At 43.0% G+C, this 121,896-nt stretch overlaps 1 protein-coding gene across 1 annotated transcript; it reads left to right on the top strand.

Moving 5' to 3' along the window:
• Positions 1–4,113: 4,113 nt before the first annotated feature.
• On the top strand, positions 4,114–75,668 carry LOC307136406 (b(0,+)-type amino acid transporter 1; the record flags this gene model as incomplete). The annotated part of the gene is made up of 6 exons (XM_079833389.1): positions 4,114–4,824; positions 5,023–5,156; positions 5,306–5,435; positions 45,282–45,406; positions 51,629–51,716; positions 74,633–75,668. 6 exons carry the CDS (start codon positions 4,114–4,116, stop codon positions 74,861–74,863), a joined length of 1,419 nt encoding a protein of 472 aa, XP_079689515.1. The 3' UTR covers positions 74,864–75,668.
• Positions 75,669–121,896: the final 46,228 nt, after the last annotated feature.

The following is a 121,896-nucleotide window of genomic DNA, read 5'->3' as shown; positions in this document are numbered from 1 at the left end:
TCCAGACAGAACGGTGTTTTCGTGTTTTCTATCTTGTGAGTCAGTGTTTTTGTACGTCCTCGTCGCGTCTATCGGTTCTAAAATGTGCATACAGTCATGAGTTTCTGCTCAACATCGGCCTCACACACGCCGAAGCTCGGGCTGCACTGGCCGTTGGCCTTCAACATCCCCGACCCCCAGTACTGCATCTGGCGACACCACAGCGGAGGCACCAAACGCGGCGTGAGATTAAGCAGAAGGGGGTAAGCGTGAGCATATTCGGGCTAGCCAGCCTAGCCCCACAATAAACTGGATTACATTCGATTACTGCTGTTGTGTCTTTGTTTGCGCTGTGTACTCAACGCGCGTCACTGACGTTTTTATTTTATTTTAAAAATAATGCTATTATCAACACTTACTTTTAACTCGTTCATCTCGACAGCTGTAATGGTACTTTGCATGTGTTACAAAGTTGGTAATAATGATGAAGATGGACTCGGTGTGACTGGGACTCGTGTTTATTCAGAACTCTCAGATACAAACACAATAAACTCGCGCTGACTGACAGCGCTCTCACAACTCAGTAGTTACTATAAATAACTTTGTTAGCAATCGCTGATCTCCGTCTCTGGTACGTTAGTGATGTCCGGTTCGCGAACGATCTTTCTTTTGAACCGGTTCTTTTTAGTGAACCGAATCAGTTCACTAAATCGGACTGAATCGTTCTAAACGGTTCGCGTCTCCAGTCAGCGCTGATCCATAATTTACTAAAGTTACTAACTTTCTGACATGAGTGACAGCCTCTCCGACTAGAAATAGACTAATAACCTGAAGTATATGCTGTAACTACAACAGTTCAGACATGCTGAGAACTGATGTGAAGTGAACTCAGGTCCATCCGTCTCTCTGGCAGCAGCTCGTGCCTGCTCGTGCCTCATAGACCAAGTTAAACCACGCCCCCTCCGCTCATTTAAAATACAAAGATGTCAGCCAATCACAACAGTGGGCGTTTTTACTGAAGTCTCACAGTAGACACGCCTCTTGAAGCAGGGCATTCAGCCACAGGGCAAACAGCAATATTGAAAAAATGCCTTTTATTTCTATATTATGACATTTTATGATGTAAAAGTCATACTAACAATATAAGTACACCTCAGGAAACATTATAAAATAATAGAAAAATGCCATGCCATGGGACCTTTAAGGTATGTTGAGGATAACACGTACTGAAACGTATCATATGTCGTGTAATCGCTCAATCAGTGATTCAATCGCGGAAAGACGTCAAACGGCTTGAAAACAATGTCACGCAGCATCATTTACCTCAGAGTCAGAAGTCATTCAGTGTCCACAGCTGTTAATTCACTAGAGAAATCCACTCTTTCATTAGATATATGCAAAATATACACTCTCAGAAAAAAAGGTACAGTGCTGTCACTGGGGCGGTACCCTAAGGTAAAAAAGTGAAAAGGTACATCTTTGTACCTTACTCACCCCTAAAAGGTACATATTAGTACCTCAAAAGGTACATATCAGTACTTTAAGAGTGCGTGTTAGTACCTTAAAGGTACATATTAATACCTTTAAGGGTACATATTAGTACCTTTTCAGTTTTGTACCTTAGGGTACCGCCCCAGTGACAGCAATGTACCTTTTTTTCTAACAATGTATATATATATATATATATATATATATATATATATATATATATATATATATATATATATATATATATATATATATATATATATTAATTCTACTTAACCTGTTAGTGATGTATTGATTATTTAATGCTATGTTTAGATAAATCTGTCATGAAAATGACAGTCACAAGATTATATTTCAACAACGAATTGGAGGAAAAAAAAAAAATTATTATTCGATTTAGGAGTTAATGCAAAAACTGCCTTTACATGTTTGCACACAATGTGTTATTAGTGTTGATTATCCTACAAATAAACATGAATATCAGCTGCATATAGGCTCATAGTTTGGGCTCTGTTGTTAACCTTTAATATTATAGTAATAATGTGCAAGTAAGGGCTCCCTATATAGTTTACAGCATTATCTTTAAGAAACTTTTAGTTATAATTTAATTCATTTAAGGACAGACACAATTTTTTCAGTAAACCACTGTTTGATAAAAAATAAATTGAAAGCCATTTATTAAAACTGCTGTACCGAACCCGTACCGAACCGTGACTTCAAAACTGAGGTACGTACCAAACCGTCAGTTTTGTGTACCGTTACACCCCTAATATATATATATATATATATATATATACAGTATATACAGTGAGGAAAATAAGTATTTGAACACCCTGCTATTTTGCAAGTTCTCCCACTTAGAAATCATGGAGGGGTCTGAAATTGTCATCGTAGGTGCATGTCCACTGTGAGAGACATAATCTAAATAAAAAAAAATCCAGAAATCACAATGTATGATTTTTTAACTATTTATTTGTATGATACAGCTGCAAATAAGTATTTGAACACCTGTCTATCAGCTAGAATTCTGACTCTCAAAGACCTGTTAGTCTGCCTTTAAAATGTCCACCTCCACTCCATTTATTATCCTAAATTAGATGCACCTGTTTGAGGTCGTTAGCTGCATAAAGACAACTGTCCACCCCATACAATCAGTAAGAATCCAACTACTAACATGGCCAAAACCAAAGAGCTGTCCAAAGACACTAGAGACAAAATTGTACACCTCCACAAGGCTGGAAAGGGCTATGGGGAAATTGCCAAGCAGCTTGGTGAAAAAGGGTCCACTGTTGGAGCAATCATTAGAAAATGGAAGAAGCTAAACATGACTGTCAATCTCCCTCGGACTGGGGCTCCTTGCAAGATCTCCCCTCGTGGGGTCATGGGAGAAAGTCATGTGGTCAGATGAGACCAAAATATAACTTTTTGGTCATAATTCCACTAAACGTGTTTGGAGGAAGAAGAATGATGAGAACCATCCCAAGAACACCATCCCTACTGTGAAGCATGGGGGTGGTAGCATCATGCTTTGGGGGTGTTTTTCTGCACATGGGACAGGGCGACTGCACTGTATTAAGGAGAGAATGACCGGGGCCATGTATTGCGAGATTTTGGGGAACAACCTCCTTCCCTCAGTTAGAGCATTGAAAATGGGTCAAGGCTGGGTCTTCCAACATGACAATGACCCGAAGCACACAGCCAGGATAACCAAGGAGTGGCTCTGTAAGAAGCATATCATGGTTCTGGCATGGCCTAGCCAGTCTCCAGACCTAAACCCAATAGAGAATCTTTGGAGGGAGCTCAAACTCTGTGTTTCTCAGCGATAGGCCAGAAACCTGACTGATCTAGAGAAGATCTGTGTGGAGGAGTGGGCCAAAATCCCTCCTGCAGTGTGTGCGAACCTGGTGAAAAACTACAGGAAACGTTTGACCTCTGTAATTGCAAACAAAGGCTACTGTACCAAATATTAACATTGATTTTCTCAGGTGTTCAAATACTTATTTGCAGCTGTATCATACAAATAAATAGTTAAAAAATCATACATTGTGATTTCTGGATTTTTTTTTTTAGATTATGTCTCTCACAGTGGACATGCACCTACGATGACAATTTTAGCCCCTTCCATGATTTCTAAGTGGGAGAACTTGCAAAATAGCAGGGTGTTCAAATTCTTATTTTCCTCACTGTATGTCCTTATTCAGATCACTCCTGAAACATCTAACTATTTCAGTGTGATGCAATCTTTCAGAAATGATTAGACAGATCTGTTGCTTGATGATTTATTTCATAGCAGTTGAACTGTCCTATAACAAAATTATGTTTCATGTGTTGTCTTGTTGTCTAGTCTGAAGTTGTCTAAGTGTACACCTTGTTGAACTATTAGGTACAATTCCATAAACTTTGTGCCCTGCCTCAACAGATTACAGAGTTTACACAATGTTATTTATCAGACAGCACATCCACAAGAAGATAAGTCTATTTGTAAATACAGTATATTGTGAAGCCATGAGACCTTTTGCGGACAGCGCAGTTAATATTGAACTTTGAAGAAGTTGAAGATTGAACAAGATCTTGTTGAAGCATTTCTCTTCCTTCATTTCATCCTCTTCAGAATCAAAGGTCTGAGGAACAACAGCTTTCAGCACAATGAAAAATTTAGAAACTGAAAAGCTAACTCTGAGACGGGAGTTGGGGCTCACCAGTGCTGTATCCTTGGTTGCAGGCATCATGATAGGTTCAGGAATTTTTATGTCTCCACAGTTTGTACTGATGTACGTTGGGAGTTCAGGGGCAAGCTTGGTTGTCTGGGCAGTGTGTGGTATAGTATGTATGTGTACTGCTTTCTCATATGCTGAGATGGGAACCATTATCAGAGAATCAGGGGGCGACTATATCTATATCCTGCGAATTTATGGACCTTGTCCTGCATTTTTTGTAGCCTTTACAACCATGTTTGTGATGAAACCATTAGGGATTATAGCTGGTTCTCTGAGCTTCGCTAAGTATGCTGTGGCACCATTTTACCCAGGCTGTACACCACCCATACTAGTGGTAAAGTGTATTGCCGCAGCATGTGTCTTGGTGGTTGCAACTATCAACATGCTAAATGTACGTTTTACTATGGCTACTCAGGTGGTCTTTATGGTAGCCAAATGTGTAGGTCTAATGATAATAGTTATTGGAGGAATATCAGCACTTGTACAGGGAAACTATGGAAGCCTCTGCAACCTAGAAAGTGCCTTTGCAGACACAAAGCTTGGCATTAGTACCATTGGAATGGCACTATATCAGTGCCTGTGGTCATATTCTGGGTGGTACAATTTAAACAATGTTACTGAGGAGGTGAAAAGACCAGAGGTGAGATTGTCATGTCTTCTCATGTCTTCTGCAATGTTATGATTATGACATTATTGATGTACCAGATGAAGTGAAGTAATAAATTCAAGCAAGATAATTATATTATTAAGGTGATAAATGTGGATATCACATAAAACTGCAAAATTTAATGCTTTATCACTATAATAATCTCATTTATGAAGTCATTTTGTCTTTCAGGTGAACCTGCCAAGGGCTCTGATGATTGCTATTCCCATGGTAACGATTCTGTACCTACTAGTCAATGTCAGTTATCTGGTTGTTATGACACCCACAGAGATGATATCATCCAGTGCAGTAGCTGTCACTTGGGGGTAAGGTTCTGAGTGCTATACAATATATCTGTTTAGGTATAATTGTGTGAAAATGCTATATTGTATTATTATACATGATTTTGATATTCTTGTTGACACAAGGATTTTTGTTGTATGATGTGTAAGCACTTATTTGTTTCTTGTGAAAGGAATAAAGTATTAGGAGGGTGGGGCTGGGTGATGTCCGTTGCTGCAGCACTCTCAGCCTTTGGTTCTCTAAATGGATCTTTTTTCAGTGGAGGAAGAGTGTGTTACGTAGCAGCGAGAGAGGGACACATGGTAAGAAAAATTGCCTTGGAAATAACTGAAAACTGTAAGGAAGTCAAATCAGTTGTTTGAGTGTAATGCAGAATTTGTAATTCACACTATTTTATATTTCAATAACCAAAAATATTAGGGTGGTTTCAGGAAACGTGGGACAAATAAGCTTTGATTATTGATAAATTGCCTTTTAAATACAAATCAAATGCATCATTCATTAACAATTGCCTTTGATCTTTGGACAGTGTTAACTATTAAAAAGAGTCTTTTTAATCTGGTTATCTTTTGCTATTGGCCCTCAACGTGTATTTTTTTTTTTTTTTACCAGATTTCTTATAAGATATTCTTATAAGAATATATATATAAGTCTTTATAAGTCTTTTTGACCTCAAATGACGTTTGCTGAAATAAAATAAAAAAACGTCCTTTTTATCTAAATGGCATGAGACTTGATGTGGTGGTTGACATGTGTTAGCTACAAACAAAAAACAAAAAACTAAAAAAATGGAATATCTGGTTGTATGTTAGCGTGAAATAAAAAGTCACACTCAGGATGTTCAGGTCTCCAGAGACCCCAGACAATAAAAAGTGATTTTGTAACAATGTAATAAAAAAATAAAAAATTAAAAAATTAATATCACTCAACTATTTATTAATGTTTTTACTCCACGTTTGTGCAGTGTTGGGGGGATTTAAGGAATTTTAACCATGACAATTTAACTTTTTGTTAAATAATTTTTCAAAAAAAAAATTCAGTTACAATGCAGAAAACGAAGAGGCGATACCACAACACATCCCTGATGGAGTAAAAACACACACACACACACACACACACAAAAAAAAAAAAATGTACACCTTTTTTTTTAATGAATTTTACATAGGTTTTTTTTTTTTTATAAAAACCTATTTAAATTTTTTTATTTATTTATTTATATACATTTAAAAAATACTTTAAATCCCCCAAACACTGCACAAATGTAGAGTGAAAACATTAATAAAGTGAGTGATGATATATTTGTATAAATAAATAAATAAATGTTACAAAATCACATTTTATTGTTCCCAAGAAGATGGAACTGTACTTGTCACGACTCACAAGACTTTGGTTGAGGATTCAAACACAGCTTTTATTGGGGCAATCCAGAATCGTAAACCGTTTAACAGGCATAGGGTCAAAAGCTTAGAGCAAACAATCCAAACATACAACAGAGTCCAAAAACACAAATAAGGATATCCAGGACAATGGGCAGAAGAACAAAACCAAGACAAGGGAAACTAGGATGCAGGCTAGGGCTGCACAATTAATCGAATTTTAATCACGATCACGATTTTGCCTTCCCACGATCAAATTCGCGTGATCGAGCGATATTTAAAATGCGTCATTCATTCACGCTTTGTATTAAAGGTTTTTTTTTTTTTTTCAAAGCCAGTCTAGCGCGCTGTAAAGCCGCTGTCTGATCACGTGCGTCCATGCACCAATCAGAGTTGTTCCCTGCACCGCGCAGCAGCTCAGTCAGTTTCCAGATGTAGACAGTCACAGACAGAAGACAGAGTAGCGTGAGGAAAATACCACAACAGATAGCAGGCTATAATCTATCTTAACAAAGAAAAAATGTCTAACGTAGCAGAGGGAGCGGCCGAGATCGTCATCCATTGTGTGGAAACATTTTAGGTTTCAGAGGGTTGCCACCCGTCCCGTAAAATACGGAATCGTCCCGTATTTACAAGCAAAATGACGCGTTCCGTATCAAACCAATACGGGACGCGATTTGTTCCGTATTTTACATAGGTCCACACGTAGTTCAATAAACACACAAGCATTTTGCAGTGTGGAGAATACTTATAGCAAATATAAACAAATCAATTTCACAATAAGTAGTACAGGAGCTCATTTGTGCGTGATTGCGTTTTAGTGGCTTTGTTGCCATAGCTGCGGAGTCTCGAGAACATGCGCTGTGCCAGAGTGTGCCTGTAAACTTGCCGGTTTTTTAAAAACATGTCGAGCTCGTGTCGCGTCCACCGTTTAAACGCAAGAGGATCTCAAGATATAGAGCTGAATATCAAAAAGGTATCAATGGGTCTGTCCAGTAACTCAGGATGAACCTCAGGCCAACTGCACACTTTGTGAGAAGCATTTCAGTGTCTCAGACTGACTGACTTAAAGCAACAGCGGTGACAGACACATCTGTGCTTCTAAAGGTAGCCTATAGTTTTTTTTAATGGATAATATCTTAATATAATATTATCAGAGCTTTGCAGACAAAATTATTATTTTTTAGACAGGTTAATTAATAGATTATAGCCTAATAAATGTAATTATTAATTTATAATTTAGCTACGCTATAATCATACATAACCAATAATCCTGTCATATAAAGTTTGACATTTAAAAAAAAAAATTGATAAAAATGGGACAAATAATTACATGATAATATAGTCATAATATAAGTATATTAATTTAAAAAAATTACATTTTTGAAATTCAAAAAAGTGATTACTGGTTCAGAATGACTGCTTAAAGGGACAGTTCACCCAAAAATGAAAATTCTGTCATCATTTACTCACCCTCAAGTTGTTCCAAACATGTATACATTTCTTTGTTATGTTGAACACATAGGAAGATTACTATGGAAGTCAATGGTGCCCCCAAAGAAGCCTGGTTACAAACATTCTTCTAAATATCTTCTTTTGTGTTCAGCAGAACAAAGAAACTCATACAGGTCTGGAACATCATGAGGGCGAGTAAATGATGACAGAATTTTCATTTTGGGTGAAATATCCCTTTAAAGTGCACCAAATAGGCTACTAAAAAGTTCTTTAGAAATAAATAAAATAATCAAATGTAAAATAATATAAAATGTGTTCTGTTGCAAGTTCACATACTTGATCTCATGTTTTCTTATGGTTTATTATTGAGCTGTAAAGTTGTCAATGTAGAAATAATCATTTCATGACGTGTTTTTTTTTTTTTGGGGGGGGGGGGGGGGGGGGGGGGGGTCGTGAATGGGTGTCCCTTATTTTGCCACACCAAAGGTGGCAACCCTAGTGACACAAAACAAGAACAGGTCATATGCAAAGAGTGCCATAAAGTTGTTTTGGCACCACAAAGCAACACAACGAACCTCTTTAACCACTTAAAAAAACACCATAAAGACTAATCATCCCACAACATCTCAGACATCCATCGAAGCGAGCCTCTTTAGCGCATCACCATACCCATCCACCTCTCAAAGACACAGTGAAATAACAAATGCAGTCGCATTTCATTTGGCTAAAGACATGTGCTCAATAAACACAGTGACAAACGAAGGCTTCAAATTCTTGGTCAACACTCTGGATAAACGATACGTGATCCCCTCGCGTAATTATTTTTCAAAGGTGGCACTACCTGCGATGTACAGAAAACGCAGAGGGGAAATAGAGCGTGATCTTGCCAATATTCTTTTCGCCATAGTTCTTCTGCCTTGAAATGTTCTTATTTGGTTACATTCTGTTATGGAATATTTGTTTCTTATTGATTGTATATTTTATTTTTAGTTTTATTCACATCCATTATGCAGGTAAAACTTAAGTTTATATTTTGCTTCCAAAAATATATTTACACATTGTAAAATGTAAAATAGTGCCCTGTTGAAGTTTTGCTACATTTTCTTTATTGTTTTAATTTATTTTAATTTATTCTTTAAGGAGATTCACTGAATTTTGGTGAATAAGAGGACCTATTTTATTTTGATGCACATATCTGTACATTAGCAGGAATGTTGCACAATATGGATGTGAAGGCAGTAAATGTAATTAGCTTGTGTGACAATAAAAAATTGTTTTGGTTAAAATCAACAAATAATCGTGATAATTAATCGTGATTTCAATATTGATCAAAATAATCGTGATTATCATTTTGGCCCTTATCGTGCAGCCCTAATGCAGGCGCTCAGAATAGCAGTGTAACACAAAACAAGACTACGCAAAGTGAGAATGAAAACACAGGACATAACTAGGCAGACTTTAACAAATGTTAATTCAATTCTGCTGATACTAATCAGGAGAGCTGAAGACACAAGTGATGGGAGTTCAGAAATCGATGTAATGAAGAGGCAATGACATTGTCGTAAAAAGAGAGAATATCACTGATCAACTGAATAATATTTGGTCTCAACATAGCTATATACGTGACAGAATAACACTAGGCTGTAGTTAGGGTCGTGCAGAAACGTGTGAATAATGTTATTATTTTTTTTAATTAATTTATAAATGTACAAAGTGTGTGTGTGCGTGTGTGCGTGTGCAAAGACAATACAAAAGGAAATGATGCAGAGAAAAAATCCAGGGTTAATTTACAGAAGGGGTAAAGGCAATACAAAGTGTAAAATGAAGCGTATTTACAATATTTACAATCTCTAGGGACACACACAGAGGGGAGAAGGGACACAAGCGGCCACCAAATAAAATAAACAATCTAAATATCTAAACAAACAAACTTGTGTAAAACCCTCTATAATAACTAAAAAGAAAAGAAAACAGTCAAAAAAAAAAAAAAACTTTTGCGTTTAAGGCGCCTGGCCTCGTTATGTAATGCCTCTGTGAGTAAAGCTAATCCTGTGTTTCTGAGTATTATATTTATATTAAAGACTTTTGATCCTTCATCTTCGTCCTTATCCATGCATTTCCTACAAGTTGTGCCCCACTCACAATCTAGTACATAGCTAGAACCAACCAGTCAGCGAAGATCTTCAGCATGAGCCAGCGGCCACGGGAGTGACAGAGCCGAACATAACCACGGAGCCTGAGCAACACGTGCCTGACCAGGTGTGTGAGCCAGCTGCACCATCTATCGCAGAGGGAGTGCTAGTGGAATACGAGGGCATGGAAGTGAGCCCCACTCACCCTCCCACCACTGAGAGTGAGCTTTTGGTTACTGCACTGGAGAACTGTATTAACTTTGGAGAGATTGATCCTCTGCACCCATTGCTCTCACCTGAACCTGTCTCCTGCCACCCAGTCATCGCTGCCTCCCATCAGTCCCTCAGTTCCACCTTAGCCTCCTCTCATTGGTGTGACTACACCTTTGGACTGCTGGGAGCCACCTCTACCTGGCTGTGGGGAGCCTGTAGCTCTGCCTCCAGCCCCTGGGTGTTCAGTTGCACCTCAACCCATCACCCTGGCTCCTGCGCATGTGCTCCTTTCCCTCGATGTCTGCAGTGACCATAAAACGTTCGGCCTCGCTATGCTCCCTCGGACCGTCGGCTTCACCTGGGTCGGACATCGCCATGCCTCCACTGCGACTTGCAGACAGTCTGCTGCTCTCCTGCCCTCCACCCTTTTCGACTCTGGCTAGCTCCACCCTCCCTCAAGCTTCGCCTCTGCTCTTGGTGACTCCAGCTCTACCTTAGCCCTCCGGATCCCTGCAGCCATCTTGGGGGGTTATCACTCTGGCTCTGTATGGGAGCGTACTGTCACAGTTATGTTCAGTTGGACTTGGTTTTCTGTTTCAGGGTTAATCATTCCATTCAGCTGTACACCTCGTTATCTCTTGTGTTTAGTTCTCCCTGTTTCAGTTTGAGTTTGTCTGTACTTCGGCTTTTGTGTTTTGCGCGACCAACCCGAAACTAATTCAAGAACCTAATTCAAGAACTGAATCCAAGAACGTTCAAGAATTGATCATCACTAATGCAGAAAAGAGAAATATGGTAACAATAAAACAATATAGTTTTGATAAAATATACATTTACCCAGTAAAATATAATAATACAAATATACTAAAAATACAGAAATATTTTCTTAATTTTTTTACCTATGTATTATATTGCTCACTTGTGTTTAGCTATCAAATGTAACAATTAAAACAAATGTAAAATACAATTTTGTAACATGCCTGATGATATAGGTGAAATATATTGTGAAAAAAATGTAGGAAGCTATTACATGAGCTTCCCTTTCGAAAGGGAATTCACATTGCGCCGAAGTGCTATGGGGAACGCCTCAGCGTGACTGATGACTGAAGCACCTGTAAAATCACAGCAATCCTATTGGCCGGCGACAGCCATGACATCATACTAGTGCGACCCAGAAGTATAAAAGGGGCGCCCAAAGAACATGTCATCCTCATTTCCGTCTTCAGGGACTGGGTTTGCTGTAGTTCACGTTGTATATCATGGCAAGTGACAAGCGTTTCAGGAAGTGTGCCGATGCTGTGTGTGTCCTGCTTGGGTGAGGAGCATCCACGCTCAGTCCTTGAGGGGTCCGTTTGTGTGCACTGTAAGCGTCCTTCTTCTCGAGGGGAGAAGGACAGATCGTGGGGTTCTCAGCTGGAGCTTGTTGAGGAGTTGGAGAGAGTGAATCTCTCATGCCCCTCGGCGGCTGACGAAGGTGCGCTGCTGGAGGATGACATGTTATCCTTTACGTCATCGGATCCAGTGGCCAGTGCTCTGTTGGCTGCACTGCATACGATGGTGGTGCTCCAGGCTTACCAGGCAGACCTGCTGAGGAACTTGGACCAGGGAAAGGGTCTTTCCCCTGATGGGGTTGCCGAGTTGCAACGCATTACAAATTTGACTCTCCGGGTCACTAAGCAAACTGCTGCCGCGATCTGTAGATCGATGGCGGCAATGGTGGCCACGGAGAGGCATCTGTGGGTGAACCTGGCAAACATTGGGGAGAAAGAGAAGTCCTTTCTACTAGATGCCGCGGTCTCGCCCTCTGCACTTTTTAGTACTTCTGTCGAGGCGGTAGTGGGAAAGTTCAGAGAGGTGAGGGCACGCTCGGTTGTATTTAAAAATACCGCGTCGGTCCAAGTCTGCACTCAGACAGGCAGGGGGTCCTGGCCTGTCTCGATTCGAGGATTGTAGGCTGGGCCAGAGAGAGAGCGTTACTGCTCTAGCACGACCTTCGGCGAGGAGCAGGTCACAGAGACGGTGTTATCCGAGGTGGAAAAAGTAGGATCTTAGAGAAGTAATAGAACACAGACGTGACCAGCGGTCTGAGTCTGGTAGAGGCAGATAACATCACCTCCCTCTCTGAGGGTTGTTTAAACTTTAAACTTGTTAAAATTTTTCCTGCCTTTCCCCCTCTTTGTTTTAAACATCAGGACCTGGGCTGGACCAGTGAAGAAATCATTGTTCTGATGATCTGGCTAAGGCCTTTTGTTTAATAAAAGTCATAGAGCATGGTAGGCCTCCTCTTAATATATTAGGGTGGTGAAGGCTTCCGCTCGTCGGATGCAAGTTAGAGCTGTTTATATCTCTTCCTAATAGTGTGCGTTATTCTGTAGAGATTTCAGTTCCCTGTAACTTTAAGTATAACAGAGATGTTGGTTTTCTAGCCTCCTCTAGCTAACCTCTAGGAGGCATAGTAAGGCCACAAATTCCCTAATAATAGGGGGAGTGTAATTGGCTCCATTCCCTCAAGTCCACAAAGTATTATGTTAAGGTGTATTGGTTGTTTAGAACACGTGGTGTGCGTTGTAGACTTCCTCTCGGTAGCATAGAAATATGTTTAGAGAAGGTAAAATTGTTGTAGGCCTCTGGCTTTTTGAGCTTTATTGTTGGGTTAACTAGACACCTTTTTCTGTGTGCACAGAATTTGGGAAGTTTTGGTGAGTGTGGTAGGTTTTCTCTCGTTCCGGGAGTCGTTCTGCTGAAGCCTCCGCTCCCTGGGAATTTCTATAAATAGCCTGAGTACTTGTTAATGTGAGTGTTCTAGGCCTCCTCTCGTTTGAGAGTTGTACTGCTGAGGCCTCTGCTCATCCTGCTGTTGATATATTTAATTAGCGCAGGCCAGGTGGTTCTTATGATGATTGTAGTAGGTTTCCTCACGGTTTGGGAGTCATTCTTCTGAAGCCTCCTCTCTGAGAATGTCACTAGTTCAGTACTTTATGTGAGTGTTGTAGACTGAGGCCTCTGCTCATCCTGCTGTTCATTCTTTGGAATTATCAAAGGTTAGGTAGTACTGATGGTGAGTGTGGTAGGTTTTCCTCTCGATCTGGGAGTCGGTTTGCTGAAACCTCCGCTCCCTTGGAATGTTTTAGTCTATTTTTTATCTCACTCTTATGAACTTGTGGTGTTTATGTGAGTGTTGTAGGCCCTCTCTCAAATGAAAGTCATTCTGCTGAGGCTTCCACTCTCTTCAGAGCCTCTGTTATCTTAGAGTGTTTGTGACATTTTCTGTTTGCTAGTGTTGTGAACTTCAGTTGTTTGTTGAAGAAGAGACCAGGAGACGTCGGGATCAAACAGAAGTAATTCTTTTAATGAGAACTCTCTGTGCTGCAGGTCGCCCGAAAACAGTCTGATTTAAACAGCATACCTGATAGGTTATATACATTCCAAAAGGGGAGGGATTTACATTGAGGTTGAACAAAGCATGTAAATTAAAATATACAGGTTTTGGGAAAACCTGCCCAGACAGAGTATCACCTACTCCTAATCAGCATAACTATTCAAACGCATAGATGCTAATCCAATCACTCAGGCAGTATTGCTCTAAACTTGTCATGGTAAATAGTCGTGAAGTGCATAAAGACAAAAGACTTAATGTCTCAACCACTTACACAGCCTGACGTAATCTCCCTCAAGTTTACTTCAAAATGTAAAACACAAATATAGATAATGTTTTCAGTTATATTCTATTACATTGGAACCTATATATATAACAATGTATAAATTTGTAATCTTACACTAGCGAGCATATAGTAGGCTTCCTCTTCGTTGAGAGTTTTGCTGCAGAAGGCTTGAGCCTATCTATACTTTGGTCTGTTAGAGTGAGAATGATTAGACGTTTGCTCTTTTTTCAGAGCATTTCTGTTTGACCTCTCGCTCTCTTTAGCTCTTGGTGAGTGTTGTAGGCTTCCTCTTGTGGTTGAGTCTTTCTGCTGAGGCCTCTGCTCTTTGGAGCTTCATACAGTATGAGCATGCTCTGGTTGAGCTAAACTGTTACTCCTCTCGTTTTGAGAGCCGTTTTGCAGAGTGGTTTGCTCCATAGAGTTTATGCTTAGCCCAAGTATATGCCCGTGGCAAGTGTAAGGCTCTGGTTAGAGCCTCTTTGGTTGTTAACAGGGGTATTGCAGGGGTATTTGGCACCAATTACAGCCTCAAAACATTTTGAGTATGATGCTACAAGCTTGGCAAACCTATTTTTGGGCAGTTTCTCCCATTCTTCTTTGCAGGACCTCTCAAGCTTCAGGTTGGACGGGGAGCGTCAGTGCACAGCCATTTTCAGATCTCTTCAGAGATGTTTAATCAGGTTCAAGTCTGGGCTCTGGCTGGGCCACTCAAAGACATTCACAGAGTTGTCCCGTAGCGACTCCTTTGTTATCTTGGCTGTGTGCTTAGGGTCGTTGTCCTGTTGGAAGATGAACCTTCAGATCCCAGTCCAGAGGTTCAGAGTGCTCTGGAGCAGGTTTTAGTCTCCCAGTTCCTGCCACTGCAAAACATCCCCACAGCATGGCCACCACCATGCTTCACTGCAGGGATAGTATTGGCCAGGTGATGAGCAGTTCCTGGTTTCCTCCAGACATGACGCTTGCAATTCAGACCAAAGAGTTCAATCTTTGTTTCATCAGATTAGAGAATTTTATTTCTCATGGTCTGAGAGTACTTCAGGCTGGCTGTCATGTGTCTTTTTCTGAGGAGTGGCTTCCATCTGGCCACTCTACCATACAGGCCTGATTGCTGGAGTGCTGCAGGGATGGTTGTTCTTCTGGAAGGTTCTCCTCTCTCCACAGAGAAACACTGGAACCCTGTCAGAGTGACCATCGGGCTCTTGGTCACCTCCCTGATGAAGGCCCTTCTCGCTAGATCGCTCAGTTTGGCCGGGAGGCCAGCTCTCACCAGTCCTGGTGGTTCCAAACTTCTTCCATTTATGGATGATGGAGGCCACTGTGCTCATTGGGACCTTCAATTTTTTTCTGTACCCCTCCCCAAATCTGTGCTTGGATACAATCCTCTCTCTGAGGTCTACAGACAATTCCTTGGACCTTATGGCTTGGTTTGTGCTCTGACATGCACAGTTATCTGTGTGACCTTATATAGACAGGTGTGTTCCTTTCCAAATCATGTCCAATCAACTGAATTTACCACAGATGGACTCCAATCAAGTTGTGGAAATATCTCAAGGACAATCAGTCGAAACAGGATGCACCTGAGCTCAATTTTGAGTGTCATGGCAAAGGCTGTGAATACTTATGTACATGTGGTTTTTGTTATTTTTAATACATTTACAACGAACAAACAAACTTATTTCACGTTGTCATTAAGGGGTATAGTTTGTATAATTTTGAGGACAATAATGAATTTAATCCATTTTGGAATATGGATTTAGTGGTTTTCAGTTTTTAGCCTCCCTGTTAACCCCTAGAAGTCTGAGCTGTTTTGGGGCCCTTTAGAAGTTTTGGCATACTCTGACATTTGTGCTTTTTTCAGTTGCTTATAATCATATTAATGGCAAAAGTGTAATTACACTGTATTCAACACAAACTGGGCTACCATAATATGTGAGCAACATATATGTACATGCTTGTATCTTTGAGAGAATAATGTTTATGCATGGTATTTGAAAAAACAAAACATTTGGGTAACACTTTACAATAAGGTTGTATTGGTTACCATTAGTTAATTCATTAGTTAACATGAATTAACCATGAACAACACCTCTGTTCAGCATTAGTTAATCTTTGTTAACGTTTATTCATAAAAATACAGCTGTTCATGGTTTGTTCATGTTAGTTCACAGTGCATTAACTAATGTTAGCAAGATTTTAATAATGTATTAGTAAATGTTGAAATTAACATTAACAAAGATAAATAAATGGTTTATAAGTGCAGTTCATTTATAGTTCATGTTAACTAATGCAGTTAACTAATGTTAACTAATAGTGTTGTAGTCAAGACCACCTAAACCGAGACCAAGTCGAGACCGAGACCAGCGTGTGCCGAGACCAAGACAAGACCAAGACTTTGTGGGGTTGAGACCAAGACAAGACCAAGACCAAGACAGGGCGAGACTGAGTCAAGACCAAGACCAGACCAGCACTCCTTAAATTAATCTAAAAGATCCATATCTACTGTCTGAGAAATTACTTATATTTAATGAATAAATACAATTACAATAGTGAGAGACTATAGCGCTGTTACCAATCAAATCACTAACAATAAAATTCATGACACAGAAGTTGCATCTGAATTGGTACAATTACACCTGCATAAATAATGTTCAGATTCATTTAACATTAAAACATTAACATGATTTAACAATCACTTTATTCAACCAATTTGTTCAAAGCAGCTGATTCATTTAGTAACGGAACGTTGCAGAATTAGCAAAGACACCATTTAAAATGTACATTTTTAATATTAACTTCTTGTTTATTGAATGTTTGTATAAATCAATATAATTTGCAATCACATTATATTCATGAAAACAGCTCTCTTGCTTTTGTGATATTGCTTAATTATATTCTATGTTATATAAAAATCTAAATCTCAGAATTTTTGGCATTTTTGAGACAATGCTGCATTGATTTTGAACCCGGCAGCACAGTAGCAAAAGAAAATCACATTACAAAGAAGTTATTGATTGCATTTTAAGCAGTAAGTTTTACATCAAATCACATTAATGATGTTAAATCCGACAATGCACCAGCAATTTAGTGATATCCTTGCAGTTGTGGTCTTGTCTGGTCTTGAGATAAAATCCAGAGTCCTCCAAGTCCGAGACCAAGACAAGACCGAGGAGAAATGCAGTCGAGACGGAGACAAGACCAAGACCTTCAAAGACCTTTTAAAATGAAGGCCTCAAAACACACAATAGATCCACAAGACTTTTGACTAATGGGTGTTGTTGCCTAGAGTTTTTGCTTCAAACTGATGTGAGAATCATGGAGCCTACTTATTCACATAAAACAATATATTAATTTATATTTTGTAAGACACATTTTCTTTACAAAGGTAGTATGCGAGGAGACGTGAAATATCATGAATAATGCTGGGTATCACACTTGAGAGAACAAAAGAACGCATAGTGGGTCGCATAATGACCTGCATAAGTCAAGTCAACTTTATTTATATAGCGCTTTTAACAATGCAGATTGTTTCAAAGCAGCATCACAAACAGGAAAATGTATTCAGCCGTATAGCCGTTCCGGAGAAAACGATGATGTCATCAGCTCATTTCAATTATCATACAGTGACAATGTGGGCTTTAGAACAGTAATTAGATCGGTAATTTAATTTATATGGTTAATTTAGTTTACTGATTAGATTTATTTGGATATTTAGTTTACATTTTTATTTATTTATTGTCCCCAACTGAGCAAGCCAAGCCAAAGGCAACAGTGGAAAGGAAACCAAAACCCCATTATGTGACCTAATGGAGAAAAATAAACCTTGGGAGAAACCAGGCTCAGTCTGGGTGCCAGTTCTCCTCCAATTAACAAACAGTGTATGATTATTATTCTGGCAACTTTACAGGTCAGAGGTCATAATAGATCGGAATAATCGAAAGATCGGAGGCAACACGCCGGAGACGGGTTTATTGAGGATGATGTGTCGATTCAATAATTATTAAATAGGAATAATCGAAATATCGGAGTCATCACGCCAGAGACGGTTTATTGAGGATGCCGTATTGATTAAACAATTATTAAATTACAATATTCGAAAGATCGGAGGCCACACGCCGGAGACAGGTTTATTGAGGATGCCGTGTCGATGAGGCAATTTCAGGGGGAGTCTAATCGACATGGTCTCTACAGACACTTCAGGGTCATGCGTTGGTCTTGTCTGGGCGCAGGTCCACCATCTGATCTGGATACAGCCTGGATCCGACTGACTGCAGTAAACCTTGGGATAAAACAGAGAGTCTAACATTAGCGTAGATGCCATCCTTTTTTATGATGTAATGAATCAGTCGGTCCATTCTCCTCTGACCTCTAGCATCAACAAGGCATTTTTGCCCACAGGACTGCTGCATACCGGATGTTTTTCCCTTTTCACACCATTCTTTGTAAACCCTAGAAATGGTTGTGCGTGAAAATCCCAGTAACTGAGCAGAATGTGAAATACTCAGACCGGCCCGTCTGGCACCAACAACCATGCCACTCTCAAAATTGCAAAATCACCTTTCTTTCCCATTCTGACATTCAGTTTGGAGTTCAGGAGATTGTCTTGACCAGGACCACACCCCTAAATGCATTGAAGCAACTGCCATGTGATTGGTTGATTAGATAATTGCATTAATGAGAAATTGAACAGGTGTTTCTAATAATACTTTAGGTGAGTGTGTATATATATATATATATATGTGTATATGTATGTATATAATTATTTATATTTATGTTATTTATATTACATATTTATATTAATTTATATATAGGCCTATCTCGTGTGCGCTTTTGTGTCAGTGGTGCTATTTAACGAAGGCTATTTAATTTAACAAAGTGTCACTGCTCACACTTTTGTATTACTTATTATTTATATTTATATTACATATTTTTACATATTTATATTCATTTATATATCTCGTGTGCGCTTTTGTCTCAGTGGTTCAAATATTTAACGAAGGCTATTTAATTTAAAGAGCACCTATTATGGCATTTCAAATGTTCCAAATATTGTTTTAGAAGTCCCCAACAACAGTTTTGCATGCATGCAATGACAAAAAAGACTTTAGTTTTCTTATAATATGCATTTATTTTTACCTGTTTTGACAGCGATTCTCAAATGATTCCTTTAGTGATTCACTTTTCAAAACCCCACCTTTACGTGACGCTAATCTGCGGTAATTGGTCAGATGACTCAGTCAGTTGTGATTGGTAAAGTCTGTGCAGATATTTTCGGAAACGGAACGCCCATCAAAGTCTTATAGTGACAGTAATTTGTTAATATGTGTCAGGAGTTATGAATAAGAAAACCGCGTCGGTACCGTTTGATTGTAAAATGAGCGTCAGCTGATCTCATTCATAAAAAAACTCCTCTATTCTCCTCACGAAGACTCGCGACAAATCAACATCCCTCAGGGCTTTTAGTTCAAAAGTGTGCAGATGAGGAGACATATTGATAGATTCTCATATGTCTGTGTCAAATTTCTAAACAGAGGAGTATTTTTTATTCAATAAATCCTCAAAATGCGCAGATGTCTCTTATGTGTTGTTTTCAATTCATACTGGCAGCCGGAGGGCGCTCTGTGCACATGTAGTCCATATATGGTACAGACAGACGAAGAAGATACCATGTGCCATAATAAAAGCTTCCTGAGATCGCGAAACATGCAAATAGAGACATTTGAAGACTAATAAACACACAATCGCGACGATGTATGGTTTGTCTTCAAGCCACTTAGTCTTCAAATGCTCATCCTTGGGCAGATGAAAAAAGTTTGCTTTTGAGTCGCACTTCAGAACACAGCGTCTCGTCGCCATGATGTTTTCTAGTTTTCACTGGCGTCTTGGAGCGCAATAAGTGGGCGTATCGTATTCAAATAACTTGACAAGTTGACGTCATCTAGTCAGAGAAAAAGCTTCGGTCTTCTAACGATTCTTAAAAATGACTCAGAGTCGACTCTTACTTTTGAAAGAAAATAACTATATATACGGTGCACTGTCATATTTCAAACTTTTCAGGATGTTTTTGTTCACTTAGATCTATGTTACACACTACATGAAAGGTAAATTTCAAAATTCCATGATAGGTGCTCTTTAACAAAGTGTCGCACACTGTGATTGTAAGCCTGCCAGACGGATATCTTTTTCGATAGCCTTTTAACCCTTTAACTGTCACCCCCCTTTTTGAGAATACACATGAAAATGCACTATCCAAACTTAAGGGCTGTAATTCAAGAATGCTTTGGAATATAGACCAAAGTTTGGTCTCGTTTTAAAGACGACATTCTGCAGATTATTGCTGAAGTGAAAGCAATTCAAAATATGAAAGTATGAAATAGTTATGGAAGTTTAAATTTACTGTAAATGAAAAATACTGTACTAAATATTTTTTATTTCATATAAAATATATATTTTACAAAAAAGAATTTACTCTAAAATTACTATAAAATCAAAGCCATATGTCTAACCAATTTGTGTTCCAAATTTGAAGTTGATATCACAAAAATTGAAGATTGATTTTGTTTAGGGTGCTGTACCAAAAATAGCCACCGGGTGTCATTCAAATTCCATTTATTGTTGTTTTGATGCATTTTCCTGTAAATTTCTGTCCAAATATTACTTCCATCACAAAACAGTCACCAAATATGGACCCTTGAGACTCAGACCTTTCCGACAATATGCGTTTTGTCAAGATTGGAAAAGATTTTGAATATAAAGTAGTTAAAATAATTGTTGTAATATGAAACATGACAGCGCCCACTAGGGGAGGAGCCCACTAGAATAATTTAGAGTAACGTTTCCATGGCAACCCAATGTCCGATTTCAAAACGGTTTTCACAGGATGAATTTTGAGTTTGTAAGCTTTCAAATGATACCTAATTTGTGATAATTACTTAAATATATGATATGAAAAAAAGGCGATCAAAAAAAAGAGCACCAGGCGTCCCACCTGTGGGACGGTGACAGTTAAAAGGTTAATGAAATTGGAATTTCAGAATCACATAGCCTACTTATATTTAATTGCCTACAATAGATTATATATTGATTATATTGAATGAAATTTCGCAGGCCCAGCTTATTTGTAGTCAATCTTTCCCAAACAGAGTTGGAAGAGAGTTAAAACTTACCAGTACTAAGGCAGGTCCAGCTCAGTTTGTTCTTTCTGAAGCCGTTGTTTTTTTTGGCAGCTGGGAGAAAGCGGTCACCAGCGTTCGACACAAACCCATGGCCCGGGCAGTGCGTTCTTTTTCTGCTTTCATGACTTCTATCTACCTACCCGCTATTGTCAGCTGCGCAACCACGTGTGAGAATTGTGTTAAGCACGTGCAATTAAAAACTGAGGTCCTGCTTATGCGCCTGTATTTTATGCTTTAGTAAAATGAAATTCAAATTATAGGCGACAAGACATTACACAGGTACTCGCACATATAGGCCTAATAGTCAATACAAATGGAATGTTATAATGGAACAATGCGCTCCCCAACTCGCGAAAGGTCGGATTTGCTCCATCTTTTGATGAAGTTTTGTTTAGAAAACTTCTCGGTTACGTATGTAACCCTCGTTCCCTGAAGGAGGGAACGGAGACGTACGTCGGAACTGACCGACGAATTGGGATCTGTTTTCAGAGATCTACTTCGAGTGATTCAAAACGAGCCAATGGACATTGGCATGCGGTTCACGCATTCCACGCACCGCCCCGCTGCGCGGGTATAAATACGGAAGTGGAATACCGCATCATTGCTTTTCAACTGAGGAGCCGAGATAAGTGACTCGGGCCTTCAGCTGAAGCACAGCACCTGGCGACGGGATGTACGTCTCCGTTCCCTCCTTCAGGGAACGAGGGTTACATACGTAACTGAGACGTTCCCTTTCAGTCGGTCACGTTTGACGTACGTCGGAACTGAACGACGAATTGGGATCCCTACCAACACGCCAGGGATGCTGGCCCTTCCAGCGCCCTGCCTGAGCTCGCTGGACCACTCCTATGTTGGAGTGGGAGTCACTGGGTTAGTCTCTGGGGTGGATCCAACCTGGTCCCAGGGGGGAAAGAACACGCCCAGAGACGACAGAGCGGGCTCTGTCCAGGGAAAGACACGGGACTAGCCTATTAGGGTAGCAGATACCGTGGAGAATACAGATATGGGGTAGCCGTTGCATGGGGGACTGCAACATATGGAACCCAGCCTACACACACGTTCCACAAGCATACGGGTGCAGGCCTAGCGTCAGACGGCCGTAACGTCTGACACCGAAGGGGTGATGGAGGAACTCACAGGGTTAGCCGTTTCCGGGGAACTCAACTGGAGCGAATAGATGCACGTATCCGGCCCAGAGGGCGGGAGTGGCGTTGCAAGCCGACACTAGAACGGGTACTTAGCGCTACTGGCCACTGGGGGCGAGGATGCGGGACGATACCGGCTCTGCATGGAGGCTATAGAATCTAGCGAACGTGTTAGGTGTCGCCCAGCCCGCAGCTCTACATATGTCTGTAAGCAAGGCACCTTGAGCAAGCACCCAGGAGGAAGCCCGAACGGGCAAGGCACGTCTTGGGACTGGTAAGCCAAGACGATGGCATCCACTATCCAGTGGGCCAACCTCTGCTTGGAGACAGCCTTTCCCTTCTGCTGGCCTCTGTAACAGACGAAAAGCTGCTGTGAGGTTCTGAAGCTCTGAGTCCGGTCAACGTAAGCGCGAAGAGTGCGGACGGGATGTAACAAAGCTAGGGCTGGGTCTGCCTCCTCCGAAGGCAGCGCTTGCAGGTTCACCACCTGGTCCCGAAAGGGAGTGATAGGAACCTTGGGCACGTATCCAGGCCGGGGTCTCAGGACAACTTGAGAGTTGGCCGGCCCGAATTCTAGGCACGATTCGTTGACCAAAAGTGCATGCAGGTCCCCTACCCTCTTGATTGAGGCCAATGCCGTCAGGAGAACTGTCTTCATGGACAGGATTTTTAGCTCAACAGACTGCAAAGGCTCAAATGGAGGACCCTGGAGTGCTCTAAGCACCAGGGCTAAATTCTAAGAGGGTAACGAGGTTGAACGAGGAGGATTCAATCTCCTCGCACCTCTGAGGAACCTGACGATTAAGTCGTGCTTACCTAAGGATTTACCGTCTACTGCATCGTGATACGCCGCTATTGCCGTGACGTACACTTTGAGGGTGGAGGGAGACAGCCTTCGCTCCAACCCATCCTGCAGGAAAGAAAGCACAACGTTAATCGAACACTTCTGTGGGTCTCCCCGAACAGGTTCCACTTCAGAGAGTAGAGGCGACTCGTAGAAGCGATGGTGTCTACCTCTGCTTGTGGCAGGCCACCTAGAACTCTCTGACATGGAGATTCTAGAGGTCTGGACGCGGGTGCCATAGAGTGCCCCGCCCCTGAGAAAGCAGGTCCTTCCTCAGGGGGATCGGCCAGGAAGGGGCTGTCGACTAACAAGACCTGCTCCTCGTCCTCCCTGACCTTGCACAGAGTCTGTGCGAGAAGGCTCACTGGGGGAAACGCATACTTGCGTAGGTCCCGGGGCCAGCTGTGCGTCAGTGCATCTGTGCCTAAGGTACCCCGGTCAGGGAATAGTACCACTGGCAATTAGCCTGGATGCCAGCCGAACTTAGCCCTGCCCACAACAATTGTGCTCGGGCAGTTCGGTCTGGACTTTCTCCATAGAGAAGTAATTATGCCCGAACAGAAACTGTTCGGACCAATGAAATCATTAGGGCGGGCTTTAGACGATGATGGAAAGATGAGTGTAAACGATCTTTGCCAATGTTGTAAAAAAAGAATTTAAGGATACACAGATTAGGCCTACTTACCAACACGATCATCATTTCTGAGAGAAATAGTGAAGGTGAATGCATATACTAACAAGTTCTCCGTTTAGGATTAGAACAAAATCAACCCAAGCGGCTTTGATGACGTGGATGATTACGTTACTGTTTATCATCTAAACAGTAACATAATCATCCACGTCATCAAAGCCGTCATCAAAGCCGTCATCATCTCCGGAAAACAAATGGCATTTGGGGGGTAACGTGTTATTTTGGCAGAGCTGCCTGCTAAAATTCGCATTCCTGGGTCTGTATATCACATAATTGGGGTCGCTTCAACCCGCGGACATGGCAACACAGTGCAGTTGAGTTCTGTTGACATTTGACATGCTCCGTTGCTCTGATTGGTTGTAGGTCTATCCAATTAAGGTTTTCCTGGCTCGGTTGAAACACGCCCCATAATCACAGCCCAACGGAGCAGTATCAGACTCAAATTCTGACTAGAATTGAGTATGACGACGTCAGGCTAACTGGCAATGGGTCGACTCCGGAGAAGCGAACAGGTCTACCTGTGCAACTCCGAAGTGGTCCAATATCAGCTGGATGCTCCGGGGGTAGAGTCGCCATTCGCCCGGAGGTGTCGACTGACGAGAGAGCTCGTCGGCTGTCTGGTTCAGCGCACCTGGGATGTGGATGGCACGAAGTGACCTCACAAACTTCTGACTCCAGAGGAGGAGATGGCGGGCGAGCCGGAGCATGCAACGGGAGCGTAGACCACCCTGTCGGTTGATGTACCAACAGCCGCAGTGCTGTCCGAACGGACCAGTATGTGTTTGTCCCAGAGCGGCTTCTTGAACCGGGCCAGGGCAAGACGTACCGCCAGTAACTCTAGGCAAATTATATGCCAACGCAGTTGGGGCCCCGTCCACAGACCCAAAACTGCGTGCCCGTTGTACGTGGCCCCCCAGCCCATGGATGAGGCATCCGTGGAGACCACAGCATGCCTGGACACCTGTTCTAAGGACACTCTGGCCCGGAGAAATGAGGGGTCCGCCCACGGTTTGAAGGTTTGGCGACAGTAAGGAGTAACTGAGACCCGGTACTTGCCACTCTGCCACGCCCATCTCGGGACTCGGTCGTGTAACCAGCGTTGAAGCGGTCTCATATGAAGCAATCGGAGCGGCGTTACCACGGCTGCAGATGCCATACGCCCCAGGAGCCTCTGAAAGAATTTCAGTGGGACCGCTGTCCTGCCCTTGAACGTATTCAAGCAGTTCAACACTGACCGGACTCGATCTGCTGTGAGGCACGGAGTCCGGTTGACCGAATCCAGCTCCATACCGAGATAAGAGATCCTCTAAGAGTTTGCTCTTCTCTCGGTTGACCCGAAGGCCCAACCGGCTGAGGTGACGGAGCACCATGTCCCTGTGTTCACACAACTTCGTGAAGCCGTGAGGCGACAGGGACAGCCTGAAGGGCTTCAGGTCGATCGCTGCAAACCAATCTCAGGGATGGATGAATTCGGGAATGCGTTTCTGCGTTAACATTCTGAACGAGAGCTTGTGCAGGGCCCGATTCAGAATGCACAGGTCCAAGACTGGCTTTAACCCACCACCTTTCTTGGGTACAATGAAGTAGGGCCTGTAGAATCCTGACTTCATATCGGCTGGAGGAACCGGCTCGACCGCGTCCTTCGCCAGCAGGACATCGATCTCTGACCGCAAGACATGGGCATCACTACTCCACACGGTGGTGAAGAGGATGTCCCTATACTTGGGAGGCCAGCGAGCAAACTGAATCGCGTAGCCGAAATCTGATGGTATGGATGAGCCAGCGAGACGGTCTGGGGAGACCTAGCCAGGCCCCCAGGGACCGAACAAGCGGGACCAACAGCACCATACACGTACCCGGGGTGGGGCAGCGAGATGGAGTATGCAGACCCGACTCGGGAGGCCCTGAGGCGGCCCAGAGTGTTGCCTGAGTACTCCAGGTGGGGCAGAGTATGGGTGAGAAGGCCCGGGGGCGTCCTCGGTGCCCACACTGCTGCCCCCTGGCGAGGGGGAGAGGGGAGGAAAGGAGTGGCAAGGCCCGGGGGCGTCGCATACTGCCAACCTGACCCTCTTAGGGCCCAGGGAGGGAGGAAACTGCTCTGAGAATGTGGGTACCGCTGGACTCCGGAGAGCCAGCAGCAGGACCGAAACCGAAAAATATTCTCCCCCCGGTCCTCCCCCGGGTTAGGGAGGGGTGCGGACACCGTCTCCTCGAGCAGTTCGCCATCTCGCTGGGCTGCCCGTTCCAGGGCTGCTTGCCCTTGTGCTTGCTAGCGGACTTGTGGGCCCTGGACGGGGCGCGTCCCCTGCGCCCGGCCACCTGCTGCCCGGGAGGAGGCTGCTGCTTGGCTTAGCAGGGACGGAGGCGGACGCAGGGGGGCACCCTCGGCGACAAGCAGACGGAGGCGCAGCTAGTCGTTGGGGCAGGATGTTTTGTTTTTTGTTTGCTTTTTGTTTTGTTTTGTTTTTGTTTTTTTGTTTTTAAACCACCTCCATCTGCTTCTGGGCCACCGAGAACTGCTGGGCAAGTTCTCGACAGCATCGCTGAAGAGGCCAGCCTGACAGACAGGGGCGCTGAGGAACCGAACTTTGTCGGGCTCACGCATATCTGTCAAGTTAGCCCCAGGTTCCTGGACCACTAATGTGGACATCGCCTGACCCAGGGAGCGTGCAGTGACTTCCGTCACCCGGAGAGCGACCGCACCGCACGCAGTTCCTGCATAACCCCTGAGTCGGGACTACCCTCGTGCATGCAGGACAGAGGGTAGTGAGAGAGGGAAAAATGTATACAGATTATGGCCCATTTGGTGTTCCATATTTTGACACCAAATAGTTCCACACTGCTAAATGTTTCCGATGCACATCCAGGCAGCCACCCAGGAAAGCATGGCTGTCAACTCTGAATCTGATTCAGCATGAGCACACACTATTATAGAGGGAAACTCAGCATCATCATCTCCAGCGCATAACAGCCCTCTTTCCGATGCAGCAATTGACATCTGTCCTCTGCCAGAGCCACAAATGAAACGCTAGGTCCCCCCTTTTTTCAAAAAAGGACCATCAATCCCATCTGGGCTACCAGCAGGCATGAGAGACAGTGGGCGTGGCCGCCAGACTCGACGGCACACGACACGCTGAACGCTCAAGCCCCTATGAAAGGGGCAGGACGAACAACGCGCCGACGTGGCCATGTTCTCATGAGAGAACATGAACCACCCACGAACAAAGTCTCAGCATGCTCATGATGCGATAGAGGAGTGGGGGCCCGAAGAGATGTACCCGGCGGGGATGCCCCACTGTAATCCTCAGATCACCAAGGCTTATTAGCCAAAGTAGCCCTTTTCTGGTGCACCAGAAAAGAAACTAGATCAGGGAATAAGCAAAGAGACTCAACCCCCGTTTGAGGTTTCATGGTCTGGACCACGCATCTAGAGAGTGCCGACCTGTCCACGATTGTTCTCCGTGGTTCGGACCAAAGGAGAGCGCTTTGGAATCTACATTACGCACCAGGCTGTGCTTTAGTGGATCTCTCTATAAGGCCAATAGACTGTAAAAGTGGTCAGGAATCTAATATTTCCCTAAAACAAAGTTTAGTTCTGCTCATATAACATGATCCCGAATATTTGACAATTCTGTTTAATTGTTTTAAGGGAACAGGAAAACGTTACGTACGTCAATCCATTCCCGACGACCTTGGTTTGCTTCTTATTTATTAATTATACAGACAATTAGTTAATTAAAAAATAATGTTATAGGCTAATATTTAAACATAGCCTAACTATGAAACTAAATAGGCTACGTTTTCTTTAACCCTCTGTCGGACGAAAGCGGCAGTGCATTTTTTCCTTTATGACAGCGGAAACAACTCACAATACTCTGTCATTTTTAGCCATACAGATAAGATCAAGACATAATTATACACTATAAACGGTCTACTTTCATTTGTGTACACTCACAATAACAACAAAGGATTCTGGGAACAGATTGTTTTGCATGCACTCCACTCCAAAAGCTGTCTTCATTTCAAAAATGAATTTTGTTTATTTCAAAAGCATTTTTAAATTCAGTTCATATTTCCAACAAATTAAATTCCGAGCCAAAATATCGAAGTGGGAAAAAAAAGAAAGTTAGCCTACCACCATGCAAATTCACAGTAATTAACTAAATGTTCTAAATACATATGCACATAGCCTAATAATAATACACAAATACACAACTTATAATAAATAAACTCCAATATTCTACAACACATAGCCTATATAGCTAGACAATACCATACACGACGGAGTAGGCTATTTTAAGTTGTTACACTATAGGCCTAAGGGAAAAATCCAAACTTCACAGTCTATTTTAACGACATAACATATCGTTATTACGACAAAATTGAGTGGAAAATATGATGTGGCAGATAAGCGTCACCGTACCATCGATCATTCTGACGCAGACAGAAGAAGACGTATCCTTTATTAAACTCACAAAAGACAACAGAATTACAGGAATGCTGGATTCTAAACAAAGAAATGCCACAATTTATCAAGACCTTGAAGCAGATATGAGGGAGAAACACACACACACACACGCCTCATACGTGCTGCTCAAGTAGGCTATAAGGGTTTTCCTTGCCATTAATGCTTAATTGGATAACACCATATGTCTCCGATGCGGTGGCTGTGATATACATAAACCTACCAACACTCGTGGCATAAGTTTTGGAATTACTTATTGCGAGAGGAAAAAAATAAGTTTTAGTCGCATACATTTAGAAAATATCGCTAAAGAAATGGAACTGTTCGCAGAAACATCAAAATAGACATAACCAACTTTTTAAAATAGTTTTGAAAACTAAACATTTGAACTATTTTGCCACAAATTATAATCGTATTTGCTGCTAGGTGGACCCATAATGCCGTGCCTGATTTACTTTCAAAGGCCAATGTTTGTTTTCACATACATTTTCCAGTCCTTGAATACTGGAAATTGAAATTCAAGAACCGTGAAGCCTGTAATTAACTCACAAATGTTACATGTTTGTGTGTAGATCCAAACATTATAATTGCTAAACTAACACAGAACATGAAGAACGTGACATTAAAAAGTAACCATAGTTAAAAACCTGTAATATTAAAAGTTAAAACATATAGACTATAAAAACACAAACCAACACATTCTCACCTGTGAAAGGTTATCCCATTTCTGTGGGAATTTAAATGGCGCTGGGCTTAGAGGCTGCGCAGTGTTTTTTTTTTTTTTTATGTGAGTGATGATTGACAGCATCTGAAGTGTTAACGTGTGTTGACCGTCGCGCTTCACTCAACTGTCAACTCGCTAATTTTATCAGAGAATACGGCAATAACTGTAAACAACGTAAATGCTATCTGACTTTAGAGGTGGTAAGCACAATGGCTAAAAAAATAAAAGTAGACAGCGAGTATCGTCAATTCCAACCAAGATGGGAAACAGAATATTTATTTTGTGAATACAAAGAAAACCCAATGTGCCTCATATGTCAAGAGTACTGTTTATGCAGTTATGCTGGTCAGAGACCTTTAGTTCTTGTTTTACTATTGTTTCCAAATGTGTTACAACTCAAAAGTGAAATTAAAACCTTGTTACTTTGATAAATGTGTTTGAATGAATTGTGGGGTTTTATACTAATAGATATTTCTTCAATAAATGAAAAATCCTCTAAATATATGCCCGGCCCCTGATTTTATTCTCATCCCGTGGCATGGCCGTTACTGAGTTTGGATTTGACACCTCTGTTCTATGCCATTCATGTCACAGGTTCAGGGTGTGACACCGGCTCTTCCTGTTGTTTGTCCTGTCCTGTCATTTCTCTGCAGCTCGTGATTGGAGTATCAGCTGATCACGAGCTGATCTCCCGCACCTGTCGCGCGTTCCCTCTACTCATGCCCAGCTGTGTCTACCTCTTGTTGTCAGTTGATCATATGCTATGTTGCGTGAACGTCTCATGTTTCTGTGTTCTGTGCCTTACCTGCTGACGTTTGTGTTCAGGAACCTAAGACGAGGGGTTTGTAGCAAGGCTGTCTCACTTGCTGAACCCGGGATTCGTCTTTCGGTGATTCTGCCTGTTGTTCTCTGCCTGTTTGGTGGTCTCCTCTAGCCTGGTTTTACCAGACTCTCGTACATTTCATTTGTACATAGAGTCTGGCCACATTGACAAGCGTTTACTTCCTTGAAGGCGGGTCCTCTGTTGAAGTTTAAAACTATTGGATCTGCCAAGAGTCACTCTGGATCTGCCGAACCAATCGCTAACGTTTGGTCGTGACGTATGTCACGCGCCGTTCGCCTTTGATTCTCACATTAACTGAGCACACCACCTCAGTGTCAGTGATAAAACCTCGTGCATTCGGATTGTGATTTATTCACGGTGGAGAGGAGAGTTTTGTGATCGGGAACGCGCTGCTCTCGTGGTGCATATCTCGTGCAATCATAACATGATTGTATGCTGTCAATAAAATGTCATATGCTTAGTATGATAAGAATAAATGCTGCCTTGAATAACAGCCCAATTCAAATGTTTACGTGTTTTTCTTCTTTTATTTTTTGAGCGGTGGTGAAATATTTTGCTCTTGTAAACACTTGCCAGTATTTAAAGAAATACAAGTCTAGAAATGCAAATTACAGCTCACGCAAACGCACAGTGCTCTGAAAGGGTCTATAAAGGATATAAACAGTGAGTTTTGAGGTGATATATTCTTGAAAACTCAGAGATGTGGATTCGGACAGCAATTACATTACCACACGACCTTGGTGTTTGTCAAAAGTTGGTAATTCAGCCTGGGTTTTTCTCGCGGGTGGTGGGAGACGGACGGCTTCAGCAACTCCTTCACCACTAACGGAGCGAGCTGGAAAATACTTTTCCCGGACCACAACATCAGCAGTACAGCAGTGATTGCTCTTGCTCCGTGTAACGGGAGTTCGTTTGTTCAGGGAAGAAGGAGGCGGGAACCGGCGAACGTTTAACAACTTTTAATCAAATAATAAACACAAAATGAAAGTAAAAGTGGCAGCCCCTCACGGACCACTGCCGCGCACATACATAACAAAACACAACTTAAAATCCAGTCCTGGTCCTCTCTCGTCCTTCACCGGTGTTGCTCGTCCTTATATGCCTCCGTGCTCCCTCATGAGAGGACTCGAGACCGGTGTGTCTCATTCTCAATCACGCATACCGATCTCTCGCCACACTCCGGCTTTAACTTCTGGACATTCGTCAGCGCTGCCACACACTCGCATCTTTCACCGCCGCCATTACTGAACTACAACTCAAACTAGCGCATGACATCAACATCATCGCTCTCAGCCACTCCCTCTGTTCGCTGATTGGACCGGTAAAAAATTGTTCAGGGGAAAACCTAAGCATACACCGCAGTCCCAGACGTAGTACTGAAGGAAAATGAAAATTGAGCGGAAGTACGTAGGAGGGCGGAGCCAGGCTAGGTCTCCTCTTCCTGTGCGCTCGTTGATGTGCGGGCTGTGCACACGGGAACCGCCGTCAGAGAATCTACAGTTTTGCACTTTCACAGAGACTGTTTTTGTTCTGTTTTCCAAGTTTTCTAATAAACGTTTCTCACGATCATCACAGCAATTGAGTCCTCCTATTCTCTGAGTTCCTGACAATTCAAGGCTTCAAATATTTAGGTGTACAGGTGACAAAGAGTTTTGCAGAAATATTTCATTATCATTTTTCACCGTTGCTCAGCCGTCTCACAAAGGATTTTCAACGTTGGTCTCTTCTCCCTTTGTCCTTAGTAGGTAGAATCAACTGTGTGAAGATGAGTGTGCTCCCTAAATTCTTATATCTTTTTCAATGTATCCCTATTTTTATCCCAAAGTCTTTGTTTGTTACACTGGATAGTTCTATTTCTCATTTCATATGGAATGGCAAGACTCCAAAGATTAGAAAAAGTATCCTGCAGAACGATACTCGGTTACTTAACGTAACCTCGGTTCTCTCTAGAAGAGGGAACGGGTATTGCGTAAGTTCCTTACGCTACGGGAAAGTATTCTTTCTTCGAGATTTCTGAAAAACCCAAAATTATCCTTAATTTTGTAACATTGTCAACACAGTGCGGCAGCCTGGCGGACCATAGCAGGCTATTCCAGCGTGCTATTGGCTGCTCTGCTGGCAACTGCAGCAGCCTATCGGTGAGCCCGCGTGACGTGGCGACCAATGAGGGCGCTTCGCGCCCACCTGGCTTCATTTCCCTCTTCTAGAGAGAACCGAGGTTACGTTAAGTAACCGAGTATCGTTCTCTTACGAGAGGTTCTCTCGTATTGCGTAAGTTCCTTACGCTACGGGAACATATTGTCAACGCCGTGCGCGCCTCGCATACAGCATATGTATCCCAGGGAACCGGGGACCATAACACTGCTCGGGCAGGGTGGCCGGTAAGGAAAACGGGCCACCACATATACAGACACTTCATTCGAACTGACGGGTGGTTACGACGGGTGGTTACAACACCCTGTCCCATGAATGAGGGAACGGCACCTGCCGGTCTCCTTCAAATTCACCACACCTTGTCTTATGAATGAGGGAGCGGCAACGCCGGTCGCCTTCAAGTTCACAATATCTTGTTATATGAGTGAGGTAACGGCACCGCCGGTCACCTTCAAACTCACAACAGCTTGTCTCGTAAATGAGGGAACGGCACCGCCGGTCTCCTTCAAATTCACAATGAGCCTAGTACCGAACTTACTACCAGTATGTGAGCTATGTCTGCGCAGAACCACTGGGCAGAACCAACAGCCCTATTGAACTGATAACACTTTCGCCTGTAAGGCAGGAACTTCCAGATTGTAAAATCTCACGAACGTAGACGGGGAGGCCCAGCCTGCCGCCATACAGATATCGTGGATGGAAATCCCTCTGGCCCAAGCCCACGAAGAGGCCATGCCTCTGGTGGAGTGTGCTCTGACACCTAGCGGGCACTGCAGGTGTTTGGAAGCGTATGCAGCTGCAATCGCGTCCACTATCCACCTGGACAGGGTCTGTTTCGAGGAGGCGAGACCTTTAGTGCGCCCACCAAACGAAACAAATAGCTGCTCAGAACGCCTGAAGGCGGCGGAGCGTGTGACATAAACCCTCAATGCCCTGACAGGGCAGAGGAAATTGCCACCGTCCCCCTCATCGGACGCTGGCAGAGCCGAGAGGGAGATAATCTGCGCCCTGAAGGGAGTGCCGATCGCTTTGGGGACATAACCATGCCTCGGTCTGAGAATGACCTTAGAGTCATTAGGACCGAACTCCATACACGTCGGGCTCACTGAGAGCGCGTGTAGATCCCCCACGCGTTTCACTGAAGCCAGAGCTATCAGAAACGCGGTTTTTAGCGAAAGGAACCTTGGTTCCACAGTCTCGAGCGGTTCAAAGGGATGAGCCTTCAGGGCCTCTAGGACCAAGGCCAGATCCCATATAGGAACCGACGGGGGCCGCGGGGGATTCATCCGTCTGGCTCCTCTGAGGAAACGGATGATGAGCTCGTTCCTTCCTAGCGTGCTACCTAGCGTCGTCTGAGCGAACGCTGCTATAGCCGCCACATACACTTTGAGCGTGGAAGGGGACCTGCCCCGTTCCAAAAGCTCTTGGAGGAAGGAGAGCACCCGCTGGACCCCACATTGCTGTGGGTCCAATCCCTTGGAAGCACACCACTCAGTGAACACCGACCACTTAGAACTATATAACCGCCTCGTCGAGGGGGCTCTAGAGTGTGAAATCGTGTTCATAACCCCTTCGGGCAGGTCAACGGGTATCCGTTGGTCACCCATACATGCAGAGACCATCGCTCTGGATGGGGATGCCAAACTGACCCTCCTGCTTGAGAGAGAAGGTCTGCTCTCAGCGGAACTGGCCAGGGGGGTGAGTGCGACAGCTTCACCAGCTCTGGGTACCAAATCTGGTTCTCCCAGCGCGGTGCTATAAGGAGCACCGGACGGCGCGTTTCCCTGATTTTCGCTATGACCTGGGGCAATAGGGAGATCGGCGGGAAAGCATACAGCGGGAGGCTGGGCCAAATTTGGGACAGCGCATCCTCGCTTTTGGACAGAAACGTCGGGCAGCGGGCGTTCTCTTTTGTTGCAAAGAGGTCGAGCTCCGCTCTGCCGAACAGGCGCCATACCAGCTGGACTGTCTGGGGGTGCAGGGACCATTCTCCTGCGAGAATGAGGCCCCTGGACAGCTTGTCCGGGCCCACATTGAGGTGGCCCGGCACGTGCGCAGCTCTCAGCGAGCGCAGCGAGCTGTGTGCCCACACGAGCAGGCGTTCTGTCAGATTGCCCAGACCTCTGGACCTGACACCGCCCTGCCGGTTCACGTAGGACACCACTGTGGTGTTGTCCGACTGGACTAACACATGGTGTCCTCGTATAAGCGGGAGAAACTGCCTGAGCGCGTTCTCTACCGCTATCATCTCCAAACAGTTTATGTGTAGGAGTTTTTCCTCGCTCGACCAAAGGCCCGAGGCTGATCTGCCCTCGAAAACGGCGCCCCAACCCGTGGTGGAGGCGTCCGCCGAGATGACCTTGCGGTGTGAGATGGCTCCCATCGTCACTCCCCTCTGGTACCAGTCGGCTACTAACCAGGGCTCTAGGGCTGACACGCAGCCCTGAGTCACTCTGATCCTGAAGCCACCGGACGCCCAGGCTCTGTGAGGCACTCGGGCGTTTAACCAGCATTGCAGCGGGCGGATGCGCATTAAGCCCAGCTGGAGCACAGCCGCAGCTGAGGCCATACGTCCCAGCATCCTCTGAAAAAGCTTGAGAGGTGCGATTTTGCCCGGCCGGAAGTACGCAGCCATGCGCCGAACTTGGCGCGCGCGATGGGGTGACAGGCGGGCTGACATTGCCACAGTGTCCAGATTCAAACCCAGGAATGAGGTTGATTGCGTGGGCACTAATGAGCTCTTGGTCCAATTGACCGTGAGCCCTAGGCTGTCCAGATGGCTGAGCAGCATTGCCCTGTGGGCGAGGAGCTCGGCCTCCGACTGCGCCAGGATGAGCCAATCGTCCAGATAGTTCAATACTCGCATCCCTCGATTTCTCAGAGGAGCGAGGGCCGCGTCCATGCACTTCGTAAATGTACGGGGTGCTAGTGACAGGCCGAACGGAAGGACGGTGTATTGATAAGCCTGGCCGTCGAAGGCGAATCGTAAGAATGGCCTGTGACGCGGCGTTATCTTGATTTGAAAATATGCATCTTTCAAATCTAGGGAGATTAGCCAGTCTCTCGGGCGAATATGCGCGAGGATCTGCTTGGTCGTGAGCATCTTGAACGATCTTTTCATAAGAGCTTTGTTCAGACGCCTCAGATCCAGAATCGGTCTGAGCGACCCATCCCTTTTTGGCATGAGAAAATACCGGCTGTAAAAGCCTGACTTGCTCATAGAATGGGGAACCGGTTCTTTAGCCCCTTTGCACAGCAGCGTGGCTATTTCTGCTCGAAGTAGATGTGCTACTTCCTCGCTCACTCTCGTCTCTGTACGTGCACAGAAGCGCGGAGGGCGGCGAGCGAACTGCAGAGTGTAGCCGTGCTTCACTGTTTTCAGCACCCATTCTGATACACCTGGAATGGCTTCCCACGCTCTCGCGTGCGCCACACGGGATAGAACGGCCTCCGGGCTCGAAACGCTGCGCTTCGCGGGTTTGACGGCCTGTATAGGAGGGGCGGGCGCAGTGCGCGCGCTCTCTGTGCTGTGGGCCAGCCGATCGCTCGCGATGGCTGGCCGCCCTACACACTGCATCTCTGCCGCTTCGAGCGGGGAGTGGCTTGTGTGCGGCCCTACACTCATCGCTCCGGCCACCCTGGGCGGAAAACAAATGGCCAAATGGCGCCTGAGGCATAATGTTCGCGAAAATGTGTGAGCGCGTTTGAGCGGGCACAACTCTTACGCGTGGAACATGACCGGTTAAGAGTGGCTGTGTGACAGCGCGTGTGGTGGTTAGTCGTGGACGCAAACAAGCGGACACGTGACCTAACTCTAGCACTCGAGCGGCCGGTGGCCGCTTTATGTGAGTGGGGGACACGGGGTTTATAGTGCTTGTGTGCAGGGGTGAACACAGAAAAGTGGGCACATTTACTGCATTTGAAACACATACGGCGTGAGCCGTGCAACCAGAAATAATGCAACTTTTGTGATTTCTCTAGTTCGCCGTAAAAACGGCGGTTATTGACAGGCGAGAAGGCATTTTTGCCGGCTCGTTGGCTGCGTGAAATCCATCTGCAGCAGCCACAGTGGTGGGGGCTGACAGGAAAGAGAGTTTTGACGGTGGTCCGGCCGCGGCGGGACTTAACCGTCATTTCTTGCCTCTGGCCGATCAGCGATGACGTCACTCTGCAGGCCTTAGACGGGAGGGCAGCCTTTGAGCGCCAACCAGAAGGCGGGCAAAGGTGCGCTGCGACCGCCTCTTCCACCGGAGGGATAGCGTTGTAGCCTTTCTCGGCCGCGCCGTCAACTTGTGAGAGCGTCGAAGAAGCCTGAGACGAGACCCTCGCGGAGAATGGCGCGTTCCAGGACTTTGCGAGCTCCTCGTGAAGCTCCGGCAGAAAGGGTGCAGTCCTGGAGGTGGGTGCACGGCGGCGACTGTTTAGGAAGCATCCGTCAAGTCGGTTCGGCGCTGCCACCTTGGGCGGGGCCCATTCGAGGCCTAGCTGCTCGACAGCCCGGGTGAGAAGGCGCAAAAGTTCGGCGTCCTCACCCGCTAGAGAGCGTCCGGAGCCCCGGACTGAAGAGGATGCGGAAGACCAGTCCTCGCTGTCGGAAGCCATGATGGAGCAGCTGTCGGCGCGTTCCGCGGCCGCATCCGCCTCATCCCCGGAGGCGGCAACAGAAATGGCGGCCTGGGGTGGGGGCGGGGAAGGCGAGAGTGAAGCGGGCGGGAAAGGTTCCGGCGAGCTTCTCTCGGCGAACTCCGGAATCCGCTGCGAGCGGCGCTTCTTTCTGCGCGGCGTGGCAGGGACTGGAGGGATATCATCATCGAACAGGACGAGTCGAGCCCGCAGGGTCGACATCGTCAGTTCTTCGCACTCTTGGCATCCGCCGGCGAGGAGTGCGGCGGCGGCGTGATCACGGCCCAGGCAGAGAGCGCAGATCACGTGGCGGTCCCCGGAGCTGAGCTGCGCGTGACACGAGCCGCAGGTGGAACGAGACATTTGTATCAACGCTCGGCTCTTTTTGTGAAAAAGTGTGACGCAGCGGCGACAACACTTTTGAGCGTAAAGGATATGGGCTGCCGGATAGCAGAGCAGGCACGGATGGCTGAAGGTGGCGCGATGCTGCCGGCTTCCTCAGGCGCTGTCCTCTGCTTGCTTGTCTGCGCGGTCACGGCGGCGGGTTCCAGATCCAGCGATGCGAAGGGCTTCGCTGAAGAAAAGAAAATCGAATATGCAGCCCGTGAGCCCTGCTTATATACACGTGGCCACGCCCCACCTGTAGGCAAATGAAGCCAGGTGGGCGCGAAGCGCCCTCATTGGTCGGCACGTCACGCGGGCTCACCGATAGGCTGCTGCAGTTGCCAGCAGAGCAGCCAATAGCACGCTGGAATAGCCTGCTATGGTCCGCCAGGCTGCCGCACTGCGTTGACAATGTTACAAAATTAAGGATAATTTTGGGTTTTTCAGAAATCTCGAAGAAAGAATACTTTCCCGTGGCGTAAGGAACTTACGCAATACGAGAGAACCTCTCGTAAGAGAACCCAAGGCATTTGGGTGGTCTGGCCCTTCCTAGTTTTCTGTTCTATTATTGGGCTGCGAACATGCGGTCCATGCTGCACTGGATCGATTCCAGGGTATATACAGAACTTCTTAAGTTGAATTTAATACCTTTTACTACCTTTTTTAATACCTTCAAAATATTTTCTAATACCAGCGTGACTTCAAGCTGCAACTGTAGTGGCGTAAATGAAATATCTTTCCAAATGGAATAACATATTGCATACAACTTAACATCAACTGCCCACAGAGATAATAATAGAAATAAAAACAGAAGAGGAAGAAGACATCTTCTTCATAGATCATTAGTCAGTAAGTCTGATGTGTGAGCAATCTAAAAAAGAGGTGGCCGAGAAGTAAGCACAGGTGTTATTAAAATTAATTAAGCTGATACATTTAAGTAAAGCAAAGAGATTAATCAAGATGTCACAACGGGCCTTTGTCCATAGTTTTTAATCAATGTCAAAAAGTAACAATTGCATAACAATGTTGGACATTTGAATGAACAGCTACGCATCAAAATTTGAACCAAATTTCCAAGTGGTTCAATTTGGACCTTGAAAAAAAAAGAGGAAGCAACCAGATAATAATAAAGTGCAACTTTACACTGTAATTATGTAAGTTTGTGACAGATTTCACTGCCTGTAACATTGGGCCTATGTTGACCAGTCATTGGCATGTCTACTCATTTGGCCCTTAGTAAAATAAAGTGGCTTATTAATAAAGTGCAGAATATCTCGTTACTATGTGCCATGCACCAATCAGTTCTCTGCAAACACACTTTCCTATACAACCTCCACTTTAGGCTACAACGTAAATCCCCCTTTGGAAATGCTGGATATAGCCAGGCTCTCAATGCCAGATACGGGTGATATAGATCGCTAACATTATACGTTTTAAATGATCAAAGATACACATAGGAGATGTTAAATTCCTTGTGCTAGATAGGGTACTTCCAGCAGTAGGCTAACAATTGACAACTAATGATCAAACTAACTTACACTGCAATTTTCGTCCAATTTCGAGCTGAATTCTGACTCGTGCGACTTTTTTTTGGGTCGGGCCGATTTTCAGCTTTATCGTGCGTCATTTGTCGTGAGGTGTTCGTGCAGCGTACAGAGGGAAACGAGACGCTATAAACCTCTCCCGATTGGTGACAAACCTCTCCCGATCGGCAATCGGATGGTCTGATGAATTTCTGGCATGTCAGATAAAGGTTATCACACAGCTGAAGCAGAGCTACGAACTGACTGCCCTATTTCTCATCACTGCGCCTGCGCGAAAGCAGAAGTTGAACCATTTAATCTTTAATGCAGCAAGAAAGAAAACGAAAAGAGGGAGATCTTTAAGTTCTGTAGGCAGTTATCAAATAGCAGCAATTTAACAAACTGTTGCATGCCTCCAGTTCGTGTTGTAAAATGGATAATCTAAGACTTTCAAACCACCGTGTTTAGCCTATCAGTGCCTCTTTTATTCATTTAGATACTTGATCATTAATTTACTTGTTTTACTTTCACAAATTATTTGATTTACTTTTATTTAATATTTACTTAATTTTATTACCATGGGATATGTGAACCGTTGTCCATCATTTTACACAAAATTTCAAGGTGCAATATTTTTTTTCTTTTTTTTCGTTTTAAATCATGAAGGTGAGTCAGTGGATATCACAAAAAAAACGCAATGCCGTGAGAGTCAGTGAAGTCTCAAAACTAGTCAATTATTCACTACAGAAAGTGAAAGTAAAATCTGACGAGCTTTCGGCGCATATTCTTACAGAGACAAGAGATATCTCTTTATTTATATAAATCTGCTTTAACATATGCTGATAATGTATAGCCTATAACTGTCTGAATTTATATTCTTAAAATTTCTCTTGTGGCCCATATTGTGAAACAAATTAGAAGAGAAGTATAGGCCCATTTCGTGTTAAACAAGTTGTTTTTGAAATAAAGCTGCTAAAATTGTAGTGTTTTGACATATTATAGACTGATAATCATTTTAATTATAGGCCTATAATTCCTTGTTTAATTGGGCAAAATGTATTTAAAAAATGAGGAGTAAGCTAATCTATCTGTTATTTTATTATCCAGAGTCAGTTATGCATTGATGCATTATGAAATTATCACGGGGGCACATTAAATGTAATATCAATTTAATAATAAAAGTAGGCCTACCCAAATAATAATAATTTATATACATAAATTGTAAATGCTAAATCCTCTTAATATCTCTATTATAGGTTTTTTCACGCAAATTTCACTCGTACTGTGAGCAGACAAGTCGCGCTCGACAATCGGACCGCACAGTGAGCCATGGTGTGAGCACATAAACCGTGAGCTTTGGCTTTATATCGCATGCGATCTACTCGTATAGTGTGAAGCCGCCTTTCCACTGCACACGACATTCGGACACGACTGTCGGAATTTGCCCCCTAGTGGCAGTCGCACGGAAATTTCATTATGATCGTACACGGCAACATGGGAGAGAAGCTTATCCTCGCGGTTAAACAAGTACACAGAATAGTGTGGGTGTATAGCCTATATATATACACACATATATATACACACGTGTGTGTGTGTGTGTGTGTGTGTGTGTGTGTGTGTGTGTGTGTGTGTATTAGGCCTAATATATTATTATTATTAACTTGGGTTTGTACCTGAGACAAATTCCCAGACGTTCGGGCTGATGGATTCCCGGAATGCAGTATCCTGCCTGGTAATTTTTGGGCCAACACAACAACCTGAAGGATCTCATTAAATTTGGGTTTCATTAAAGTCCCACAAGGGTCAATTCTTGCACCACTCCTATTCAACCTGTATATGCTGCCACTCAGCCAAATAATGAAAAATAACAAAATGGCTTACCACAGCTATGCTGACGACACCCAGATCTACTTAGCCCTATCACCAAATGACTACAGCCCCATTGACTCTTTGACTCTCTATGTAAATGCATTGATGAAGTTAACAGTTGGATGTGCCAAAACTTTCTTCAGTTAAACAAAGACAAAACTGAAATCACCACATTAGGAAACAAAGATGAAATTCTCAAGGTGAACGCATATCTTGAGGCTAAAGGTCTAAAATCAAAAAATCAAGTCAGGAATCTTGGTGTGATTTTGGAGTCAGACCTGAGTTTCAGTAGTCATGTCAAAGCAATAACTAAATCAGCTTACTATCATCTGAAAAATATTGCAAGAATTAGAAGCTTTATTTCCAGGCAAGACTTAGAGAAACTCGTTCATGCTTTTATCACCAGTAGGGTGGACTATTGTAATGGTCTTCTCACTGGCCTTCCCAAAAAGACCATTAGAAAGCTGCAGCTCATACAGAACGCTGCTGCCAGGATTCTGACCAGAACCAGAAAATATGACCATATCACACCAGTCCTCAGGTCTTTACACTGGCTTCCAGTTACATTTAGGATCGATTTTAAAGTACTATTACTTGTATATAAATCACTAAATGACCTAGGACCTCAATATATTGCAGATATGCTGATTAAATACAAACCCAACAGATCACTCAGATCATCAGGATCAAGTCAATTAGAAATACCAAGGGTTCACTCAAAGCAAGGAGAGTCTACGTTTAGCTATTATGCCAGCCGTAGCTGGAACCAGCTTCCTGAACAGATCAGATGTGCTCCAACAGTAGCCACTTTCAAATCCAGACTCAAAACACATCTGTTTAGCTGTGCATTTACTGAATGAGCTCTGTGCCACTGTACGTCAGACTGATTGCACCTTATCTTATGCATTTACTCAATGAGCTCTGTGCTTTGTCCGAACTGCTTGCACTTTAATTATGTTTCATTTTAACCCTGTTTTATTTTTAGTTTTTAATTATACTTTTATTTTTAATTATTTTTTATTTTGTTAAGGCTGTCTGGGTGGAAGAGGTTGAGAGACGGGGGAGCGCAAACCTGACTCTCCATTTTCTTCCACCCCAGATAGGGGATTTCATCTTTATTTTTATTTCCTTTTAATTCCTATTATAACTATTATACTACATATATTTTTATTTTATTCACTTATAACTATTTTAACTTCATTTCTGTGTAAAGCACTTTGAATTGCCACTGTGTATGAAATGTGCTATACAAATAAACTTGCCTTGCCTTGCCATTATGCAATTTTATGCAATTTTTTAAAGTTTTAAAACAAAATAAAATGTGATAAACAAAAAGAATTCTCAACTTACGCACACTGATTTAATTGGACAACTTTGGAATACATCACATCCGGTCGGCGTGTCGCATACGGTGTAGTCGCTCAAGTTCAAATATTTGAACGCATCCGAAGCTCAAATCGGATCCGAAAATTCCGCATTCGCAGATGGTCGGCACCCCACGCAACCCCTGTACGACTCTCCATTGGAAATGAATGACTTCCGGTACAATGGCTGTCGTTTGTCGTGTGCAGTGGAAAGGCGGCTTGAGTAGGTAACCTTGCTGAAATCGCACAGTGTATGCCCAGCTTTGAGCAACTTGCATATTTCGAAACAGCTCTTCAATGCCATCGTTCGAATTGAAAGAGTGGTGTTTAGTTGCAAGGTCTAAACACCACAGCACCTCAGCTCGCAAAGTAGCGGTGGTGATATGGCATAACGTCTGCTGTCTGACGTCTGTCACGCACCTGTTGATGATGCTGCTAGGACTAACGTTGGGCTACTGCTGGCAGTGGTTTGAATCGGGCGAGCAGTCGAGGTTGAGGGCAAAGCAGTGGAGGTTGAGGTCGTTGATGCAGCCGTAGCGCAGAACATTGATATGGGGTACTCGCGTACATGTTTGGCAGCAAGCCAGCCGGGTACCCAGTTTGTTTCAGCGCGTGGGCGAACGAACACCACCTCACATGATATTGCGCAGGTCCTACTCTCAACATATAAATAAATCCATGCGAATTTTAGAAAAAAAGGCCTGCACTTAACACAAATTGAAAATGTATCTGAAAAAAATTGGGCTCGAAAATGTAATACCTTGTCAGATGACGTTTATTACTTTTTAATACTTTTTAATGCCCTTAATTTTGGCTAATTTCATTTACTACCTTTTACAACCCCGCGGACACCCTGGATTAAAAGTAAACAATTTCGACAGCCCCGCGGCATTGTTAAACATTGACAATGTGTCTTGCATCTTCCATGTTGAAGGCCCTTTTATGTTTTGCTATTACACTTTCTCCACTGAAATACTCAGATAACATAATAGTGAAAAATAATCTGGATTCAGTTTTTACGTCATTTCAGATTTCAAGTTAATGCCCCTGTCTTCCCGATACATTTTAATCTGCTGTTTCTCCCTTCGATCATGGATGGTGCATTTGATTACTGGAAGAATTAAGGTGTCCACTCTATAGCGGATCTTTAAATTGAAGGCACGTTTGCCTCATTTGATCAGCTAAATGTTTTGTATAACATTCCGAGAAGCCACTTTTTCCGTTTTTTAAAAATGTGTGACTTTGTTCGTACCCCGCCTCCATCTGCCACTGATACCATCCTAAGTCTTAATGTTTGTTAATCAGTTAATCAGTACTTTTGCCACTTTACAGTCTTTCCCTGTTTGCGTACCAGTTGGTCTTCAGACCTTAAAATTAAAACCAGGAAACATGGGAGGCAGTGTTGGGTAGGGGCCACTCCTCGTCTATTTGTGCACGCCATTGCCTTATTCAATGTAAGGTGGTTCATAGAGTTAATTGGTCAAAATGTAAGCTCGCACGGATTGATCCAACTATTGACCCAGAGTGTGACAGGTGTCATCTAGGCCCAGACACACTAATACATATGTTTTGGACCTGTCCAGCTTTCTTCATTTTGGGGGTCAGTATTCAATTCTCTCTCAGTCATTACATCTATAGACACACCTCCATCTCCTATCATTGGCCTTTTTGGGGTGTTGCCCGCCGGGTATTCACTTCCCACTCACTTTTCTAATTTTAGATTAGATTAGATTAGATTAGATTCAACTTTATTGTCATTACACAAGTACAAGTACAAGGCAACGAAATGCAGTTTAGGTCTAACCAGAAGTGCAATAGCAGCAAGTGCAGGATATATACAATGGTTGCGTAAGTGCAGGACATAAAAATGTTCTGAATATATATAAATATGTATAAGTAGAGAGATGGTTATTACTATAAGTAGAACTGAATTTACAGATGAATATATACAGTGAATAAATATACAGATGGCTATTACTATAAACAGAATTTACAGGTGAATATGTACTATGAATAAATATACAGATGGCTATTACTATAAACAGAATTTACAGGTGACTATGTACTATGATTAAATATACAGACGGTTATTACTTGAACAGAATTTTACAGTTAGAGGTATACAGTAATATGTTAGGCTAATATGAGGAATATAGCAGTGGATTAAGTTAGTACAATAAATTATGGACAGAGCTATCCGAAAGAAAGTGTAAAAGTGCAGTGGAAAGTGGTTGCATATTCCAGTTAGAAGTACGGTGCAAAATGCAAATGTAAACATTGTTACTGTAAATACAGTCGGCAGTGCAGATGAGCATTATCCAGTTACGGTATGGTGGTAAGGTAATTTTGTTGCCTTTCTTACACTGCTTGCTAGACGTGTAATTTTATTAAACTGGAAAAGCCCTCAGCCTCCATCTCATACATACTGGATGAAGGATGTCTTGTACTTCATGAAACTAAAGAAGATTAGACACTCTTTACAGGGGCCTAACAATACTTTTACTAAAATCTGGAAGCCCTTCCTTGCATATTGCATACTCTTCAGCTGGACCCAGTCTGATAACCCTAACCCCCCTTGATAATATGGTTGATTAGTTTGTTAGTCTGATTAGTTAGATTAGTTTCTCTGTCTGTTCTGTTTGTAAAATGTTTAAAAAAAGAAGAAATAAATCATAAATAAAAAAAAAGTGGGAATTATCAAATTCCCGGTAGCACGTGAAAGCGCCATAAATTTAAAACTGGGAAATTTGCTATGTGACGTCATGGCTGTTGTCGGCCAATAGGATTGCCGTGATTTTACAGGTGCTTCAGTCATCAGTCATGCTGAGGCGTTCCCCATAGCGCTTTGACGCAATGTCTTGTTCCCTGTTCTCAGGGAGCCAGGGTTACAGTCGTAACCCGAGACGTTCTTCAGCCTGTGTCATCTTCTCTGTCTGCAGCTCCCTTCATAAATGTTGAAACCACCTCTTGGAGCTACCCCTCTGTTGCCTTCCATGTAGAGGTTTTCTAATGAATAATTAATGATTTTTTCTTGAGGAGAAAATCAGCATATTATAATTATTTCTGAAGGATCATGTGACACTGAGAAGCAGTCATCACAATAAATTAAAATTTTTAATTTATTAAAATAAAATAAAAATTCAAATTGTAATATTTCACATTATGACTAGATTTACTGTATTTTTAAATAAATAAATACAGCCTTGGAGAGTATAAGAGACTTCTTTCCAAACGTTTAACAGGTACTGTGTGATCAGCAGATAATCGGGGCACGGAAGAAATCAGAAGAGAAACAAATTTATTTAAGGGTTTAATTGAAAATATGAAGGGTTAAAATGTAAATTTAAAATTTAGATGAAGTTCTTTCTTCTGCTGAACTCAAAAAAAGATATTTTGAAGAATGTCCGTAACCAAACAGTTGATGGGCCAGAAAGTACATTTTTGGGTGAACTATCCCATTAAATTAACCACAGTTCTTGAATGATCAAAAATGTGCCCTGTCTTTCAGCCTGACATCCTGGCCATGGCTCACATGCACAGGCGTACTCCCTCTCCAGCCCTCATTTTCAACACAATCATTTCTCTTATTGTTCTCATTCCGGGAGACTTCCAGGCCATAGTCAACTTTTTCAGGTATAGTGCCTTCATTTTGCATAACCTTTCTGCATTAGTTCAGTTCCGTTTTATTCATCCCTTAAGAAATTTAGATTGCACAGACACCACACATATCGCATCAACACACACATATCTTAGTACTCAATCAAAGATTTAAAACAAAGACATAAGAACAGGATTTAAAAAATAATAAAAACCATTTTATATTATTTTACATTTGATTATTTTATTTATTTCTAAAGAACTCTTTAGTAGCCTATTTGGTGCACTTTAAAGGGATAGTTCACCCAAAAATGAAAATTCTGTCATAATTTACTCACCCTTATAATGTTCCAAACCTGTATGAGTTTCTTTGTTCTGTTGAACACAAAAGAAGATATTTTGAAGAAAGTTTGTAACCAGGCTGCTTTGGGGGCACCATTGACTTCCATAGTAATCTTCCTATGTGTTCAACATAACAAAGAAATGTATAAAAAAAAAAATTTGGAACATCTTGAGGGTGAGTAAATGATGACAGAATTTTCATTTTTGGGTGAACTGTCCCTTTAAGCAATCATTCTGAACCAGTAATCACTTTTTTGAATTTCAAAAATGTTTTTATTTTTATTTATTAATTTACTTAAATTATGACTATATCATGTAATTATTTGTCCCATTTGTATCTAAATATTTGTTTAAATGTCATAAACTTTATATGACAGGATTATTTATTATGTATGATTAATATAGCCTAGCTAAATTATAAATTAATAACATTTATTAGGCTATAATCTATTAATTGACCTGTCTAAAAAAAATTATAATTCTGTCTGCCAAGCTCTGATAATGTATGGAATATTATATTAATATATTATCCATAAAAAAAATACCTATACCTTTTAGAAGCACGGATGTGTCTGTCACATAGACCGGTCTGTCACCGCTGCTGCTTTAAGACAGACAGTCTGAGCAACTGAAATGCTTCTCATAAAGTGTGCAGTTGGCCTTAGGTTCATCATGAGTTACTGGACAGACCCATTGATACCTTTTTGATATTCAGCTCTATATCTGGAGATCCTCTTGCATTCAAACGGTGGACGCGACGCGATCTCGACATGTTTTTAAAAAACTGCGCAAGTTTAAAGGCACACTGGCACAGCGCATGTTCTCGAGACTTTGCCACTATGCAACAATGTCGTTAAAATGCAATCACGCACAAATGAGCTCCTGTACTTCTTATTGTGAAATTGATTTCTTTATATTTGCTATCAGTATTCTCCACACTGCAAAATCCGTATGTGTTTATTGAACTATGTGTGGACCTATGTAAAATACGGGACAAATTGCGTCCCCTATTGGTTTGATACGGGACGCGTCATTTTGCTTGTAAATACGGGACGATTCTGTATTTTACGGGACGGGTGGCAACCGGTTACAGATGACTTAACATAAAAATAGCAGTTGGTATGAATGAAGCTCAATGTCCCTTCCATGAATGACAGTAGGGGAGATAGGAATGGAAGACTTTCCAAAGTCTATAATTATGACTTTGTTCTTGGCTATGTTTTAAATTTAGACTACAGTTTGCACAACAAGAAACAAAATCCTCCACCACAGTCCTATGAGATGTCTCCTCATTTGCTATGAGGCTCACAATAACCATATCATCTGTAAACTTCAGAATGTATCTCTTGTAAAATGTAGGCCTTCTCCTGCTGTCATTAGCGTACAAAATTAAAAACAGAATGTAAAGAACACACCCTTGAGGGGAACCTGTAGAAGTTAATTTAAGTCACCTTTATTTATAAAGCGCTTTTTACAATGCCGATTGTTTCAAAGCACCTTCACAGTGTTAACAGGAAAATAATCCAACAGAATTTGATTAGGTTGTCAAGCTAGTAGTCAAGGCAATTGGGAGATTGAACTGTCGTGCATTCATTAATTTGTACATTAACAGCTGACACTATGTACACTCACTGAGATTCTCTGAATAAGTATGGAATGGATGTGTGCAGAATACATTAGTTTTTAGGTTTCCAAACATAGTTGTGAATGGATTTGGATGGATTGTGGTCTCTCTTTATTTCACCCACTGCTGCTACATCCGGAGGTCCTGAGGAATTTTTATGGCAGTAACAGGCCAAAATCTTGAGAAATTAGTCTCTAGATGGGTGAAGGGCAAAACCTGCATGTGGACCAATGATAAGTCCTTTCCTTCCTGGGCTTGAACTAGAGGTCTTCTTCTTACCTTCTAAGGCCCCGTCCACACAGATGCACGTTTAGCTGTATATGTAAAAATGTTGTATCGTATCAGCGTTTCATCCAGATGGACCCGGCATTTTAAGAGCCTGATATTTTTTGAAACCGGGTCCCAGAGTGGATAAATCTGAAACCGACACCCTTGCGTTTTCGTGTGTACAGCCAATCCGTATATTTTGATGTCATCACACCACGTCCCGCATGGTAAAGACTAGAAGGGATACAGCTACGGGCACTGCGCACATCAATATTGCATAATTTAATTACTGTATTTGCATTATTGTAAGTGTAGGTTTAGGGTAGGTGTAGGCGTTAGTAAAACACAATCTGGTAAGTAGCACATTTATTTATTGTTATTTTATCGTGAGATTTCGCCTCACTTCGACCGTTGCTGTACCCCTTCTTGCCACAACGTCTCAGTTACGTATGTAACCCTCATTCAAACCCTCGAACGGAGACGTAACGTTAGTGTCTAACGAATGGGGGTTTCGCTTAGAAGCCAGTTACCTTCGAGGAGTCTAACAGCGCCAATGCCATGGGCATGCGGAATTTGCATGCGTAACTCCGCCCCACAGCGTGGGTATATAAGGAAGTACGCTGGCAACATCGCATTATCTGCTGCGGAGCCAAGACTGAACTCCCGGCCGTTCCAGCAGTACAGCGGATGTGGCAAAGGGACGTTACGTCTCTCAGTGCCGGAGGGGAACCATGCACACGGGGCACCTGGCCGAACACGAGGGTCTGGGCTCGAGAGGGCAGACTTACTGGTGTCAGCGGTGACAGTGCTGGAGGAGCCCAGGGCTTTCTGGAAGCTCACCTGAGGAATATATCGCACGTATCCAGTCCGTGGAGTGGAATGGCGAGCAAGCGAAGACACCTGAGCCTAGTCCATTACCGGCCACTAGTAGAGGCGAGTACATAGTCGGACACAGGCTTCACTCGGAGATTGTAGAATCTGGCGAATGTGTTAAGTGTCACCCAGCCTACAGCTCTGCAGATGTCTGTTAGCGAGGCGCCATGCGCTAGAGCCCAAGAGGAGGCCACACTCCGGGTGGAGTGAGCCCTAACCCCAAGGGGACATGGTCGACCTTGTTGCTGGTAAGCCAAAACAATGGTGTCCACTAACCAGTGAGACAACCTCTGTTTCGAGAGAACTCTTCCCTTCCGCTCTCCACCATAACAGACAAAGAGCTGGTCTGAGGTCCTGAAACACTGCGTCCTGTCTACGTAAGCGCGGAGAGCGCGTACTGGACAGAGCAATGCCAAGGCAGGGTCTGCCCCCTCCACGGGCAGCGCTTGCAGGTTCACCACCTGGTCTCTGAACGGAGTGGTGGGAACCTTGGGCACATATCCGAACTCCAGGCACGCTTCGTCAACCGAAAATGCCTGCAGGTCCCCTACCCTTTTGATGGAGGCCAGTGCGGTCAGGAGCGCTGTCTTCATAGACAAGAACTTAAGATCTACTGACCGCAAAGGCTCAAAGGGGGACCTCTGCAGAGCATCTAAGACTACTGAGAGGTCCCAAGAGGGTATGAAGGGAGAGCGAGGAGGATTTGGTCTCCTGGCTCCCCTTAGGAACCTGATGCCCAGGTCGTGCTGACTTACTTTTTTGTCACCCAAGAGATCGTGGTGGGCAGATACTGCGGCCACATAAACTTTAAGGGTGGAGGGAGACAGCCTTCGCTCCAACCCTTTCTTGGAGGAACGAGAGCACGGACCCGATCGGGCATTTCCAGGGGTCTTCTTGGCGGGAAGAACACCAGGTGACGAAGAGGTTCCACTTCAACGCAGAGGCATGCCGAGTGGACTCTTCCCTAGCGGAAGTGATGGTAGCCACCACCATAGGTGCCAGAGGGTCCCCCGTCTCTGAGTGAGAAGGTCTTTCCTCAGAGGGATAGGCCAGGGAGGGGCTCTCGCAAGGAGTAAGAGTTCCGAGAACCAGGTCTGGCCGTGCCAATATGGGGCGACCAACATGACCTGCTCCTTGTCCTCCCTGATCTTGCACAGTACTCGTGCAAGAAGTCTCACTGGGGGGAACGCATATTTGCGTAGGCCCCGCGGCCAGCTGTGCGCCAGTGCATCCGTGCTGAGCGTGCCCTCGGTCAGGGAATAGAACAGGCTGCAATGGGAAGAGTCGTGGGAGGCAAATAGATCTACCTGTGCGTCGCCGAACTGTTCCCGAAACAGCTGGACCATCTGGGGATGGAGTCTCCATTCTCCAGGAAGTGGCTGAGACCTTGAGAGCGCGTCGGCTGCACGGTTCAGTTCTCCCAGGATATGGACAGCACGAAGGGACCTCAGGTGCTTCTGACTCCATAGAACGAGATGGCGGGCGGGCCTGGTAGACCTGAAGGATGGCCATGGCATGCAAAGAGGCAGCAGCCTGCCCCGCAGCTCTGTACGTTTTCACCACCAAGGTTGATGTGAAACGACAGGCTTTGGAGGGGTGCTTAGGATCACCACGCCAGGTCGAAATGCTCTGATGACACAGTTGCATAGCAACAGGACGTTTGACTGGGGTGTACCCAGTGTACCCGTTGGCCGCGGCCCCATCGAGAGTGGAGAAGGCGGAAGAAGTCGCCCAAACGGTCGCGGGAAGACAACGGGGACTTCCAGGACCGCGCAACCTCTTCATGCAGCTCGGGGAAGAAAGGTATTGGGGGCGGGGACTGACGGGTGTCAGCATGCGGCGCCCCCAAAACCCAATCATCCAGCCGCGAGCGCTCAGGACAGGGCGGAGGGTTCCACTCTATCCCAAGACTCGCGGCTGCCCGAGGTCCGACGTCCGACTCGGGCAATGCTGGCGCGCCCGAAGGCGGCAGCACAGCCGAGTCATCATCCTCGGAGGACTCCAGCCCACCTTGTGATGCAGCGACCGACATTGCATCATCCTCTGGAGTGCCAAACGAGATGTGCGAGGGGCCGGAGCCGGGCCCGCGATCTCCGTCTGAACACTCACGGATTGCGGTGCATTAGAGGGGGGTGTGGCCCGAGGCATGAGCGTCGGGGCTTTGTTCCACACCGTCACCCTCAGGTCAGCCTGGCCACCAGCCAAAGTACCACCTCTCGTGGAGATGGTAGATTGGGGTGTGGCAGAGAGGACTCTCACTTCTTTACGAAGATCATCAAGTCTCGACCACAGCACCGCGATGGTCATGTTCCCGCAGTGGGAATATGACGCATCCACAAACGCTGCCTGAGCATGCTGAACGCCCAAGCATACCAGGCAGTGATTGTGCCCATCAGAAGATGAAAGCAACCGGCCGCACCCAGAAGTACACGGGCAAGGATGTGCCACGTGTAAGCTCTTTTATGAGTGGAAGCTTCGCAGTGACGCCGAAGCGCCCAGGGAACACACACCAGCTTTCTAGCAGACCACTGCACAGATCAGCAGGCAGGAAGTATGTGATCGCTGGAACGTGCCGTAGACACCAACGCCACTGGAAAGCTGCTCGTCTCCAAGGCTGACAAAGACTCAGTTGCAGGCTTGAAGGAGTGAAGAGATACTCTTGGCTCCAAAGCAGAAACATAATGCGATGTTGCCAGCGTACTTCCTTATATACCCACGCTGTGGGGCGGAGTTACGCATGCAAATTCCGCATGCCCATGGCATTGGCACTGCCATTGGGTGCTGTTAGACTCCTCGAAGGTAATTGGCTTCTAAGCGAAACCCCCATTCGTTAGTCACTAACGTTACGTCGTAGTGGCTGAACGAAAGGGAACTCTTTTTCTCCGTTTTTAGTGTATTTATGTGACAGAATTACAGCGCCACATACTGGTCTGGCATGTATTATACATAGTTTTGAGTCGGTTTCAGTGGTTTCGTGTGAACGCAGATATTTCTTGAGACGAGGGGAAAAAAAGAATGGATACGGAAAGCTCTGGCTTCGTGTGGATGTGGCCTAAGAGGGTTCCGGCTGTTGTCCTTGCTGTTTTAGGCCTAAAACAGCAAGGTAATTCAGCCAAAAGTGCTTCTCTAACATTATTCCATTTGTTTTCTAGCTTTACTGCATGGATCTTCTATGGGATGACAATATCAGGTCTTCTGTATTTAAAAATCAAGAAACCTGAACTTCCCCGGAAAATTACGGTGAGAACACCCCTTCATTATCCTTTCATTCATTCCCTGTTTAGAGCATGTATGTGCCTAAGAGCATATATAATTCTGTCATGAAAACTGTGTTTGGCATGGTAATGGGTATGACAATGTTGATATATTTGGTCTTGGCGGAATAGATCTGGGGGGTATTCCAGAAAGCAGGTTCTGTGACATGGGTATGTGTAAGGGTAAGTAAGCAGATAATCTCAATCTCAACTTTTTTCCACAAACGGAAATAATTTTCAGGGTATGTAAGTAGCCTTAGCAACTCCGCAGCAGGTACTGTTCCAGGGTTAGTTTACTTTAGAGATGTTCAGCGATGTTCAGCTTATGCTGGGAAACTAACCTGCACAATGATATTACTGCTGACCTTCTCTCATACCATTATTTGACTTTATTAACCACTAATAGTCCAAAAATAAATATACAGTATACAGTATGAAAATCAACTTAAATTTCGGCTACAATGATAAATGATACATTGGGCACCAAGGGTTATTGGAAGAACATTAGAACGTTACAATCAAAAAAAAAATGCTTTTAAAGCATTATTAAAATCACAAAATTAAAAAATTTAAATAAATAACAAAAGCGCAGACTAAATTTTAACTGGTTAGATGAATCTGAGCTTAGTAATTGGCCTACAGTATATTAGCCTACATTTGATTTACCCCATAACAATAGTCCCTTTAAAGTTATTGCTATCATAAAAATACACTCGGGTTTAAAATTCTAAATAGGCACATCTAATGTCCAACAACAAATAATTTAGCAATATATATATATATATATATATATATATATATATATATATATATATATATATATATATATATATATATATATATATATATATATATATATATATATATATATATATATATATATATATATATATATATATATATATATATATATATATATATATATATATATATTTATTACCCAGACAGCAGCTGACTCCGAGCCGGATAACCGGCAAATCCGCGTTACAATCACCTCCGTTTCACTGCTCTAATACGGATCCAGCCCGGGCCGGGTTTTCGTGGGCAGGAACAACAGTCGCAAAGCAGATTCGAGCCACATTTGGGCCAAATCGCCTTAAAGGAGATGATTTTTGCTATCTGGGTAGGGATGCACCGAATCCAGATTTTTGGGGTTTGGACGAATACCGAATCCACTGGTTAAGATTCGGCCGAATCCGAAACCGAATACCGAATCCTTCTCCTATTCTCAGTCCATTATCACAGTAAACACATTAACGAAGTAAACAACGTCCACAGCAGTGTTGGGATGCTATCCCAGATAGCAAAAATCATCAGGCCCAGAGTTGGCCCAGACCATTCGTAAGTTCTGTGCCAGATCGGACTTGGGCCGGTGTCTTTTGGCAGAACGGGCCAATACCGGCACGGATCCGTTTTTACTCATCCGGACCAGCACTGGGCCAGCTCCGGACCAGATGCGGATTCCTTTATGGCGATTTGGCCCAAATGTGGCCCGAATCTGCTTTGCGACTGTTGTTCCCGCCCACGAAAACCCGGCCCGGGCTGGATCCGTATTAGAGCAGTGAGACAGAGGTGATTGTAACGCGGCTCGGATTCAGCTGCTCTCTGGGTATTGACCATTTAACCATTAACCGAAAGTAAGAACTTTGACCGATTAATACTACCAGTTAAACGGTTTAATTGTTTTTAACACTATTTTGTTTGTTTGTTTTTTGATGCATGGTTAAGAAAAATATGCTGTATAGCATTATTTGTTCACTCACGGAGCGCGTCGACATGTGCAACCACAAACCAGATATATCTCGCTAAATGAAGCAATGGAAAAGCTTACTGTGTGGGACCATTTCGACAGAAAAATACAGCAGTAGTACAAGCTCCTGACTGGTGGAAATCAAATGAACGGCGCTTCCCGAGGCTGGCCACTCTAGCAAGGTGTTATCTCTGTATTCCCGGGACATCAGTGCCATCTAAAGCCTTGTTTAAGGCTTTTAATAGTGTGGTTTTGGTCAAGTTTACTAAAGTAAACATTGTCGCGTATGTTCTTCTCATCGCTGTTTCCTGATGGTTTATAGAAAAATTACCCCGAGTCATCCTCTGTCGCTTCAAAGAACAACACAACGGAGAGCGCAGGAGGCGTAAAATCGGCGTGTGTCTATATTAGATGCGTACAGGTCTTTAATTGACAGCAGCGCAGCCTAGGGAACATGCTTTTCCATTGTCCTTAAAGGGACAGTTCACCTCTAAAATGATGTCATTATCTCCTCACTCTAATATTGTTCCAAACCTGTATTAATTTCTTCTGTTGAACACAGACAGTTGAATACCAGACAGTTGATGGTAGCCATATTATTATTTCCTACAATGGGGACCAGCAACTGTTTGGTTTCCAACATTCTTCAAAATATATTTTCCAACAGAAGAAAGAACTTTATTCAGGTTTAAAACAACTTGAGAGTGAGTCTTCAATGATATAATCTTCATTTTTGAGTGAACTATCCCTTTAATGTTAATAAAACAACAAAAGACAAAGAGAAAATCACTCACTGAAAAACTTTAATACAGTAGCTTTAATAAGAATCAATGTATATTTTATAGTGAAGTCTATGTAGTGTTTTATTTTTACATTTATTCATTCAATCTCATACTTAAATACTGCTGTACAGCTCTGAGCTGCCAGTGTAAATCTTTATATAGATTTATTTTATATTATACAATACGCTAGGAATGTGTGCAAGTGTTTTTGAAGTAAAGTTTAAAGTTTTAAGTCTTTTAAGTTAAATAAAGAAAAAGTATTGCAACAACAAAAATAGTATTTTTTTCTCCTTAACCGCTTGCTGTTAGCCTGGTCTTACCAGACTCTCGTACATTTCATTTGTACATAGAGTCTGGCCACTCTCCATTGACAAGCGTTTACTTCCTTGAAGGCGGGAACTCTGTTGAAGTGTAAAACTATTGGATCTGCCAAGAGTCACTCTGGATCTGCCTAACCAATCGCTAACGTTTAGTCGTGACGCATGTCACGCGCCGTTCGCCTTTGATTCTCACATTAACTTTGCGGTTAGTCACACCACCTCAGTGTCAGTAGGTGCGTTTACATGGAGCACTGTAATTGGTTTAAAAGTCCAATCCGAATGAAAATGCTCCATATAAACACCTCAATCGGAATAAAAATGGCCAAACCGAATGAAATTGTAATCGGTTTGAGAGGGGTGGGATAAACCTTTTCATGAACCGATCAAACAAAATTCCACCATGTAAACGATCTGATCCGATTACTTTGAGTGCACGTCTTTCTGTGACGTGATATACAGCGCGTGTCTCCACAACTGAAGAGCGCGCGCCGCGCTCACACCAGGTTAATGTTGACAAGAGAGGAAAGTTCATTTTTCTGAGGTATTCAACTTTTTATTTCATAACATGTTATGAACATGATGTTGGAATAATGACACAGACATAGCCTGGCTACAACATCTTGACAGCGTTTGTCCTAGGCTTCAACTGCGCCTGACAGAATAATTTATTGAGTACACAGCGCAAACAAAGACACAACAGCAGTAATCGAATGTAATCCAGTTTATTGTGGGGCTAGGCTGGCTAGCCCGGATATGCTCACGCTTACCCCCCTTCTGCTTAATCTCACGCCGCGTTTGGTGCCTCCGCTGTGGGCCAGATGCAGTACTGGGGGTCGGGGATGTTGAAGGCCACCGGCCAGTGCAGTCCGAGCTTCGGCGTGCGTGAAGTTTATCTCTAAAGATCTGACTCTGCCGATGTTGAGCAGAAACTCATGACTGTATGCACATTTTAGAACCGATAGACGCGACGAGGACGTACAAAAACACTGACTCACATTTTAGAAAACACCGTTCTGTCTGGAGAGAGAGAGCTGCGTGTGCACGAATAATAAATAATTAGCTACACATCAGAAATCACTGATCACAGATCAGAAGGAACTGAAAAAATACTTCTTTTTTCATTTGTACATCCAAACACTGAGAAACTGCCAGCGTTCACTCGTTCACAAGCGATCTCTATTCTCTCGAGCGTTTGCATGGGTGTGCCAGATTCTCTGGGCGGAGGAAAGGGAGGTAACCGTTCCTGCTTGGACGTCAAACCAGGAGACGTCAGGATTGGCTCGTCTGGGCTGTCATTTTCTCAAAGGCAGAGAAAGACAGCCAGAACTCGGTTTTACACCGATCAACATTTCTATCCACTTGGGGACAATATTCAGGCTAGGGGAACTCATATTAATGTTGAAAAACCTCATAAAATGAAAATTTAATGCCATGGGACCTTTAAAAAAAAAAGAAAAAAGAAAAAAAAAAAAAAGGGATCTAGCGTTTCATTTGGCGCTCTGGCGGAGGACAGATGTCAATTGCTGCATCGGAGAGAGGGCTGTTATGCGCTGGAAATGATAATGCTGAGTTTCCCACTATAATGGTGTGTGCTCATGCTGAATCAGATTCAGAGTTGACAGCAATGCTTTCCGGGGTGGCTGCCCGGATGTGCATTGGAAAAATTGAACAGCATGGAACTATTTGGTGTCAAAATATGGAACACCAAAAGGGCCATAACCTGTATAAGTTTTTCCCTCTCTCACTGCCCTCTGTCCTGCATGCATGAGGGTAGTCCCGACCCAGGGGTTATGCAGGAACTGCGTGCGGTGATGGACCTCGCTCTCCGGAGTGACGGAAGTCACTGCACGCTCCCTGGGTCAGGCGATGTCCACACCAGTGGTCCAGGAAGCTGGGGCTAAACCTGGCAGATATGCGTGAGCCCGACGAAGTTCGGTTCCTCATCGCCCCTGTCTGTCAGGCTGGCCTCTTCGGCGACGCCAACGAGAACTTCGCCCAGCAGTTCTTGGTGGCCCAGAAGCAGACGGAGGTGGCTAAAAAAATAAAATAAATAAATAATAATAAATAAAAAAAAAATAAAAAAAAAAACCTGCCCCGACGACCAGCTGCTGCCTACACCCAGTCGTCGGCCGCAGCACCTCCATCTGCTTGTCGCCGAGGGCGCCACCCTGCGTCCGCCTCCACCCAGGCAGCAGGTGGCCGGGCGCAAGGGAGGTGCCCAACCCGTCCAGGGTCCCGCGAGCCTGCTAGCAAGCACAAGGGCAAGCGACCCTGAAACGGGCAGCCCAGCGAGAGAGGAATTGCTCGGGGAGACGGTGTCCGCACCCCTCCCTCCCCCGGAGGAGGACCGGGGGGAGAATATTTTTTTCGGTTTCGGTCCTGCCGCTGGCTCCCCGGAGTCCAGCGGTACCCACATTCTCAGAGCAGTTCTTCCCTCCCTGAGCCCAGAGAGGGACAGGTTGGCAGTGTGCGACGCCCCCGGGCCTTGCCACTCCTTTCCTCCCCTCTCACCCCTCGCCAGGGGGCAGCAGATTGGGCACCGAGGACGCCCCCGGGCCTTCTCACCCACTCTCTGCCCCACCTGGAGTATTCAGGCAACACTCCGGGCCTCCCGAGTCGGGTCTGAATACTCCACCTCGCTGCCTCACCCCGGGTACGTCTGTGGTGCCGTTGATCCCGCTAGTTCGGTCTCTGGGGGCCTGGCTAGGTCTCCCCAGGCCGTCTCGCTGGCTCATCTGTACCATCAGACTCGGCTATGCGATTCAATTCGCACGCCGGCCTCCCAAGTACAGGGGCATCCTCTTCACCTCCGTGCGGAGCAGCGATGCCCATGTCTTGCGGTCCAAGATCGATGTCCTGATAGACGGGCGCAAGGGAGGTGCCCAACCCGTCCAGGGTCCCGCGAGCCTGCTAGCAAGCACAAGGGCAAGCGACCCTGAAACGGGCAGCCCAGCGAGAGAGGAATTGCTCGGGGAGACGGTGTCCGCACCCCTCCCTCCCCCGGAGGAGGACCGGGGGGAGAATATTTTTTTCGGTTTCGGTCCTGCCGCTGGCTCCCCGGAGTCCAGCGGTACCCACATTCTCAGAGCAGTTCTTCCCTCCCTGAGCCCAGAGAGGGACAGGTTGGCAGTGTGCGACGCCCCCGGGCCTTGCCACTCCTTTCCTCCCCTCTCACCCCTCGCCAGGGGGCAGCAGATTGGGCACCGAGGACGCCCCCGGGCCTTCTCACCCACTCTCTGCCCCACCTGGAGTATTCAGGCAACACTCCGGGCCTCCCGAGTCGGGTCTGAATACTCCACCTCGCTGCCTCACCCCGGGTACGTCTGTGGTGCCGTTGATCCCGCTAGTTCGGTCTCTGTGGGCCTGGCTAGGTCTCCCCAGGCCGTCTCGCTGGCTCATCTGTACCATCAGACTCGGCTATGCGATTCAATTCGCACGCCGGCCTCCCAAGTACAGGGGCATCCTCTTCACCTCCGTGCGGAGCAGCGATGCCCATGTCTTGCGGTCCAAGATCGATGTCCTGCTGGCGAAGGGCGCGGTCGAGCCAGTTCCTCCTGCCGATATGAGGTCGGGGTTCTACAGCCCCTACTTCATTGTACCCAAGAAAGGGGGTGGGTTAAGGCCAATCTTGGACCTGCGCATTCTGAATCGGGCCCTGCACAAGCTTCCGTTCAAAATGTTAACGCACAAACGCATTTTCCAATGCATCCGTCCCCAAGATTGGTTCGCAGCGATCGACCTGAAGGACGCGTACTTTCATGTCTCTATCCTTCCTCGACACAGACCGTTCCTGAGCTTTGCGTTCGAGGGGAGGGCATATCAGTACAAAGTCTTGCCCTTCGGGCTGTCCCTGTCGCCTCGCGTCTTCACGAAGGTCGTCGAGGCAGCCATTGTTCCGCTCAGAGAACGCGGCGTTCGCTTACTCAACTATCTCGATGACTGGCTCATACTCGCCCAGTCTCGGGAGCAGTTGTGCGAACACAAGGACATGGTGCTTGGTCACCTCAGCCTGTTGGGACTTCGGGTCAACCGGGAGAAGAGCAATCTCTTATCTCGGTATGGAGCTGGATTCGGTCAGCCGGACAGCGCGCCTCACTCCAGAGCGCGTCCGGTCAGTGTTGAACTGCTTGAATACGTTCAAAGGCAGGACAGCGGTCCCACTGAAATTATTTCAGAGGCTCCTGGGGCATATGGCATCTGCAGCCGCGGTAACGCCGCTCGGATTGCTTCATATGAGACCGCTTCAACGCTGGTTGCACGACCGAGTCCCGAGATGGGCGTGGCAGAGCGGTCAGTACCGGGTCCTAGTTACTCCTTACTGTCGCCAAACCTTCAGTCCGTGGTCAGACCCCTCGTTTCTCCGGGCCGGAGTGTCCCTAGAACAGGTGTCGAGGCATGCTGTGGTCTTCACGGATGCCGCATCCACGGGCTGGGGGGCCACGTACAATGGGCACGCAGCTTCGGGTCTGTGGACGGGGCCCCAACTGCGTTGGCATATCAATTACCTAGAGTTACTGGCGGTACGTCTTGCCCTGGCCCGGTTCAAGAAACCACTTCGGGGCAAGCACGTACTGGTCCGTTCGGACAGCACTGCGGCCGTTGCGTACATCAACCGTCAGGGTGGTCTACACTCCCGTTGCATGCTCCGGCTCGCCCGCCATCTCCTCCTGTGGAGTCAGAAGTTTGTGAGGTCACTTCGTGCCATTCACATCCCAGGTGCGCTGAACCAGACAGCCGACGAGCTCTCTCGCCAGTCGACACCTCCGGGCGAATGGCGACTCCACCCCCGGAGCGTCCAGCTGATATGGGACCACTTCGGAGTTGCACAGGTAGACCTGTTCGCTTCTCCGGACTCGACCCATTGCCAGTGGTACTACTCCCTGACCGGAGGTACCTTAGGCATAGATGCACTGGCGCACAGCTGGCCCCCGGAACCTACGCAAGTATGCGTTCCCCCCAGTGAGCCTTCTCGCACAGACACTGTGCAAGGTCAGGGAGGACGAGGAGCAGGTCTTGTTAGTTGCGCCCCACTGGCCCAACCGGACCTAGTTCCCAGAACTCACACTCCTCGCGACAGCCCCTCCCTGGCCGATCCCCCTGAGGAAGGACCTGCTTTCTCAGGGGCGGGGCACTCTATGGCACCCGCGTCCAGACCTCTGGAATCTCCATGTCTGGTCCCTGGACGGGACGTGGAGGTTCTAGGTGGCCTACCACAAAGTGGTAGACACCATCGCTTCAGCTAGAGCCCCCTCTACGAGGTGCCTCTACTCTCTGAAGTGGAACCTGTTCGTCGAGTGGTGCTCTTCCCCCCCGGGAAGACCCCCGAAAGTGTTCGATTAACGTTGTGCTTCCTTCCTGCAGGATGGGTTGGATCGAAGGCTGTCTCCCTCCACCCTCAATGTGTACATCGCAGCAATAGAGGCGTATCACGATGCAGTAGACGGTAAATCCTTAGGTAAGCACGACTTAATCGTCAGGTTCCTCAGAGGTGCGAGGAGACTAAATCCTCCTCGTTCTACCTCGTTACCCTCTTGGGACTTAGCCCTGGTGCTCAGCACTTCAGGGTCCTCCATTTGAACCTTTGCAGTCTGTTGAGCTAAAAATCCTGTCCATGAAGACAGTTCTCCTGATTGCATTGGCTTCAATCAAGAGGGTAGGGGACCTGCATGCACTCTCGGTCGACGAATCGTGCCTAGAATTCGGGCCGGCCAACTCTCACGTTGTCCTGAGACCCCGGCCTGGATACGTGCCCAAGGTTCCTACCACTCCCTTTCGGGACCAGGTGGTGAACCTGCAAGCGCTGCCTTCGGAGGAGGCAGACCCAGCCCTAGCTTTATGTCCCGTCCGCGCTCTTCGCGCTTACGTTGACCGGACTCAGAGCTTCAGATCCTCACAGCAGCTCTTCATCTGTTACGGAGGCCAGCAGAAGGGGAAGGCTGTCTCCAAGCAGAGGTTGGCCCACTGGATAGTGGATGCCATTGTCTTGGCTTACCGGTCCCAAGACGTACCTTGCCCGTTCGGGTTGCGAGCACACTCAACAAGGAGTGTTGCTTCTTCCTGGGCGTTGGCTCAAGGCGCCTCGCTGACAGATATATGTAGAGCTGCGGGCTGGGCGACACCTAACACGTTCGCTAGATTTTATAGCCTCCGTGTAGAGCCGGTATCTTCCCGCATTCTCGCCCCCAGTGGCCAGCAGCGCTAAGTGCCCGTTCTAAGTGTCGGCTTGCATACGCCACTCCCGCCCTCTGGGCCGGATACGTGCGTCTATTTGCTCCAGTCGTGTTCCCCGAAAATCGGCTAACCCTGTGAGTTCCTCCGTCACCCCTCCGGTGTCAGACGTGCCGGCCGTCTGATGCCAGGCCTGCACCCGTATGCTTGTGGAACGTGTGTGTAGGCTGGGTTCCATATGTTGCGGTCCCCTCTAGGCTACCCCATATGTGTATTTTCCACGGTACCAGCTACCCTACTCGGCTAGCCCCGTGTCTTTCCCTCGACAGAGCTTCCTCTGTCGTCTCTGGCTGTGTTCTTCCCCCCTGGAACCAGGTTGGGTCCACCCCAGAGACTGCCATTTGTTGCACTACCCTGTTAGGTTAGTCCTTATGTGTATTCCACCTCTCCTTCCATTGAAGGATGTGGTCCGCAGCGTACCATCTCCCGAGACGGACATGCTTTCCCAGCGTTATCCAATAGTCACGCTGAGTGGGTCTTGCAGGAACAGCAGTGACTGTCCTTCCCTGCCCGGAGCCCTGACTCCCACTCTAACATAGGAGTGGTCCAGCGAGCTCAGGCAGGACGCTGGAAGGGCCAGCCTCCTGGCGTGTTGGTAGGGATCCCAAGTCGTCGGTCAGTTCCGACGTACGTCGAATGTGACCGACTGAAAGGGAACGTCTCGGTTACGTATGTAACCCTCGTTCCCTGAAGGAGGGAACGGAGACGTACGTCCCGTCGCCAGGTGCTGTGCTTCAGCTGAAGGCAGAGTCACTTATCTCGGCTCCTCAGTTGAAAAGCAATGATGCGGTATTCCACTTCCGTATTTATACCCGCGCTGCGGGGCGGTGCGTGGAATGTGTGAACCGCATGCCAATGTCCATTGGCTCGTTTTAATCACTCGAAGTAGGTCGGTCTCTGGAAACAGATCCCAATTCGTCGGTCAGTTCCGACGTACGTCTCCGTTCCCTCCTTCAGGGAACGAGGGTTACATACGTAACCGAGACGTTTAATATAGGCCTATTCTTTTTTTCTTTTTTTTAAAAAATCTAAACGAAAAGAGGCAGGGTTGTGTTTTATACTTCGTTTTGTTATAAATATAATCAATGTAACTGCCTGAACGACATTTGTGTGGCTAATATGTTTAAGATTTTTTTGTAAAAAAAAATGAAAAGAGGCAGTGGTGTTTTATGACATATTTCGTTTTATTGTAGCCTTAAATATACGTTTCTCTATACCAAGTAGGCCTACGCGAACTTCTGACTTGCGTCCGTGGTAGTTCAGGCTCGCCAAGTTCAACTCCGGAGAATGAACTCCCGAGGACGGGAGGACAATAGTCTGGTACTCTGCTAATGGAACAGCAGCTTTCTAGATAGTGTTATTCAGTGTATATATGTATATTTTAGGCTACAATAAAACGAAATATATGATAAAACACCACTCTGCCTCTTCATTTTCATTAAAAAAATCTGTCAGCGGCAGATGTCAGAAGAACTAGCCGTGTTAAGGCTGCTTTTGGCGGGGAGAGCGCCCGCTGAGCGCCGCTGATTGACTGTATCTCACAACTCCGAAAACGGCAGATAACATTTTCAAAAAGGCGCTCTCTTTATAAATAAACCACAGATTTGAGCTTTAAACAAATACATTCTCGCCTGAAAAAGTCTTAACTACATTTTGTGAAACATTAACAGTAGTATTTTTAAATTGCGGATTGATGTTTGCTGGTTGGTGCTAGATGCATTCTGGGATACCGGTCTGTCTGAAGTCCAGTCTCCTCTCGATGCATCCTCGATAAAAGAGGCGGATCAAAGACACATCCGGGGATTTGAACTGGACTTGGCTAGATGTGAACTTTAGTAAGCCGTTTCTCAATGTCAAGGAAGGATCCTTGGAAGCCAGAATTCCGAGGATGCTACGTCATCGACGTCCGTCGAAGGGCTGTTCCAATGTCGAGGTTCCTCGGAATTTCAACCAAGGTCTGAGTCCTTCGTTCAAAAAATATGCCATATACAGGAAAGGATGCTTATGAGTAGACTTTGCGCACTTAGAGTTCTCAAATCACCCACAATCCTATGCGCGCAGCTTTGCTATCTAGTTAAAAAAATACAAAATATCGGACGTTGGCGGAGTCTGAGCGTTAACGGGGCAATATGCTTTCAAGTGTTAGTATTTACGTTACCAAACATTTGTTATAACCGTAGTAAATATAAGTAAAGTTTAACTTTTAAATGCCAGTACAAATTACAACCGTATTGATATTATACAAATGACATTATTGATGGCTAACGGACCTTTTCACTGACGTAATGAGGCTGACGCGCACTTGCAAGCCTGTTCCATTTACTTGTCCGTTTACCAACGGTGTTTCTCAATGTCAAGGATCCTTCCTCTGTAGGACTAGTCCTTCCAAGTCACTTCCTTCAGAGGCTAGGCGAGGCTCCTCTTTAGCATTCGGAGAACACATAAATGGAACGGCTAGCAAGTGCACGTCATTGCCTCATTACGTCAGTGAAAAGGTCCGTTAGCCATCAATAACGTAATTTGTATAATATCAATACGGTTGTAATTTGTACTGGCATTTAAAAATTAAACTTTACTTATATTTACTACGGTTATAACAAATGTTTGGTAACGTAAATACTTACACTTGAAAGCATATTGCCCCGTTAACGCTCCGACTCCACCAACGTCCGATATTTTGTATTTTTTGAACAATATAGTAAAGCTGCGCGCATAGGATTGTCGGTGATTTGAGAACGCTAAGTGCGCGAAGTCTACTCATAAGCATCCTTTCCTGTATATGGCATATTTTTCGAACGAAGGACTCAGACCTTGGTTGAAATTCCGAGGATCCTTGACATTGGAACAGCCCTTCGACGGACGTCGATGACGTAGCATCCTCAGAATTCTGGCTTCCGAGGATCCTTCCTTGACATTGAGAAACGCCATTTTAATTGGAACAGTACTTGGGCAGCAACTGATGACGTAAACAATTGACGATTGATGGCAGTTCCTCCCGTCCTCTGGAGTTCGTTCTCCCGAGTCGAACTTGCAAGTCTAAACTACCAAGGACGCAAGTCAGAAGGTCGCGTACTTGGTATTGAGAAACGGCCTAAACTTGGCCGATCTCACGAACCGATCGCAATTTGATGACGTCATCGCGTGAGGGCGTACATGACGCGTGGGGTAATAGCACATATTCAAACGAGAGCTTTGAAGGCAGAAGTGGAGAAGGGTTCCATGTGAACAGCAGTTGAACACGGGTCAGTCGGTCCTAAGGGATGGGCGAACGCTGTTCGGAAGTAGGCTATCGATATACAGTAGATACGAACGCATCTGAAAAATAGCGGAGTACACAGAGTGAGCTGATGCAGGGAAAGTGCATGATACAATTTGTCCTAAACATGACACATGCTTTATATTAAGGGCTTTAAAATAACTGGTAAGATCTTGTTAACACGTATAGTTTAAAGCAGCTTGCCCTGTCAGATGCTCTGAGAGATAGGCTTGTGCTGACAGACAGATACCTGCGGTGTCTAATGCGTTTGAGATGTGGTGCTTTCCTCAGTGCATAACTTACATTTCACCGGGATATTCTCCATCTGAAAATGTTAGAAAGTCATGCAAATGTCCATTTTGCTGTCAGGAGACGACAAGCCTTCTGCATGTGAATCTCCGCTAAAATTCAGACTTCCGCGAGCGCCGCCGCGCGCATCCGCGCCAAACAGACGGAGCACAATAGAACGCAATAATTCTGACTAAAATATACATATTTCTAAAATATTTGTTGTTGGACAATAAATGTGCCATATGTAGAATTTTAAACCTACAAGTATGTATATTTTTATGAAAGTGACCATTATAATCAAATATGGGCTAATATGCTTTTGTTTTTATTTTCATTTTTAGTTCAGTGAATTAAAAAACAAAATGATTAATACATGCCTACATTAAATTCACTGTATTTGTTTATAGCCTTCAATATCAACATTGTTTTTAGGACATCATTGGGCAGGATGTGAAATAAAATTATTATTAAAATAAATACAGATATTTTTTTTAATCCAAATAGAAAAACGTAGAAAATACAGCCCTATTAAGTTATTTAATATGGCTGTATTTTCTAAGTATTTTCTATTTGGATAAAAAAAAAATCTATTTACTTAAAGTATCCTGATATGCATAGTATTATGCAGAAACCCCATTTAAAAGGCATATTAAAATGTTCACTGTATAATGAATCATTCTTGTGATTATTTAGTACCCATTACATAATTACCATAAAAATATAATTAAGGCAACATCTATAATTTTTTTTTTTTTATCTGAAAAAAAAAAAGGTTAACAGTGATCAGAGAGTTTAATCAGTGAAGCATTGGAATCGGTATCGGTATCGACCGATCACCATGACAAGAAATCGGCACTTGGTATCGGCAGCAAAAATCCTGATCGGAGCATCCCTAATATAAATATATTTGGGATGTATAAAAAGGATGTATAAAAAATTAGGGATATATAATCATAATAGACATAATAAAGTATAGCATATTAAATGTGTGTGTGTGTGTAATTATATTACACACACACATACACCGATCAGGCATAACATTATGACCACCTTCCTAATATTGTGTTGGTCCCCCTTTTGCTGCCAAAACAGCTCTGACCCGTCGAGGCATGGACTCCACTAGACCCCAGGTGTGCTGTGTATCTGGCATAAAGAGGTTAGCATCAGATCCTTAAAGTCCTATAAGTTGCAAGGTGGGGCCTCCATTGATCGGACTTGTTTGTTCTGCACATCCTACAGATGCTCGATTAGATTGAGATCTGGGGAATTTGTGGGTCAAGTCACCTTCATTTACATAGCGCTTTTTACAACACATTGCTTCAAAGCAGCTTTATAGTGATAATAGGAAATTAATGTTGCTTTAGAAAAAAAGCTAAAGTAAGTTTTTGATTAATTTCTGTTGTAAAAACTGATTAGTTATTCAATAGTTTTTAATTATTATATTTTATTAGTTAAGTCGGTTTCAGTTCATTATGAGATTTTAATTACTGTGATTGGGCATTAAAGGTCCCATGGCATGAAATTTTCATTTTATGAGGTATTTCAACATTAATATGAGTTCCCCTAGCCTGAATTTTGTCCCCAAGTGGATAGAAATGTTGATCGGTGTAAAACCGAGTTCTGGCTGTCTCTCTCTGGCTTTGAGAAAATGACAGGCCAGACGAGCCAATCCTGAAGTCTCCTGGTTTGACGTCCAAGCAGGAAGGGTTACCTCCCTTTCCTCCGCCCCGAGAATCTGGCACGCCCATGCAAACACTCGAGATCATTAACGTTACTTGTGAACAAGTGAACGCTGCAGTTTCTCAGTGTTTGGATGTACAAATGAAAACAGAAGTCTTTCTTCAGTTCCTTCTGATCTGTGATCATTGATTTCTTATGTGTAGCTAATTATTTATTATTCGTGCACACACTGCGGTTTCTCTCTCCCGACAGAACGGTGTTTTCGTGTTTTCTATCTTGTGAGTCAGTGTTTTTGTACGTCCTCGTCGCGTCTATCTGTTCTAAAATGTGCATACAGTCTTTTCTGTTTAACATCAGCAGTCACATCTTTAGAGATAAACCTCACGCACGCCGAAGATTGGCCTTCAACATCCCCGACCTCCGGTACTGCATCTGGCCCACAGCGGAGGCACCAAACGCGGCGTGAGATTAAGCAGAAGGAGGGTAAGCGTGAGCATATCTGGGCTAGGCTAGCCAGCTTTCCCCACAATAAACTGGATTACATTCGATTACTGCTGTTGTGTCTTTGTTTGCGCTGTGTAAGTTACTCAATGCGCGTCACTGACGCTATTCATATAATTGGAACATATCTAGAAATAATGCTATACTCAACACTTACTAACTCGTTCATCTCGCTGTAATGGTAACTTACATTGCATGTGTTACAAAGTTGGTAATAATGATGAAGACGTACTCGGCGTGACTGGGACTCGTGTTTATTCAGAACTCTCAGATACAAACACAATAAACTCGCGCTGACAGACAGCGCTCTCATAACTCAGTAGTTACTATAAATAACTTTGTTAGCAATCGCAACCGTCTCCGTGATGTCCGGTTCGCGAACGAATCATTCTTTTGAATCGGTTCTTTTTAGTGAACCGAACCAGTTCACCAAATCGGACTGAATCGTTCTAAACGGTTCGCGTCTCGAGTCAGCGCTGATCCATAATTTACTAAAGTTACTAACTTTCTGACATGAGTGACAGCCCCTCCGACTAGAAATAAACTAATAACCTGAAGTATATGCTAGTAACTACAACAGTTCACCCTGAACTGAGACGTGCTGAGAACTGATGAGAAGTGAACTCAGGTCCATCCGTCTCTGGCAGGCTCGTGCCTCGTTAAACCACGCCCCCTCCGCTCATTTAAAATGCAAAGATGTCAGCCAATCACAACAGTGGGCGTTTTTGCTGAAGTCTCACAGCAGACACGCCTCTTGAAGCAGGGCATTCAGCCACAGGGCAAACAGCATTATAGAAAAAATGCCTTTTATTTCTAAATTATGACATTTTATGATGTAAAAATCATACAAACAATATAAGTACACCTCAGGAAACACTATACAATAATAGAAAAATGCCATGCCATGGGACCTTTAAACCCCTGTTGATTCTCAATAACAACTTCTGTAGACATCTAACAGAAATAAAGTCAGTCTGGTTAGTAATAAGTGAAGCTGATAAAACTGTTTGTGACTGTTAGACTGACTCTGAGTGAAGCACAGGCACCCCAACTATGAAAAGCCACGATCAATGGAGCTCCGAAATTGTTTTACCATGGCAACAGCCCCCAACAAAAAGCTCTGGGTCAATACATAAGTTTAATTCTTAATTACAGGGAGTGCAGAATTATTAGGCACGTTGATTTTCTGATCATATTTTTTTTCCAGGCACATTTGACCAATTCCAAACCACAGTAATCCTAATAACTACTATTGATTTAGTATTTAATAATGTATAAGTGATATATAATTGTTCATGAAGGCTGGAAATGAAAATCACCTTATATTCAGGTGTGTAGAATTATTAGGCATGTTTTCTTTTACAGATAAATTGAGCCAAAAAAGAGATTTAACTCAGACTGAAAAGTCAAAAAGTATTAAATGCCCATGAGAATCAATGCAATACTACAATGCAATACTAGACATTGCAGTTAAGGTGTGACCATTGGACAGTGAAATGCTCGTTGGGTCAGCAGGATCTGACAAAAACAGGTGGTGAAGAAAAGACACCTGTTAACTGCAAAAGAATTAAAGTCCCTGTAAAGGCAATTCTGAGATTTGTTTCTAAACACATTATAAATGTTAGAAATGTATTGCTGAAACACATTACAAAGACTGTGAACTATGAAGTTCTGAATTCAGAAGTTAGACCGTTAAACAGTTTTTCACCGTTGCTGTGCTCAGGATTTGGGCGGGGCTAAAACGGTGGCTCGATGACGCACTGGAGCCACCGAGCCTGGCTCCTCCCCTAACACGATCATAACTAGAGCACATTCGCATCAGTTCGATCGCGAGTTACTGTTAGTACTGTTAGTTACTATAGTCAACAACTTGCATAACAGCTTACAAAACAAAAACGATGAAGAGGTGGATTAATTTTGTGAACAGTAACCTTGATGGAGAGCTGAGGATCATCACCGACACCTACCTCTGCAGTGACTTTACACCGGATCGTTTTACAAACTTTCACCAGAGACAACTGGGATTCACTTATAATCCGCTGCAGAACCGACTATCCCCCGCCCAGGCCTTCATCCTCCCGTCCCGCCGACATCTGGTACGTCGTGATCATAGACGCTCGTGATCAGTGAGTGTTGTCTTGTGTGCTACAGCCGCTTTCTCGCGAGTGGGCGTGGTTTCGGCGCCGACAGCGGACACACCCCCAGCGCTTGAGAGCAGAGAATGCTGCTCATTTTTTCAGGTTTTTGATAAGCTATTTTCTGTACTTCCCGGATTTTTTTATGATTCAAATTTGGCTGGGTGGTTAATAACACATTTATCTGTGGTGTGAGGAGCTTAGAACACATGTTTAGTTTTGACTTTACAGGGACTTTAAGAATTAAGGTGAAGAATTAAGGGTGAAACCATCAGGAACCCTTTAGTCTCCAGCGCCACCATTTTCCAAAGCTGCAACCTACCTGGAGTCTCCAGAAATGCAAGGTGTCAGGATCTCAGAGACTTCAGTTAGGTAAAGAATCCTAAAAAATGACCCCCACTAGATAAGAATCACAAGCTGAAGTGTTGTAAAATACATGAAGAAGGTTTTTTATAGGCTTTATGGACAGATAGGTTGAGAGTGACTCTTGAAGGGCCAGCACCACATCCTCTAGTACCACTGTTTGAAGAATTCATCTTCCAGAATCTGGCAGTACGTTTTGGGAGTTCATTTTTAGTCCATCTCTGCAAAACGGACTTCAGGATGGACTAAAATGAACTCCCAAAACGTACTGCCAGATTCTGGAAGATGAATTCTTCAAACAGTGGTACTAGAGGATGTGGTGCTGGTCCTTCAAGAGTCACTCTCAACCTATAAAACCTATAAAGCCTATAAAAAAAGCAGGCTTCATGTATTTTACAACACTTCAGCTTATGATTCTTATTTAGTGGGGGTAATTTTTTAGGATTCTTTACCTAACTGAAGTCTCTGAGATCCTGACACCTTGCACTTCTGGAGACTCCAGGTAGGTTGCAGCTCTGGAAAATGGTGGCGCTGGAGACTAAAGGGTTCCTGATGGTTTCACCCTTAATTCTTCACCTTAATTCTTAATTCTTTTGCGGTTAATAGGTGTCTTTTCTCCGCCACATGTTTTTGTCTGACCCTGCTGACCCAACGAGCATTTCACTGTCCAATGGTCACGCCTTAACTGCAATGTCTAGTATTGCATTAGTATTGCATTAGTATTGCATCCTTCTCATGGGCATTTAATACTTTTTGACTTTTCAGTCTGAGTTAAATCTCTTTTTTTGGCTCAATTTATCTGTAAAAGAAAACATGCCTAATAAATCTGCACACCTGAATATAAGGTGTTTTTCATTTCCAGCCTTCATGAACAATTATATATCACTTATACATTATTAAATACTAAATCAATAGTAGTTATTAGGATTACTGTGGTTTGGAATTGGTCAAATGTGCCTGGAAAAAAAATATGATCAGAAAATCAACGTGCCTAATAATTCTGCACTCCCTGTAGTTTGATTAAGTTTAATTTTCATGGTATCCAAAAGGCAAAAAAAGACTTTGGCCGCAGCTAAAAATAAAAACATACTTCAATCAGGTAAAGCTTTAAGCATAAAAGGTTCATGGGTGTAGGTTTAATGACTTTACAAACATTTGACATATTAAATATCATTCAGTGTCCAATGTGAAGCAGCTTTTCCAACATAGTCTAATACAGGGGTTTTCAAACTGGGGTCCGGGGACCCCCAGCGGTCCTCCACAAGGTTCTAAGTACTTAAATATTTAAATACTTAAATCATTCATTCAAATGCCACAAATGCTTTTCTTACTGAGTATTTTGTTCATATTTCAAATACAAATATCAAAAAATTATACATTTAATCTAAATCTAAAGTAAGTGAAGTTTACTTAAAACAAATTAAATTATCTGCCACTTGACAAAAATACATAGTAAGAAAAGCATTTTTTGCAGTGCTGGAACATTCATTCATTGCTCATATTTTCATCATGAGGACACTGTCAAAGTGACAAAAATGGCATGTCCTTTTATACAGGGTCCTGACATTTACTTGATAAACCTCTAGAACCTAACATACTACCTAACCTAATAATTAGAATTTCCAGTAGTTGGATGCATTGATGACACTCATATTCCCATCATCACACTTTCTGAAAACGGATTACTGTATGGAATGGAAGGATGCTGCCAGATGGTAGTACGAGATATATGCCATAACCACCACCACAGCTGTTAAATACATTTATTTACAATTTTTATGGTCATCTATATTTCCTACAAATGCTTTATTCTTTTTCCTGTTGGATGTTAATATTCTTTCTCCATCTCTTCATCTGTCAGTGGTGCTGGTGTTTGGCTGGCCTTAGTAGAAGTCAAATGTTAATGTCATTACCCTAATTAATAAATGTAACAGGTGGGATTAGAGAACATTTCATTATGTGAAAAGAGCATAGACCCGTTTCACATTTCTGGGTTTCCGAAGCTGAAGTCGTCATAGTTGGGTTAACTTTTATAGCGGTGAATGAGAGAATACATTCAATATTTATTTTTGTGTCCCCATTTGTTCAAATAGCAAAAGAAAATCTCCACAATAGTGATTTCACAACTTTCAAAAAGAGGGAAAAAATAGAGTGAGATTGATAACAGAAGTGAAAAGAGAGAAAGATTTTCTTTTTCACCATCACTCCCATTTTTAGAAACACCCTCACAGCAGCAGTAACTTGCTTTTTGTAATTTGATGCAAAAGTAATATAATACAAGTATTAGTGTTATAAATGTACATACATTTAAAAAAAAAAAATACAAAAAACGTTGCAGGATTTACGATATTGATGACCATTAAAACACGTCATCACTGTGAAAAGGGTATATGTGGGAAAAGCTGCTGCACATTGGACACAGAATGATATTTATTTAATATGTCTTAATATGTTTGTAAAGTCATTAAACCTACACCCATGAACATTTTATGCTTAAAGCTTTACCTGATTGAATTGTTTTTTTTTTTTTCATTTTTAGCTGCTGCCACATTCTTTTTTTTGCCTTTTGGATACCATGAAAATTAAACTTAATTAAAATAAAAAAATAATTAAACTTACAGATTGACCCGGAAGTATGCAAACATCTTTTTGTTGGGTGCTGTTGCCATGGTGAATCGTAATTTCGGAGCTCCATTGATTGTGGCTTTTCATAGTTGGAGTGCATGTGCAGAGTCAGTCTACTCAGAGTTGATTGAACTACCTCAATTCAGCTGGTCTGAAACCCAAAACTCAGAGTTTCCCATCTCAGAGTAAGTCAACTCAGAGTTGGTTGAACCTCCTTATTGAAACGGGCCCCAGGTTAGGTTCACAGAGTAAGTGACCCTGGTAACTGACTCTGAGTATAAGTTACCTCATTTAGAAATGGGCTTGACTTACCCTGCTTTCTCGGGTTTGACATACATCCCATTCTGAAACAGTAAACTCAGAGTTTCCCCCATTTCAGGGTTAATATACTCAGAGTTTTCACTTAACCTGCTTTCTGAAACGGCCCCTGGTGTTATTTTAGTCCAACAAGCGTGTTGTGTTAATAATACATTTACACTACTTGCTCTACGTTACCGAAGCATGAGATCCAGCAGTATTATTACAATCCGTTTGAAGATTTTAACAAATCACAAAAAGTTAATCTTTGATGACATTCAGATACACACAGACATCAAGAATCAGCGTATAAATCTTCTCTATGGTAACAGTCAACAAAATATTTAAATACTCAGATCAACTCTGGACATCACAAAAAAAAAGCTGAAATGTCACCCAAAAAACAACAACAAACAATAAAATCAAATATTTACAATTAAACAAATTAATAGGACAATTCAGCTGCATAATTTATTCATGCTGCAATGCATGCTGGGAGTTCTGTTCTATACTGGTACCCAGCATGCATACATTTTTGATTGTCACCATTTTTGAGATTCATGTGTTGATTGTTGATGTCTAGCTGTCTGCATGTCATTGTAGGTTAACTTTGCACGTTTGTTTTAATCTGCTAATTGATTGTTAAAATACTGCAGGATCTTATGGTTTTGTAAAGCACAGGTTTTGTAATGAAAATGCATTAAAGGTCCCATGGCATGGATTTTTTTAAAAATATTTTATGTTTCCTGAGGTATAGTATGGTTTTTACATAAAAAAATGTAAATTTAGAAATAAAAGGCTTTTTTTTTAAATACTGATAGTAGCCCTCTGGCTTGAATGCTCTGTTTCAAGGGACGTGTCTGTGAGACTTCAGTGAAAACGGCCACTGTTGTGATTGGCAGACATCTTTGCATTTGAAATGAGTATTAGATTATGTGGCGGAGGGGGCGTGGTTTAGCGAGGTCTGCGAGACTGCGAGCCTGCCAGAGAGAGACGGACTGTACACTCATGGAGCAGAGAGACGGAGAGCTGGGAAAAGATAGCTGAGAAAGTTTTATTGTACAGAGTTGTTGAGAGCGCAAGTTTATTTTGTTTGTATCTGAGAGCTCTGAATAAACACAAGTCCCAGCCACCAGACCCTGTCGTCTTCATCCTTATTGAGTAGTCTTGTTGCGTGAATGTAGTGATTTCGTCATTGCAACGCTATTTCTCACAAAATGCTTTGACCACAACTAACAGCAAACACGACGTCGACATGAATACAGTAAGAGCTTTGTTGTGCAGCATAACCGTGTCATTCGTTATTATGGCAGTTTGGACAAGTGTGCAGATACACTTGCGACGTGTGATTGACAGATTCGAACATTATAAAGAGAGTGTCCTTTGATCGCTCTCTGTAATCATTTAAATAACGGATTTGTTTCATGCTACTAACAGAAACGATGAAGTTGATCGTTTTAGTCACTGGCTTGATTCACTGATGCATTACGCTTAGGGCATCAAGACGGCCAGTGGCGGGACTGACAGTATTAAATGATTTAGAAAGAAAGTCTGCGTGAACTTGAATGATTAGCTACACATCAGAAATCACTGATCACAGATCAGGCATTACTGAACACTGTTACTCACTGTTTGTGGCAGTGCTGTCGAATCCATATTGTAAAAGTCTGTTTGTAAAGCCTGTGCTGACATCGCGACTGATAAACGGAATCCATTTTCTCCAAATTCTCTGCGCAGGCAAAGCAGAGGAAGGGGAGGTAACCTTTTCTCGTATGAAGACATACAGGGAAGATTTCAGATCGGCTCGTCAGAGCTTTCATTTTCTTAAAGGCAGAGCAGGACAGCCAGAACTTGGTTTACACCTATCGAAATTTCTAGCCACTTGGGGACCATATACAGGCCAGGGGAACTCATATTAATGTTAAAAAATCTCATAAAATGAACATTTCATGCCGTGGGACCTTTGATAACACAATTGTTAGAGTCAAATTACATTACAATTTCATGATGATTATAAAGCCATCAACAGGTAACCATCAACATCACCTGATGTCATTTCGCTTTAGCTTTCTTTGCTACTTCAAATGTGTTTTACAAACACATTCACAGAAGGCAAAAGAGACTTCAAATGAAACACATTAGAGTTAAACCCCTCTTAATTATCAATAAGAGCTTCTGTAGACATATGACAGAAATAAAGTCAGTCTGGTTAGTAATGCGTGAAGCTGGTAATGCTGTTTGTGGAGTTGTTTAATCCTCATCTGCTGAGATCTTCAGAGATGTAATGTCTTATTTTATCTTCAGTTGATTTCATCTAAGACTGTGGCTGAAGTCAGTTGTAGTTCTTGTCTTTCTGCTTGTCTCTTTTTCTGTTCTCTTCTTTCCTTAAGAGATTCTACTTGTTAACAGGCTTATTATAATAATAATAATCAGCAGCAGCAATCTACAACAACAGAAATAATCAACTGCAGCAGCATTTCAGCAGCAGCGTAGCAGATCTATTCCGCCAAGACCAAACACATTAACATTGTCGTATCCATTACCATGCTAAATATCTTCCCGAGAGTTGTCATGATAGAACAAAAAAAATTTCAAGTGGGCAATATGACATGATAAACCTTGACAGAAAAACTAGTTAACATTCAACAAATCTCTTTATGTATACCCTTCCAAGATACCCATAATTATTCCAATCCTGGTGTTGCTGGCCGCAGTGTTCCTGGTGCTGGCTCCCATCTTTGATGACCCACAGATTGAGTACCTCTATGTGATCCTCTTCATACTGAGCAGTTCTGTGATTTACATCCCTTTCATTCACTTCAAGTTGTTCCCAGGATTGTTAAATAAATTCACAATCTTCCTTCAACTTTTCCTAGAGGTGGCACCAACTGCCAAAAACCTGTAATGCGGAGGGAACAGGACTGTCAAATTCAGTGCATTTTAAATTCATATGTTATAGGCTCTCATGATTCTAAATGTGTAATATATAAAATAGAAAAACAGATTAATCAATCAATTATATTCTTCTAATCATACAACTTTCAATGCAATGATGACTGTTTTACTGGGTGTGAAAGTCAAAATCTAAATTTGAATTGCTATTTTTTAAGAAACAGATTGTTGGGTAACACTTTACAATAAGGTTAATTAGTTAACATTAGTTAACTACATTAGTTAGCATGAATTTATAAAGATCTGCTCTTCTAAAGCATTTGTTAATCTTTGTTAATGTTAATTTCAACATTTACTTTACTTTACTTTATTAAAATATTGCTAACATTAGTTAATGCACTGTGAACTAACATGAACAAACAATGAACAGCTGTATTTGTATTACCTAAACATTAACAAATATTAAGATAGTAACAAATGTATTTATCATGGTTAGTTCATGTTAGTTAATGCATTCACTAACGTTAACAAATAGGACCTTATTGAAAAGTGTTACCCATCTTATTTGTGTAACAAAGGGACTCTTTAAATCAACATTGAAGTTATCAACATTTAACCACCTTCTGATCTGCTAATAATGGCATAAAGCTGAACATAAATATAGCTGAATATCAGAGTACAAGCACCAACAGCTCATGTAATCAATATGATGATACAAGGGCCATGTCACTACTCCAATATAATTAGTTACATATATCTTTATGGAAGTGTTATTCTTTGTATTATATTAAAAGAGATCAATGTTGCCTCTTCATTTTAATTGGACAGCAATATATTCAATTATGTCTTGCAACTTGACAAATGTTTTCAATATGATTAGGAAATATAAAATTAATCTTTAACTATTTTGGAGATTACATATTTCTTTGCAAACTTCATGAAACTAAAACTATAATGAACTTCTAGGTGCATTTTTTTTAAGTTATCAATTGAACCTTTTACACTTATTTTAATCTTTAAAACCTAAAAGGTTCATTAGTGGGTTAATTTATGATTTTCATTGATACATGTAATGAATGTATTTTTTTTTTCTTTTAGTTGTAGTACACTAGCCTAGAAATCTAGACGCACCCTAGCGGCAGCAAATCTAATTTGCAGCCAGGGTCGTCTAGCAACTCTCCGTTGGCTTGCGAGCTGGAAAAACCAAACTCTGGTCAGGCCAATCCCATCGTGTATAGAGTCGGTAGGCGGGCTTAGCATAATGATGGCAGAGTTGTGGCCTTCTCCAAGTAGGGCTCGCTGCAGCCTGCGGTGGATATCCAACTCCGCCCACATCCAAGTGTGACGTCAGAAATCCTGCCCTGCAGCTAATTTCATTGGTTACAGTGACGGGTAGGTTTAGAGATCAGTGTTTGGTGTAGGCAATCAGTACTTAATTCGTTACATGTATTCGTTACAGATTCATGTAATGAATGTTTTTTTTTTTTCTTTTAGTTGTAGTACATTAGCCTAGAAATCTAGACGCAACCTAGCGGCAGCAAATCTAATTTGCAGCCAGGGTCGTCTAGCAACTCTCCGTTGGCTTGCGAGCTGGAAAAAACAAACTCTGGTCAGGCCAATCACATCGTGTATAGAGTCGGTGGGCGGGCTTCTTGTGACAGATATTTGTCTATAATCATTCTAAAAATACAAAAGTGCCATTCAGTAGCGATCACTAGAGATCCACAGTCTTTACTCTTTTGAGGACTGAACAGGTTCTGCTCGATCATCTTCACTAAAATGTTCTGGGTCGGATTCGGGCTCAAATTGGTATGGTTTTATAAATTGTTTTTATAAATTATTTTAATTTGTTTTTATACATTTGTACAAATTGGTATTGGTATGGTTTTACGCCATTGTTTCTAATACTACCAAAGCAGTCTACCGGTAAAGGTAAGGGGCGTGACATTTCCGACAAACGTGCACTAGGCGGTTAGCGAATCACAACACACTGGGCCAGCTAACCAATCTGAGCCCATTGCGTATTTTTGAGGGACCGGCTTCATAGAACCCGGAAACCATCAGACTGTTTTTACAAGGAGGGACAGAGCAGTGTAGAATAAAGGTAAAATATATGAAAAATAATGCAATTTTTTAAAAACGAAGCATGAACTCATGTTACAGTGCACCCCACAAACACAATCAAGCCTTCGAAAGAATGTGTTTTACCACCCCTTTAAACAACACCATCCTCAGCTAAAACAGAACGCCCATCCGGACGTCTATCCGTACTGCAACAGCATCTGGTGGCCGGAGAACGCAAACCATGACAAAGGTATTGAAATCATTTTTAAAATATACCACCGCCATCCCCTCGCAAACCCCAAAAAAGGGGAATCTGCGAAAACCGGCGACGGCACTTCAAGCACTGGAAGTGCAGTCTGTACCACAATCTGGCATAGTTTCGTGATCAGATCTTGTACAGACCTCACTCACCGGAAGTGATCGCGCGCTCAATCCTGTGTATTAGATTTAAAAAATTATATAAATACTGTCCGGTTTCTCACACAAACCGATCGTTTCGTGTCTTAAGACATTAATGTGTAGTCACGAGCCACAGGGTTTAATTTGGAATTGTCTGAGCATGTTTTTTTTAACTCTCATAGATTTTGTTACCATTCACATGCATTATATGACTGACAGACTGCAACGGTTGGAGTTAAAAATCTTGCCTTCATTCATAAAAACATGTCAATACAACACATATTTAAAATATGCTGTCAATAAATTGTTTCTACATTAATTTGGAGAGTAACTGAAATTATCTGTTGCGTTTTGGACCAGCTGCAGTTTATTTATTGAGCGAGCAGGGCAACCACACAGTAAAATATTACAATAATCTAGCCATGAGCGCGTGAACTAACTGTTCAGCATTTTGCATTGAATGCATGTGCCAAACTTTATATATATTTTTAAGATGGAAGAATGCAGTTTTACAGATGCTAGAAACGTGGCTTTCAAATGAAAGATTGGTATCAAAGAGCACACCCTACCTAACTGACGACGAGGACTTGACAGAGTAGCCATCAAGTGTTAGACAGTATTCTGGGTTACTACGTGCAGAGTTTTTTTTGTCCAAAAATTCAAAATTTAGTTTTTTTCAGAATTAAGTTGTAGGAAATTACTAGTCATCCATTTTTTATATCAGCTATGCATTCTGTCTTGTGAATTGGTAAGTTTCGTCAGGGAGCGAAGAGATATAGAGCTGAGTATTGTCAGCATAACAATGAAAACTAATGCCATGCTTCCTAATGATATCTCCCAAGGGTAGCATGTGCAGGGTGAAAAGCAACGGTCCTAGCACTGAGCCTTGCGGTACTTAATACTGAACTTGTGATCAATATGACACCTCTTCAGATAGTATGATTTAAACCATGCCAATGCAATTCCACTAATGCCAACATAATTTGGGAGTCAATTCAAAAGAATGTTGTGCTAAGATCAAGTAAGGCTTTACTTGTTTCCACCGAAATTACTCGGAACAATTTGTACCAGGAACTTTTTTTACAGGAACTGTTTTTTCTCCCAGACCTGCTACTGTCTGCGTTTCCACTGCGGTCTAAAGTACCGTGAAGATTAGACAAATGTATTAGTCCAGAGACGTGGGACTGCGCGCGGCTGCTCCTCCCAGTCAGCGACGGACTGTCTGCAACAATAACAAGTATGGACGAGATGCAAGCAGCGCTGCTTTTGCTAGTTATGTATTGGTTTACTAAATATGTAATTAACAAAACGGCGGAAAAGAGACAAGCACTGATACTAAAGCATATTCTGAAAGCTTGTAAAGCTAGATTTAAAATAGGACAACGTATGTTATTATCAGCTATTACGGACATTGACCGTGAGATGGCTGAGACAACGCGCGCCATCGGACAGAAAGAGCAAGACGAACCTCGCAAGACATTTGACATTTAAAAATGCCGGTTGAAATAAAATGCTGCGTGAGCTCAACCAATCAGCATGTTCAGCGGCCCCGAGAGTTCCGGAACTTTGAAAAAGTACCACCTCGCTAGCAGGGCTGTTTGGAGGGGGAAATATTTACCCGGAACTTCATTTAGACCCTGGTTCCTGTGGTCGAAACACACAGAATACCACCCCAAAGTTCCTAGTTCCTGGGGAAATTTCCTGCGGTGTAAACGCGGCTTAACATAAATAGTGAGATACAACCACGATCGGATGATAAGAACAAATAATTTGTAAATCTAATGAGAGCAGTCTCAGTACTACAGTCTAATGGTCTAACGATCCACAGATACCATTTAATTCTAAAAAGGAGCATAGATGTGAAGATACTGCCTTTTCTACACTGTAAAAAATGCTGTAAAAAAACTGCCAAATTTTGACAGTAACATGATGTTTTCCATTAAAACAGTAATATACCATAGATAACAATGCATTCTGGGTAATATTTGTAATTATCGAGAAAATAGCCAACAGAAATATACTGTGATTTAACAGTGCTCGAAGTCGACACTCAGAGGCTGTGCTCCAAATTACACCCAATACCCTTATTCACTATTCCCTACACTAGTTTACTGATATAGACGACTTGACAGAGTAAGGGAAAAGAAGTGAGTGAAATCAGTCACTGATGAACACCTGCTGTTATCACTGAAGGAAAGAGAGACATGAACAGAAAAAAATCTGAAGAAATCAACTGAAGATAAAAGAAAACATTAAATCTCTGAAGATCTCATCAGAGGAGGATTAAACAACTCCACAAGCAGCATTACCAGCTTCACACATTACTAAACAGATTTCTGTTAGAAGTCTACAGAAGCTCTTATTGAGAATTGACAGATGTTGTTTTATTGTTTCTTTTAACGTTACCATTATGGTGATCAGTGTTTGCTTTAGTTGGGCTCTTGAATCTTGACATGATAAACTTAGTTTTTCTCTCGTTGCTGTAATTGTGTGTTTTAAAAGCATTTGTTATAGCAAGTAAAGCTGAAAGAAAACAGCCAGGTGATGATGACTATTTATTAATGGTCTGATCGGTCTAATCTATAATGAGTTAGATGATGTTTTATATTTTTTATTATGGTATCCCAATAATTTTACAGCATGAGATCCATCTGTGTTGCAACAACCAGATAATTTGAAGGACATGAAAACAGCTTGTGGTCAAAACATTTTGAACACCATAACATTCAGACTCACATAGACATCAAGAATCGGCGTATGAATCACAACAATGGTGACAATCAAAAGCTTTATGCAATGCATGCTGGGTACCGGCATTGTAAAAAAATCGTCCATGACTCGACATGCATTGTGGTGTGAATAAATTATGCTGCTGAATAGCCTGGTTATTTTCTTTAATTCATACTATTTACCTTTATTTTTGGTGTTGTTTTTGTGTTGACTTTTAGTAGTGTTTTGTGATGTTCAGAGTTGATCAGGGGCCTGTTTCAGAAAGGAGGTTCAACCAACTCTGAGTTGACTTACTCTGAGATGGGAAACTCTGAGTTTTGGGTTTCAGAACAGCTGAATTGAGGTAGTTCATTCAACTCTGAGTAGACTTACTCTGAGTTATGCTCATGTACTCCAACTATATGAAAAGCCACGATCAATGGAGCTCCGAAATTACGATTCACCATGGCAACAGCACCCAACAAAAAGACGTTTGCATACTTCCGGGTCAATACACAAGTTTAATTCTTAATTATTTTAATTAAGTTTAATTTTCATGGTATCCAAAAGGCAAACAAAGAATGTGGCAGCAGCTAAAAAATAAATAAAAACATAATTCAATCAGGAAAAGCTTTAAGCATAAAATGTTCATGGGTGTAGGTTTAATGACTTTACAAACATTTGACATATTAAATATCATTCAGTGTCCAATGTGCAGCAGCTTTTCCAACATAGACCCTTTTCACAGACTGTGATGACATGTTTTAATGGTCATCAATATCGTAAATCCTGCAACGTTTTTTGTATTTTTTTTATGTATGTACATTTATAACACTAATACTTTGTATTATATTACTTTTGCATCAAATTACAAAAATCAAGTTACCGCTGCTGTGAGAGTGTTTCTAATACAGCGTCTAAGGGAGTGATAGTTAAAATTAACATCTTTCTCTCTTTTCACTGCAGTTATCAATCTCACTTTAATTTTTCCATCTTTTTGAAAGTTGTGAAATCACTATTGTGGAGTTTTTCTTTTGCTATTTGAGCAAATGGAGACACAAAAATATATTTTTAATGTATTCTCTCATTCACCGCTATAAGAGTTAACCCAACTAGGATGACTTCAGCTTCGGAAACCCAGAAATGTGAAAAGGGTCTATGCTCTTTTCACATAATGAAATGTTCTCTGATCCCACCTGTTACATTTATTAATCAGGGTAATGAAATTAACATTTGACTTCTACTCAGGCCAGCCAAACTCCAGCACCACTGACAGATGAAGAGGAGATGGAGGAAGAATATTAACACCCAACAGGAAAAAGAATAAAGTATTTGTAGGAAATAAAGATGACTATAAAAAATTTAAATAAATGAATAGCTGTGGTGGTGGTTATGCCATATATCTCCTACTACCATCTGGCAGCATCCTTCCATTCCATACAATAATCCGTTTTCAGAAAGTGTGATGATGGGTATATGAGTGTCATAAATGCGTCCAACCACTGGAAATCCTAAAGGAAATTCGAATTATTAGGTTACTTCTAGAGGATTATCAAGTGAATGTCAGGATCCTGTATAAAAGGACATGCCATTTTTGTCACTTTGACAGTGTCCTCATGATGAAAATATGAGCAATGAATGTTCCTGCAAAGAATGCTTTTCTTACTTTGTATTTTTTGTCAAGTGGCAGATAATTTAATTTGTTTTAAGTAAACTTTGCTTACTTTAGATTTAGATTAAATTTATAATTTTTTTTATATTTATACTTGAAATACGACCAAAATACTCAGTAAGAAAAGCATTTGTAGCGTTTGAATGAATGAATAAAGTATTTAAACACTGCTGGTGCTTTAAAAAGGGGGAGGAGAACGAAAGAAACTCTGGGTTTACCAAAGAAAACCTGCTTCTGACCAGGTTAGGTTCACAGAGTAAGTTACCCTGGTAACTGACTCTGAGTAAAAGTTACCTCTCTTTTAGAAATGGGCTTGACTCACCCTGCTTTCTCGGGTTTGACATACCTCCCATTCTGAAACAGAAAACGATACTCGGTTACTTAACGTAACCTCGGTTCTCTCTAGAAGAGGGAACGAGTATTGCGTAAGTTCCTTACGCTACGGGAAAGTATTCTTTCTTCGAGATTTCTGAAAAACCCAAAATTATCCTTAATTTTGTAACATTGTCAACGCAGTGCGGCAGCCTGGCAGACCATAGCAGGCTATTCCAGCGTGCTATTGGCTGCTCTGCTGGCAACTGCAGCAGCCTATCGGTGAGCCCGCGTGACGTGGCGACCAATGAGGGCGCTTCGCGCCCACCTGGCTTCATTTGCCTACAGGTGGGGCGTGGCCACGTGTATATAAGCAGGGCTCACGGGCTGCATATTCGGTTTTCTTAGTTCTGAAGCGTAAAAGCCAGCGGGGCGCACGGCAAGGAACGCAATACTCGTTCCCTCTTCTAGAGAGAACCGAGGTTACGTTAAGTAACCGAGTATCGTTCTCTTACGAGAGGTTCTCTCGTATTGCGTAAGTTCCTTACGCTACGGGAACATATTGTCAACGCCGTGCGCGCCTCGCATACAGCATATGTATCCCAGGGAACCGGGGACCATAACACTGCTCGGGCAGGGTGGCCGGTAAAGAAAAAACGGGCCACCACATATACAGACACTTCATTCGAACTGACGGGTGGTTTACGACGGGTGGTTACAACACCCTGTCCCATGAATGAGGGAACGGCACCTGCCGGTCTCCTTCAAATTCACCACACCTTGTCTCATGAATGAGGGAGCGGCAACGCCGGTCGCCTTCAAATTCACAATATCTTGTTATATGAGTGAGGTAACGGCACCGCCGGTCACCTTCAAACTCACAACAGCTCGTCTCGTAAATGAGGGAACGGCACCGCCGGTCTCCTTCAAATTCACATGAGCCTAGTACCGAACTTACTACCAGTATGTGAGCTATGTCTGCGCAGAATCACTGGGCAGAACCAACGGCCCTATTGAACTGATAACACTTTCGCCTGTAAGGCAGGAACTTCCAGATTGTAAAATCTCACGAACGTAGACGGGGAGGCCCAGCCTGCCGCCATACAGATATCGTGGATGGAAATCCCTCTGGCCCAAGCCCACGAAGAGGCCATGCCTCTGGTGGAGTGTGCTCTGACACCTAGCGGGCACTGCAGGTGTTTGGAAGCGTATGCAGTTGCAATCGCGTCCACTATCCACCTGGACAGGGTCTGTTTCGAGGAGGCGAGACCTTTAGTGCGCCCACCAAACGAAACAAATAGCTGCTCAGAACGCCTGAAGGCGGCGGAGCGTGTGACATAAACCCTCAATGCCCTGACAGGGCAGAGGAAATTGCCACCGTCCCCCTCATCGGATGCTGGCAGAGCCGAGAGGGAGATAATCTGCGCCCTGAAGGGAGTGCCGATCGCTTTGGGGACATAACCATGCCTCGGTCTGAGAATGACCTTAGAGTCATTAGGACCGAACTCCATACACGCCGGGCTCACTGAGAGCGCGTGTAGATCCCCCACGCGTTTCACTGAAGCCAGAGCTATCAGAAACGTGGTTTTCAGCGAAAGGAACCTTGGTTCCACAGTCTCGAGCGGTTCAAAGGGATGAGCCTTCAGGGCCTCTAGGACCAAGGCCAGATCCCATATAGGAACCGACGGGGGCCGCGGGGGATTCATCCGTCTGGCTCCTCTGAGGAAACGGACGATGAGCTCGTTCCTTCCTAGCGTGCTACCTAGCGTCGTCTGAGCGAACGCTGCTATAGCCGCCACATACACTTTGAGCGTGGAAGGGGACCTGCCCAATTCCAAAAGCTCTTGGAGGAAGGAGAGCACCCGCTGGACCCCACATTGCTGTGGGTCCAATCCCTTGGAAACACACCATTCAGTGAACACCGACCACTTAGAACTATATAACCGCCTCGTCGAGGGGGCTCTAGAGTGTGAAATCGTGTTCATAACCCCTTCGGGCAGGTCAACGGGTATCCGTTGGTCACCCATACATGCAGAGACCATCGCTCTGGATGGGGATGCCAAACTGAGCCTCCTGCTTGAGAGAGAAGGTCTGCTCTCAGCGGAACTGGCCAGGGGGGTGAGTGCGACAGCTTCACCAGCTCTGGGTACCAAATCTGGTTCTCCCAGCGCGGTGCTATAAGGAGCACCGGACGGCGCGTTTCCCTGATTTTCGCTATGACCTGGGGCAATAGGGAGATCGGCGGGAAAGCATACAGCGGGAGGCTGGGCCAAGTTTGGGACAGCGCATCCTCGCTTTTGGACAGAAACGTCGGGCAGCGGGCGTTCTCTTTTGTTGCAAAGAGGTCGAGCTCCGCTCTGCCGAACAGGCGCCATACCAGCTGGACTGTCTGGGGGTGCAGGGACCATTCTCCTGGGAGAATGAGGCCCCTGGACAGCTTGTCCGGGCCCACATTGAGGTGGCCCGGCACGTGCGCAGCTCTCAACGAGCGCAGCGAGCTGTGTGCCCACACGAGCAGGCGTTCTGTCAGATTGCCCAGACCTCTGGACCTGACACCGCCCTGCCGGTTCACGTAGGACACCACTGTGGTGTTGTCCGACCGGACTAACACATGGTGTCCTCGTATAAGCGGGAGAAACTGCTTGAGCGCGTTCTCTACCGCTATCATCTCCAAACAGTTTATGTGTAGGAGTTTTTCCTCGCTCGACCAAAGGCCCGAGGCTGATCTGCCCTCGAAAACGGCGCCCCAACCCGTGGTGGAGGCGTCCGTCGAGATGACCTTGCGGTGTGAGATGGCTCCCATCGTCACTCCCCTCTGGTACCAGTCGGCTACTAACCAGGGCTCTAGGGCTGACACGCAGCCCTGAGTCACTCTGATCCTGAAGCCACCGGACGCCCAGGCCCTGTGAGGCACTCGGGCGTTTAACCAGCATTGCAGCGGGCGCATGCGCATTAAGCCCAGCTGGAGCACAGCTGCAGCTGAGGCCATACGTCCCAGCATCCCCTGAAACAGCTTGAGAGGTGCGATTTTGCCTGGCCGAAAATACGCAGCCATGCGCCGAACTTGGCGCGCGCGATGGGGTGACAGGCGGGCTGACATTGCCACAGTGTCCAGATTCAAACCCAGAAATGAGGTTGATTGCGTGGGCACTAATGAGCTCTTGGTCCAATTGACCGTGAGCCCTAGGCTGTCCAGATGGCTGAGCAGCATTGCCCTGTGGGCGAGGAGCTCGGCCTCCGACTGCGCCAGGATGAGCCAATCGTCCAGATAGTTCAATACTCGCATCCCTCGATTTCTCAGAGGAGCGAGGGCCGCGTCCATGCACTTCGTAAATGTACGGGGTGCTAGTGACAGGCCGAACGGAAGGACGGTGTATTGATAAGCCTGGCCGTCGAAGGCGAATCGTAAGAATGGCCTGTGACGCGGCGTTATCTTGATTTGAAAATATGCATCTTTCAAATCTAGGGAGATTAGCCAGTCTCTCGGGCGAATATGCGCGAGGATCTGCTTGGTCGTGAGCATCTTGAACGATCTTTTCATAAGAGCTTTGTTCAGACGCCTCAGATCCAGAATCGGTCTGAGCGACCCATCCCTTTTTGGCACGAGAAAATACCGGCTGTAAAAGCCTGACTCGCTCATAGAGTGGGGAACCGGTTCTATAGCCCCTTTGCACAGCAGCGTGGCTATTTCTGCTCGAAGTAGATGTGCTACTTCCTCGCTCACTCTCGTCTCTGTACGCGCACAGAAGCGCGGAGGGCGGCGAGCGAACTGCAGAGTGTAGCCGTGCTTCACTGTTTTCAGCACCCATTCTGATACACCTGGAATGGCTTCCCACGCTCTCGCGTGCGCCACACGGGATAGAACGGCCTCCGGGCTCGAAACGCCGCGCTTCGCGGGTTTGACGGCCCGTATAGGAGGGGCGGGCGCAGTGCGCGCGCTCTCTGTGCTGTGGGCCAGCCGATCGCTCGCGATGGCTGGCCGCCCTACACACTGCATCTCTGCCGCTTCGAGCGGGGAGTGGCTTGTGTGCGGCCCTACACTCATCGCTCCGGCCACCCTGGGCGGAAAATAAATGGTGTGTGGCGTGGCGCGTGGCGCCTGAGGCATAATGTTCGCGAAAATGTGTGAGCGCGTTTGAGCGGGCACAACTCTTACGCGTGGAACATGACCGGTTAAGAGTGGCTGTGTGACAGCGCGTGTGGTGGTTAGTCGTGGACGCAAACAAGCGGACACGTGACCTAACTCTAGCACTCGAGCGGCCGGTGGCCGCTTTATGTGAGTGGGGGACACAGGGTTTATAGTGCTTGTGTGCAGGGGTGAACACAGAAAAGTGGGCACATTTACTGCATTTGAAACACATACGGCGCGAGCCGTGCGACCAGAAATAATGCAACTTTTGTGATTTCTCTGGTTCGCCGTAAAAACGGCGGTTGTTGACAGGCGAGAAGGCATTTTTGCCGGCTCGTTGGCTGCGTGAAATCCATCTGCAGCAGCCACAGTGGTGGGGGCTGACAGGAAAAAGAGTTTTGACGGTGGTCCGGCCGCGGCGGGACTTAACCGTCGTTTCTCGCCTCTTGCTAGGAGGACTTTGGAGGCTCGGGCTTCAGCGTGATCCTAGGCCGGGGGCCCCGAGGTGGAGGCGGCTTACCACGGCTGGAAGAGCGCGATCTGGGGCGGCCGCTCGGTCTTCTCTGAGACGAAGGGGGCCGCGCTGGGCGCTGCGCGGAGCTCGTTGCTGGCTGGTCACGAGGACGGCGAGCAGCGGAGCTATTGCTAGCGCCGGGGCGTCGAGGCAGGAAAAGGTTCATGGCCTGCGTCGTTTTCTGCACTTCGGAGAAACGGTCGACGATCCCCTTGACCGCTGGTCCGAAAAGCCCAGACGGAGAGAGCGGGGCGTTTAGGAAGGCCGCACGCTCTGTTTCTCGCATGTCCGCGAGCGTGAGCCAGAGGTGGCGCTCAGCTACCGTGAGGGAGGCCATAGAGCGTCCGAGGGCCTGTGCTGCGGTCTTGGTGGCGCGAAGGGAGAGATCCGTCGCGCTTCGCAAATCCGTGATTAACTCAGCGTCACAGCATTTCTCGTCCATGTCGCGGAGGAGATTAGCTTGGAGGATTTGCAGCACGGCCATAGAGTGCAGAGCGGACGCAGCTTGACCGGAGGCAGCGAAAGCGCGGCCGATCAGCGATGACGTCACTCTGCAGGCCTTAGACGGGAGGGCAGCCTTTGAGCGCCAACCAGAAGGCGGGCAAAGGTGCGCTGCGACCGCCTCTTCCACCGGAGGGATAGCGTTGTAGCCTTTCTCGGCCGCGCCGTCAACTTGTGAGAGCGTCGAAGAAGCCTGAGACGAGACCCTCGCGGAGAATGGCGCATTCCAGGACTTTGCGAGCTCCTCGTGAAGCTCCGGCAAAAAGGGTGCAGTCCTGGAGGTGGGCGCACGGCGGCGACTGTTTAGGAAGCATCCGTCAAGTCGGTTCGGCGCTGCCACCTTGGGCGGGGCCCATTCGAGGCCTAGCTGCTCGACAGCCCGGGTGAGAAGGCGCAAGAGTTCGGCGTCCTCACCCGCTCGAGAGCGTCCGGAGCCCCGGACTGAAGAGGACGCGGAAGACCAGTCCTCGCTGTCGGAAGCCATGATGGAGCAGCTGTCGGCGCGTTCCGCGGCCGCATCCGCCTCATCCCCGGAGGCGGCAACAGAAATGGCGGCCTGGGGTGGGGGCGGGGAAGGCGAGAGTGAAGCGGGCGGGAAAGGTTCCGGCGAGCTTCTCTCTGCGAGCTCCGGAGTCCGCTGCGAGCGGCGCTTCTTCTTGCGCGGCGTGGCAGGGACTGGAGGGATATCATCTTCGAACAGGACGAGTCGAGCCCGCAGGGTCGACATCGTCAGTTCTTCGCACTCTTGGCATCCGCCAGCGTGGAGTGCGGCGGCGGCGTGATCACGGCCCAGGCAGAGAGCGCAGATCACATGGCGGTCCCCGGAGCTGAGCTGCGCGTGACACGAGCCGCAGGTGGAACGAGACATTTGTATCAACGCTCGGCTCTTTTTGTGAAAAGTGTGACGCAGCGGCGACAACACTTTGAGCGTAAAAGGATATGGGGCTGCCGGATAGCAGAGCAGGCACGGAAGGCTGAAGGTGGCGCGATGCTGCCGGCTTCCTCAGGCGCTGTCCTCTGCTTGCTTGTCTGCGCGGTCACGGCGGCGGGTTCCAGATCCAGCGATGCGAAGGGCTTCGCTGAAGAAAAGAAAATTGAATATGCAGCCCGTGAGCCCTGCTTATATACACGTGGCCACGCCCCACCTGTAGGCAAATGAAGCCAGGTGGGCGCGAAGCGCCCTCATTGGTCGCCACGTCACGCGGGCTCACCGATAGGCTGCTGCAGTTGCCAGCAGAGCAGCCAATAGCACGCTGGAATAGCCTGCTATGGTCTGCCAGGCTGCCGCACTGCGTTGACAATGTTACAAAATTAAGGATAATTTTGGGTTTTTCAGAAATCTCGAAGAAAGAATACTTTCCCGTAGCGTAAGGAACTTACGCAATACGAGAGAACCTCTCGTAAGAGAACCCAGAGTTTCCCTTATTTCAGGGTTAACATACTCAGAGTTTTCACTTAACCTCCTTTCTGAAACGGGCCCCAGGGGCCTTGTTCACAAAACATCTTAAGGCTAAAAGTAGCTCCTAACTTGCCGATTTAGGAGAAACTCTTAAAAATAATGGGCGTGTCAGTCCTAATTTTAGGACTCCTAAATTTTTGCTCAACAAGTATTTCACAAAGCATTTTAGCACTAAAACAAGCTCCTAAATCTATGAAACGCTAGGAGTAGTCAAGAAGACTCCTAAGTCACTAAGACCAAATCACTAAACAATCCTACTGGCTGTTGCAGCAATCCGCCCAAAGACAATATACAACATTGAGGCAATAGTGATAATAAATGTATCATTAATAAAAAATATAATAATGTAAGATTACCTGTGGCAGTTGTTTTTACGAGTTCACACTTACAAATGATCGAATAGAGTAAAAATTATACGCATATTAAGCGCACTGTCCAAGGGGATCGAGGGCTCCTAGCTTGGAATTTTGCCCAAACCCAGAGTAATGCCCCACATTGCAGACCATGAGTGAGGAATGGGGTAGCAGAGGGATGCAGAAAACTGTCAAAGTAAATAGGTGAGTCAGCTCTTGGCTGTGTAGGCCTATACGTCCTCTCGCGCTGATTATATAGACCATTTGAATGTGCTCCTCACAAACTTTGTTTAGAATTCATGTAAGAGACATATAAGAGGCTGACAATTAGCTGAACATATATTAGTTTAATTAGAGACACTTGGCCTACTTTTTTAAATCTTTATTTGAATATAGCAACATTTTTATTTTAAAATCTTTATTTGAATATAGCAACATGAAACCTCATTCAACAAAATATTTCTATAATTAAATCACTGACAGAGATCCCTCCCCTATCAGCCAATCACTGTGGTCATAGTTAGTAAGTGTGTTGACATCATCCATAGCAACGAGGTAAACCCCGCCCTTACTCTTAGCAACCCCCTCAAGTCGGCGCGATCGGCTCTCTTTTTTTCTTATCAGTGCCCAAGAGACTCAAATAACTCTGTCGTTTTTTATCATTCAGGCAAGTGTTATACATCATTATAATCTGTTAAGTTTCATTTTTTTTGTGTACAGTCACAATAAAAACAAAATGTTTTGCTTTTTGCAAAATAAAGAAAACAAACCTGATGCGTGATCTGCAGCCTCTCTGTCAAAGACGTTCATTCAAATAGTCTTCAGAAAAGGAACTTAGTGAATACTTGTATTCTTTATATTCTGTGTTTATGTAATCTGGTTGAAAAGCGATAGATGTCAGTCATGCGAGCCACTTCATTACCCGCTAATGCAGGGGTGTCCAAAGTCCGGCCCGCGGGCCAAATGCAGCCCGGGGATGAATTTCAAACGGCCCGCAGCTTGTCTATTAAAATGTATTATATGTGGCCCGCCACGGATCATTTACAAATCGTGCAGTTTCACGATGTCACCGCAAGGTGGCAGTACTAGACTTTAGGCCAGGGAAACAGCGCCAAAAGCGGAACGAAACAGCGCAACTCGCAAGCTCTGACTCTGAACAAATGTGTTTACCTGCTGAGTGTCTCGATCACGCTCCCACTAAACAGCTTTCCGAAGCCATTGAGAAGCGTTGGAGTTCGGCGCAGAGGTCTCCGGTACGAGCTGCGAATCTCTCTGTGATTTGAATTAATTTAAATCCAGTTAAACAGCACTGACTTAATAAACAACACTAACGTGCAAATCAGCTGAGCCGATTCAAAATACTTTTCAAACAACAATTCGCATTTCGAATTTATCATGGATTTACTGTAATTTGTCAGAAATGTAGGTTAATATCTAATTTTATTTAATTTGTAATGTAGAAATGTATTAAATGAGTAATAAAGGCCAAATTGCAGACAATTTTTTGTCATAAACTTGCAGTTTTGTGCATTTGTATTTATATGTCTATAGACTAAATACCATTTTGGGACCGGCCCCCGGGTATGTCCACAACATCGAATCCGGCCCCCTTTAAAAAAAGTTTGGACACCCATGCGCTAATGCGACCAGGCCCACGGATGGCACGTTCTGTTGAGATTCAAATACTGACGATCCAGGGTTGATGCGCACACATCAACTCATACAAACATTTAGTGAAGCGCTGTAACGTTACTTCAGCTACATCATTTTGAGACGTTTGTGGTATATTGGTGCAACTATGTGTTAAATGTATTATTACGGCATTTTGGATAGCGCGCATGTTCTGTATGTGATATTCAGTGCGGAACTGAGTTGGTTAGAAAAACATTAAAGACTGTATACGTTAGGCTATATCTCCTTGTCTCTCTCTTCTTTTACCCATAAAAACATTACAGTAGCGACGAGAACTTGAATTCCACAGCGAAGGAAAGTGAAAGTGCAAAGGAATTTGCAATAATACATACATAGTTTGCCAGTTATAGGGCTCGGGCGTATGACGTCATTACTTTGCGTGGCGGCCATGTTGATGGCCTCATTTGCTGCTACTCGGACTACTGCGCACTGTTTATAGACGTGCTCCCTCTCAGTCGTGTGTCTTAATTTGGCGTTATTATTGGAAACCGTTGCTGCATTGTGGGGTATAACACTAGATCACATAATCGCCATGGGAAAAAGTTCGAAAATGGATTAACTTTCCACCGCTTTCCTGCTTGGAGACGCAACCACTGAGACCAAGTATCCGAGGTAACAAAGAGTCGTCGGCTCGCTTGGATCGCGGCTGTAAGACAAACTGTTACCTGGGGATATGGTGTTGGCTGATCGCGGCTTTGACATAAAGGACAGTGTGTGGTAAAGATCCCTGCTTTCACAAAAGAACGCTGTCAGCTGGATGCAAGAGATGTGGGGAGCACAAGAAAAAATGCCCACCTCCGAATTCACGTGGAAAGGGTGATTGTAACCGTCCGCAACAAGTACACTATTTTGTCAGATAAAGTAACGATTCACATGGTGTTGCCAAGCAAGGTAGAAGACATGACATTCCTCTATAAGATTGTGTATGTATGTTGTGCTCTGACAAACATGAGCCCTAGCGTTGAAATAAAATAAATGTGCATTAAATACAGCCATAAGTGTCTGTTGCATCCATACCCACAATCTTCAAAATAAATATACTTAAATCAATATAATGTGCAAAAGCAAGAAGTGTCACACAATCGCAATAACCGTATAATGTGCAAAAGCAAGAAGTGTCACACAATCGCAATAACCGTATAATGTGCAAAAGCAAGAAGTGTCACACAATCAGATATTTTTCAGTGTTTATTTGCAAGTAGTGCAACCCGAGAACACAGAACGGTGCAGAATGCTTCAAGGTAAAAGGTTAACGTTACATAGGCTTCATGGTCTGCAGCTCCTGAACCCATCCATTTGTGAACTGCAAATTTCATATAAATCCAAACCGTTAATAGTTCCAATTTTGTCCATATACCGGTCCCTGGCTTCCCTATTTAACGTATCCCGGTAAATTCCACATCCTTTTCGGGATTTTAACATAGTTTTTCTTTCTCCCAACTCTGCTTCTCCTCGTTCGATTTGCTGTATGTTTACATTCGCAAGGCCATCAACATGGCCGCCACGTCCCAGAATGCAACGCAGCGCCCGAGCCCTATTGAAGCAACTAGAAATCGAAAGTTTCAAGCTGATCGCACCATGTAATGGAAGCGAGTAGTCACTCTGCAGGTCCATAGGGAAAAAAGCGGAAGACTGACATCTAGTGGCCATCGTTTGTACTGCATGGAGAAATCGCAAATGCAAGTAAACAGATATGCGAGAGAATAAATGGGAGTAAAAGAAAAAATATATATAACGATTTGCACGGAGGTGATAAACGGAAATTAAATTAACATTAAAATGGCAACAATTGGCAGAGTCAGTACAGAGTACAGTTTTGAAAGATGGCTTGCAGCAAATGAAATTGCAGCAGAAAAAAAAGCTGAGGTGTTCCTGAGTGTTTTGGGTCCCGCAGAGTGTGGACTACTGAAGAATTTGAGTCAACCAAGGAAAGTGACAGAACTGACGTATAAAGAATTGACTGAAACATTGTCGCTGCATTTCAAGTCATAACCGATACTGATTGCTGAACGATTCAGATTTCACAGACGATATCAGAAAGAAGGTGAAACGTTAACAGATTATATTGTTTGGCCAGTTTCTCAATGATGCATTGAGGGATCAGTTTGTCTGTGGAAGCTGAAGTCAGGTGAAGTGCTGGTGTTCACGGTGTTACCAGTTTTTCACGGGGAAGACAGATGGGCAAACCACAGAAAGGGTCTTCTTATCCAGGTTTCTCTGTATCAAGTAGATCGGCACAGAGCTCTTCAGCCAGAGGAAAAAGGACATGCCACCGTTGTGGTAGAGAAGGTCATCAGCCACATGAATGCCATTTCCGCACGGCGGTATGTCATGCGTGTGGGAAAACTGGCCATTTGAAAAAGGTCTGCAAAAGCAATAAACGAGCAGGCAAAGCCCAGTTAGTAACAGCTACGACTGATGAATTAAGTAATTCTGATGATGCATTTGAACTGTTTACAGTTTACACAGCTCAAGGACAGAAAGATGGACTTTTTCTGCAACTGGAACTCTCCGGGAAGACAGTAACCATGCAGATCGACACTGGCGCATCTGTCTCTCTAATTGCAGAATCAGTATGCAAAGAGCTCCTGATTGACTGCCCCTTGCAGCCAGCTGAAAATCATCTCTCATTATATACAGGTGATACAATACCAGTGCTGGGAGAAATTCAGGTGCCAGTCCAGTATAATGGAAATGAATGGAGATTGCCATTGATGGTGGTCCACGGTGACAAAACACCATTACTGGGACGAAATTGGCTGCAGAAGATCAAGCTTGACTGGGGTAAAATTTTCAGCCTAAATCAAGAAACTCAGCTCTCTCTCAAAGCCATATTGGACAAGCATGAGGACCTTTTCAAAGATGGGTATGGAAAGATGAGAGATTTCCAGGCTAGAATCCGAGTTCAACTAGATAGTAAACCAATATTCCATAAGCCGCGACCTGTACCACATGCTCTGAGGGAAGCTGTGGAGAAAGAATTATAGCGACTACAAAGAAATGGAATCATCACACAGGTGGAACGAAGTGATTGGGCGGCACCAATAGTAGTAGTTCCCAAAATGGATGGCTCTGTCAGAGTGTGCTGTGATTATACAGTGACTGTAAATCGTTGTATACTCCCTGAAGAATATCCACTGCCAAACACTGAGGATTTGTTTGCCACCTTAGCAGGAGGTAAAGTGTTTAGCAAACTTGATTTGTCTTCCGCATACCAACAGTTACCTCTAGATCTTGAGTCAGAGCAGTATCTGACAATCAACACCCACAAGGGTCTTTTTCGATATCACCGCCTGGCCTACGGTGTTTCTACAGCTCCGTCTGTTTTTCAGCACACAATGGATCAGAGACTGCAAGGCATAGACAATGTGGTCTGTTTTATGGATGACATCTTGGTGTCAGTTTCTACTGAAAAAGCACATCTAGCAGTATTGGATCAGGGGATGGCCAGGTTAGAGAAGCACGCACTGCGGATGAAACTTGCAAACTGTGTTTTCCTCCAAGACTCAGTAGAATACTTGGGGTACAGGATAGATGAGCAGGGTTTGTCCCTACAGAAGACAAAGTGGAAGCAATCATTAATGCTCCAGCTCCAAGGAATGTCTCAGAGTTAAGGTCATTTTTAGGGTTGCTAAATTATTATGGAAAGTTTGTGGCCAATCTTTCAACATTATTGCACCCTCTGCACCAGTTTTTGCAAGCAGACACAAAATGGAATTGGTCACAAAATTGTGTAGAGGCATTCAAAGCCTGCAAACAACGGCTACTGAACAGTAAGTGCCTTGCGCATTATGACCCAGGAAAACCTCTCCGACTTGCCTGTGACACATCTCCATATGGCGTGGGTGCAGTCATTTCACATATACTACCGTGAAGAGCAACCGATTGCATTCGCATCACGGACCCTGACACCTAGTGAGCGAAATTATGCTCAAATCGAAAAGGAAGCGTTGAGCATAATTTTTGGTGTAAAGAAATTCCATAAGTATCTACACTCACCTAAAGGATTATTAGGAACACCTGTTCAATTCCTCATTTATGCAATTATCTAATCAACCAATCACATGGCAGTTGCTTCAATGCATTTAGGGGTGTTGTCCTGGTCAAGGCAATCTCCTGAACTCCAAACTAAATGTCAGAATGGGAAAGAAAGGTGATTTAAGCAATTTTGAGCGTGGCATGGTTGTTGGTGCCAGACGGGCCGGTCTGAGTATTTCACAATCTGCTCAGTTACTGGGATTTTCACGCACAACCATTTCTAGGGTTTACAAAGAATGGTGTGAAAAGGGAAAAACATCCAGTATGCGGCAGTCCTGTGGGCGAAAATGCCTTGTTGATGCTAGAGGTCAGAGGAGAATGGGCCGACTGATTCAAGCTGATAGAAGAGCAACTTTGACTAAAATAACCACTCGTTACAACCGAGGTATGCAGCAAAGCATTTGTGAAGCCACAGCACGCACAACCTTGAGGCGGATGGGCTACAACAGCAGAAGACCTCACTGGGTACCCCTCATCTCCACTACAAATAGGAAAAAGAGGCTACAATTTGCACAAGCTCACCAAAATTGGACAGTTGAAGACTGGAAAAATGTTGCCTGGTCTGATGAGTCTCATTATGCCAGTATGGGCACGGAAGTGAAGCCTAGATGACCAGAGGAGCGTTAAGAGAGTGGTACCTCACATGTAAAGAGGGCTCTGGTGTTTTTCCACAATAAATCTTAAAAGATGCAGAGCTTTGCAATTAAGTGTTGCAAAATCATAAGGTGGTGTTGCGTAATCGCAAGGTCGAGCTAGAGGAGAAAGGGGGGCTAGAAGGGTGCCCACTGGATGAGGGGAGATAAGTAAGCAGGATATATGATGGAGTTTTACAATGGAAAAATTAGATGTTCAGCTGGCATCTCACTTCTTGCACTGTTCATGCAATAAAGTTAAATATATTCTGATGACCTGGAACTTCAACTCTGAGAGATTGAATTCGACTTCTTCCAAATTTCTTCAAAGAGAACTTAGAAAATGCCACAACATATTTGGCGGAGCCAGCCACGGAAAGGGCAAAGGGGGGACCTGCAACGGGTGAGCTGGCAGAGCCCTCACAGAACAAAAGGCGCCACATAAATACAAGGTAAGCAAATTTGCTTATATTTTGTTTTGTGTCCTTTGTGAGCTGCTTGCCTAAGGTAACTACCTAAAAAGCCTTACTAAACGAACCGAAATGAAATAATGTTTAAATGTATATTTAAATTGAAAAACAAATAGAGATGTAATTTCCAGGTACTGGGGATATCGCATGTGTGTTTTATTTTCTCTTTTATTTCTCTTATATTTAGAAGTACACAAGAAGTGCGTTTTTATGCAAGAAGTGCATTATGCCAGAAGATGGGCAATTAGAAGTACGCAAGAAGTGCATTATGCCAGAAGATGGGCAATTAGAAGTACGCAAGAAGTGCATTTGCCAGAAGATGGGCATTTAGAAGTAGATAGATGTGTGTTTTTGATGCATACGTGCATCTTGCCTGAGAGGGGCATCTTTGTGTGTGTGTGGGTGTGACGCGCCGTTCGTCAGGAAGATAGGGAGAGTTTTGCAAAGAGAGAGCAATCTCGGAAGAAAGCTGAAGGAAGTGTATATTGCTGTGTACATTGCTTTGTATTGTATATGCATGTAATGTGAAATTGATTCACTGTATTAAAATTGTATTATACACATAAATTAGTCTGATGAAATAGATGTCGGAGAGAGTTTGCAGGCTGTGGAAAAGAGTTGTTCCAATAACAGAGAATAGCATTAATAATTCAAATTACAGTTTTTTTACAATCGCCATGACAATTTTTTCAATACTTTTAACACATTTCCTGAACTCTTAACACAGTTCCCAGCAAACATTGGTCCGACGGCAACGTCGTGTCCCTGGCCAAAAATAGTTGCGGTAGGACGGCATAAATCGGTAAAAGTATGTAACACAGAACATTTCTTAAAATTGCACTCAGATACATTTGTACATGACTACAGTTCTCTCCGGTTGCATGTATAATAGGTACTTTGACTTTTAGCTACGTGTAGTTCAATATATACCCTTTTGTGAATCCGTCGTGAGAGGACGTCACGATGGTGACGTCTTTTACACGTGCATTTATAGTCCATCATGACCCTCTATGAAATCATTGTGAAATATGCAGAAGCTGCTTACACCTTGCATGGATAATACTGCAATAATTAATTTAAGTCCCCCAAGTAGTTTTTAAGAGGTTGATGAATAGACGTCCACTGACGTCCCATACACGTCTAGTCAAGGTTGTGCATGTGAATAGACGTCCAATGACGTCCCGTACACGTCCAGTCAAGACCCATAAAAAAAAAACCTTTATGAAATACAAGATTTAGCCTATATTTAATTTATTTTTAATATAGACTTAAATATATTTAAAATCACAAAGTGCTCTGTGTGGTTAAGTGATTGTGAATGTGAACCCACTGCATGAGTCATTCAACCCGTTTTATGTATTCGTTGTTATTATTTTTATGGAATGTATGCATATACATATGTAAAACAGTTATATATCCTATCACCATTAAGTCTGACTTGAACTGTGCTGCCAAGATGTAGTAACAAAAGATATTAATAAATCTAGCGATATTTCTAAATCCCGCGATATCATAGATTATCTCGCGAGATAGCATTCATGCGTTCTCCCGTTCCTTTCTACAACCACGAGGAGAAGAGGACTTGAGGAGAAGAGGACTTGAGGAGAGAGTTTGATATATTATTAAAAATCTACTGTTGGGTAAGTACATTTTGTAGTATTTGATAAATTTACTTGAGTTTTACTTGTTTAACATGAAGGAACCGAAAGAAATGATGCCCACGTTGTCAACAGAGAATTACTTTGAGTTTTGGCTAGAATTAGCTAGTAGGCTAAACGTTACTTTCAACTTAAACACGTTTAATTATACAGTACAAGTTATTACTGTAACCTATTAATGTAGCCTTTTGAGAGTTTCTTTCAGAAAGTAATGCTTCCATCCCCCACTAACACCCATTTAGAGCAGAACATCTTTTATAGAGTAAAATAAAATGTAATGCATGTTGATTACATTTTTCTAATGTTTAACTCATGATTCATTCATCTTGTTCCATGTTTTTTTTATTGAGCTGTGAGATCATTTTTTCAATAAGTTTTGAAAATAAGTGCATGTCATTTACCTCAAATTTTTCCTGTTATTTTAAAAATAAATATATTCTCTTCCCTCAGATGCTGTGAATAGGTGGACTCTAATTGAGATTGATGCAGCAATGGCAGAACACCCGAATCCCTCTCCAGGAAGAGCTGTTGGTGATGGTTTCGGTTCGGTTCGGTTCGGTTCTGATGGCTAGTCGCAACAGATTTTTGCTATTCTATTCTTAGCCGAACAGCAAGAGGTTAAGGAGGAAAAAATACTATTTTTTATTGCAGTACTCTTTCTTTTACATAAAAGACTTGAAAAACCTTACTTAAACTTAAAACCTTACTTTTAAAAAACCTTGTACACATTCCTAGTGTACTGTATAATATAAAATAAATATATATAAAGATTGACACTGGCAGCTCAGAGCTGTACAGCAGCATTTAAGTATGAGATTGAATGAATAAATGTAAAAATAAAACACTACATAGACTTCACTATAAAATATACATTGATTCTTATTAAAGCTACTGTATTAGTTTTTCAGTCAAGAGCAGTGAGTGATTTTCTCTTTGTCTTTTGTTGTTGTATTAACATTAAAGGGACAGTTCACTGTCACAATGTCTTCTGTGTGTGCCTCCACGACGCATGCGCGAGAATATGACGCAGATCCGGCGTTCGGCCACATGACCCAGAAGCGATTTGTTTACAAGCAGAGGAAGACGCGCGTATCTAAGCTGTTGAATTCTACATTGATCGTGCTTTAGGTCTTGGCGTAGTTCTCAAAATGGGGTTAAAGTGTGTATTTCATGGATTCCCGAACCCCGGCGCTACGTCATATTCTCGCGCATGCTGAATGCCAATGGAGGCCTATCTGAAGCCTTTCTCGGCCATCAGCTTTCAACAAAAATATCTTCATTTGTGTTCCGAACGACATGAGGGTGAGTAATTAATGACAGAATTTTCATTTTTGGGTGAACTAACCCTTTAAGTAACCTTCTCCAATTCAGCAGCAAGCCGCTCTCTCTCTGTAGTTTACAGTCGCGGGAGTTCTTGTCTCGCAAAATAATGCCGACTAGGTAAACTGTATTTTGGATCAAGTGTTTGAGAACCAACTGTTGGCATTCATGGCAGTAGACATAATAATAATAATAATAATACATTTTATTTCTAACGCGCTTTTCTTCAAACTCAAAGCGCTACAACCTCATACAATAGAGAATAATTACAATAAAATACAATAAAATAGTCACATTTAGTTACAATAAGCAGCTCTAAAAAGGTGTGTCTTTAAAGACTTCTTAAAACCCTCTAATGTTGAAGAGTCTCTAATTTCCGGTGGTAGAGCATTCCAAAGACGTGGTGCTGAGACCGAGAATCCTCGACCACCCTTGGAATTTAGATTTTGTCGGGGCTGCTGGAGGATGCATGACCTGGAAGAGCGCAAAGAGCGTGCAGGAGTATGAACGGTGACCAAACTGCAGAGATAAGCAGGGGCCGATCCATGAATGGCTTTATATGTTAAAACCAAGGTTTTGAATTCGATACGCGCTTGTATCGGCAGCCAATGCAAATCAAAGAGTACCGGAGAAATATGTTGACGAGTATTTGTGTGTGTCAATAACCGGGCGGCTGAATTTTGTATATATTGTAATTTTTTGATGGACTGATTTGGAAGACCTGAGTAGAGCGCATTGCAGTAATCAAGCCTTGATGTAATGAAGGCGTGAATTAGGGCTGGGCAATTTTATCGATTCTGCGATATAAATCGATATTTTTTCTCCCAAGAAAGTATCGATTTTTAAGCCGCGAGTATCGATACATACATAAGTCCCATTCAAATCCCCGTGTTTACCCCCATTTGCGTTGCAGGAAGAGCGATTTGGTCAGCCAGCCGCTAGTATCGCTGTAGAGCAAGTTACCCTTACTACTAACTTTACACAGACGCCTACCTCTTCTTGTTTACGGAGTCAGAGCGAGGAGATTCAAATAAATGGCGGCGAATATAAATCCAGCACCTTCATGCTTAAAAGCAGATGTGTGGGAGCACTTTGGGTTTAAAAAGAAGAAGGAAAGCGATGACTTAGACTCAGGGGTCAACAACATGAGTCGCCCGCAAGGACCACACGAGTTGCCCGCGGGTCTGTTCTAAAAATAGCTCACCATAGCAGCTGCGTTCAGTCGCTTCCGTGTTCATTTAAGCGCACTCGCAGGCTCCAGACTGAAGCCGAATATATACTAGTGTCTGTAAATAATAAACTGCAAACTACTATTTAAATATTACTCCTGCATGTTCTGCGTCTGTGTGGATGACGAGCGCCGCGCGCGCACTCGCTCTTGTAGTCTCTGCCAACACGAACACAAACCTCACTTCATGAGAATTTACCGTTTCATTTGAGAAAACTGGCTGCGTCTCATTCTGCTCCTGGTTCAGAAGTCAGGGCACTGATCAGGACATGAGTCAATGGGCTGATCCCTGATCAGTGCCCTAACTGAACTAGGAGCTGAATAAGACGCGCACCCACTGTCATATCATCATGAACACAGACACGGGTAATCACGGCAACTCGTCAAAATAAAAGTTCGGTTTAACGTGAAGAGATTGACTACAGATTGTAGCCTACAGTAAATTTAGCTACGTCTCTATGTAATAATAATACGTCTCTACTAATAATAATAATTATGAAATAAATAATACTAATTATATAATTATTAATGGTTGCTTATTTTTCACTTGATCTTTCATTTATAAACAATGTTTACTTTTAAACAGCATACAGCCTTTACATGTTTATGTATTATTTACTTATGATTATCATCATATATAATAAAACATTTATTTAAAAATAAAATTGTGGTATTGTACCGACTACTGGAACTACTACTATACTCTTTCAAGTGTAAAACAGCTTGGATAGTTGTTAATATGAGAATTATGAAGCATTATTTAAGAGTTTTAAGTATTATATAACATGAGTAGCTCTCTTTGACTTTCTTTTTTAAAAAGTAGCTCTCAAATGAAAAAAGGTTGGAGACCCTTGACTTAGACAAAGCATCGCGGTTGATTTGCAAGCTGTGTGACACAAACGTGAAATACTCTGGAAATATTACCAACTGTCAGTGTCAAGCTAAAAAAGCTGTCAAAGAAACTGTTCAGAACAGGCCACTTGCTGCAATTTTTAAAACTCCATTGTTAATTGCAATACTGCACTTTATTTACTTTTCAAAGGCTTGTAAGCTACAGTTTGCACTGTTTCAATAAATGGAACTAATTTTCTCAACACACCTTTGATTCATTTTGTCCAGCATTTGCAAGCTGTAGACTCTCTGTCCAGTCAGAGACATATATTGTGTAATTGATGATTTTAGTTTTCAGTTCAGTTAATTCAATCCAAGTAAATGAAACACTCACAAGATGTCACCAAAATCACTCTGTCCCCTTTAAATCTTTCAGAAAATGATGTAAGTGTATCGAATTGTATCGAATCGTATCGTTGGCTGAATATCGTGATATATATCGTATCGTGAGCTGAATATCGAGTATCGTATCGTATCGTGAGATTAGTGTATCGCTACAGCCCTAGCGTGAATAAGCCTTTCTGCATCTGGTCGCGATAGAAATGGTCGTAATCTAGCGATATTTCTAAGATGGTAAAATGCAGTTATTGAGACATTTTTAATATGAGCGTCGAACATAAGTTCAGTGTCAAAAATAACTCCAAGATTGCGCACTTGAAAAGACGGGGTAACAAAGTCATTGACAGTAATCAGTTCTGGAATATTTAGTTAAAGGAGAGATTTTGATGTACCGACGAAGAGAAGTTCTGTCTTAGCCTGGTTGAGCTTAAGAAAATTCTCATGCATCCAGGATTTTATCTCCTCCAAGCAGTTGCTAAGGGCTTTGACCGCAAGGTTTGGGTTAGGGTGCATGCTGATGTAGATCTGCGTGTCATCAGCATAAAAATGAAATCCTAACCCAAACTTACGAATTATGTTACCCAGAGGCAACGTATAGATGCTAAATAAGATGGGACCAAGCACAGACCCTTGTGGGACACCCTGCTGAACTAATGTTGGTAAAGATTTGTTTTCCCCCAAAGACACAAACTGAAATCGATTTGTGAGATAAGATGTAAACCATTCTAATACAGTACCAGAGATTCCTAGCCATACAGACAATCTTTCAAGAAGGACAGCATGAGATATTGTATCAAAAGCAGCAGTGATGTCTAACAATACTAAGATACTACAGGCACCCATATCAGCAGAAATAAGAAGATCATTCGTGACCCGGACGAGAGCAGTCTCAGTACTGTGGCCTGATCTAAATGCGGACTGAAATGGTTCTAGGAGATTATTGATGGACAGGTATTGCTGTAGCTGGCCAGCTACAACTCGTTCCAAGACTTTAGCTAAAAAAGGTAGATGGGAAATAGGCCTATAGTTAGACAAGTCATCCATATCACAACCAGTCTTTTTAGGGACTGGTGTGATGGCAGCTAACTTAAGAGCCGAAGGAACCTGACCAGTTAATAAAGAGTGATTAATTATACCAGTGATAGAAGGGCAAACTAGTGTTAAACACTTTTTTAAAATCTCGGTAGGTATGGGGTCAAGAGAGCATGTAGATGAATTCATAGACATGACCAGTTTTAAAATATCATCCGTGATAACAGTGACAAAATTAGAGAAAATAGAAGATAAATGCGTAGGGCGGATCTCGTTTGATAGACGAGAGGGATCATAAGCCATGGAGCTATAGATATCTTGAACTTTCTCTGTAAAGTATTTATGAAATTTGTTACACATCTCAATAGAGGAACAAATGTTTTTGTTTTGAGGTTTAAGAAGTTTGTTAATTGTTTTAAACATCAACCTTGGGTTACCTGCACCTTCATTAATCATGTGCGAGTAGTATTCCTCTGGTGGATTTAAGGGCAAGATGATATTTCATTTGCTGTTCTTCAAACATTAATTTGTGGACAGTAAGACCAGTTTTTCTATGCAAGCGCTCAATCTTTCTTTGCTGGGTTTTAAGTGCCCGTAACTCATCAGTAAACCAGGGGGATGATCTAGTGAAAGACACGACTCGTTTCAATGGTGCTACAATATCAAGAATAGATGATAGCGCGGAGTTGTAACTGTCCACAGAATCAGTCACAGGAAGTTCAGCAATAGAGCTCAAGAGTAACTGAGAATCAATTTTCTTGATATTCCTAAAAGTTATGACACGCTCTTTAGAAGCTTTTGAAGAGGCAGTGGAGGTAAATTCACAAGTTAATAAGTTGTGATCACTGAAATGTAGCTCGTCGTTTCTAAGTTGGTCTATATCTATACCAACTGTGCAGACCAAGTCCAGTGTGTGGCCAGATTTATGAGTGGGGAAATCAACATGCTGATTAAAATTAAAACAGTCCAGTATATGCATGAAATTTGCTGTTTGAGAACAGTCTGGTTTGTCAACATGGATATTTATGTCCCCTATTAGCAAAATATCTGGACAATTAGAACTTAGCAGGGTCAGTAGTTCAGCAAGTTCAGAAAAAAAGACAGAAGTTACCTTAGGAGGACGATAAATAAGTGTGATAAGCATCGGGGAATTGCCATTAATTTTCACAACCAAGCACTCAAACGAAGACATTTCAGGTGCAGTGATTAAAGCAACAGACAGTTCTGATTTGTATAAAATTGCAAGACCACCACCTTTACCGGTAAGTCTAGGTTTGTCAATGTATGTATATCCAGGTGGCAAGGCCAGGTTCAAGTTGTAATAGTCTTTTGGGTGATGCCAAGTCTCGCTGAGACAAAGAAAGTCAAGTTTTCCATCCAGAATTATATCATAAAGACATCTGTCTGCTGTTCGTCCGACGCCTTAAAACCGAAGTATCTCCATATAATGGAGCCAGTTGTCCTTTTTTTAAGACGAGTTCTGTAGCCTCCGAGCTGGTTGCGGACGCCGCCATGTTCAATGAGACAACACGCGAGGGGAGGGGGAACAAAAGCAAGGAGGCGGGGGGCGAGCGAGCGGGGGCGAGCACAGCACAGAGAACGCAAACAAGCAAAGTGGCGGAATCAGAATTAAATATAAACAATATATCGATATATACGATATGTCAAAATCCATATCGTGTTGAAAAAATATCTCGATATATTTTAAATATCGAGATATCGCCCACCCCTACCTGCTTGGTTACCAAAAAAATGTAAAACATCTTTGTGTTCAGCAGAACATAGAAATGTGGAATTCATAGGTTTGAAACGTGAGGGTGAGTAAATTAATTTTAATTTTTGGGTGAACTATCCCTTTATATAATGATAATTCAGTATTTTGAAATTGTTATTTTAGTTTGGTTAATGGATGTTAAACATTAATGAAAGAAAATCTGTGGCTGTTCAAAAACAATAAAATGTTTTGCTAAATCAGAACATGCTTCTTTTTGCTTATGTCCACAAATGTGTTCTTGTTTGTGATGTACACGTGATTAAAACGTTTCATGGACGTTCAGGTGTGACTGGACCGATTTTGAACCTTTTTAGAACCTGTGAAAATGTGTAAACCAAGACATAATTGATTGTATTTCACGATGTTACACAATGGGTGTGTGATTATTTTATATGCAGGCTTATATATACACACTTAAATTATGCAGCAACACATTTAAACATCCAGAAGAAGACGCATTTAGACGTCCAGTGACGCGCAGAAAAGACGTGGTATTCACGGCCAGATGACGTCGAAGACGTCCGTTCAACTTTCATTTTGGAACTATTTTTCAACCATGACGGGACATGTCGGAGGGACGTCTTTTCAACGGTCATTAAACGTCATAATGTTTGCTGGGTTAGCACAACATCTGTCTGTGTAGGCTATACAACTAACCAGGGCCGTTTGAAGGAATTTGGGGGCCCCATGCAAAATGGACATGGAGGCCCCCCCAATACCCCTGCCCCCCCCCCACCCCCGCACACAAAGCCTACAGGAACCACAGCATAGCCATACAGTTTAAGTTCACCCACACTTATATATATATATATATATATATATATATATATATATATATATATATATATATATATATATATATATATATATATATATATATATATATATATATATATATATATATATATATATATATATATTTATATAAATAAAAAAGGTTTACAGTGCAAATACTGCTGTTGCATATAATGTGCATAAAATTTGAAAATTTTTAACAATTGAACATTTGCCAAAAACACCACTGTACCATTAAAAAATGTTTGTAAACCTTTAAGAAACCATTTTTAAAACATCTATAAACATTACATAGATAGACGGACCAGATATTCCTAACACTTAGTTAAGGGTTACTAGTTGGTTTGTAAACTGTCTATAAACATTATCTGGATGGTTATTATAAAGTTGCAACAGCTGACTATAATGCCTTGTTAAATAGTTAATAAACAGTACCAGTAAAACATGTGGGTTGTCCTGATACTGTACTTCAAAATGTAACGAAAAATTGCCACACAGAATAAAGTAACTGTTCAAGATCCATTGGTAACTTATAAAAATAATGTAATATTTGTATAAACTGTCACTACCGTATATCCCAACACTAGCACATTCAGATAAGCTATGAAAAAATCCTGTTCCTCTACCTCTTTCTGGTTAAATAATGTTTATAATAATAGTTACTATAGAATGCTATACAGAGGTGGAAAGAGTAACAAAATATTCTACTAAAGTAAAAGTACTATTACTTCAAAGAAATTTTACTTAAGTACAAGTAAAAGTACCGGTCTAAAAATGTACTCAAGTAAAAGTAAAAAGTAGTTCATTTAAAATGTACTCAGAGTAAAAGTTACTGAGTTACTTTTTTAACAGCAGGGGTGGGGAATATCCTGTGTAGGGTTGTAATAGAATGAGGTTTTCACGATATGAAAACATCAGAGTTTCACAGCATCACAGTATTAAACAATTATTTAATAAATAAACTGTATTATTAAATTATGGTTATTATTATCACCAATTAAATTGGCATTAAATGAATGAAAAAAAATTTTTTTTTTTGGTTGAACAAATGCTTTATTATAACAAACTTGAAACCATTTGTTTTGTTAATTAAAATTTCAATAAAACATGTCTAATCAACCAAATTCAATAAATGGTAAGGATTTAGATTAACAACTTATTTTTATCATTAACTTATTAAAATGTTTAAGAATCCTATGAATTTTTTATTTTTATGATTTTGATACAAATATATGATCAAAACGGTGGTAATTAAATAAAATGTAACAAACTTTTATTTTTATTATTTATTATTTATTAAACTTTTATTATCCTTTTATTTTTTGGCAAAGTGCTGCAAAACAGAGATTTTCAAAAACGTTTATTTTGATGGGTTTTAGTGAAGAGCTGCTTCTGTGAAAACCTGTTTCAGAGTGTATTTGATTGTTTTTTAAAATGTTCATGTGTTCATGTCCAAATATGGTTTGTGAGACGTTAAAACACCACGAGCATCGCATACTTGAGTATGTAGTAGACGAAACGGCGCTGCTCATCACAAGCAGATCATTTATTTATATAGCAGTGTTTTGCTTTAATATTCACAGACCATGTCGCGATCTGATTTATTGTAGCCTACAGCTCTACCATTGATGTAATCATTCATCCATCAGTTTGCTTGTTTTACGTGATATCTGCGTTATACTGTAAATTAAATGTCGTGACTGGATTCCGGGATTCCCTCTGCATCACAGAAATCACTCAGCCTTACGTTAAAAACATACCTTTATCTGCACAGAGGGATGGTGTTCCCGAACATGTTCTATGCGTTTCCTCATTTGCATCAACATTTTTTGTAACTTTGATAGCCTATCCTCCAGGACAACACCATGTTATTTATTTCTATATCCAAAGTATTCCCAGTCTAACTAACTGAGGCGTTTCGCTTTCAGCTGGATCTGCATCACTGACATGTCTTGTCCGTCTCCATCGTTTTGTGATTTTTGCGCGTTCTCCCGCCCTTCAATTCAATGCAGTCGTTTCCGGATCGCTTTTTCCTCACTTTCGTATTATTTATTTATTTATTTTACTGTTGTATATGGGGAAGGTTATCTCTGTCATACTAGAATTGTCCCCTAGGTGGCAATAGGGGTTCAACAGTTAAAACGGGATGTGTAGAGATAGCTGAAGAAGAGTCTGTCGGCCTGTTATGCTCTGTGTTGTTTCATGCATGGAAGTAAAGCTATCTGATGCACGCTACCTTGCTGTCCGTTTTCTTGGTATGAGTATTCAGGATACTACATTTGGCGACGAGGATGCTAGGGAGCCCGGAAGAGAACAAAGAGAGAGAACAGTAAGAAGCTTGAGAGTGCAAGTACGCTGAAACTCGGCGGGTGTCGGAGAACGAGGAAGCTAACGCTAACCAAGACGTCGAGATGGCTACGGCAATGGTAGGAACACTTACTGCTTTTGACAGTCAGTCCCAAACATGGGAGGAATACGTCGAAGTATTGGGACATTTTTTTGTTGCCAATGGGATCGTGGATGAGGAGAAAAAGAGGGCAATATTGTTAAGTTCTGGGGGTAGTCGGACATACAGTTTAATGAGAAACCTATTGAGCCCGAACAAGCCTGGTGAACAATCATATAAGGATTTGACTGACCTGCTGCAGTCACATTATAACCCGATGCCCAGTGAAATAGTCCAAAGATTTAAATTTAATTCAAGGACTAGAGCAGCAAATGAAACTGTGACGGAGTATGTGGCAGTGCTACGAGAGCGCGCTCAACATTGCAACTACGGCGATAAATTGAAGGAGATGCTACGCGACAGGCTCGTGTGTCATAGCGGATGATCGCATGCAGAGGAGATTGTTGGCGGAGCCAGAGCTCACATTTGAAAAAGCCTTGAAAGTTGCGCTGGCCATGGAGATAGCAAATAGGGATGTGCGTGATCTGCAACTGAAAACATTGGAGGGTACCGTGAGTACAACTACACCACAAATGTTAGTGCATAATGTGGAGTCAAACCAGAGAGGGCCTGGGAAGGCAACAACATTAACCTGTTATAGGTGCGGGGGTGAACATATGGCAAGAGACTGTCGGTTTGTCAATGAAAAGTGCCATGGCTGTGGTAAAAGGGGACATTTGAAGAGAGTGTGCCAATCCTCGCCTTTCGTAGACCAGCGTCTTAAGGGGGGAGGAAGAAACAAGAAGTCTGTAGGAAGTTTCAGAAACGATAAAAAGCAGTGGGCGCATCACATAAGGGAATGTCCGGAGAATGTCACTAGTGATGAAGAGGTATTTACAATGTACAATTTAACAGAGCCAAAGATAACGAAAGTAGACCCCATTACTGCACAGCTTACCATAAATAAGAACATGGTTGAATTCGAAGTGGATACTGGCTGTAGTGTGACAATTCTGTCAAAGGCTGAATATGCTAAGTTATGGGCCGCAGGGGGTGCACGAGAGTTGCAGGACTGCTCAATGACGTTGAAAACCTATACAGGCGAAAAAGTACCAACATTAGGAGCGGCAGATGTTACAGTAAAATATAAAGGCCAAGTCAAACAGCTACCAGTAGTGGTCGTAGCGGGGCTAGGGCCAAATCTGTTAGGCCGGGCATGGATAAAGGAGCTGGGCATGAACTGTGTTTATATCAATAAGATGGAGCAGCAAGACTTGACATTGCAGTATGTGCTAAGGCAGCATGAAGAGGTTTTCAAGGAGGAACTGGGCACATGGAGAGGGCCACCAGCGAAAATTTACGTTAAAGAAGGTGTAGCGCCCAAGTTTTATAAACCCAGGCCAGTGCCTTATGCGATGAGGAAGAAGGTGGAGATGGAGTTAGGAAGACTCATGAACCAGGGAATTACTGAGCCAGTGAAATTCTCTGAGTGGGCAGCACCGATTGTGCCGGTGTTAAAAGCTGATAATTCTGTGCGCATTTGTGGAGACTACAAACTTACTGTCAACCAGGTGTCGAAGCTTGAGCAGTATCCAATACCGAAATTGGATGACTTGTTTGAGAAGTTGTCAAGTGGTGAAAAGTTCAGTAAACTAGACCTGAGCCATGCGTATCAGCAAGTAATACTTGATGAGACATCCAAGCAATATGTCACTATTAATACGCACCAGGGTCTGTTCCAGGTGAATCGTCTGCCATTTGGGGTTTCCTCCAGTCCAGCCATATTCCAACGGTTGATGGAGAGTCTGGTGGGCGGCATTCCGAACGTGGCTGTTTATTTGGATGACATTTTGCTGACGGGCCAGAGTGACCAAGCTCACCTTACAACACTGAACCAGGTGTTAACGCGGCTGCAGGAAGCTGGTCTTCGCTTAAAGCGTAGCAAATGTGTGTTCCTGGAGCAGGAAGCAGAGTTCCTAGGTTATAAGGTGGATGCTTCTCCTTATGGAGTGGGTGTGGTGTTGTCGCATCGCATCGCATGCCAAATGGACAGGAGAGACCGATCAGCTTCATGTCGAGAACATTAACCTCAGCTGAATCGAATTACTCACAACTGGACAAAGAAGGTCTGGCGGTGATATTTGGCATTCAGCGTTTTCATAAATATTTATATGGACGAAGGTTTGTCATTTGCACTGATCATAAACCGTTACTGTCTCTCTTCAGTGAGATGAAGGCTGTGCCTCAAATGGCTTCCCCTCGTATACAGCGGTGGGCCGTAACCCTGAGAGCGTATGAGTACGAGATGGTTTACAAGCCGGGGAAATATCATAGCAATGCTGATGCGTTGAGTCGACTCCCTCTACCTCAGCAGGCTGTTCAGAGAGGACAGGAGGACCGAGTGCTGATGATGGAGAATGTGACCCTCGTCTCGGCAGCTGCAATGAATAGATGGACCAGCCGAGATCCTGTGTTGTCCAGAGTGACGCAGTTCGTTCAACATGGTTGGCCGGCCCAAGACCGGGACCCAGCTTTTCAACCATATGCTGTTAGGAAAACAGAGTTAAGTGTGCAAGATGGGTGTCTACTGTGGGGCTCACGCATAGTGGTGCCGCCACCAGGGCGGGATGCTTTGATACAGCAACTACATCACGGTCACATCGGCATCACTAGAATGAAGGCATTAGCACAAAGCTATTTCTGGTGGCCAAAGTTAGATGCCGACATCGAAGCTGTTGTTAAAAGATGTATCGTATGCCAAGAACACCGTAATTCACCAGCTCCAGCACCACTTCATCCCTGGGAGTGGCCGAGCAGACCATGGCAAAGGTTACACATTGACTATGCGGGGCCTTTTATGGGACACCTGTTTTTGGTCCTGATGGACGCTCATTCTAAATGGATAGATGTGTACCCTGTGTCAACCTCAACTTCAGCCATTACAATTGAGTGTCTAAGGAAGAGTTTTAGCAATCAAGGAATTCCAGAAACATTCCAGAAACACTTGAGATCATGGATCATGGAACCATGGTGCCATAGATCATGGAACCTATGGCACCATGGAACCAGCCGTTGCCTGAATCGCCAGCTGCAGCTTTTGTAGCGTCAGAGAGTTCCAGGCCGGAGGAAGGCTGTGTTGTTCCAGAAGCAGACATTGAGGGGGTGGCAAGGCCTGTTGCAGAACAGGCCAATCCATCAGTGCTGGACATTCAACCTCCAGGTACTCAAATGCAGTCACAATCTTCGACTGCAGTGGTACGAAGGTCGTCGCGACCTGTGTCAAAGCCACGTTATTTAAAGGACTATGAGTGTTAAAAAAAGAAAAAAAAAAAGAAAAAAAAGGACAAAATAAAAAAAAAAAAAAAAGTATGTTTTTCACAAAGAATGTATGTTGTTGAGATAGTTGTTCCAGGATGAAGGCAAGAGCTTAAGGGGGGAAGAATGTTGTATATGGGGAAGGTTATCTCTGTCATACTAGAATTGTCCCCTAGGTGGCAATAGGGGTTCAACAGTTAAAACGGGATGTGTAGAGATAGCTGAAGAAGAGTCTGTCGGCCTGTTATGCTCTGTGTTGTCTCATGCATGGAAGTAAAGCTATCTGATGCACGCTACCTTGCTGTCCGTTTTCTTGGTATGAGTATTCAGGATACTACATTTACTCAGTAACGGATGTGGTTTAAAATGTAGCGAAGTACAATACTTAAAACAAAACATACTTAAGTAAAAGTAAAATTACAGATTTTTAAAACTACTTAAAAAAGTAGAAGTACACAGAAAAACTACTCAATTACAGTAACGCAAGTAAATGTAATTCGTTACTTTCCACCTCTGATGCTATATTAACTATTCCAGGTTATTTATGCATAGCATAAATAATAGTTAGTATAGCATGCTATGCCACTTTCATCAAAACCTATTACAAAGCTATAGCAATGTCATGTCATTAAATACGATAAACAGTGATTCTGGAACAGATCTGCGACTGCGTTAAAAAAACATATTACAGTATGTAAACATATTCCGTCCGTTCGAAAAAAAGGTTGCACTAACTGTTCGTTACAAGCAGCATTTGCCGTCAGGCAGGTAGCTAACATAAACATATTTTTGCAAGCCTACCTGCTGCAAATTACACAATTTTTGTACAAGACAAGTAGAGCTATTTTATCCAGTGTAATTTATCACTTACCACTATCTTGTTTTTTCTCATCCTCCTCTTCCTTTCTCTTTTTTCTTTTCTGGCTTCCTGAAGCATAATTCCGCTTCATGATGACTGCTGAGGAGGTTTTGTATTTTGCCGACTGCAGAGAATGCGTGGTTGGCGCGCTGTCAGCGACTATTGAGAGGGGCCCCCTTGAGGGGGATCCCGATAACAGTGTCATTGCACTTTACAGCAATGACTATCAAAGGGGCGCTCACACAGTTTGTCGTTGCATTTTATTCTTAACCTGTCGTTGTCTTGGGGCCCCAGGCCAGCTCGGGGCCCCAAGCAATTGCTTGGTTTGCCTGCCTTGTCGCGACCGGGCCTGCAACTAACACATTTTTTGTTGCTTTTACACAAAATGAATATAGTTAACACAAATTTAAAATGCTTGAACTTCTTTTACACACAAGCTCAACGAAGACCAAAACAAAGGATTTTTACTGCCAAATTTACCAGTGCTTTAACTCTGTATGTCAGACCAGATAACACCTTGTTCTAAACCCTAACCTTATAGGCTAAAGTCAAGGTAAACAGCTGTTTATATTGAGATTTGAAACACAAATATATCCCCTGTATTTTATTCTAATGGTACTGATAAACAGCTGATTGAATTTGTGCAAATATATAAATCACAGCTGATTCCCATCTAGGAATTGTTTAGGTGTTGATGTTCTTTCAATCTCATGACCATATGGTATACAGTAAAAGAGGACATCTTTGGGCTGAGCTTGTGTGAAAAAGGAACAATATAGAGCAACACACAGAAAGTCAGAAAAAGGCCTGCATGAGGGAGAGGAAGATGAGTACCAGGACAAGGGAGAGGAGTGGGACAAGGGCAAGGGAGAGGAATGCCTGGACAATGACACAGTAGAGGATGAGGAGTTAGAATGCATGGTGGTGCTCAAAGAAGGGCCAGAATTAGGGTAACTGATGAAATAAGAGCTACTATCATAGACCATGTCATAAACCACGCACAGGCCATCATACAGAGGCTGGTGAACGAGTACAGCCAAATCTTAGCCGGGACACAGTGGCATCCATTATCCAGATTATTCAAGAAACCAACAGGTAGGATATTGTATAAGGGCTTCTCCTACTGCAAATTGTAAATAATTATACCATGTATTACAGTGACTGTCATGTCTCTGGTCTCTAATATGTAACTGTATTTTGTCTATCTAAGGATTCAACGTCTACCTCAAGGGCCGGCCCAAGCCCTTATGGGGCCCTAAGCAGAATTTAATTTGGGGGCCTCTCTGTGCCACAATACGATTGAATATTGTCAATTCTTGATAATTTTCACACCCAGTATCAATGTTAGTAGTTGTGGCTGTGTTGCTTACATCATGTCTGGCTGTCATGTTTTCACCCTTATAAGGTTTTTAATTGTACCAGTAGCAAACCCACAAGAGTGGTCAGGTGTTAATATTCAAAACCTTACAGTACTACAGTTCAGACTGGGATATGTACTTTAAAAAAAAAAAAAGAATTTAAATAAGTTTCTTATGGCTGAATATGCTCACTTTCCCCCATGATTATTTGATGAATAGAAGGTTCAAAAGAACAGCATTTCTCTGAAAGAGAAAGCTTTCAAAAAATCCTAAAAATATTGTACACAACTGTTTTCAACACTGATAATCATTAATGTTTGTTGAGTATCAAATCATCACATTTGGTTTCTCCCAAGGTTTTTTTTCTCCTGGTTTCTCCCAAGGTTTATTTTTCTCCATTAGGTCACCTAATGGGGTTTTGGTTTCCTTGCCACTGTTGCCTCTGGCTTGGCGTGCTCAGTTGGGGACACTAAATTTTTCAACTAAACATCGAAATACATCTAAATAATAAACTAAATTAACCATTTAAACTAAATTACTGATCAAATTATTGATCTAAAGCCCACACTGTCACTGTATGATACTTGAAATTTTTCCAGAATGGCTATACAGCTGAATAAAATTATGCTGCATTATTTTCCTGTTTAACACTGTAAAGCTGCTTTGAAACAATCTACATTGTTAAAAGCGCTATATAAATAAAGTTGACTTGACTTGACTTGACTTGACATTATAATTATTTGTGACACTGAAGACTGGAGTACTGATGATAAATTCAGCTTTGATCACAGGAATAAATTACACTTTACACTAAAAAATAAAATGGTGCTATATGGCACTTAAAGTGGTTCTTTGTCGTAATCATAGGGGAACCACTTTTGGTGCTATATAGCACCATATCTTAACCAAGCTCAACCAAGACCAAAACAATGGATTTTTACTGCCAAATTTACCAATGCTTTAACACTGTATGTCAGAACAGATAACACCATGTTCTAAACCTAACCTTATAGGCTAAAGTCAAGGTAAACCGCTGTTTATATTGAGAATTGAAACACAAATATATCCCCTTTATTTTATTCCATTGGTACTGATAAATTCCATTCCATCCATTATCCAGAATTTTTTTTTTTTTCAAGACACCAATAGGTAGGATATTGTATAAGGGCTTCTCCTACTGCAAAGTGTAAATGATTTTACCATGTATTACAGTGACTGTATGCCTCTGGTCCCTAACTGTATTTCGTCTATCTAAGGATTCAATGTCTACCTTCATCAGGAGGCAGAGGAAAGTTCCTGAATGAAGAACAGAAACCTGCTATTGTCAACATGGTAATAGCTGATAATGAAATAAAACTGAAGGGCATTCCATAAAGTTACTCTGAGATGGGTCATTCATTTTTTTTATCGATTTTCTGCAGCAAAAGAAACAAAATGCATGCATTTACTAAACCCAACAAAACAAAAATGTGGAGAGGCTTCAAAAGACACACAATCTATGATCAATTTTGTATAAGGGCAGACCTGAAACAAAAAATAATGCAGTTTCTGTAATTTCATCAAGTGTTAGTGTTTTTATAACATTGTGCTATTATTGACTAAATGTTCCTGTTGGAAGAGAACATGTGCCAGGGTTTTGGTAGACATAGTGTATTGTGTTAGTGAATTATTGTATTTTGAAAATTAGTTTTGGAGTTTAGTTTACAATGTGTGATTTTGAGCATGAAATTAATCGTTTTGGCAATTGCGTGATGTAGGTGTGTTGGTGCGTTAAGAGTTTAGGAAATTTGTTAAAAGTATTGAAAAAAATGTCATAGCGATTGTAAAAAACTGTAACAGGTTCTGTATATGGTATAGCGGTGCTATATAGCACCATAGTCAGCAGTGCTCTATAGCAGGGGTTTTCAAACTTTATGATGCCAAGGACCCCCAGATATGATGAACCTTTTTGAGGGTTCTATCTATTTTTATGTACAAATTTTTTTTTTTTTTAAACTGTTAGATAAAATAGTAAATGTGACATTATGAATATAACATATTGTTTATATATGTTATTGTATAAGCAACTTTCAAAAACATATACAATTTTGGAATGTAAATGTCAAAAAAGGCAAGAAACATTTAGAAATGAAACAGTTTGAATATTCGGTAGACTTTATCCATTTTTGCTTTGTCTTTTTATCCTCTGAAATTTTCTGGGGACCCCTCCTGCACCTCAAAGCTTCCTCCTGGGACCCCAGTTTGAAAACCCCTGCTCTATAGCACCTCAGCCAAAGAACCGCTGAAGAACCACTGAAGCACCAAGATTGGTGCTATACAGCACTTAAAGTAGGATCCCTAGGATCACGAGCCAAGAACCACTTTTAGTGCTATATAGCACCTTTTTTTTAGAGTGTACTATATATTCACATAGAAAACTGCTGTTTTACATAATAATAATAATTAATATTTTTACTGTATTTTTGATCAAATAAATGCAGCCTTGGTGAGCAGAAGAGACTTATTTTAAAAACAAGAAATGTTGATTTATTTCAAAACATTAAACAGAGCTTTTATTTTGGCGAAAAAAAATATAGGCTACACAACTTATAATTCCAAGGGGACGATATAGCACTTGCAGAAAAACACTTTTACTGAGAAACTGGAAGCTATGCTGTACTCCGTCCAAAACATGCAGCACATCAGACAAGATATTCGCACTTGACTAAACCACATCACATTCTCAAATCCATCCATTCATAAAAAGGTTACCGGGCAACTGACGAATACATTTTAGCGCCGACTTTGAATAGTATGAAGCTGCAGACTCGGAGCCCAGACTGTAAAAAAAATAGGAGCCTGCTGCAGCTACAGTCCCGCACTCAGAGTCCCGCATTCTCACGCCCGTTTCACACATACTCCGTTTGCAGTGCGTATGCGGTGCGTATTTTTTTCCGTACCCATGTTAACGGATTACAGCTTTCACACTGCACGCGGATGCTGTCCGTCAGTCCGTTCCAGGTGCGGTGCGTCTGCAGCAGTCCGGCGATCGTTTCCGTACCGAGTCTATTTTTTGCTGTGCTGCACTGCGGAATTAAAGCGACAGCACATTGTTCGCTTTAAAATAAACATGTACTGACGCGAAAATCTAGTAATTTTTACCACATATAAAATATAGCCTACTCTGTTTCAAAGTCAACACATGGCTTTTTTTTTCTCGGGTAAAGCAAGGAAACGACACCTTACCTGGCATTTAGGTAAAAAAAAATTGAAATAATGGAGAGCACGAACGTTCCTGGAGGTGGAAAAACAAAGGTCTTTATGACCTGCTTTTAAAAGGATTTAAAAACGAAAGAAAAGACGAGAGTCGGCTGTTTTTGTATATTGTAAGTTTCTAATTTAAAATGTTTATAGGCTATAAGTTATATTTAAATGTTTTGCCACTTGTGTGAGCTAAATCTAAAATATAGGCTATATAAATATAAAGTAATGAATTGAATAAAACGTTGTTTAAATGTAGGCTACTACGTTAAAACGTGACATCTATGAAAGTGTAAACAAAGAGAATTGCAATTCTGACAAGCCATGTTCAGTAACAACTTTTGGATTTGAAATAAAAAAAAAAAAAATGAATAAATGCTGTGTTTGTGGTATACAACCGCGGATCAGTTGCGCGCTGCAAACGCAGCATATATGAAAGCACAACAGCGCGCTGCTCCTGCACCGCATACGCACCGCAACACGCACCGCATACGCACTGCAGACGGAGTATGTGTGAAACGGGCGTCAGACCCCTCGTTTTTTCGAGACAGCGCCTCCTATCAAATTGGATCGGGTAAACATCTTTGCAATGTGAAGGACTTACCGAAACATGAGTAGGCTATTATCAATTTTATTTAACACATTTATTTTTTAATCAAACCACTTTGTAGCTCATCGACACACCTACATGAATAGCTCAATTAATATCTGGATAATCCGTAATTCGTTTGGAGTTATAAAACGAAAATACAGTTTTTCTGTTTTTTGTTTCAAAACGAAAAACCAAATAACCGTTTTTGGTGTCAGAATCAAAAAACGAAAAATAATCCGTAATTCGTTTGGAGTTATAAAACGAAAGTACCGTTTTTCTGTTTTTTGTTTCAAAACGAAAAACCAAATAACCGTTTTTGGTGTCAGAATCAAAAAAACGAAAAACCAATTAAAAACGGTCCGTTTTTCGTTTTGAACTTCAGTCAATTGGTTTTTCGTTTATAAACCAAAAACGGAAGTCACGTGGTCTATTCCTTTTTTGGAAGCGAAAGTAACCGGTAACACTTTCAAAATAGAAGTAACTATGGTTAACGAGGTGATTGTAGACTAACTATAACGTTTTTTAGTGCCACTAAAGTAGCACTGGGTGTGAGAAGAAAAAAAAACACTTAAGTTAACTGAAATAAAAATTAAAAATAATAAAATAATAACTCTGGCTGTTAGGGAGAATTAAACATTTGTAAGAACATTGGTGACCTGTAACTTCAGATTAAGACAAGTGAACTAATTTTATATGTAGCTTAGGATAGCAGGAAGCCTATTTATTTATAAGTTTCTATTATTTAATTCACATTTTAGTTTTGTAACATATGTCTTGCTATGTGGAAGCTCAACCAGCAGAGGTCACTCTACCCCCTTCTGCGCACCGACTCTTTCTGTGGGACAACAGGCAACAAGGGTTTGACCTTTTGACTTGTGTTTATATCAAAGAGAAGGCAAGCACTGCTACCAACAGAAGCTAATCACTGAGTTTGAAGGGTGTGCAGAACTTCACGTGCCTTCCAGCTCCTCTTTCTATGGCACTATAGCTGTTAAAAACTCTCAGCTTCCACCATCTACTGTTACCCCTTCTGTGTCAAAACAAAACTCTTCCAAAACAAATCTATAAAGTTGTATACCTTTTATTTTCATTCGCATTTTTCTCCAGTGTAATATACTTATTATGTTAGTAAAGTAGATTAAATATTTTTTATGCAGCTTGTAGTTCTCATTAGTTATGTAGACCTACTTGTGTGTGAAACCTAGCCTTACTCAGTCAAAAATTATCTCTAGCCCTGGGACTTTCAGATCTTTTAGTGCTTTTTTGGGTTTAATTCTGTTTGATGAACCACCAGGGAAAGGCAGTGCTCTGTACTCTTGGTACTTGTGTAAAGTAAAATAAAAGTGAAGTTAAATTATTTAGTTTTGGTACTCTGGCTCCTAGTACTCGTGTCAGGGCCTCCCAGAGTTTCCCCAATACCTGGAGGATGTGAGCCTGTGCACTGTGTGCTGGGTTTAAGGACTGATGATAGTAGCAAGACTGGCCTCAGTCACCTACCATCACTCTCTCTTCAAATAAATGCTGGACTGGCAGGACACCACTCCTTCCTCCGGCACCATAAAAGGGCCTTTGTTGTCACTTTCAGATATTTACATCATGGTTTATGGTAAGCCACATCTTTGAATTGTGGCACTACTTTTGTGGAATTGGATGATGTCAACTTATGTCTTTAAATACAAATGTACATCATAATGTACAAAGGTACAGTTAAGCAGGGCTCTGCATTGCAACTCTTTCACTTGCATATATGCCCTTAAATGATTTACAAGCATATTGGGTCAGTGAAGACTAAAACCTACTGTAAATGTTATAGTCAAGTCATCTTCATTTATATAGCGCTTTTAACAATGTAGATTATTTCAAAGCAGCTTTACAGAGATTTTTTTGTGTCTGGACCACCACTGTACAACCATGTTCACATTGCATAGGCCTATAAATGAAAAACACATCTTTAGAGGAGGGTTCATTTAATGGGTGATTTTCACATGGTTTTTACTCGTTTTATTAACATAACAAAGTAAATATCATTTGAAGTAATACAATCGTCTTTAAAAATATTGGATGAAGACGTTATATTTAGAAAAACAAAATCTACAAGAGCTAACCCCTCTGTTGATTGTGTGTCTTATATATACTGTAACAACAACAAAACAGGCAGTCCATGTTTGGGTGGTGTGACAGGATAGCACAGCAGCGATTCTCCGAAAGCCCTCTGTGATGCCTTGGTGATGTGAGAGGGTAGTGGGAAAGGGTGGCACAGCAGTGTCGAATCCTCATTGGCACAGTTATTCAGTCATGCAGTAAGAGATTTCCGGAGAGCAAAGAGATAAAGACATAAGACTATATTGGATACAACTAAAAACTAAAAAAATCTGTGTCAGACAGTTGAAAGATTTGCAGTTGAATTTCATGCCCCATATTTTTTGGGTTTCAAAAACAACAGTGTAGCTACAGGAATACCAGAGACTTGAAAAAGTCAAATAGAGACTTGAATATCTTTCAGCTTCCCTGAAGTCATAAATATGACAATCTTTTGGTTTCCCTGCAAATAATCCTAATAATACTTTTTTCATTAATACATTTTTTTTTTATCCAAAACTACTTATTCCTACAATCACATGAAATATGGACAGATATTTACTCTGACACTGTACTACCAACATATTAATGTAAGTGGGAAGAAAGACAACTGTATAAGTCAATATAGGCTGGATCATGAAAAAGGAGATATAACATATTGTCCCACAAATTGAAGTAAGAAAATCATGATCTAACCGTGACAAAAATCAAATTGTAGTCAGTCACTTTGTTTTTGCCATACTTAACCATTTTATAAAAGCAAATGCTCAGTTCAAGCAGGATTATGTGTCTATTATATCACAGTTAAGGAGGTTGTCAGCCCAACATGAACAGTGCCCCTTAAATATGATATAATAAGTGTATACTGAAGCCTGAAGTGAGCTATTGCTTAGATATTAAGATGCCTGAATACCAGGACTCTAGCAGTACAGTACAGTACAGTAAACTGTTGCATGCAGACCCCCCCCCCCCCCACACACACACACACACACACACACACACACAAACACATACTTGGGATGAAAGATGAACCAAGTGCATTAATGCATTTTTGAAGGGCCCAAAATTGTGGTTCACTGTCTCGTCAAGCAGGACTGTGATGTCTGAAAATGCCTCAGCGAAGCGCCTCTCAGCCTGATGACGTTCCGTTGCATCCACAAAGGGATCTCTACCAAAGACTGATGCTCTTGTTAGGCTGGCGTGATTTTCTTGGTCATACAAGTCAGCAGCCTGACTTGCAGTTGGAAGCTGATCTGCAGTGAGCTTCACCCTGCAGCCACCTTCTGCCAAGAGATTTGGAATGCCTCTACCTGGGGAAAAGGTAATTGTTTTGAGTAGGGACAACAAAAAAGGACCATTTCATGCATATGTGTGTTTAACCGGATTTATGAAATCAGTCACTACAAGAACATTTCCCAAGTCCATTTTCCTAACCTACCTCTAGATGGAGAAAGTGTATTGAATTAATCCCAAATGGAAAGTCCGAATTTATAGAAAATTGCTGGCATGTACGTGCAATTATGACACAGGATGGATCCTAATCCTACTCAGACCTGTCAGATGCTGATTTAGATTCTGACCGTTCTCAAGAGTGGAAAAAAAACTTAGCATGGAAGTTGTAAAGAATGACACAAGTTGGGACCATCTTAGTAGCTCATTATGCTCAGGCACTTATGCTCAAACACACTAACACCCCGAAGAAATGTGTTTGTGTGCTGTGGGAAAAAAATGGATAAATCCTCAAATACCTGAAACTGAATGGCTATTCCATGCATCAACAAAACGCTGAAGTCCAATATTGGCAATCTGACATGACAGGTTTGACAAGCAGAAACGCACAGTGTTGTCTTCCATGTTTAGCCTCTCCTGATTCACGAGATTGACGATTGCCGACTTTAGAGGATAAGTCACACGGTTGTTGACCTCAGGCCACACACGTTCAATTCTGTGGTTCTGAAATAAATAGTGAAAAAATACATAAAATAGTTACATAATATACACTCTGTGAGTACTACTGAGGTTGATATTGACTACCAGCTAGAGCCCTGCGCGGGACTGTTTTCTTCATCCCGCTCCCGCCCGCACCCGCCGAATTTCTGACCATTACCGCCCGCTCCCGCAACGTATGTGTTACACTCCCGCCCGCTCCCGCAATATGTATGTCCACTCCCGCCCGCACCCGCAAAACTCTGAGAATTTATTCCCGCACAATAATAGAGATGCATTGATTTTGTGTCTTCTCCCGTCCCGCAGGAAAAAAAAAACACGTATTTGTATTGATATTATTAAAGAGATTCATGGGGTTGTTTGTTTAGTTTCCCTGGCCTGCATGTAAAAAAAAAAAAAAAAAGACAAATACATTCAAATATAATTTCGTTTTTATCAAAAACTTTGCACATAAAAATAGACTGCTTTGCAAAACAGAAAACAGAAAAACAGATTGAGAAACAACAAACAGATCCCAATTCGTCGGTCAGTCCTGAGAAAACATGCTTCAACAGAACGTAATGTGAACACAAATTAGCAAACGGACATTTAGAAACAATCCATTTCCACTCACTAAACTTCTATGTATTGTTTGTCAAAAACACCAAACAGTCAACTTGACCTGCACCTGCTTGACGAGCGTTTTTGGTGAGGTATGATCAAGTATTTGCCAGCTGCGCAATATGTGGATAGCCTACATATAACGTTATACATACCGCATGATTTTGCCTACCAAAACAATTGAGAAACTTCTCCAAATGTCAGACTTTCCTTGCTTAGCTTTTGTGCTGTAAATACCTCGTTTGAGGTTCTTTTCTACATCATCTATTGACATCTCCATCATGTCGTTAGGCAACCTCCCTATCCCGCCGATTCCCGCGGTGTTTTTTTTAGCCGCCCATTCCCGCCCGCAGCAAAATTCACACCGCCCGCTCCCGCGAGATTTGCGTTGGGTCCCGCGGGACCCGGCGGGACTCAATCCCAATGCAGCCCTCTACTACCAGCTATATACAGCGTGTTAGCCTCGAAAACCCAGCTGTTTTCTAACATCGATTTAGCTATCCTCATTAGCTAGGCTCCTTACATACTTACTAATTTTTTTTTTTTAGTTGGGTTTACGACATTGACAGCATTGTGTTGGACAGATATGTGTAGCTGTGTTCATGATGGACACAGATATGTGTAGCTGTGTTCATGATAGAGTGGAAGAGAGAGAGGGACAAGCGAGAAGATGTGCTGCGCAAATGCGC

This window comes from Gobio gobio (assembly GCF_949357685.1).
Source record: "Gobio gobio genome assembly, chromosome: 13".
In the NCBI taxonomy this organism is placed as follows: Eukaryota; Metazoa; Chordata; class Actinopteri; order Cypriniformes; family Gobionidae; genus Gobio; species Gobio gobio.
Note: the sequence above shows the minus strand (reverse complement) of the source record. Positions and strands in the feature narration are given on the sequence as shown.